Source organism: Serinus canaria, chromosome 2 (assembly GCF_022539315.1).
Source record: "Serinus canaria isolate serCan28SL12 chromosome 2, serCan2020, whole genome shotgun sequence".
In the NCBI taxonomy this organism is placed as follows: Eukaryota; Metazoa; Chordata; class Aves; order Passeriformes; family Fringillidae; genus Serinus; species Serinus canaria.
Window position 1 is genome coordinate 126,821,894 of NC_066315.1, and position 144,179 is coordinate 126,966,072.

General features: G+C 38.0%; 2 protein-coding genes across 2 annotated transcripts in view; both read left to right on the forward strand.

The window, feature by feature from the left end:
• The window catches only part of OTUD6B (OTU deubiquitinase 6B), a 10,507-nt gene extending 5,321 nt beyond the window's left edge, over positions 1-5,186 (forward strand). Inside the window, exons 4-7 of the mRNA XM_009086751.4 lie at positions 50-362; positions 1,857-1,918; positions 2,500-2,606; positions 3,109-5,186. Coding sequence (XP_009084999.4) covers positions 50-362; positions 1,857-1,918; positions 2,500-2,606; positions 3,109-3,193 — 567 coding nt within the window. The 3' untranslated portion in view covers positions 3,194-5,186. The remainder of the gene's footprint in view (positions 1-49; positions 363-1,856; positions 1,919-2,499; positions 2,607-3,108) is intronic.
• Positions 5,187-28,650: 23,464 nt separating this feature from the next.
• On the forward strand, positions 28,651-96,527 carry SLC26A7 (solute carrier family 26 member 7). The gene is made up of 18 exons (XM_018911881.3): positions 28,651-29,141; positions 42,287-42,397; positions 46,123-46,295; positions 54,403-54,567; positions 62,219-62,371; positions 63,725-63,807; positions 65,370-65,517; positions 67,538-67,651; positions 70,783-70,860; positions 72,335-72,430; positions 79,122-79,228; positions 81,382-81,448; positions 84,885-85,001; positions 86,759-86,807; positions 89,536-89,636; positions 91,928-91,982; positions 92,072-92,175; positions 94,182-96,527. The coding sequence occupies exons 1-18, from the start codon at positions 28,949-28,951 to the stop codon at positions 94,215-94,217; spliced, it is 1,950 nt and encodes a 649-aa protein (XP_018767426.3). The 5' UTR covers positions 28,651-28,948; the 3' UTR covers positions 94,218-96,527.
• Positions 96,528-144,179: the final 47,652 nt, after the last annotated feature.

Here is a 144,179-nt window from a genome sequence, read left to right on the forward strand (position 1 = left end):
GTTCCAAATTTTAACATTTGATGTAATTTTTTTGTGTTTTTAATCTAAGGAGAAAAAAGCTGCTCTGGAGAAAGAAAGAGAAGAAAGAATAGCTGAAGCTGAGATACAAAATTTAACTGGTGCTAGACATCTTGAAAGTCAGAAACTTGCCTGCCTATTGGCAGCAAGACACTTAGAGATTAAACAAATCCCTTCAGATGGCCATTGCATGTACAGAGCTATTGAAGATCAGCTGAAGGATCACCAAAATTCCTGGACTGTTGCAACTCTGAGGAGCCAAACAGCAAAATATATGCAAAGTCACTGTGATGACTTCTTGCCTTTTCTTACAAACCCTAATACTGGAGATATGTATAGCAGAGGTAAGACTTGTCACACATGAGATTTTAAAAACTGTTATAACTGTTTCTGATAAATCTTAGTCTCAGTTACAGCTTAATTGCGACTTTTATGGTATTTGTAACTTTGTTACTTTATTGTGTTCCATGGAACACAGAATTATGATCTGCTATGAAACTTGGTCCACCTGGATCTCTAAATATATATTTTTATATTAATCTAGGAAATACTCCTCATTGGGGAAAAAAAAAACAAAGCAAAACAGAACTTGCTGATTACTAGATGAAGTGAGCTTATTCTGGGATGTGATTTTGTTATTATAAACAGCTTGTCTGGCAGGTTGGGATGATTTTCTTGTCAAGTTTTGTATTGGTGTTTTCAATGTACACAGGAAAGCTGTTAAAAATGGGTGTGAAATTCAGTCAAATCTATTTTGTAATAGTTTGAAAAGATGCATTTTCTTATTCTGTCTTGTTTTTTCACTGCAAAGTATTTTGTGACCATTTTTTACAAATAGACTACACTAAAAAATATAAAGAGCTTTGGTGTGAAGCAATGGTGTAGGCTGAGTAAAAACGGAGTTTATGTGCCTCTTATTTGAGCAATACATGATTTATTCATTATGCCTGGAACACCACAAAAATGACTGCAAAAATTTCATTAACTTAATGCTACATTTGTTTAATAGGCATTGCTGTGGATTTCATGTGGTCACTGGGTGCTGTCTTTCCCATGTTGACAGAGATTTTTGTCAGGACGTTAAATGTGTCCCAGGAGAATACTGAATAAAATTCTGCACAGCAGCAAGGAATTGTGCTTTTCTGTTATAAAGGACACGAATGAAAAGTCATTCTGAGCAGTCTTCAGAAAACGTGAAGATTCTTCTTTCTTAAAATCTGTTTGTAAGGTTCAAAAATGTGAGGGTTTGTAATTTACAAACTTTAAACTTGGTTTCTGTAGAACATGATCTGAAAAGATTATCTATTTTCAGAGGAACTATTAAGAATAAGTACTTCAGAGGTTAAAAACAAGGCAGCTAATCTGGAAATTAAAAAAAACCCTAGCCAACTGTTTACCTACATGCAGTTGCAAGATTTTTTAAACATACCTGACACCTGGCTAATGTAAGAACTAGATATACTACTCGCTGTCATATTCTTTTCTAAAGTTTCTAAACCTCCTCTGAAACTGAGCATGAAGGAAACTGTATGCAATTTCATGTGTGTTATTACCCGTTGTTCTCTGAATAATAAAATTAAAGTATTAGCTGTACTTCTTTTTATACTCTTTTTTTATTCCTCTCTTTAGTCTGAAATTTTCTTTTCAAAACAAAATGAGTTTGGGGTTTTTTTTTCCTGACAACTGTTTTTCTCTGCTTTTCTTCAGTGAACATACATATTTTCCCTTATAATGTGTTTGTACTTTTTTGGCTCTAGTTTGCACAATCAGTGTTTTTCCTCAGTTGCTTGTTCTAAGCCAAGACAAGTACTAAAAGTTGTCTTTTTTTTCCCCTGCAGAGGAGTTTGAGAAATACTGTGATGATATAGCAAATACAGCTGCATGGGGAGGTCAGCTGGAAGTAAGTATTGTGTTGGTAATTTTTGTTTGTGAAATTCTGAAGTGGGTGAATATACCTTTAAAAAGGGCTTCTTTAGAAAGAATACCTGAAGGCATAAGGGAACATAGTCATAAATAGCTTATTAAGAACTTTTTCTTGTGGTTATAGGTTGTTTTCCCGCCATCTTTTCTGATGGTCCATCACTGTTCTGATGTATTTGACAATATGCAAGTTAGTGAATTCATTTGGTATAAGTATCATCAGAAAGACTGACACAATGAGTAGGAAAGTATTGTTAGGTTGTTGTCATGTAAAGAAGAACTTGAGCTTCAAAAAAAAAATTAATTTAGTATGTCTTATTTTTTATGAAAGAACAGTTAGCAAATTAATGAAACTAGCCCAATGTTGTATCCTCCAAACAATGATTAATTTAAGGCAATCTGTTTTCAATTGAAGTTTTAAAAGTTACAATAATTTTGCTTATTTTCTGAATATATTTCTAATGTTATGCTTGAACTGTCTGCTAAAATTAAATGCCTAGTCTTCCTGTCTCCTACCTACATTTTCTTTAATCCTATTACTAAATTGTTTTTGCCTTAAAGCTAAGGGCTTTGTCACACATTTTACAAACACCTATTGAAGTAGTGCAGATGGATTCTCCTCCCATTGTTGTTGGTGAAGAATATTCAGGCAAACCAATAACACTTGTGTAAGTATGTAAATTTATCACTTAAATTTAGTGCACTTATTTCTGTAACAGAGGGCTCAGCTTTGATTCTTAAATGTTCTTTTATTTTCTGTTACGCATCTGATGTTGAAACACTGCTTGAGTAATGGTTGTGCAGGTCAGAAATTGTTTGTGATTGACACACTTACTTTGGAGAAATTGTAATTAGACAGTGTCTGATGTATATCAGTCACTGATTTAGAGAATGCTGCAAGGTCATTTTACCTGGTAAATAATTACAAAATATTAATGACATTGATTCAAGATGGAGGAAACTTTTTCCCTTCTTCAGAGTATTTGTCAAATTGTGCCCAGAAGTCACCAGAATTAAAAATTGTCTTTAGTAATGCTCTTCTATGTAATGATCCTATATATTTTTGTTGCTAAAACTTGGCTTTATTTAAATTGTCTTCCAGTGCTGTTACTGTTTGGCATGATGTATACTTTTTGTTAAACTGAACACTATTTCTGTAACTTTTTTTAGGTATATGAGGCATGCCTATGGATTAGGAGAACATTACAATTCTGTGAAAGTTCTAACAGACACTGCTACAGAGAACAGCAGCTAGCATACAGAAGTTGTACATTCACATGGATAACAGTTGCATCATGATGTGTTGGGCTCCAGGAAATTCCCAGTAAGATTGGAAAGTAAATGGCATGGATTACAAATTAAAAAAATAAAACGCACCAAAATGAAAGAACTGCAAGGTTGGACTATAAATCAGACATGGCTCTTGATTTATAACAAAACCAAACCAAAACCACATAACAATATTTTGAGCCTATTGGTTTTAATTACGTTTAGAAGATCTTCTGTAAAATGGTGGCTCTGTAGATCAGGTGTTTTTCAATAGAGCTTTCTCCCAATACTGCAGAGAAAATATAAAGTAGTAAAAATTTGTTTTGGTTAATCTGCATTTCTGCTGAAGATTTAAGGTTACCTCAAGGTCCCTGTTCCATTATTTCTGTCAGATTTTCACAATAATGGAAGAGTTCAGGCATTTGAAAGAACTAATTGTGTTTTGCTGATGGAATCTTATCTGCAGTGTTCCTGTAGTCCTATTAGGATCTAATTTCAACAGTGTAGTATTGATTCCCTTCTTTATTTGGGCAGAGAAGATGAGGGGGCAAATCCAGCAGCAGAATATCTCGGCTTGGCTGAAGGAATTGCCCAGTCTTTTAAAAGACTTTCATGTAAGATTTTTACCAAGGGTTGATGTAGGGATGTTTTTGGAGTTGACAGTAGGAATTCAACTCCTGTGCATTGTTATTTATGACTGTACATTATCCTGTCAGTGCAAGTTAACTGCACTGTTCATTCTCCATAGTCTTTCAGCTGTGCATTTCGGTGAATCCAAAATCTTACTGAGCTCCTCAGTGTTCTCACTTGAGGTAGTGAAATTCATCTGAACTTATAATTTCTGGATCTGCTGACCTAAGCACTTTGTCATCTAAAGTGTGATATTTTATAATGCTTAAAACAGCTGGTTGTGCACAGCTGTAGAAATAATCACCTTGGGGTTTATCGGTAACTAAAGGTGATCTGGAAAGGAATTAAGTTTATTTTAATTGCTTCTTATGGTGCAGAGAGACTGGAAAGGTTTTAATATAGCTTGACTTTTTACATTAGAAATGTAGATAGTTATCTGTAAATGTGACTTTAAAATAAGGAACGTACTGAAACCAAAATTTTAATGCAAATGTTTTTTAACAAGTGATTTTTTTTTTTTTAATTTTTAAAAAGCCTTGGTCAATAAAAGCATTGTCTGTATTTTACTGCTGCTGAGTTCATGAAGAGATTAAACACCTTTGCCCTGGTTTGAGGATTATGACCTAACAGTATGTATCTTGTAGTCCTTCAGTAAAGCTAGCCTGCAGACTTACATTCCTGGAATCTGTTCTCACTTAAGAGGGAGATAAGTGATCACTTTATGGGTCAGGTTATGTCTGATTTAAAGCACTTTGAGAGAGAGGGGGTAAAAAAATACCAGATAATTACAGCAGGAGTTTTTGGACAAGCAGTTCTTTAGACTGGTGCCTGCCAGGAAAACAAAGTATTAACTAGATCAGGAGTTTTTACATTCTTATTTATCTGTTGTAGTATAACAAATATAGCTGGTTTATATACCAAACCAGCTGGCTTACTGTAAAATTTGGTTTACTACCTTGATTGTATAAAATGATGGTTTTAATTTCAAACAAAAAATAGGATACAACAGCATGGAAAAAAATTTTTCTATTCATAATGCCTTTACAAATTTCACTGAAAATAATAAAAAGTACTCTTCTCTGCATTGCTAAGAATTGATGTGCTATAAAATGTACATGCTGCATTTTATAGATACACAGTTCTTTGGTTAATTTAGGTTTCAGTCTTGTTTGATTAACTCAGAGAGAAAAGATGCCAGAATTGGGGAACACCTGTACCAAGAGTTTGTCGTGTTGAAGAAGTTTACAGTTTGTATAAAGTTAAATAATTTAATATAGTGAGTGAAAGATCCTTGCTTATGCTGTATGGAACTTGCCAAAAAGGAATAAATTGGTTTATTTGTGGCAAATCTTGTTTGGGTCAGTTTTATTTTGTACTCAAATAGTTCACTTATTTCCTAGTATGAATAAACTTAATCATTTAAGTTTTAGGATCCTACTGTAATATGAATTCTAAAAGAACTGATTGTATTCAGGCAGACAAGGCTTCACTCCCTATGAAATGAAGTTGTTTCTGAACTGAATTTATCCTTTGCGTTTAAGCAGTTAAACGAGCTCTTCTGAAAAACTGTGTTTGAAAATCCTCTTGAACTTGGGGGGGGCTTCTCACAATTAAGCATTTAACCTTTGTCAGATTACATTTTTCTCTGCAGAATAACACTATTTACTTTGAGTGTGTTTCAGTAGCTTTCTTTGCTTTTATTTGTAATTCAGTTTCTTCAGCTATTTCTTTTAAGGACTGTTGGGGTTTTTTTTGCAAGATTGAGATTAGTTGCCAGCAGGAATCCTCACATGAACAGGAAGGAAGTTGTCTAGTGATCTGCAGTAAATTGTGTGCAATATTCTGAAAGAGAAGAACGTATTTGATGTTGAAAACAGTGGTTACATGTGGCACTTAGTGCTTGTCCTTGTCCACTTCACTTACTCTGCACCAATTTCTGCTCTCCTGTCCAGTTGTGTGGGCTGCAGGCAGCCCTAGAAAGGGGGTTGGAGGTGTGTGGCAGCCAGAGGGAGTGCAGACCTGTCATAATTTATTTAAACAGTAAATTAATTCATCTAATAATTTGTTGTTTAGATAGTAAATTAGTTCAAGGATTTTTTTTTAAAGGAAGAAATTATATAAAATGCAGTGAAGCAGTGATGTCCCTTGTTTAGGCTGGTGCACTTTTGTACAGTTCTCATAACTTCTTGTGTTTTTGTAAATTAAAATACTGCACAAAGCTAAAATGTAACTTTATGTTCAGGGTGGCAGAGAAGTGGGACTGGCTGCCCAGAGAGGTCGTGGAGTCTCCCTCTCTGGAGACATGGAAAACCCACCTGGTTCCTGTGTAACCTGCGCTGGGTGACCCTGCCTTGGCGGGGTGGTTGGACTGGATGATCTCCAGAAGTCCCTTCCAACCCTAGTGATTCTGTAAGACACAGTGAAGAGAGAATTTGTTTCACAACCACTTGCTTTGAGGCAAAATTGTCAGTAGGAGCACTTTTTGCCTCCTCTTCATGCTTTGTTCTTTTTAGCAGGCAATTGAACAGGGGCTGTGGTAGGCTCCAGAAAAAAAAAAAAACAAACGGTGCTGAAATTTTGGATGCAGAACACATCCCCTGTGCTCCTGTGCAGTTTGGGCTGTGCATTTTCCCCAGTTCCTCCCCCAGCAGCACTGATTGCCTTGCAGCTTGTGGATTCAGTGATTTGAGAGTGACAGAGTGAAGACAGGCAGTGTCCCTTTCGTGGGCAGCGCGGTTGGTGGCAGTGCACACACTGAGCTCTGCTCAGGGCAGTCCTGCTCTGACCCTGCAGAGGTATGCTGCATTAGTGGCATCTGCAGGGGTGCAACTGCATTCCTGCCAAAGGAGCCAGTGATCAAAGTCCCTGAGGTGGCCTGAAAAATTTGGTGAGAGTGGACCTCAGAATGTCCCATCTGCATCATCTGGGTACTTTGGGCTGTCATCTGCCGCAGGCCATGGAATTGTTGCAAGTACAGCTTTCTATTTCTAGCCCTTGAAACACAGCCTGCCTCCCTCTGTCTGCCAGCAGATCTCCTGGGATGTATTTGTGAATGATGTATTTATTTATGCCTGTGTTTATTACTTAATCTGTAAGAAGTTAAGCTGACTTAAAAATAGGATCTGAAACACAGAAGGCATTTTCTGTTCTTTCCTTGGCTCCAGTGAGAATGCTAACCCACCAATTCCTTTGTTTTGAGCAAGTAATAAAAGCAACACATGGTTGCTTTTATTGATTGATCACTAGAGACATATGATAGATGTACTTTTGAATACAACTAAAATCCTTAGCAATTGCCTCTGTATGTTAGAAACAGTTATATCATAAAAAGAATTATTCATGCACAAAAATTTCTGGTAAAATTCAGAATTTTACTGAAAAACTGATGTAGTCTCTGTGTTGAAGATTAAATAAATACATCAAGCTGTTAACTGAAAAGCTTTATACAATTTACAAGTTAGAAAAATTTGAGTGCATGGACTTATGTAGTAAGCAGATTGAAAAATATTCCCAGGAGCTGTATTTTCTGCAAAGGCTCCCTGAACTTCATCAGTTCTGCAAATATTTTGTCATGATATATGAAGGAGTTAAGAATCTGATGTGCTGTGTTTGTCCAGATAGGAAAACCTTCCAGATGTGAGTAATACTGTTTTAGTTTTTATTGCTCTTTTTAAAATTTTCTTTTGAAGGATACTATTATGAAAACATTTGAGCAGGATCTCTTATTTGAAATTATTATGCAAATCATGAAGATGCACATTGGCAATTGCATTCTGGAAGGTATATGAATATTCCTTTGAGAAAGCTAAGGATGTGGAAATTTTAAACAAATAATTCTTCCACACACACAGATATATATATATATACATATATATATACACACACATATATCTTCTAAAATCAAAATATGAATAAAACTTCAATAGTATAAATATGCAATAGTTTGTCATTAAATCCTAATAAGGCTCCATTGAGTGGGGAGTGAGGGACATCTAATGAGGAACCATTTATCTTTTAGCTGTTTGCAGAATGTTGGAGCACAAACCAAAAAGAAACAGAACAGGGAAAGTAATTGTGAGCTGGGAATGCCTGTATGAAAAGCACCGAATTATTCAGTGTTGAGGAATATTCCAGGTGCTGGTGGCTGGGTGTGCTGGACCTTGTGCTCTGGCTGGGGGAAAGCAGCTGGAGCCCCAGGCAAACAGCTGTGAGTGTCCTTTTACACTTCAGTGCTTTTCAACAGTTACACCATATTAATCAGCAGCCTCCAACACTCAGAGTTTGGTGAGTTCCTTGTGAGAGTGTTCTGTAGCTTCACTGGCAGCTACATTGCATCTTCTTCACTGGTTGTGGAACTGCAGATTGCATCAATGGATTTTAAAAACTTGATTTGATCTCTGGTAGATTTATCGGTATTAGACATGCTGTGCTTAATGTTGCTGATTCCATTGTAGTACTTGCTGTCTGATCTGCTGCTTGCCTGTGTTATCCATCTGCTTCTGAACATTTTATCACAACTTTTGAAAACAACTGAAGAATTAGAGTCAGCTTGGAGATTTTTGAGAAAAATTACAGGAGGTAAGGAGCTGGAGAATGTTAATGCAAGAATGCTTTAAATCCAAGTTGAAAAACTGCTGTTTTTTCAGTAAAAAACAATGAAGAGACTATTAAGGAAAATTATTCTCCAGGTCTTCCAAACCTTTACATCTTATATTGTACGTTTTAGTTGTAACAACCAAGTAACAATTTGGTTTGTTTTAAATAGAGAAGAAGGTGGAAGTCACAACTCGGATAGAATTTGCAAAACCTGAGTACATGCTGTCACTTCTAAAAGAGCCTTATCTTGTCTTAACAAGTGATATTCCCCCTCTTGTGGAAGGACACATTACAAAAACTATGAAAAGGGTCTTTTTCTAGTTAGACCATTTGGGAATCCTGTTATTTTTCATGAAACATTTTTGATGCTGTCATAATTATCCACATAATTTCTATATCCTACTTGTGCCTAACTGAGAGCCTTCTGTCTACTGCTCTTGCCACAGACATCACTGGAAATAAAAAGAAATGTGAACTAGCTTGTGTAGATACAGACTCCTCAGAAAGGACAGGCTGGGAAGGTGAGGAGGAGAGGGTTAGCTTAGTACTCCTTGTGGGACTGGCGATGGGGTCTGTTCATAGCTCATGGGTCAGGATCAGAGAGGGGTGGCCTAAGTGGGCTTGTAGTGGGCCCCTGTTACACACCAACAAACATATTTCATATTTTTATTAATTTTGTTGATAGTGTGGGCATTTTGCACAGTTTGAGCTCCCAGGCCAACTCCAATGCCTTAATCTAAAAATAAGGCAAAGCAGAATAAATTTGAAAATTTTTGCTTCATAAGTACAATTGAATATGAAATCTCAGTAAATCCTGTGTCTGAAATTCTGTATCTTTTTCCTGCAAGACTTCTTTATGCATTTGAAGAAGAGCACACAAGACAGGTTGTACAGCATAAGAAAGCAAGTCAAAGTAGAGGATTTCTGCTAGTCTCACTTCATGCAGTGTATGGTACACATCACAATGATGCATGTACCATCAAAGTTTGTCTGATGCACAAACAAAGCTATTATTACTTTCACAAAGTGGCCTTTTCAAAACTCATAAAAAATGTTACATGAGTATTGAAATCGTCTTCATAAATTTCAAATGGCTTGGTATGCAACAGTTTACAGTCAGAAAACATAAAAATGTCATTTTCCTTAGCCCCATCCCTGGCTGTGTTCAAGATCAGGTAGAATGGAGCTCTGAGCAACCTGGTCTGGTGCAAGGCCCCCTGCCTGTGGCGGGGGAGTTGGAACAAAGTCAGCTTTTAGGTCCTTTCCAACCCAAACCATTCTATGATTCCATGATCATTTCAAGGAATGAAATCTTATGTGCATTTTAATAAGGGGTGAAAAAAATCCAATTCTGTACTGCACACTGTAAAAATAGATGAGAACTACTCACTATTATATTAGAATCGAAGTAAACAGGTCAAGAAGAGAATGAACTAGTAAAGATATAAAGCTTGATTTTTATTGATTAAAGCACTGTGCATATTAACTATATATTGTTCTAAGTAAACTCTAATTGAAGAGCCTTAAAAATTATAAAAGTAACTTCACTTCTAAATTTTGCACATAAAACACCTACAAACATTTCCTTTTGAAGTATTGAAGTGAGGGAATAGATAATCCATAACTATACCAAGTAACTCAAATTGTATTTTAAATTTTGGAACTAAGATTCTGCATGTGGCTCAGGTGCACGTGGACATGCAAAAAATACATGGACATAAAACATATGTTCTACATATCTTGTACTTCAGTTTGTTTTCTAAAGTAATGCCATAGTTAAATTTCTGATGTCAGGGCTAAATGTTTCACTGGCACACAATGCACATGGCATTCTGTTCATTCAGTTAATGGCTTCAAGGATAGTTTAACCGAGTATTACTGGCACACAATGCTCGTGACATTCTGTTCATTCAATTAATGGCTTCAAGGATGGTTTAACCAAGTATTTGAAGAAGATTAAAGATATGTATTGAGTAACTTTTTGTCTCTTAAATATAGTCACTTGTTTTTATAATAGCATAAATCAAAAAAGCAAGGTGATGGATATGGGGTGGGAATATGGGTCTCAAAGCTGGGAAAAAAAATAGTTGAGGAAGTTATTAATGGCCTCAATAACACATTTTAAAACTGAGCAAGTACCTTCCAACAGTTTAGAAAATACCAAAATTTGATCACATTTTTCTAAATGTAGTGTAAAACAAATGAGTAAACACAAAGCATGATTTCAAAGAATATTTTAGTTTTAAAGGGATCTCTGGTGGTCCTCCAGACTGACATCCAGCTCACAGCAGCACTAGTTTCAGAGCAAATTATTGTTCTTCCTTTCATGAGCATCATCTTGTACATGGAAAAAGGGGAGGGAAGGCAACTGAGAACTCTGTAGACACAGAGAAGAAATACATGTTCTGTGTGTTTGCTTCAGGTTGCAGGTCCCTTGTCTCTGACTCCATGCCAGTCAAAGGGGCTGCCTCAGAATTTTTTTGTCTGAAGGTTTCCCCAGTTTGAGCTGAGTTTTCCAGTTTTTTCAGGCTCAGTCTCCTAGGTCATAGTGAGGGAGATGTTTGCTTGGGGTTTTCTGATCACTTGGATTGACAGAGCCAGCTGACAGACTAGAACATCTTGGAAGGTATTTCTGCCCATTCAGCCTATTTGTAATAGTGGTGTGTTTTATTCAATGAAATTAACTCACCTTATTCCTTTAGACAAGTCTTTCATTCCATCCTTATTGTTTACTCTGCCTTTCTTATATGAGCTATCATGCTTAGTACTTTTCAGATAAATAATTTTATTGGAAAATAGCTGAAGAGTTACAGAGACTCTAATCTTCTTCTAGGGACTGTTTGAGTTCCTGAAGAATTGGTTATCAGTTGTTTCTTGAGAGTCCCAGAGCTCTCAGCTGTGTACCCTACCCTGGTGGTTGCGAGCGCATTCCTAGGCAAAGAAATCTGGTTACTATGTTTGGGCAGATGGGGAGCAACTCACTCTTCATTTTCTGCTTGAATTTCAGTTTGTCATATTTGGTTTGCAATTTTCCATTTCCAAGGATCTTTTTTTCATAACCTCCCTCTAGTTTAGCAGCAGCTCCACATCTCATTAAAGCAGTTTCTATTTCTTGCACCTCTTTAATAACGGTGTTACAAGACTGAACTGGACATTGCTAATGAACTTTGTCACACAGCATTAGCTATCCCTCTCAGCAGATGCCTTGAACTTTTATAATTCTCCCTGAGCCTTTCTACATCATGGAACCAGTCCCAATGAGCATGGAGTGTTTCTGACACACTTTGTTATGTGGCACCAAATACTTTGCTAGTTGGATGTAATCTACACAAGTTATTGCACAGAATTCGCTCATTTCATAGGCCTTTCACCTCTTTCAAAAAGAGTTCTCCGTCTCAGAGTAGGTAATCATTTCTTTGCATGTGCAATTCTTGCTGTGACTGCCAGTAAGAGTTCCACCCATACAATGATTTTTTGCAAAATCTGGATTCCATCCAGGAGTATCTGGTCTCAGGCCAGGGAGTTAATATCAAATAGTTTGCAGCAGAAACTCTCTGTTATAACTCATGGAGTACGTAATGAAAAGAGTGACTTGGAAATGGAATGTCCTAAATTCTTTGGCCATCTCCCTCAGCCATCCAGCCCTCAAGACACATTTGGATTTTTATTTACTTTCTGAAGTGCTGATAGCCCTAATTTTTCCCAAGATCCTCTTAAAGTTATAGAGTGTTGGGAGTAAAAGATTTGTGTGTTGGATAATGAACTTTCAACCCCATATGAAATGACATAATGCTCTTGAAAGAGACTGAGGTGGATATGCCTCATTCCAAATGTGGGTGACTTATAGGGTCCCATTATGGAAATATAAATGGAGCTTCATTCTCATAATTACTTTAGCTGACATGTTTAGCTGAGCAGCAATAAAACATACATCATCTTAATATTGTTAATCTTGCCAGTGATTTATACCATGCAAGCTGAAATTACCTCACCCAGTTAGACTGAATGAAGTCAGTGAAAAGCAGCTAAGGATGATTAAGCTAGACAAAGTGGCAAGTAGGTTTTTCACTGCTTAATATATGCTATTATGAATTATTTAAATACTAAAAGATAACATGGAATTCCTTTCTTTTAACCATAATTGGTCCTGCTGTGGATGTGTTCTAACAAAAAAGATATTTCAGATATTTCATAACAGTAAATAAACGTGGTTTTATTTCATTTGGAAGACTGTATTAGAATGTGCAGATTTTAGGCTAAGATCTCCAGCCTTGACATTCTTCTGATAAATCATGGATGCAAAGCAACAAACAAGAGAAGTTTGATGTTTGGGGGGTGAGTCTGAATACACTTCTGCTTGGGAGAGAAATTTTTTTTTTTAGGTGTGTTTCTTGCAGTCTTTTCTAATCTGAGAGAAGTCAGCCTGGTGATGACAGGAACTGGGAATCTTTGTAATAAGAAAAAGTAAAATTGTGTACTCCTCTACCTTTTCTCCTTTTCTGTTTAAGATGATTATTCTTTAGATAAAACATGCATAATTTATACTTCTTGGGATATCTTCAAGGACTTTAGCATAAAAGAAGATAGTTATATTTTATTGTCTAGCAATATCCTTTTCAATTTGGCCCTCAGGGCGGTTTTTGTGGCATCATTGTGCAAGATGGGCTTGTAAGGTTCATATACTTTTTAAGTACTCCATAATGAAAATCAGATGAGCAATTTCACAAAAAAGAAAAAAAAATTTAAAAAAGTAGTAGCTCAAACCTAAGATTTAGAGAAAAAAAATCCATATGTTTTTAAATCTTTTGTCATTGTTGTTTGTCATTTTGTAACAACTTGGAGCAATACTTAGTCCAAGATTTCAAATGGAACAGGGTTGGCTCTTAAGTCATGGTTAGGCAGTCACTTAAGGCCACCATCACTGTATGCCAGTGAACACAGGAAAACACAAATTTCTTCAAGGCCTGATTTAATAAGCTGGTTTCTTATACCAGCTGCTTTCTTAAAGGTTCTGGTTACTCCTAGCTTTTGTTTATGACTGAGTTCTAAAGGACATGCTCCTATTAGGCTCCATGCAAGCCTAATTTTTATGATGTGTTGTGAATTAAATTTCTGTGCTGTCAGTGTAACACAAGTGCATCTTTGTACTTGGTACACAGACCACTGATTTGCTGTGGTAGGTTAGGCTATGGAAGTTAAACGTTTTGACTGCAATATGATGAGTTGTACAACAGGAAAGAGAATTGCATTACACAAGGATGTGGGATGAGAAATTGAGATGGAATTGCAAATCTCTAGGAAGTGTTTGGATGGACAGTTTCCAGAGAAACAGGAAATCCTGAACCTGTTCAGCATGAAGATAAATATATACGGAAGTAAATTAATTTTAAAATGACCAAAGTGTTTGGATTTTAAAACTGTTATTTTTTTCTGGTTCTGGATGATCCTAGAGAAGAGGATTTAGAGTACTATTCATTGAATGAATATTTGATTGATTTCTTATACAGCTGCTTGACTAAAGGCTTTATTCTGGTTTATAATTTATAGTTTTATAAAGCATTTTAAAGACATCAAATATGAATGCATTTTGGGTCCCAGTGTGGCCGATGGAAAGGAAGATTGAGGATGGTCAGCACCTTGGAAACTCAAATCTCTTAAGAGCCATTTGAATGTGGAACTACTCCCAGCCAACAGCAACATCTGGATTTCACAACAGCTTAAATAATTTTCCAGATGGATGCTGCTTATGTTCCCATTTCCGTAGACACAGTTGACATTGTGAAAAAAGAGTGAGAAGCTTGAGGATCTGTTTACAGCATCTGTACAGTGCTTAACTTGTTCTTACTGGCAAGTCATCCATTTCACAGAGCTTGAGAGTCATGGAATTGTCATGGTTGGAAGGGATCTCCTGAGATCGTCCAGCTAACCCCTGCTCAGGCAATTTAAATCTCTTGGCACGCGTCCTGGTTTCAGCCCAGAGCAGCGGGAGGCGGAATGGCCAAGACCACAGTGTTACTTGATACCACCTTATGTCATTGCCAGGGGTGGGGGGAAGGATTCTCTCTTGTTTCCAAGATGAAGGACATTCTTTTCCAGTGGGAAAAGCATGGTGTGGTGGGGAAGAGTCAGATGGCATTTGTTGTGTTTTTCTGTGTAAATAGTTTCTTTATTTATACCCTTTGTTATTAACGTTGTTGCTGTTACTGTTTGTTTTTTTATCTCGTTGCTGTTTCCAGTAGATTGTTCTTATCTTAACCCATGATTTTCACCTTTTATGCCTCCAATTCCCAGCTTCATCCCTGGAGCAGAAGGGGGGAAGGGAAGGAGGGAAGGGTGAGCAATCAAGCGATGTCTGGTTTGGGAGAGTCCTGGTGGGGGCACTGACGTGGGGAGTACCATTCCTAAACCACAACAGCATGTTAGCTATGGATAGGAGTCACATTTGGGTTCTGAAGATGTTACACTGGATGTTGAATAGAGAGTAATGTGAACAGTGTCTTGAATCCTGAAGGAGACATTGCTAAGCTGCTGGATGCATCACACAGTGGGACCTTGCCAGGGAAAACAGGCAGAAGGCTGCTGCATCCCACTGCCAGGCTCTCTGCTGGACCCTGCTCTGCTGGACCTTTATCCCTCATGTGCTCCTCTCATTTTAAAGTTTCTGAAGCAAGCTGAGGGCAGTTTGTCCAGCTCAGGTAGGCAATGTTTGTACAGAATGGAAGTGAAGGTATGTATAAGTGTCTTAGAGTGCAGCATGAGGATTTTTTGGGGTTTTTAGGGATGGAAAAACTTCTGGGATAGCACTGAAGGGCTGAGTATGCAGAAAAAGGCAGAACTGATGTAACTTTATCCATATTGACTTTTGGCTCTGGTTTTCGAAGGGAAACCTCCTCCAAATTTTGCTCAGTTTGCAGCCCAAAAGATGCAGGGAGTAAGGGAAAAATAAAGCAGTGTGGACACTGGTTCATTTTCTAGCCCTTAATTACTTATCAGCATGGATGTTTTCTATGAAGTTTAGTCTTAGTTAGAATATTTTTTATACTGCAGTATAAATAATAAATAAATAATAATTAATTTCTTCTTCCTAAATTAAAAATAATCTAGGATACCTTTTTGATTTCAGAAAACTTATGTTTCAGCAACATTACTGTCCACTCCCCACTCGGGGTTGCACATGACATGATAGATAACAATGGCCCTGTCCTAAAGATCTCTACATTTAAATATTTTATCTTAAAGACAAAATTTGAGTGTAAATTGTGTCCTTGGAAGCCTTTGGGTGTTTGAAGCCATTTAGAAAGAACCAAAACCATACAGAACATCTGACAGAAAAAGAATTCCGCAGTGTAGATTTGTGGAAAGTAATTTTGAAATGTTGGTGTTGCACTGGTGTTTCTTCAGAAAAAAATGTGCAGCACCTCTTATTTTCAGAAGAAAAAGAGAGTAAGCTGAACACCTGCTAGAATAGAGACAATGCTGTGCTCCTACCCAGTGTAGTCATGGATTGGATGCTGTTGCTGTGCCATAGAGCAAGCAGGGAATGCACTCACTAGATCAATCAGATTGCTCTCTTTGGTATTGTTTACAATAATTGTTAATTAGTTTCCTAGGATAGTACCTCATTTGCGGTCAAAATAAAATGTACACCAGATGGAGAGAAAATGAATTCCAAAGCTGTAATCTATTCATATACATAATTATTCCTTGGAACTCTAATGGTGGTGGTTTTGGCTGTTTAAACTCCAGCAACAGATAGATCAAGCAGATGACATTGCTTAAACATTATTCAGGATTTTATTGGATAAACCATAAACAATTGATTTATGATTGCTTTTTGACTGGCTTCTTTCATGTGTTTTAATTTGATATTGTGATTAACAATTTTTCATTGAGAGACTTTGAGTTTAAATTTTAAAGTTGCAGAAAATATTTGGATGTGCCTAAAGTGTTATTTCTAATATGTTTCAGCATTTTTGCTCTAGGTCCTGCCTTTCCTTAGTTTTGAAATTGGCTATTAAGATGTGATGTATGGATGTCTTGATTTAGAAACAAATACATTCTTAAATATGAAGATAAAATACTAAGTTTGGAATGTTTGTAGATTTTGTGTTGGTTTTTTTCTGGAACAACTTTAAACTTAAAGAATCTCTTAGAACTTCATGGAAAATAGTAAGAAAGAATGAATTACTTTATCTTTAGAAATGATATATTTATATTCTGCCCATGTTTTTATTCCTGTGGGCCATTTCATTTGGAATAAAGGTTATTGTTGCTTTCTTTTATGCTAAGAATCTGATCATTCATGTCATTTCTTTCTCCCCTAAAATTAGAGGGTTTTGTTATTTCTCACTCTTTTGAAAGAATAGTGTTGCTATAAAGACAAAACTGATTCAGGAAACATATTCCTAAGTATGTAATTAGTAAGTAATTTCAATGGGAATCTCAGTGTGCTTGAATTTAAGGATGTGCTTAGTAAGCTTCTTCAACTAATCCAAATTTACTAATTTTGAAATAATTCTACTATGTCTATTACTTCTATAGTAAGTAACTTTAAGGATAAGTAAGTCAAAGTTCCATAAAGTGGTGCAGATTTTTTTTCCCTATGCGGATATTTTTTGTGCTTAGAATAAAGGATTGCTGGAATGCAAACATTTTTGGAGACTTTTGGCTCTGTGGTGGGGCCTTTGGGGACTTTGGGCTTGATCTTTTTGCTTTGAACAATAAAACTGGCTGAGAGATGAACTTTTATACTGCTGTACAAACTGTGAGAGGTATCTTGGCTATGCTCTAAATATTCTGTCACCTTCCTGAATCTGAACATTTCAGTTAGAGGGTGTTTAAAGAACACTTGATTCCATTTTGGTTTTTATGTAGAATAAAAATGTAAAAATGACAAAGTAAATTCATATCTCTGTCCCATTAAGATGATGTTAAGAAGGCCATAGCTGGTGCCCAAATATGGAGGTGACAAAACCAGAAGCTGATCAGGGGACTTTATTTGAGCTTTGCTTTTAAAGATCTTTAAAAATCAACAATTTATGTGCGATCAGATTGTACTCCCAAATAAAGAAGATCAGACCATTTTCATAACTGTCTAAAACTATAACATTAAACATTATATAAAACACAATTATTTAAAATATGTAAAGAGATCCTGTGAAGGCTTTCTTTTTGACATTCACCTAATTTATGTAATGTATATGATGCTTTTCTGTTGGGTATGGGATAAATCAAAATCCATCTAGGACAAGAGAAAAGCATATTACTGAAGTTTGTACAGTACTGTCACAGAGCAAATATTCTCATGGGCACTGGCACAATGTCTTGGCTGTGTAAGAAGACATCCACACATACAGGTTAAACATTTAGAAACCTTGGGAAAGCAGATGCACATAGATAATTCTGTAGAACATTAAAAATTATCTATAATTTATGTAAAAAAATTGTTCTGTTCAAGTTTTATTGCTAAATGTGCGCATCTAATTTGAACGTGTAACGTAATTTCTACGCTGAAATATTTGTTCTGTTTTCTTTTCCAAAAGCAGTTTCATTAGAGCATGAAGTTTCACAGTGTTTCCTGTGTGATATTATATGGACATTGGTTTAAGTTGTTGACTTTTTAAATAACACAATTTACAAATACATGTAGAAATGAATTTGGCAACATCAAAGTGGTAGATATGAATTATACTGGCAGATGGAGTAAGTCTTTGGTGGCAGACAGGGGCCTCATTTATCAGCCCCTGGGATCTAGCATGGCTTGTGGCAGCAGAAGGCCAAAGAAGAGCTGTAAAATGGAATCATGGTGCAGGAAAGTGGGTGCTGTCTCTAACAGCTGCCCAAACCTTTGGGCTCCAGTGTAGGTTCTCATCACTCCTTTGTAGTTCTTTCCAGTTTGTGTAAAGGATGGTCATGAGACATCTCATTACTTTAGCTTCTCATCAGCTGCTGAGTAGCATTTCTTCCATTTGTGGATGGACAGAAAGTGTCTGAAATGTAAGAGAGGATCATGCACAGAGCTCCCCTGTCCATGGACACCAAAATGAGAGTTGTACATGACAAAATTGTGTCAGTACAGAGAGGTGAAATTAGTCTTGTTTCTCATTCAAAATGCATAAGTGAGCCTGCCAGATATCTTTGAAGTCTGGAAAGGCCTGAAAAGTCTCTCTGAGTTAATCAAAGTTACTCCCTCTCGTTCTGGTAACTAAGTTTTCTGTAGAAATTGTCCTGAGATGTGTTTTTAAGCAAGTTGGGTTTTTTTTTTTAATTACTGTATCTTGAAGGAAGTTTCCCCTCTCTCCAGTAAAATGCTACTACAATTTCAGCTGTGGCAAAATTAACTCTAATTATAGTTTGAAACAACAAATCTATGCTATATATGCCTTATTTTATGCAGGATTCTGCCCAATGTCTAACTTACAAATATTGCACAATTCTGAATGAGGGAAGTAATTCTAAACTGGGAAAGTGTGAAACTGATCAGTGATTAAGAAACCCCCAGTGAATAATTGCATCAATGCATTTGAGCACATGGGAACACGTTTTAACAGGATGGAAAGGAAATGCTTGGATGGAATATGGGAGTCAGAACAAAGAAATCTTGCATAAAAGGAGGAAAATTATTTGTAAACCAGCGTAAGAGAGGACAAAGGCAACACAAGAGCTAAAAAGTCTAAATTTTAGAAGTAGCAATGGAAAAGGAAATATGAGGGGGAAGTAAAAAAAATGGTTTGTCATTTGCAAAGATCAGGAACTAAACTAAAGCAACTGCTAAGCACCTGACTCAGCAAACTATCCAGCCATATGCTCAAGTGCATTTTTACTTAACAAAGCACTCCACAGTCAATTAAGCAATCACTGGGGTCAGGAGGAATCTTTCCATAGCAGCTATGAGAATTTAATCTCTTATATTTTATTCCTTTTTAATTTAGTAACATGTAGGTTTTGTGCTCCCATTGTTTATGGGATTAGATAAAATGAGGCTGAGACAACAAAGATTTTTATAGTTTCTATACAAAATTCTAAATGCATGTATAATGAAAAGCACCCTCTTTCTCTTTACTTTAGAAAAGGTATTTGAAAAATTTGCATCAATCACTGGGTTTCTGCTTTGGAAATATGTCTTAAAAAACAGGGTTTGAAGGATGTAGGAGAGAAAACTGGTATGAAATTACCTCAGTTGTCTGTACTCCCTCTCCATAACAAGGAAGAGTGTTAACTTTATAAGATTTGGAGCTATCTAGGACAAATATTGATTATTTTGGAAAGTGTAGAGTTCTGCATCAGTTGTTCAGTAGCAGTGGTGTATTTCTCTTGCCCTGATGAGCATCCCTGCTCCCTGAGAGTGCCCAGAAGGGTCTGTGCCAGCCCTCTTTATCAGCTGTCCTCCACCTTCTAGTTGGTGCCATGTTCATATTCCTAGGAAAAGCAATTACTATGTTGTGTGATGTAGACAATTGCTTAGAGATCCAGAAAAGGGATCATGTTCAGAACCTTGAGATATTTACTGAGACTACCTAATTTACTATTATCTGTTGTTAAATTGTCTAAACAGCTGATAATTAAAAAAGCACATAACTACTGCCTCTTCTTCATCAATGAGGTCATTAGCAATCACATCAGAAGAGGAAAAGAATATGTCTTAATTAGCATGAGGCAGAACTATAAAGACAGAATGCATTGTCCAAGGTCACCTAGAAGAGATTTTTTTTGTTGTAAATATAATTAGAACAAATTGTCCAAGTCATAGAGTCGAGTACATGCAAGCATGATCATACATGGAATTAGTTTTTAAAAGAATCAATTGCTTAAAATAGCATAAAATGATGTTGCATAAAATAAGCAAGTAGAAGCATTTTCTTCTCAATTCTGTAATATTATGCAAATTAAAATGGACTGTGAATTGAGATTTGGGGACTATGGAGCTGAGTAATGGGCATTTTGAATAAAATATATGATGGCAATATATGATTGAGCAATCTCTCTTTTTTCTTTTTTTTAGTTCATGTTAATGGATTCTTAAGCACCTGGCATGTGAGTCACAGTGTTCTCAGCTATCCAGTACCAGTGGGTTGTTTTTGTTCCTACACTTTGGAAGAAATTGCTGAAGGGGCAGCAACGTTCCTGATTTCAGGGCACTTGGCAAGTATACTGGGAGATTTTGTTTGAATTATTTGTATACTTTTGAAATTTGGAATTATTGCATTTTTATAATCTATGGATGCATGTATGGGAAAGTTTAAAATGCATTCTTTCAAACTGAAGTATTTTGTGTGTGTCTAGTCACTAAGTCTCAGGCAAGGATGAGGATTTTTATTGAAGTAAGCAAGATAGTTCAGTGCAGCTGTTTGTTGTGTGACTTTTCTGAGGCTACTGTCTTGTAGTAGTGAAATCATTTAGAAAACTAATGTTCTTATGTCTCTGTATATAACTGGTAAAAGCTGATGTTACAATTTGGATTATTATTAGTACAGATCTTTTTGTCTACTCTTTAATTTGGCAGCAATGGATTTCCTGCATACTCACTCATGATTATTAATTCAGTGTGGCAAACAACAGCTTTGGGGAGAAAAATCATTAAAATTGCAAGTTTGAAGAGTAACCTCTTTTTTTATTCAGTATCTACTATGCATTCTTCATGTGAAAGTTTCTGTTTAGTGTGCAGACTACAAGGTAGTAGTCTCACAAAATATCTTTTCAGATATTTTAAATTACAATGAGGTAAGAAAAGACTGTGTGGATATGTTAATACTTTTAGATTATTTCTTTTCAAGAACTGTTTTAGCTTTCTCACATGCTGCACGGAATTTGCTCAGCTGTGATCCTGGAATTCTGTCAGTTTGCTGTCTCTTGGGGCAGGAAGATATTAGCTACTTAAACATTAAATTTTAATTATTACACTTCATAGGCTTTCCTTTCTGAATGGCTGTACTTTCTGTCATATGTTGTAAAATCTATTACCACTGTGATTTATATTATGACAGCCTACAGATCTGGAATAATATGCTGATTTATAAATACACTGTTAACTTATTTTCCTCAGTGAGGTAATTAAGTATCTGTTTCAGCTGGATGAAATTAATTTAATGAGTGAAGTATATGGACACTCTAAAATTGCAGTAATGCTTTCACTGACTGATGTGTCACTCTAAAATACTTAACACCACACTTTGTTGTAAGAGAGGGTAGGAATGAGGCACTTAGAGGTTTTTGGACAGGGAGAGGAGTGTGATGAGATATTTTATCAAATGATGCAAAAGAAAAGATTTCATCTGCTGAAGAGTCTGGAGGCAAGGTATTTCTGATTAACCAGAAAGTGATATCCTCTCTCTTTAGATTGCCAGAACAAAACCTTAGTATTGAGGAAAGGTTATGTATTATGGGATATTCTGTGATTTAGTATTCATTCCACTGCCATAAGATGATGTAACCCTTTATGGAGAGGGATGCAGTGAGGGGGTTAAGCACAAGAACAGTTTGTCCCTCCTGAGCAATGTCCTGAGCAACTTGATCTGGCTTTGAAGTTATCCATTCACTGAGGAAGTGTTTGGATGAGATGGCCTTCAGGTGTTCCTCCCCTCTTAAATTATTCTATGCTTCTAAGGTTATCTGGAGATTAAGTCCTTCAGGCATGCTTGTTTCATGATACTACTTCCCAAGCAGTTCTCTCATGAGACAATCCATGGTAAGTGAGCACCTGAATGTTCTGTGGTTGATGACATTAAGCTCATTCAAGTGAATGGTAACTTGACAGGCTGCACTTCTTGAACACAGGTCCATTTTGGACCTATCTGCTGTTTGTCTAACTCACAAGACTGTTGCACCTGAATTCCAGGGAAAACAGAACCCTGTCATGGGAGGTGTTAGGGATACTTTCCTGTCTGACAATCCAGGAGTCACTCAAAGAGTCACAGTCCCATCACCTGGGCAGGGACCAAGGCCCCTTCACAGAAGGAGGCCCCACCGACCCCAGGAGTGAAACACAGTGTGTGATTCCCTACACACTCCACACTCACATACCCCAACCAGATTTTCTAACTGGCTCAACCCCAGCTTTCCCATATTAGTCTTAGACCTCTGGATCCTTAAAATAATTTAATCATGGTGTAACAGCAGAATAACCTCTTGTGCCGAGAAGTGGAGCCTGAATAAAGAACTCCCTGGGGCTTTTATAACCTTACCTTGGGTGTGCAATTGTTTGGGGTCTTCCTGTGGGTTCATTGGCTCCTGCTGTGTCTCAGGTCACCTGGCTGGTGCCACAGGTCCCCTGCTCTCTGCAGTTCATGGCCTCTTGCCACCAAGAGCTTGATTTGCACCTGGCACTGCAGCTGTACCCTGAGCTGCCAGCACTGACTGTATTCCCCTACTGGAGCTCGGTTTTGCCCTCCAGCTGCACCCTGAGCTGCCTCTGTGCCCCCCAGCCTCTGGTGGGCCAGGTCCCAGCACCATCACCCACAGATTAGGTCTCAGACTTGAGAATGGATGTTCTCAAGATGAGCTCAAAGGCTCAGTACGCCCTGCTTTGGGATGAAAGGATGCCCAGAGTGAGCAGAGGCTTTGACTCTCGTTCTCTGGAGGTGAAGGCTGGAACTGAAACTAGTGAAGATCTGCTTCTGTGGTGTGGTTACTCCATTCCACAGGCTGCTGAGCACCCACCAGTCGATAAGATATGCAAGAGAAGGGGTCATTTGAGTTTGAATATTTTGGTTTCCTAAGTTGAAAAGTTCTCCTTTATTTTTGTGGCTTATAGGCTGGCTTATGCACTCAATAATCAGAAAATCTGGTTTGCTCTCTCTGTTGTAACATTTGGTTAAGTGAAATAATATGAAGAAACCAATGCCTGTGATTTAAATATTTTTGCAACATGTGTTTTTGATGTTGAAACCTTAAACAGCATTTCTCTTGCACAGACAAATCTCTGCCAAAGGGAAGGGGTTACCACAAAATATTTCTGTTAAATGCCAGTGTCTGTGTATATAGATTTATGTATTTTGGCTATAGACATTTTCTCTAGTGTAAGAGATTTCTCCAAGGTAAGAGTCCTTAAATCTGTCTCTAGTCCATTCTGTGACAACCCAGTTTAAAAAGAAAAAAAAACCAAAAAACTCTCTTTTACTAATTTGAAGGTAACCTTCAAACAGCTGCTAGAAACAGCCTTAAAAGGAAATGACAAATTACATTTTTCATAGGAAGTGGACACTATTATGTTTCTTATTGTCATTTTAGATATGCTAAAATTATCTAATAAAACTTGCTAGTAATTTCTTTTTTTTAAATTTCATGTAAGGCAATTTATTAGCAGACAGCTAATCTCATTGGGATCAGAAGATCTCATCAGGAACAGAGTTTAAGAGGATTGTTGCACTATGACTTTTTGACTTTTTTTTTCCCCATTTTACACTCCCTTCTCCATTCATTAGGAGTGCTCAGAGCAGACTGATCCTGAGCATAGGGAGCTCCCATGGTTCAGTACCTTACTGATCAATCAGCTGACCTCCTGTCTTAAATTTCTGACCAGTAAAAACAATGAAAATCTAGGGAGTAAACCTTTTTTTGGTGCTACAGGTAACTGATTTTCAACTAACTGTGTTAATAAACTCTACAGTTCATATTATCCGGTTCAAAACCACCATGTCACGGCACAGCATCTGATGGGAACAGCGCTCCGCGTCCCGCAACAGCCAAAGGGAAATTCCAGGCCAAACCACTCGATGTCAGTGTTGCTTCACCGAGTTTTGCCTAGCACAGCATCCTTAAAAGAGCTGAAAAGTTCATTTACAGAAATGTTTAAGTAGAGCCCAAGCCTTTTGAGCCATGTCTGGCTTCTGTCTTGCCTCGGTGTTAACGTCCCCACCGTCTCGTAAATTATCTGTATGATGAGGGGATGGAGATTATAGCTTTCTGTGTTTTGTAAGGGTGAGAATCATATCTTTGTCAGTTTAGGTCCACAATCAAGTAATTGGTGACTGAAATCAGTGCTTTTGAAGTTAATTATTACTGAAAATGCATTGCATCCAAGTGTGGGAGATAAATTGGCAAGCTTTGGAGTTTCTGGATTTTGTCTGGCTTTGATACAGCAGAATTTCAGAGGGGCAAGTTATTTAACTATCAGTAATAAATGATTTACATACTTACACATATGCTTCTTCTCTGCCTAGTGTTGTGGTTTAAGCCAGGTTTATGTAATACTTGTGGTTGGTAACCTACTTTTTTACAAATTCTCAAAATTCAGGAATGCTGTTTTGATCAGTATGGATTTCTATCACTGTTTTTGTGTTGTTGCATTTGTCAGCACTCTAAATTCTAGTAGGTTGTATTATATTCCCCTGTGCTATGTTCTGCAATATATGAACTGCACACTTTGGTCTCTCTAAATTAGTTCCTATCACCCTCTTTTTAAGATTTGACTTTCATTCCTATCCAGTTGTGCTTTGTCAAAATACTTTACATTTTTCATAGGAAAAATTTGTCTAGGAATTTTAGCCATAGTTGCTAAAGACACAAGCTTTATGTGACCAAGATTTTTGCCTGTCTTATTTACCTAAGTCTTTCATTTAGTATCATTTTAATTCTTTAGCCATACTTAACTTATTTGACAGAAACAGAGCAGTACCAAAACTGAGTCCATGAAAATTTTTGGTCAAGATAGAGGACAAGGATAAACAGCAATTAGTTCTGCACAGAATAAAAAGGTGAGGAAAGCTCAATCATTATGTATTCATTATATGCCAAGATCTAAATATTAAGATCTGATATGTTTTTGCCAGTGGCCAGCCAGAAGGTGAGTGTAGTTTTGGATTAATGATAGCATGTACTTCCCTTTACCTAATGATGGTGGAAGGGAGGACTTCAGGAAGTGAGTTGGGTGCTCTGGATATTCTTGAGGGGAAAAAATTATGCCCAGCAGCAGAAGCACAGGTTTAGTTAGTTCACACTGGTTGGATGCTGGATGTTTGCAGATATTGATTTCCTGCCTGAGAAAAGTTACAAAGATCAAGTCACACTGCAGAGTCACAGTGGTTAAGGCTGGAAGGGAGCACAGTGGGTCATCTGGTCCAACCCCCCTGCCCCAGCAGGGCCATCCCAAAGCACAAGGCACAGCATTTTGTCCAGGTGGTTCTTGAGTATCTCCAGTGAAGGAGACTCCACGTGTTCCATTTTTTTCCATCTATGCCTGTCTGAGGTGTGAACAACTTCATTTAAGTTCTAGGAGTGTATGTGCACATAACTATGGTTTTTGAACTTGCCTGCCAGTTTATGTGAAGTCTAAATGCAGTTCTCATGCAAGAATCCAAAGATTTCCTACAAAATCTGCTTCCATGTGAACAGGGGTTTAGGGCTTCTCTGTCAGAATTTGCCAGAAATTTTTTCTTTTGAGGTCTAAATTGGAGTAAGGTGTCAGATTATTATTTTTTTAATCCCTTGAGGCCAGAGCTAGAGAATCAAACCCACTTTCTTCATATATCCACCGTGTATGTAAACTTCCCATGTATGTAAATGTTAGAGGAACTGAGGTTACCCCATTTATTTTTGGAACCTGTTGCAAATCAGGTTTTAAAAGCCCACCATAGCTGATCTATGATGCAATAAATATCTCCTTCTATATACTACTTGTATTCTAATTTTTGACTTACAATAATTATCTTTTTAGCATTGTACATTAAAATTCTGCTAGAATTAAATTTTTATGCATTTCCAGAACAAACAACTATGTAATCACTTTGCAGATAGCTTTTACTTGTATGAGATTATCAAAAAAGCTAATTGTGAAGCATCTAATATTACAAAGTATGCATGAACACACTGACTTAAATGCACAAAACTGAAGGTTTCTCATGCTTATCCTTTGGTGTTCCAGAAAATGAAGTTTTATTTACTTGTTTCAGAGCAAGAGAGAGTCTCATAATCCTGATAGCTCAGGTACATCATGAAACAATTCAACCTATGGAAAGCCTGCATGGTCTGGGAGTGTATAGACTAAAGCTTTATAACTAATGAAAATGAGCTGATGGGGAAAAGTTTAAGCATTGTGTCTGTGATACAATGTGTTTCCATTAGGATACTGGAGTGTTCCAGGAAAGTGGAGGGAATTTTATGTTTCTTTAAGATTCAAAGGTTGTAATATTTTGTAGGGAGGTACAGGCTTGTTATGCATACCTGTACATCAGTTTTCCCTTAAAAATGTTGGTTTCTTTGCAGGTTTGTAACTGGAATGTTGTTTTGCGTCATAGGTAACTAGGAGTATTTATTATTTCAGAGTTACAATGAGGAATGTATTTCAACAGTGATAGCATTGTCAACTTCAGGTTTATGGATAATGCAGTTTTTTACTTATAAAAATAACTGTTGGGGTTAAACAAAGTTTCCACAAAAATTCTACAACAGCTGTAGGATGTTTGCACTTATGCATGCACACACTTAGAGAGAGATACCATCCTTGGTTGTTGATAGTGGAAATCCTAGGTGTTCAGATACTAATCTGGGATTGATGAAAACTCACCCAGTTTAAATGACTCTGCAATTAGGAGGTGGGAAAATCTCAGTTACAGACTTTTTCAAACATTGACAGCATTTTGGTGGAAGAACTTTGAGGACTGGAGAATATGTTCATGTGTGTTTAGCCATGGTTCTTTGCTTTCCCACTGTGGGTTTTTTTTGTGTTTCAGAATATTCAGAGCTTCTAGCAAACAATGAAAAAAAAAAAAGAGGCTAGGCTTTTTACACAAGTACCTATATTTGGGAATGGCTTTGCACATGCATATTGAAGTATAGAAATGCATTTTGATTTTTATTTTGTGGTAAACACTGTTACAGTTAGAGGTACTGAACATTTCATCAAAACTAAGCAGCACCTGACTGCTGAGTTGCTCTCACTGTGGCTGTGAGGATTCCTGTCCACTTCTGATTGCTGAAAGAAGGAAAAGATTTGTGTTGTGAAAACTCGGCAGACATAAGTGCCTCAATTATGAAATCCTTGAACTGCACTTTCAGGTTAAAAAAAAACACCAAAGAAAACAAAAAACACAAACCACAAAAAGAATAAATGAAAAGAACTGATGCTTAGAGGTTTATTCTAATGAACAGAAGTAAGATTACCTGTCTTTAAAAAGAGTATGTTAATGGGTGGGCAGGGCAAAGAATAAGGATGGCAGGAATAGGTAAAAGCAAGGGTCTGTCTCAAGCTAAGAAACTCTCTCTTTTTTTTTTCCTTTTATCTTTGCAATGCTATGGGACAGTTGTGGACATCAACTGAATGTCACTCAGTACCTGTTGCATTTGGAAGCAGTCTCATTTTTCTAAAATTATTTTGGATTGAAAATGTTTTAGGTTTGGTTGTTTTGTGGGTTTTTTTGCCTTAATCTAAACAATAAAATGTAAATTAATTTCTATTTTTAAAAAAGGAAATATTAAAAAACCTTTATTGCTTACTACGGAACAGTGATTGGGAAGACACTTCAGGCATATAATGGATTTTGTATTTCAACTTAAATTTCTTTGTCATCCAGAGATACAGAAAACTTAGAGGAAAGCTTACTGTGTCCTTGCTCCATTTCAGTCAAGGCATTTAAATGCCTGAACATTTAAAGCTCTTCTATGTCCTTATCACTTTGTGTCTGAGCACTTTGTATTGTACCCAAGGTGCATGACATTATTACAAGAACAAATGTAACTGGGTGAACTGTGTGTGCTGAGAGAGCCTTTGCTGAGTGGACAGCCAAGAGCAGAAAGGACTGGCTTTGAACAAGAATGATTGTCACAAGAATATTTGGCACTGCCCATGTGAAGCCAGTACCTTGCAGTCCCTCCCTGCACTTTGAGCTTGTTACTCTGCAGTTTGAGGTTTCAGCCTACAGAGAGATCCTGTGCATGATTCTGGTAGGACTTATTGCTACCTGATGTTCTGCATTTGCTACATAAATAAGGTTTTTGTGTCATTTAGAAGACAAAATGCTGATGGAGGAAGACAAGCCTTCTAGCACGAGCTTTACTGAGGTCTTAATGCCTCCTGCCTGCGGCCAGAAAAGCTCCCCCAGGAGGGACAAGGCTGCTCTCCCGGGCTTGGCAGGGAGATGCCTGCTCTGCTGGGCACTTCTTGCTCAGATTAGCATAGCCCAGCCTATATCACACACACACCCAGTAATACCTCATTTTGCCACTGGATTGAGGCCAGAAGCACAAGCATTACAGGGATATAAAGCGGGAAGTTACTGGAAAGAATCGCAAACTAACGTGAGGGTAGACCAAATTTTTGCAAACAGCAGAAAATGGGAACTTTGCTGTAGACAGTTCTTGCATTTAATGTAGCTGTTTATATGACTGAAGCACTTAATAAGTGTTTTCATTGAGTATAGTTACAGAACAGCTGCAGACATCTTAAGTGCTTCTGTTTATGTTTTTTTTTTCTTTGTAGTTTGGAACTGAAAAATCTCAGAAGAAAACTGGACACTGACAGAGATCAGGGGGATTCCTCCACGGTGCACTCTCCTGCCAGGGGCACTGCTTTTGGGGGGTAGGAATGATGACAGGGGCAAAAAGGAAAAGAAGTACAGTCTGGAGGAAGGTCCAGGCTGTTCGCTTTGAAGATATCAAAGCCTGGTGCATGAGAAGGCTGCCTGTCTTGGAATGGGTGCCTGTCTACAACTGGAAGGAAAATTTGGTTCCTGATACTATTTCTGGGATGATGCTAGCCATCCAACAGGTGACTCAAGGTACAGTTAACTCATTTCAGATTAATATTTTGTCTGGTCATATTTAATGTTGATTGAATCTAAATAAAAATACAAGGAAAAATATATAGTCTTAAATAATTTATAGAGTGGACGTGCAAATGTGGAAAGAAATGCATTTTGATATTTTAGCTAATTTCTGTGGAATTTTACTATTTATCGTTTGACAACTTTTCAAACATTTAATATGGAAGGTGAGAGAGCAGTAACTATTTATACAGGATATGGTTATATACAATGTTTTATCATTTAAATGACCATCTTTTTTCTCTGTTTCACATGGAAAACAAAATATAACTCAGTGATAATTGCACTCTAAAATATGCTTTTGTGGAATAAACACGTGCATGGTTACACTATTACCTGTAAAATTCCAAAACACAGTAGGAAGAGTTCACAACTTTCTGTGCCTAAAGAGTTCCTGCCAGAGACATTATCCAGGGAGAGGATCTGTGGATCCATAGCTTGTGTGCTGATTTAATGCTGAATTGCATTACCTACACACCTCTTTTCAACCAGCAATACAAAGTAGGGGTGGAGCTAGCTTCCATTTTACAGCTTAAAAAAAAAAAAACCAACAAAAAACAACCAAAAAACAAAGAAGGAAAAAAAGGCAGGGAAAAGGAAAAGCTTCCCAAATCCTGCACAATCAATGACCTGCAGAAACTTTAAGTTCCAGTCATCTTGCTTAGTAAAGTGATTGCTGTGAGGAAATAAAAACTTTTGTCAGTTTTTGATGTGTCTTTGATAGAGTCACCTTCTTATGACAATCTCTCGTGTTTCTCTCAGACAAATCACAGCTTCTTATCTCAGATGGACTTTAACTCTTTCCTTGATGTGAATGACATCTATTGTTTCCTAACAGTCTTCCATACTAAGTGTGCATAACTATCATTCATGTTGTTAAACACTCCTTTAATTGAATTATGCTGGAACTTGAAACAAATGATTTGTATAAGTATTTGTGCTTTTAAAGTAATTAGGAACATCTGCATTGGCATGATTTAACTTTAGGAACCTTAATACTGTAACTCTGCAAAGTATCTAATTTCACTGGTATGTGGGTATACAACAATTGTAATTAAAATGCTCCTAATAACAGTCTGTTGAAAGTCATCAGAAATGTTATTTTAAACAGCATTTCTGTGGTGTTGGTAGTTTTAGCCAGGATTTTCATGTTTGACTCTTGTACCAAGAAGTTGTAACAGATGCTGAAACAGATAAATCTGTGAAGACAGAAAATACAGGTTTGTGTTTTCTGGTTTATTTCTAAGTACTCTAGAAACAATTTTATCCTTATTTTATGCTGTTTAAAAAGAAATACTTTGAAACTCCTGATCTGTTTTTTCTTTTTCTGCTTGCTGCTTCTCAAGATTTTGGAATGATTTTAGGGGATGAAATAGGAAGAGAATTAGAGACAAAAGCATTTCATCATGTTTGTGGTGCTTTAATTTAAATGCAAATATAAGCTCTTTCCCTAGTGTTGTAAGCATCCCAGCTACCAGCACTATCCTAATATTTTCACAGGAAGACTTATGGATGAAAAGAAGTTCCATTTGTTATATAGCACAAAGCAAAAAAACCCAAATTTTGGGAAGTCTTATTGTGACTGTTTTCTTCCACCCACAAGAAAAACCAAGAAAGTTTGTAATGCAATGCAAGGCAGACATTCTAATAATAGTAGGAAAAAAATTGGTGATAACTGACTTGTTGAGCATAGTGTCAACCTCAGCAACAGGATTAAGCAAATCTGAGTATAAGGGAATAAACCTGAGTAATGGAAATATTTGGAAAAATGTACAGTTGTATTCATATGCAACAGTTTTCTGAGTGATGAAATCTGCAAACTCCAGGGTGGAGAGCAGTCCAGTAGCTTGAGAATAATATGAAAGGCCTTCCAAATGAGCTGTGTTTTTCACACTTTCCTTCTGTGGGATTTACCTTACTCATCTGGTATTGGTCATATTCAGACTATTCAGGTTGGCAGCTCCTCTGATTTGGTGTAATGTGTTTGTGTTCCCGCTTCTAATCTAAATTTTAGATAAAATTGCTGATTTCTCCTTGTATTGTAGGGAAGAAAAGATGAAAGTCACTGTCCTTACTATGTCATAGTGAAAGCAACAAACTGGGCTGGGGAAGAGGAGACTGTGGGGTGCAGCAAGATGGAAAGTAAAGGCATGGGATCATCATAATGTGCTGCTGGGCATTTGTGATGAAAGAGTCATTGCTGAAACCAAGCAGTCATTCTGAAAATGTTCCTATAGTTGTTTCATTGTCTGCTAAAAATAATAAATAAATATTAATTCAGAAGTTTTACCTATTGAGACAATACTTGTATTTTCTCTGTATATATCCCCTAGTTTTAGACTCCTTTATCTACTTGTACAGAATCTGGAGAAAGAAATGTCAAAGATAATCATGTTTCTAAAAATTTTATAAAATATCAGATTTTAAAAATATCATGTAGGAAAAAGACCCTACAAGTTCTAAGAAAAAAAAGCCTTTTCAAATACACCAGTTGGCACAAAGGTCCAGCTGGACCTGCAGAGTCTCAGACTGCCAAGTTAGCCAGCCACAACTCAAAACCAGCAAAGGAAATCAGGCTTCATCAGTTCCAGCTATTTAATATGAGTTCCAAGTGTAATCTAATAATGCTGACATAGAATCCTTATTCTTACTTTGATACCTAAGGTTGAAAAAATAATCTTTGAATCTAAAATGAACACCATGATGCAGGCTTGAAGCTTGCTATATACTGTCATAGAAAGTTGAGAAATTTGAGCTTTTATGTTTTGGTAATCACTACAGAATTTGTCTCAAAAACTTCTCAAAACTCTGTTATTGATAGACCAGAGCAATATGTCTCTAAATTAACAAAATAAATCCCTAATTTTCTTGCTGGATTAGCATTCATTGCCCTCTTCCCTTTCCCTTTAAAACTTATTAATACCCCATCAAGGAGACTCTTCATAGAATGACCACCCCATTGTGGTCATTCTATGAAGAGTCTCCTTTCCATTTAATTCTGTATCACTCATTTTTGCAAACAAATTCAATTGCTAGATCCATGTAGATGTCTCATAAGTGCCTAACTTTCTTTTTCTTTTCCAGATTGAAATCATGCTAATAAAACAAAGGGTCTGCTGGGCAGTTAAGTAGTTCTCAGCATTGTGTTCTTCACTGATCAATGAAGACTTAGTTGATAGGAGTTAATGAACATTAAGTTATTTTTATTATTAGAGAGCATACAAAGGAAGGTAACAAGGATGATGATGGGCCTTGAGGGGAAGCCAAACGAGGAGCAGTAGAGGTCACTTAGTTTGTTCACTAAGTGAACAAACTAAGTGACCTCTACTGCTGGAGAAGAGGAGACTGAGGGGAAACCTCAACATGCTGGTGAGAGGAGGTGGAAAGGCAAGCACTGATCTTTTCTCTCTGGTGACCAGGGACAGGACTTGAGGAAACTGAGTCAGGAGGGGCTTGGGTTGGATATCAGGAAAAGGTTCTTCACCCAGAGGGTGGTTGGGCACTGGAACAGGCTCCCAGGGCAGTGGTCACAGCACCAAGCCGGACAGAGTTCAAGAAGCATTTGGACAATGCTTTCAGGCCCATGGTGTGATTCTTGGGGTGTTCTGGGCAGGGCCAGGAGTTGGACTTGATGATCTTTGTAGATCCCTTCCTACTTAGTTTATTCTGTGATGCTATGCTTGTGAGAGGTGGTAAATGACTACATTTACATCACTTTTTTTCTTTTCTTTCATTCACTTATTAAGTTGTCTATCTTGACTGACAACTTTTCTCACTTGTGCTTTTCTGATTCTCTGCTGCATCCTTTGAGGAGGAGTGAGTGGCTGGATGGGTGCTTAACTGCTGGCTAAAATCAACCCACCAGAGGCGTGATGCATCTGACTAAATCTAACCATCTGCTTTGTTAAGGGTGATTAATTATATTAATAACATTCCTCTGAGTGTAACAGGGATGGGCTCAAGTGTAGCCACTGATGAGGCAGACATCAAAGTTTAGGTGTCTTAACCATTATATCCATGTCATTGTAGGTAATAAACAGTTCATGTTTGACAGGTCATGGTTAAAGGCAGGTCTTACTGTTTTCTTTTCTGTAACTCATCCATTGACCTGTCACAATAGGATAGTTTGTGGGTTTTTTGTATGACTCATACCCATACTCCTAAAAGAAGAATACTTTGATCAGCCTGGGTCTGAATTTTTCTTGGTTTCTTTACATTATAAAATTAAGATGCATTATGACACAGTCTTTCCATGGAGCTAAATCTCATTAAACTGTCATCATGTCTTTTCTGTAGCCTTCTGAACATGTGCTATAGTTCCATCATATCTCTTCAGAATGCATCTACTTAGCTTATTTTCACAGTGGTAACTTTTATTGCACCAAGCAAATTTATCTTTACTTTCAAGGCCTTTCATAGGTGATCTTTCCTGACATTATCTATTCATTACCAAGCTCTTGATCCATCTACCAATAATCCACTTTGCTATCCTTCTCATGCAGTCTTGTCTTTTCAAACAAACAGCTTTTTTTGCTCAGATTTAAATTTTGCAGTTATATTTTTTGGTAGTCATTCCTCAGTATATTTCTATTTAGAATGTGGGGTTTGGGGTTTGTTTTTTGCTTGTTTTGCTGTTTGTTTTTTCCTGGGCAGAACTGTGCACACTGCTCACAAAGGCTGGTATAGAGAAATCATGTAGCTAGCACCATGACCCATCAGTGAGCTTCCCTGAATGCAACAGAAATAAAGCCAAGTTTGTCTGAAAAAGTTTATAAAAGAGACCCTCTGTCATGCAGATGACAGAGGGTCATCTGCAGAAGAAGAAGAATTATTACCCAAGTTAGTCTGCTTGAATATATATTTTATTCTTTGAAAATATATTTTAGTGTATGTAACTTATTTATGTTCTCTATACAGGTAGGCAACACAAACGTGTCTGAAGCATTTTGGTCATGAAATGCTGTGAAAATTAAATGCTCTGTATAACACATGAAGTTGTTTTACTCTTTCTGGATGTAAATTCCTAATGGAGGTACCTAATTTCAGACAATGTCAACCCTTCTCTCAGGCTTCTGTCAAGATCTCTCTTGAGGTTTTGATAATTATAAGCCTCACCTTCAAGCTATTAATGACCAGAAAGTCTCCTGCTTATACCAATATATGACTTAAATTTTTTTTTTGTTAATTTTTTGGGTGATGATAATACTTATACCCCACACTTTTCATTATAGCAATTTAAAGCTCCTTACACTTACCAGTAATAGAAAAGTTTATGGTTAGGGAAATTAGACACACAAAAATGCTTTTGCTTGAAACAGAGAAATTACTTATGCAATACTACACTGAGAGCTGATGGTGCAAAGAATTCAGATTTCAGTAGTTTGCTACTGATATCCATGTCTAACACTGCAACTGAGTTAAACCCCTCCAAAAAACCCCAAACCTACAAGTGCTTTTACAGCCTTTAAAAAAAATAAGTGCAAAACAAAGGCATGGCACTTTCTACTGAAGTATTTGGTCTTAATGGAAGCCTCAGTGCAAAATTAGAACTTCGACTCAGTTTCCTGAAGAATGATGACTTTGCCATGAGGGAAATGGTCAAGCACATGGATATATGACTGATATCAAACAAAGAAAATGAAACATATCCAGACTGAAGGCTGAGATAGGTGATTGCCATCTCAGGATTCTGAAAAAAGAGGTGTCATTGTGGATCTGCTAACAGGTACCCTAGATGATGCTGTCAAATTTGGGATTATATTCTATGATTGATAGTGAGTATAGTGTTGTAACCCCAGTTACAAGTCTGTACTTGGGATGAGGGACTGGACCAGATGCAACCCATGGTGTTGTATTTCTCTTTAATAATAATAATAATAATAATACACATTGTATTTTCATTGTTATTATAATTATAATTATTGTTGTATTTTTTATTTAGTAATAATTATAATGAAAATACATATCCATGTAGAGCAATAAAGGATACCATAATGATGGATTCAGCTGTGGAATTCTGAGCAAGGCTCTAGGACAGATGGTGGGTTTTACTTCAGATTTATGTATGGGTTCTAAAGACAAATCTGCTTCTGCTCTCAGTTAGAGGTGGTTTAATGGTGAGTTAGAAAATAATTAGGCTATTTGGAAAAAAAAAGCCTGCTGCATGAATTGGGAGGTGCAAAGAAATTGATGACCACTGGCAGTGCTGTCTGTTGATCCATTTTCACAAATACAGTATGTTGTTTTGGTTTCCTCTGTTCATAGGAAATGATCTCAGTAGAAGAAAAGGCCAGGAGAAGGAGCAGAAAAACAGAGATTATATTTAGGAGAAAAACAGGTTAATTAAAACATGGGAAGGCTTTTTCTTTATCAGGAAAGATGTTCAAATTAAAATACAGTTTCAGTACATAGAGAAATGAAAATAACTTGAATCTGTTAAGATTTAAAATTGGAAGTAGTTCTAAAAATATTGTATTATTGGGTTCAGAAGACAGATCTTATCACATAATTCGATTAATGGATGTGCTAAATTACAAACAATTGTGTTTGGCTGTCATAAAGGGGGGCAGATCACAAGAGAAGGTCTTCACAATTTTATGCTACCTTTCAATTTTATGATCTCTTTTGAGCTGCTGCTCAGAAAAAAAAAAAAAAAAAAAAGTGGAGTTTGCAACTTCTGTATATATATGAAAAAGTTAAGACAAATGTGTGGGAGTTTCAACATGAAAACACTGTCACTCTATTTCTGATTCAGTCTTTGCTTGCTAAGTTTGTAGAATCATAAACATTTTTCTGTTTCTTTTGAAATAAATATTTTTCTGTCTGTTATGTACTCAATAGCTGCCCTCTGGAAGAATGAGGGTGTAAGATTTGGACTTTCAAACTTAACCAGATTGCAATGATGTCAATGTTTGTAGCTTAAAAAAAATATATTTTTTTTTTTTTGTAGGCAGCTAGTACAAGGATATGCTTAATGTAGAATTTATATATAGTATTATACATTTGCTGCCTTTCCTGTGACCTATCATGAACAAGAAATGCTTTGGCTCAAGTGGATTTTGGTGGGCTGTTTTTTTGGAGGGTGGAGGGCCCTTGAGACATATTTCCTTTAAAAGTTAAATATGTAGATGGCATCTGATGAAATCAGTATTGTTATTTCTGCCAACTTCTTTTCTTTTTCGTTCTTCAAGCCCAATAATAACTCAGTGAGTCTTGGTGTGGTTTGTATTTTTTAATTAAACTTAATTTAATCTGGAGCTGGATTTATTGCTGAACAACTAATTCCTTAACACTGGCTGGAGACCCTGACATTAAAAAAAATTAACTATACTGCCTTCCTGCCTTCCAGAACTGGTGCCCAGTGCTTTGGAAGGCATAATGCCAAGAACTTATATAATTTTTTTTTTTCTTAGCTTTTCATGGAAGAACCCCAGCTGTGTCTTCTCAAGGGTGATAGTTGAGACCCCTTCTCAAGGGTTTATTTCAGGCTCTGATCATAAATGTAGACATAAATATACTCTAAGCTGACTAACTGGAGCTAATACTTTTATGAAGGGGTAAAGCTGCCTTGTAAATATACATCTGGCTTACAAATAACATGTGTAGATGAAATAGAATAGGCACATTTGGAAACAGAGCCAGAAAAACCTCCTACAGAATGCATCGGAGAATCCATGTAGTTCATATTTCTGGAAGAGTGTCCAGTTGAACTCTGTTATAGTTCTCTCATGCAAAGAATAATGATGTAAGCAGAATATGAAATTTAACGTGTTAGTGAGAAAATGTGGGGCGATGTTTCACACTTTACAGCTCTCCAGTGGAGCAGCAAGGCACTTAGGCTGCTGTGCATGCAATATTTTCTTTTTAATGTCTGTAAAAATTCTTCCAAGTTACGCATGTGCTAATGCAGACCTGTCTAACAGACTGCTAGAAATGTGAATTCAGCTTCTGGATGACCTCTGCCTCCTGTCCAGGTGCACTCTGGTGTGCATGCAATGCGTGCCCAGATGAGCTGTGTGGATCCCTAGGGTTCCTGAGCACCATGGACAGAGACTGAGCAACCCAGGAAACCTGGATCCTGGAAGGAAGAGATGACACCATAGATAATCTTCCAGATCAGAAACCTGTTAGTGCTCAGATCCTTGGCCACTGATTTGCCAAAATGGATGCCCTTTTCATGGATGTCAGAAAGTCCAGCTCATCTGGATTAAGGCCTGTAATCACTCATAGCAGGCTTTTGTTTCTCCACAGCATTGATGCTCATAATTACCTGCTTGCCAGAAACTTCTGAAGGCTTCATTCTCTGTTTATGCTTACTGAAATACAGATACTTTTACCTGTAATCCACTTTCAGTCTGGAGGTGGCTGAATTCTTCAGGTATTATGGCTGACTAGTGGATAATAGCTCAAAGAACTGACTGTGAATCAGTTTATAAAATATTTGTGTTGTTCAGATATGGTGTCAAATTCATCCTAAAGGGATCTTAATGTTTCATCTCAGATTGTCTGTCAAGGCTGTTAGCTTTTTTTGAGGAGCTCTATTAAAAGAGAAGGAAACACTAGGAATTTTTAAATGCTCTGTTTTGTTTGTATCTATCACATACAGAAGGGTCAAGCTGTCTTGAACAGTGAAATCGTAAGCTGGTCATGCCATCCCCTTGTTGCTTCCACCATAATGCTTGCATATTTTCCTTTTGAACATTAAGATTCTAATGTCACTAGCTGAAGATCTGCAAAATGGCAGAATAGCACAGTGTTTTCTCAAATCTGCCTTTGATGTGGTTGTCAGATGGCACATTGGGAGAGCTGCACTCAGGATCTGTGAAATGCGGAGAATTCAGGTGCCCCGGCTAACACAGCTGAGGTGCTTAACCCTCACCAGGCTGAAGGGGACAGCTGCATGGGAAGGAGCTGCCAAAAGCAACATTGTGTGGTCTCTGAAAGATTTATGGTTCATTTTTGAGGGTCTGTCCTTCCATTTTGTCTTTACATTCTTCATTTGCCTCAGGCTTTGAATGACAGAAGAACCAAGGAATGATTTTAAGCTCTTGGCACTTTGTCACTAAATAAGTGAGACAGAAAGTACAATCCACTTGTGCAGCCCCAGCAAATGTGCATTGAGAGAGCTGATACTGAGCTTCCCAGTTTTTGGAGGTTAATGATATTATTTCCAAAAGATCATTTTGTGTTATGAGCTTTTATGAAGCCACCAACAAAGAACCCTCCAGAACTAGGTTTGTGTAGGAAAACTGTTATAAAATATAATATTAATTTTTTCCTGTGGTGGAAAAAAATTTCTTGCTTTTCTTCAGTAGAAGTTAGCTATCCTGGAGTTAGAAATTAAACCCTGGGATATAAGTCATTGGTTGTCTGATTTGTTAGTTCTCCAGGAAGTATTGATAGGAGACTGATTAAATATGTATTTTAGGGCATCCTCAAAAAATACCTTTCCTACTACATAATAGGGCTTTGTGAGAAGATGGAGAAGGAATGGAAAAAATATATTTTTCTGAAGCATTAGAGAGTGCCCACAACTGCAGATAGCATTTTTGAGTGGGATAAGACAAATTAGTGTCATTAAGGGTTCCATAAACCTGGGGTCTGACCATCTTAGTATAGTCACACTTAAGAGTAAAAGGTTACAATTTCAGAAAGTTATTTGAACATGCACTCTATCAGAAAAACTTTTAAATATATATATAGTTTTTTACAGTAAATATTAAATGATACTAATATTGATACTCCTCAAATTAATTATAGGCTCAATACTTTTCCTGTTTCTAAATTTAATTTCTGTTTTGCACCGACTATTTCCAAGAGATGTGGTAGAGTTTTCCTCAGAACAGATGTATGTATCATGAGCATATTTCCAGATGCAGGGAACTGTTAACTAGTTGACTATGCTCTGGTGATTCATAGCTCTTCCTATGGAAAATATTTTTTTATTGCTGTAGTTTTGGCACTAATCTAATTAGCAGAAACTTCCAACTCAAGCTGAGACCTTTCTCCTGCAGCAGGAGATGGCCTTGTTTCTCTTTGCATCAAGTTTGTTATTTTGCAGTTACTTGCATTGACACTGAGTGTTAAACATCTCTTGCTTTCCAGCCTGATGTGCCAGAGGACTGCAAAGCACCTGGTGCCAGTCACAGGTCGTGGTTTTCAGTGAAAGTCTGTCCCACAATGTTATCTTATGATAAGGAGGTAGTTAAAACAAACAACATTAATGTACTGTATCCAAACTCACTGTTCAATATTTGTTTGCATTTCCTTTCATGGAATTTATATTCTTATATGAAAACCTTAATGTCACTGCCACGGGGGCTTCTCCATATTACCAGTGAAGATTATGGGAGATCCTTACTTTATGATCTATTTTCTTTAAGTATTACTCTATGGAATGAAAAAAAAAAGAAAAAAGAAAAAAGAAAATAATGTTTCCTGTCTTTTGACAGGAAAAGTTCTTCAGCAAACAGAATGCATTGCAGTGAAGTTTAATATGAAAATTAATGAAATAAGCTTAAATATACTACTGATTACACCTTGAAAAGTATTTGAATCTTTAGAGCATTTTATGCCTAATAAGAAAACCTGAAGTCTTTACTGATTCTATTTCATAATGCCCCTATGCTCTTACACATTTTAGTAAGTGCTACACATGCCTCAGTAAAGGGAGTAAAAACCTGACAAATAGAGCCAGGACTCAAATCAAAGGCTGGTAATTTTAGCTCTGGCCTGATTGCCACAACTTCACCATGAAAAAGAATGACACACTGCCTCTAGAAACTTAATACAAAATGTGAAAGGTTTAGGCATGAAATGGAGAAAAACAAGGGACAAATTTAAACTCAGATTATCTGCCTGTAAACAAGTGATATTTATCAGCAGCAGATAATCTGGATTTATATCCATAACCAGGATTAACAGGCTCTTCCCAAAAAAAATTCTAAAGTAAAAATCTGGCTCAACATTCAGTACTGGAGCTTGTGTATTCCCTTATGTTTGGGAAACACATAGACAGGTCATGTTACGTTGGTATAATTAAAATGAGACTGAAATTATACTGATTTTTCTGATTCTTTCACTTTTTGGAGAGCCAAATAATTAGCCTAACATAATGCTTTGTTACAAGGCTGGAATATGTGTGTGTGAGAAGTATTCAACTAGTAAATTAATTCCAAATTTTCTCTTTCTGTTTGGTTTTGTTCATGTTCAAATTTGTTATAATAGAAGAGATTTCCAGTGTTAAACAAGCTTTAAAAATTTCTTTCTCCTATTCTCTATTTCCCCCCCTCCTCCATGCTCAATTTTATCTGGATTGGGTCACGTAGTTCTCTCCTGTGCTGTTTTTATTCTTCTCAGGCACACCCTTCTGTGTTGCTCTTGGTTCAGAATCTTCTTTTATCTCTACTGATCATGTGAACATTGACATAGCACTACAATTTCAGAGAGCTTTCTGGCTTATGATACTGCTGTGCAAAGAGAAAAAGGCAGAAGTGATTATCAGTAGATGCACTCATTATAAGGCTGAAGAGCAACCAAGTCCATTTCTGTTTAAAGAAGTGTAAAACTAAACACATTTTAAAATATCTCTTCTCCAAGTCATAGTGCTATTTTGCTGAGCACAATGTGGGTGAAAATGATCCATGTAGGATTCACCTCAGCAAAATCTTCACTGTGAGGTTTCTCTAAGAACAAAGGAGGGTTCTAAGAACAGATCAACTTCTTCACTAAGAACTTGACTCTTCTGACCTTTTCACATTTTCTTTTCTCCCCCTCACCACACGCACTTTGCTACAGACTCAAATGAAAATGTAAGAAGTAGATTTTAAATAAAAATGTTCAGAATTGCCTCTTTAAACCCATAAGCAAGGACACTCTTTGGCACTCTCCATATTATCAAAGCCCCATAACACCAGCATTTCAGGCAGAGAATGCTTTCTGCAGCAGTTAGGAAAGCTTGGTGAGAACAATCAATCCTACAGGTTTAGTTTTCTTTGGGGATTTCACACGTACACACAAGGCAACTCCACTGCACAGGTCTGAATCTCCTCTGTCACAGACCACACGTGGTCAGTCCCCCAGGGCACACACCTCTGCCCTAAAGGTGGACTTCAGAAAGGCATCTTGTGTGTTACACAGGCCAGTCCTTTCTTCCAGACTGCACGATGAGGTATTCACCAAAATTTATGGAGCAACTGTGCAAGCCAGGTTCTCCTGCTCTTGGTTTCCAGGAGTAAGAGCTGTGAAATGGCTGGATCCTGCTGATCTGGAGCAAGTCTGGGGAGATGTCCCCATCAAGTCCTGATGACTTGTAAGAAGCCAGTGCAGTCTGAATTGCTATCTTAGGTATCTAAAGTTGAAAAGCAGCCAAATCTGCTGCTCTGCAGGAGTATTTCTGTTGAAAGATGAGTTCCTGTCCAAGACTTTCTAAGAAAAGGATAGATGCTGTCCTCCATAGCTAAGCAATGAAGGTAATTAGTAAGTCTATAAAGTTAATCCTGAACCACTTCTGCTTCTTCTCCATCTCAATGTGAAAGTCAAATTCTTTCTGTTTCTGAACTGAGCTTTACATGATGAAAGAAATGTCAGTGTCTAAAGGCTTATAAACCCCAGGCACCTAAAGAGGGTGAACTCTGGAATAGTTTTTTGTTTAAGAAATTAGAAGAAAGCAGACTGAAGGGGCTCCATCCAAACCAAAATTACAGGTTTTGAAATATTTGTAAAAAATAACCATCCCACTGCCTGGAGACCGCCTGGCAGTCTCAAACCCATGTGTGTGAGGGTGGGGGTGAAACATTGCTGCCTCCTCCTGTGAGGCCTGGCCATTTAAAGAGGCTTGGTACCACTAATGGAGACAACTTGGAAACATGGTAGGATATGTGGATTTTGATGATGAGATGAAAAACCTTCCACAGTTATTTCTGATCCTTATTGTACAGGAGTTCACTTACACTCTAGGTTTTAATAAAGGAAGGTGAGTTTTCTTTTCTCCTGCTCTTAATAAAATTTGAGACATTTCCTCATGAAAATAAGAAACAACAAAGCAAACAGAACAGTTTTATCTTCATATAGTGAAGTAATTTCTCTTTAAATTTCTATAGGGCTGGCCTTTGCTGTTCTGTCTTCAGTCCACCCAGTTTTTGGTTTATATGGATCCTTTTTCCCTGTCATTATTTATGCCATATTTGGAATGGGACGTCATGTTGCAACAGGTAAGTGTCTGTTTGCTAAAGCCATTTTCAAAAATAAAGAACTGGATACTGAAATTTATTCTTGTTTAAAGGTCAATGGAAGGAAAATTATCTATCATTAAACAGAAATGAGATGGTTTTGTGCTTCTCTTTACAACTATTTTTTGTCAGTTAAACTACTTTAAAGAGCCTCATTAAGAATATATTGGAGTTACTCCTGCCATTATAATTTAATATCGCACTGACACTTCCTTTGTAAATGTAATTTAGTAAGAGCTTTTGTATTTTAACTTTGCTTTAGAAATCTGCTTCAGGCTAAGAGTTTAACACAGGGCTCTGCCAACAAGATGTATGTAAATGGAAATGAAAGAGGTTCGACTGCCTCTTAAACCACAGAAAACACACACTACTTCTCACCTGTCTAAAACACAAATCCTGCATTTCTCAGGAAAAGAAAAACAAAACCAGCCTTCTGAGCCCACTACCTGCTATGGTATTAAAGCTAGAGACTCTCCCAATAAGGACTCTTATCCTCTTGCAGAGTGCTTGGGTAGGCAGTGAGAGATGCTGCCTGGCTTCTCTGCTGGTAGTTATGAGTTACTTGTTTACCCTCAGCAGAGCCTCAGCAGCTGAAGAACTGAATGGCTTTGTGCTCCTAATTGATGAATGCTCTGTTTCTGAGCCCAAAGAAATCAAATTATAGAGGGCAGCTGGAAGTAATACTCATTAGATTGAACCACAAATCCTTTGCTGTGCAGAAGTGGGCACTTGGTGGCCCCTGAAGTTTGCAAGAAGGGTGAGGTAGGCGCAGTAGAAACACACAGCATGCCTAGGCAAGCACAGCATGGTTGGGTGAAGGGAAGCAGCCCCTGGGGCAGTCAGGAGATTTAAGCAGGGAGGAGGTATCTCTTCCTTGGAGAGGAGAAAATCTCCTGAAAGGACAAAAGATGGTTCTGGGTAATCACACTCAAAATGAACTCTGCACAGGTTGATTGCACAAGTGTGTATGCATGTTCTACTAAGAAGTTAGCAACACATTTTGAGCACCCTTTTTGATCAAAAATAGTCAGTTACATTATAAAAAAATACAATTCTGAACATCTGTAAATTGTCTTAAAGAAAAAAGAAGGTTGAAAGTTTGTTTTCCCTGGATGTACAGAGAGTATTTGAGCCTTTTGATGTCCAAAAAGGATATGTAGATGTGTTACTATCCTCATGTCAAAATGACTGTATTCAACTCATGTTAAAAGGGAAGCATTCCCAGAAAAGGTGAAAATTTAGAATCTGGAAAATAAATTTTACTCTTGAATACAGATAGATTAAAACTTTAGCCTATATTAAAAAACAGTTTCAAAACAAAAACAAAAATTAGAAGTGTTTTGTCAGAAGTTTGTTGGTGTATGATTATTAGGAAGACAAGAATCCATCATATGTAGGAAAGATAAGTAAGCACCTGGTTGCCATAAATTCTAGTAATGAAAACAGTTGAAAAAATAGGTAAGTATGCTGTTAAATCTGATGTTTTATCCTTGGGAGGCAATAGTGTTCAGAGAATGCCTTGCTGAGCTCCACAGGTTCATGCCTGCAGATTTCTGCATGGTCCTTGGTGTGGAAACTCTTCCCATTCATAATTCTATTTTAAAATTTAATCTCAATCCAAAAAAAATGGCAACAAGAGAGTTTTATTTTACATATGGATTTTTTTTAATTAATAAATTTGAGTGACATATATTGTTGATCTTTTGAGAAGGAAGGTCTGATGCTCTCGTTCCCCCAGCCTCAGTAAAGGCATTGTGGTAGCTGAGTGTATAGAAGCCATTCTGCCTGCCTCAGCTCCTCCTAATTCCTTATGGACATTGGAGACAACCTCTTCACTTACCAGAATTTTCTGTAAGATCTGTGATGCTCTCCATATGTGCACAGGCTGTAAAAGTGTTCTTTGTTAGTGAAGGCAGTCAGGTTAGTATGAAATGGAAAATCCATCAATGGCCCTGCTCAGTTAATTTTTATTCACTTGAAATGCCTCTTCTTTGGAAAAGCTGATCTAATTGAAGAGATTTCTCACCTGAGCAGCAAACACATTCAGCTTTTCTTGACTTTTGTCAACGTAATTAATTTTGAACCATCCTCTGGGACAGTTTTATCTGCCATGAAGAGCACATACATGTCTTTGATTCAAGATAGAATTTCATGTAAGCTCTTTTCAAATTTCATTTTATGCAAACATCTTACAACCATTGAATGGCCAGGTTTGGAAAGAGCTTTAAAAGTCTTCTAGTTCCAACCCCTCTGCCATGGTCAGGGACACCTTCCAGTAGGTCAAGTTCCTCAGAGCCCCATCCAGCCTGGCCTCGAACACTTCCAGGGATGGGGCAAAAAAAGCTATGTATAATCAGCCCCTGTTGGAGAGGAGTTAATGTGACTTCTGTAAAGGAAAATCCTGCCTCACTACCAGCTAGACTACTGCATGAATGTCACCAAGTGCATTTAGAAGGGATATACTTTGAATATAAGATATCAGAATGGTCAAACAGCTACTGATAAGGTTCCACACCAAAGGTTACTAAAGAAACTAAGGTGTCCTTGTGATGGAATAAAAGTCCTTTTATTAATTATTAGCAGGTTGAAAGATATGAAGAAAAAGGCTGGACCTCATGGTCACTTTTCAGGGTGGTGGTATCCCTGGTGAGTGCCTGAGGAATTCATGCTGTGAGCTTTACTCTGTGAAGGCCAAGGTGAGGGCAGGACTGTGTACACCAGGTCCTGTAGCAGTAGAAAATAGTTGAGTTCAGAGAGAAATTGCTTTAAAAGACTTTTAAAGTATAATTAAAGAAAACAGTACAGCAGATGCTGAGCTTCTGCAACCTGCTCTCAGAGGACATTACGAAAGGAGAAATTACAGGCAGGTTCAGACAGACCTTTGACAAATTAATGAATGCTATCCACAAACAAAATCAAAAAAAGGCAACTAAGGAAGTACTTCACTAACACAACAGCTATGGATGCTGGCAATAAGGGCAATGGCCCACAGAAAATGGCCTGGCTTGTGTGCTTTCCTCAGGTAACACATCTGACTGTCACAGCTGGAGGCAGAGTACTGGTCAAGATGGGCCAAGAATGGCCAAGATGGGTCTGACATAGCAAGATATTCCTATGCTCTAACAGCTCTGCATGTTTGTGTCTTTTAATGTGGAATTGTCATCCTCATTTATCTTTGTGTCATTAAATGTACTTTACCTCTTTCAGCAAATAAATGTTTTTTCTCATAATTTGCCTCCATTTATTAGAGTGCTAGGTACTATTTAATGGGCTAGGTACTATATATATATATATATATATATATATATATATATATAGTGTGAATTAATTGCCCTAGACATTTGAATGGTGAACACTTGAGAATCTCAGACAAATAGCTGTGCTTTATCACACCCAGGGTGAGTTAAAAGCATTTCTGATAACTTGAAATCATTTTAAATTGTTGCATTTGAATCTCTTTTGTAAACCTGTCTTAACAAATGCGCTAAAAAAAAAAAAAGATTCACATTTAATTTGCCCGTAAAAATGGTATTTTATGGGAAGAAATGTGTGTTACATAGAAAAATTACCTTAAAATTGTTCTTATGATGACAGGAATGTAAAAAATGCACTTTTACTTTTAATGGCTGCTTTGAAAAAGAGACCATGAGTGATGAGTACAGACAGATATACAATTATTGGTGATTAATATGTGGCTTTTTTTACAGGAACTTTTGCTTTAACTTCCTTAATATCTGCCAATGCAGTTGAGCGTCTTGTTCCTTCAGTCACAACTAATTTCACGGCAAACAATAATTCAGGAATCTTGGGTTTGTCAGAATTTGAAATGCAGAGGATTGGAGTTGCAGCAGCAGTTTCATTTCTAGGAGGAATCATTCAGGTTGGTGGTGATCCCATTTTCTGTGTGCTACTGATGTACTGCCTTGGTTACAGCTATGACATTTATAATAGTTTTTATGCTTCTCTGAGAAAAACTAATGAAAACGTCTGCTTCAATGGTCATAAATGACGAAATTAATGCAATTTAAGAATTTGCTATTTCTTTGTTGAGATGTAGTAATTATCTGTATACATTCTCCCAGTGTTTTACTATGTGAAGTAAAACCACCTTCAGTCAGCTTCACCATAATACTCACTTGCAGTTGGTGTCCCTTTTCCTTCTTCAGAAACAAATATGAATCAGCTCCTGATAAGCAGTGACATATTCCTGAGGCTTTCTGTTGCCCTTGGCTTGAAAAGCAATTCTATACAATATCCAATAATTAAAAACAGTAGGGAAAGTTTTCAATTCTCTTTAGGGTTCACACACCCATCATTAAAGTGAAATAGTAAAACATATGTCTTCAAATGATTCTCTAAAGTTTATTTAATGATCAGAGGCCTTTTATATTTCTTCTTTTTTCTTATTTTGGCCAAAAGGGCCAAGTGTCTTTATCCATTGCCAGTTGCTTAGGTCTTCAATGAAGGCTTCCCTCTTTCCTTGTAAATATTAAAATAGAAGTAATGTGCCAGCATGTGACATTGCAACACCTCATAGGTATCTGGGCTCCTGAAACAAACCCAGACCCCTCCACTTGGTGCTTTGGATCTCTGTCCTGTGCAGAGGATGAGCAAAGGGGCCCAGAATGGGATCTTCAGCAGCCGACGTGCTTGGCAGGAGCTGGGGCGTGTACTTGTGTTGGTCAGTAGGAAATAGAAAGAAGCATTGTTATTTCTGCTGTGTTCTTATAATTCTTTTGTTGGTTTATGACAAGGATTCTTTTATTGGATTATGACTTGGGGTAGGAGCATGAGGGACCGCCTACAGACAACACAGAAAGCAGAGCTGATGCAGATTGTGCCTGGCTGTGGAAACCCAGAGCACTGGGAATATTTCTCTGTTGGCTCTGGGGTGCCCTGACCCCCAGGGGAGCACTGACTTTGACCCTCATTCATGGAGAAAGTTTCCTAAACTTCAAGATTGACTAGAATCCACAAAAGCGTGCAACAAATTATAGAGAGTAGTGTAGGTGTATCACTTGGTGAAAAATTTAGGTTTTGGGTTTTTTGTGTGTTGTAGATGGAAGCAAGACAGAGGGCACAAGGTATTGTCCTGGATTTCTACTTCATGGTTCTTCTTCCTTCTTCTTCATGGGTTTGAGTGGCATTTTGTAATTGGGTAGAAAAGTCTGCATTGCGGGCTCTGTGGGATCAGTCATTGGGTTAAAAGGGGAAATAATCCAGGTGCCAGCTCTTAATTGGATAGTTTAGTCTTAAAAGACCTTGGAAGAGGAGATTGTGAGCCATTTTGTGCCTTCTAATGAAAAGCTGCCAAACTCACAGTAGTGAGACTGTTTTACTGATAAGAAATAATAGACCTGAGTCCCAACATGAGCTACTGTCTCAAGTGCCTTCAGTGCAGGCCCAGAGAAACTGATTCGGGGCTGTGCCTGCACGTGCTGTCCCAAGGTGCAGCCCAGCACTGCGTCTTACGCAGGGTGCTCGCAACAGCAGAGCATGAATGGAGCTCCTCATGCAGGAGTCCTGTGCCCACAGCTTGGAAAGCTCCTGGATCATCCTCTGAGAGGCCAAAATGCCTCATGTGGGAAGTGGGTGCCTGCATTCATTTGCTGTAGCTTCAAAATACAGCACAGAAATTATTTTGCTCAGTGGCAGCAGAATCCCATTAGGTGTGCAAGTCCTCCAGACCTCTTACTCTTTCATCCTAAAAGTTCTGCTCTTTTATATGTCTTCCACTGCATCAGCTGATTTATCTCAGCCTATGTCCTGTTTAATCCTGACTGGAATGAGAAGAACTGGTAAATCCTGTCTGTCTCTTCATAGAGGTCTGGCAGGGAGCCGTGCCACGTGCATGGGCTGCTCTCCCAGGTCAATAATGTCACTTGCATTAGAATCACACTAACACAGCTGGTGCTTGCCATGCCACTCATCCTTTGTGTGAGTTTAATGGTTGGAGGCCAGAATAAAACACTTATTTCCTAAAGATATGCCTTGAAGATACTAATACTGCAATATGCAGGTGAAAGTCCTGATCAAGGCTGAGATCAAACTCTGCCATCTTCCCAGGTGCTGTTAAGTGTGGGAATCTATGTCTCATCAAGATTCCAGTCTCCCAGCTAACAGTTGCTGCAAACCCCAGATAAGATGACAGGGCACATCTTGCTCTTCATGGAGAGCTAAATCAGTCACCTTCTATTTATCAGATTAGATTAGAAATTAACTAACAGCCTGAAATTAATGTATGTCCTGGGACAAGAAGAATAGTATGATGCATTTTGAGGCAACAGCTTTTCATTAAAGACATTCTGAAATACAAAAATAAGGGTTTTTTTTCTGTGTAGTTGGTATCTGGGATGGTAGTGCTCTGGGAAGGGAGCAGATCTGGGTTATGTTATCTAGTATAAGAATTTAATTTTTCTGAAAAACAGTCAAAATGCAGTTCTCTAATCAGCCACTAATTGCACAAAAACAACAGATGCTGTGACTAATCCCTACCTTGGGCATCCTCCAGACAAAGGATGAAAAGACCTTGCCAAAACAGCTGTTTCCTTCTTGGAAAGAGTTGGCAAAGAGCTGTACACCCTTGGCCTAAAAAGCCATTTGATGCTATTTTTCCAGTAGCCTGGCTAAGTACTCCAATCAGCAAATAATGTTAAAATAAAAGGGAAAACATAAAAAAATAGTGAGTAATGGAGGGAAGGCAGGGGAGGTGGTTTTGAGATGAACTGCTGTTGGCTAGTTTGTGTTTATTGCAGACCACAACTGTGCATTTGTGTGTGAGGCAAACTCTGAGCAGGCTCTCTGAATTTCAGTGCCATCTAGATATTAAATACATGAGCACTGTTTTCTGATCATAAGACAAGGATAGGTAGAGATTGTCACAATTGAAATTTGGGGTTTAGCTGCTTAAGTTTTTCTCAAAGTAATAAATTTCAGAGTCCTAAACTACTTCTGAAATCTAATGTTTGAGGAAGTGTTCATAAAAGAGAAAGGATATTTAGTTATATTAAGGGGTGTTCTGATGAAGTTAAAATTGTATTAAAATAGAAAATAAGTAAACCTAAAATAAAAACTGTAATTTTCAAACCCATTTAATATAATGCATTCATTATTTCATTTTAAAAAGCAGAATGGAAGGCATAATGAAGATTTTTTTATGTTTGTGTAGCTGCTGCTCTATAAAGATAAACAGGGCATGGAAAACAAATCAAACTTATAAAAATCTTCCCTGATATCAAATACCTTGGAGGTATTGATGGGGAGGGAAAATGATGGAACACAGCAGACTTCTGTGGAGTAATTTTGTAATTAAAATTGGATGCTGCCTTTGTAACATAAAAAAAAATCCTCAAAAGAGCTTTTGGGTAAGATTTTTTTCCTTAATAATATATGTGCAAGAATGCTTGCAGAAAAAATGTGTGTCTAAAATAATCTCAGCACACTAAAATGAAATTCAATATTAAGATTTGCTGAATCTTAGAGGAAAGGTCCTTGCAGATCAAACTGAGGAAAAAAAAACCCTAGAAAAAAATTCCCTAGGAAAATACCCTGAATTCTCTTAAGACCACTGTGTTATAGACTTCAATTGGGTATTCTTCTGCAGAGGAGAAATCCTTGTTTTTTGCATTCCAGTCTTGGAACATTTTTATTAGCAAGTTTTTCATCTACAGTATTTTAAAAACTAACATGTAATTAGTTGCTGATATACAGTGTTAGATAGAAAAATCTTTCTGGCTTTCAGGAGAACAAATTTACACAGTCTATTATCAATTTGCTTAATAAAAAAGGAGCACATTTTAATAAGAAGGGTGTTTTTGTAAGGCAATATTCTTGTCCAAATCTCTATTACCCTGTAAGAAAAATGGTGCTGCAGTATTCTGTTACACATAGCTCTGCATGAGGTTAAAAACATGAGTCTATTATACAGTGATAATCATGAAAAAAGTTAGTTTTTCTTTTACAGTGGAAATACCTTATTGCAGACTCATATTCCATATTTTGAAAACTACAAGTAGGCTGGGTGGGAGTTCTGGTTCCCACAATTATGGTAACTATGTGTTGGTACAGAAAGACCATAGAAAAGAATTTTGAGGTCCTGGAATGAGAAAAGTTCACGTGTACACCATCAGAAGCTACCAGACTCACAAGACACCCAGAATGAACATAGGAGCTGCAGCTCAGAAGACCAAACTCTAGACGTCTACCAGTTAGATGTCTCTTGAAACAGCCCATGGAGAGTTTTAAATTGGCAACTCAGCTGAGTTGAACTGTGTCTGACTGCTGTCTTCAGAGGGTCCATAGAAGTCTTCACTTTTGCTGCCTTATATTTGAGATAACCAATATAATGTACTAAAGGAGAGTCTCACAGCCTGTGCTGGTTTCCTCCAGGAGATGCTCCCGTGTCTGGCCTCATCTACCCAGCCATGCAGCAAATGATCAGAAAGGGCCCCACCACTTTGTCTGCTGCAACAGTGGAAAACCCCTTCCAGAACAGTGGAGTTTTGGGGGGTTTGAAATTCATTCTCCAAAGCTGAATCTGTGCAGCAGGCAACATGATACCAGTCTTCAATTTCTGGGGACAGAAAGCTCGACATTAGTGATTTCCAAAGAGCTGTTGAGTGATAAAAGTTTTTACTGGCCATGAAGTTAAATTGCCTACATGTTGAATGGAATTTTAATAATAATAATAATAATAATAATAATAGCCTGAGCATGTTGTCATGGGAAGAAAGTATTGAAAGTGGACAAGAACCAAAGGCTCTGAATAATGAACAGAGAGGGCTTTGCTTTTTGCAATTGTTCATTTTTCTTCTCCTGGCTAAATTCCCATTCTGTTCTACTTGTCAGAATAAAATTATGGAGCAGTAAAGACAGCTGGAAAAAAGGTTCCCTTTGTATTGTCTTTCTTTCATTTTGAAATTTACTTATTTTTTTCCAATTTTTTCTTTTTGGAATCACACCTTCCCCCACTTCTGTCTAATCACTTCATTGTATACCTTTTTTCTGTCATCTTTTCTCCTTTACTGTGCATTAACTCAAAGCTGTTTTTCCTCACTTTCCCTTATATTGCTTTTTCTTTTCTCTGAAAGGTCTTGATTTTATTTACATTAATTTATTCAAGAATGTATACGTGGTGAAACCAAAATTCATCTCAAGTAATTTACTTCTTAATGAACCTTTTTACATGGTATTATGTACTGGAAGTGCCACACAAATAAACAATAGCCAAATGCCTTTCAAACCACTTTTATACTGTGCATATTCTTTCCCTGAAATCTGCTTTTATCCTCTAGGAACTAAGTTCTTAAAAATTAAAAATCCTGGATGCAATTTTAAAATATGGTATTTTTTTTTCTTTTATGGGTTAAGAAAATCTCAGTATTATGACAAAAATAAAAGGAAAAAAATATTTGCACTTTTTTTTTTTATTATTGTTGCTGTTGTTCCAGCACTTTACTGTCACTTTTCTCTGTAGTTTGTCTGCATCAGGAACAAAAAGAAATCATAAAATATACCAGAAAATAAAGTGGAAGATCTGAAAAAATGAGCATCACAACCAATAGTCAAAATAAAGCAGATTGTTAGACATTTCTTTAAGAATATTGAACTTTCTACACTTTGGTCAGTATTACTGGGTGAAAGATTTTATGACATAATGCAATGTAATGTAATTGAGTACTGTCAGCTTAGCTAAGTTTCAAATGGTGTTTCTCCAAAATTCAGCGGCAGCCAAGCTTAAATGGCTCTTGCCCAGCATGGAGGGTTAATGGTAGAGTCAATCTGGGCCTGTGTAAATACTAATAATTTTATCTGTCAGGAAAATTCACATGCAGGCTTGTTACAAAACTTTTTTCCTCCTCACAATCCAAGTAGTTTCTGTCCATTACTCACATTGCAAGGACAGCATGAGGTTCCCACACCAGTTTGTGCTGAGAATTACACCCTCCACCCAGAATGTTTTCTGTTCTGGTTGCTTCATTTTCTGACCTTCTCCATGGAAGGTGTATGGGTGCATATGATATTTATTTAACTCTCATGTAAATAGAGAGTAGCTTGTTCATGCCAATGAAGTACTGCCTTTGTTTCTGGAAGTCCTTAGCTGCCTTCTGCAGGAAGGAGAGGGCACCAAGTGCAGCTTGATTAATTGAGTGGCTACAGAAATTGTCTGACTGAAACCATACCCATGGTTTGCATGTATTTTACATAGCCCATGGTTCCATGCAATCAACAAAAACTGTGCTTGAAATTTGTCCTCTTAGTTAGTACCTGTGAAGCATCCTCTTAAAATGCTGAAGACTAATCAAAAAAAAGTTAAAAAAACCAAAAAAGTAGATATGAAAGTGATGCTAAAACTTCTAAGCTCAGAAATAATTTTGCTGTAACTCACCATAATAACTTTCTCTGAAATGCTAATAGTAACTAACACTTCTCTGTGATATTATGTAGTATACAGAATTGTCTCTGTGGTTTTGATTTCATGGCTAAATAAACATCTAATTTCCTGGAAACTAAGCTATTACACAGTTAGAAATTTCACATTCAGACAATAGAAACCAATTTTACAAAACAAACAAAAATTCCCAAGAGAAGGGAGAATTGAATTCTTATTGAACTTTGCTACGGTGAACAATGTTTTAAATATAGTAGTAGACACACTTTTAGAACAAACAGCTAAACAAAGTATTTGAAATTAGTAATTATCAGTTTTAGGCCTGACTAACTAAATTACTACTCACTGAGGGTATACAGTAATTATCATTATTGGAGTCCAATCTTGAATGGCAATCAATGTTCCAATTGCTCATAGTAAAGAGCAATTTACATGCTATTAGTGGGAAGTAGAAGAAAAATCCCAGATTTAATCTCTCAGATGGAAGAGGATATTGCTCACTAGAGGTTTTGTGGTAAATTAAAAGCCACTTATGTGGCTTTTTATTTGTTTTGTGGTACTGTGCCCAAAGATCTCTGCATACAGGTGAGTTTCATGGTGAGAATGTGAATGGTGTTCAGGCATAAAGAAAGATAGCATCTGAAAATAACAGCTTTAGCTTCAGGAAAAAAAAAAAAACAAACCAAAAAAAGCAAGGGAGACTGTGATATATTTCAAAATGATGATATTTAGTATGGTAAACACAAAATGAACCTCTTAGAAGGCACTGTAACAAACAACTCTGTGCCAAGAGAATGTAACATTTCAGGGAGAAGGACAGCAAATGCGAAAGACCACAGGAGTAAGAAACTGCAAAACTCATTGTGAGGGGAGATAATGTAACTTAGTGTGGATCAGAAAAGCATGAAGTGTTATGTAAACCACAGCAGCAGCTGTAGTCATGTAGAACTTTGTTCAAAGAATGAAGAGTTATCAAACCTCATACTTTGGAGAGAAAGAAAGTTCAAAGCCCAGGGCAAGGGGAGAGAACAGTTGAACACAACAATACCTACAATAGTTGCAAATCCTGCTGAAGTTTAAATTTCTGGATTAGAGGTCTCACCACAAGAGTCTCTATAGCATCTCATAAATTTGGTATCTGTGGAAATTACTAATTTTGAGAATCCTGATAGTGACATTATGGCAATCAGTAAGCTGGACCAAGATATGGCTCTTGGCCCATTCAGGCTGCGTAGCAGTGGAGCTGGAATAAGTCTAAGAACCAGCCTCACTTTTTGAGTTGCTGTACTTGTTGCAGTGTTGAGTTGATGTTTTTATGGTGTTTATTGTGCTCACATATTTGAGCAGGAGAGAATATTTAGAGTTTCTCTGAGTCTGCTTTTTTTAGTAAACCAGTGTTAGAGTCTGGTAAACTAGTGAGTAAAATAGTGCAGGAAAACCCACAGAACATCAGTGGGTTCCATTTTCAGATAGATTTGTCCTCCAAATGACTTTTGCTTTGTATCTTTAGCTCATTTATCTTATAACTTATTAAAAGGACTCTGACTCATTGTCCTATCACCAAGAAGCTGCTGATCCTCCTGCCTTTGCCTTTTAGGTAGTGATGTTCGTGCTGCAGCTGGGCAGTGCCACTTTCTTGTTAACAGAACCTGTCATAAGTGCCATGACAACAGGAGCAGCTACGCACGTCGTGACTTCGCAAGTGAAGTATCTGCTGGGGATGAAAATGCCATATATGTCAGGGCCACTGGCGTTTTTTCATGTGAGTTCAGTGAAAGAGATGGGTTATTTCATTACTTACAACTTTATTATATACACTATTTGTCTCTGTGTAAGAGAATGAATTTGCTATGCACATGTGTGAATGAACAGAAGATGAACCTTCATCTTGCTTTAACTGTTTGTAAGATGAGATTTGGAAAACCTGATAGAGAACTAGCAGGGAGGGGTACAGTGATTAATTTAAAATATGTTTCTAAGGGTATCAGTAATCCCTTTTATTATCCTGAGCTATTGTACACTCATATAGAGAGGGTAATCTCTCTTTGGGTCAGCATGTGGAAGGAATATAAATTTAAATATATCTTCATCATATGCTGTTGAATGAAATCTGACCATCATTGTGGTAAAAGGAAAACGATTTGTACATCTCCTATGCAAAAATTACTCTGGATACGTAATTTATTATTTTATTGTATGATCCTACTTTGCCATAAACACAGCAAGTGGACAGCTTGAAGGTAATTTTTATAAAATGGATGCTGCATTTCATGCAGTATTGTTGCCAATGAATGGTTAGACTGCTTAAGCATCACCATCAGGGGTATTGGTAAAAAGCAGGTATGAGCTTACTATAAACTTAGGAAAGTGTGACTTTAACAGAGTTTAGTGGCAAGATTCACTCTCCTACTTACTGAAGAATGAAGCATTCATAGGAAAATTGCATTAGTATCAATTTAGAATGGATTATATGGAAACTCAGGATGAAAAAGGTTAAGGGCACAAAGGGTATGGACACAAAAAAGAAGGTGTGCAAAAGGGTTTAACAGAAATTCATCACTGAGTAATTTAACATTTATTAAGTGATTCAATTTTTTTTTTTATAAATATAACAGTGATTTAATTACATTTTCATCATAACAACATTCACACCATAATAATTTCCCATGCAAACAGGCAGAGATAAGTGCATGTCTCTCTGTGAGTGTAAAGGTGCTATTCAAAAATTCCCCTCGACTTCCAGGAAATATTCAATATTCACAGCAAATGCCTGAGTGTTTCTCACCAGGCAGGGGTTGCACCTCGAGGAGTCTGTGTGCATGTGTGTGTGTCTGTACCAGCCCAGGGGTTGCAGCTCGAGGAGTCTGTGTGCATGTGTGTGTGTACCAGCCCAGGCCCCACCGTGATGGTGTTTTGAGTATTGCACGCTTGAGGGTCCCCCAGCTCTGAGAGCCCCAAAGAGAGGGAGGTGCTGTCACAGCCCAATTTGTCCCAGAAGAGCTCAGAAGACCTCACTTAGGACTGTTGTGTGCAGGGTCACAAGGTGATTTACTTTAGTCATCAGTTGGTTTCCATCCTGGCCATAACCCACGCTGGCAACTACTGGAGTTCCCAAAACATTTGGAAATTGTTTCCAAAACTTTGGCAACAATGGTGCTGCTCTATTTGCGCTCCAGCTCAAGTAGGGAATGTTCCAGGGCTGTCAGGGATGAGTGATCACCCTTTGTTCCCCACCTCAGCCCCGCAGTGGATGTTGCTGTCACAGTGCTTTCCCACCCCTATCATGTGAAAGCACCTGCTCTGCTCAGGGACACGTCCCCACCCGGCTGGTTTGGGCAAGGCCAGGAGGTGATGCACCACCACCACCAGTGCCATGGCTACAGCCCTTGGAAAGGACATATTTTTGGCTGATACCTTAAATAGCAAAGCTGAATAATCTTATTGCCCAAAAGTCACAAACATATTCATGATGGTAACTTCTTCCAGCAAGCCCTGAGTTTCGATGCTGTGAGCATAATCTCTTGGCATTATTAGTGTTACAGCAGTGCCTGTCAAAATGATATTTTGCTCATAATAAAACTGTATTTACTTGCTGAGGTGATATATACATTGCACTGATAGTGAGACCTCATCTAGGCAGCCAATAAATTAGAACATCTTATTTAAAAGCACTGATTATGTCTTTGTGCCCTACTATGTGCTTTATTTTTTCCCATTATTTGGAAAATTTGTTAATGTGAAATCTTGCATAGAAGATGTTTCTTTTTAGAATGTTTTTTTCATAGTATTTTATAAATTTGATAGCTTTTCATACGGATAACACATTTGTTAAGTTTTTTACAGGACCAATTTATTAATGAAAATTAGGAGCATGTAATAAACACAAGTAATTTATCCATTAATCTTGTAGAGATATACCTAAAAGTGTCATAGCTATTTTTATGAGTGATCATTTGGCTTATTAGACTATTAAAAATGGTTCTTCACTTTTTTTTTTCATTATTTAAAAACCTTTTCATAAATGATTCTTAATATAAAATGTGAATAGCTTCTTTTTCATGGTGTTTCCATGGAGACTATACTTACATATAGGAATATTGTCATCTTGTAGAGATGACTGGTGTTAAGTACTGCAGCCAAGGCATAATCGAAATACACATTATGAGCAATAATAAAGAACAGCATTGATATGAAGAAATATTTCCACCTTGGTGTGCTGATGATATCATAAATGAGGTCATTCAAATGCTTTGAAAGAAATCTATTCCCTTATCCCTTGTATTTTTAATGCATTTGAAACAAGTTCTTTGCCTCTCTCTTCTCTTTTGAAATCAAACCCCTTTGAACATATTCCAAAGAAAAACTTCCCTGATTTTTTAAGGTTCTGAATTGCTCTGTATATTGTGTGAAAGTACATGACCAAAACCCAAATCTACTCTGTACAATTTGAAAGAATGATAAAAAAGGGGCATTTTTACTATATAAATATTTTAAAATATTTCTGGTGTCTGTTCAGACTTAGGAATTGCCTTAAGAAGGTCCAGTATCTCAGTCAAAACACCAGAGCCAGACTTAAACAATAATTTTCTTCTGTGGTTGTTGGTTTCATATAAAAATTATATTAATTAGATATAAGGTAGTTTGCACATGTATCTAGAGAGTGAAAGGCAACTTTGGCATGTCTCTCTGGACACATTCTTCACTTCAAATTCTCAAAATCCAAAGACTGGTATTTGTGCTACATTTTTTTTCTTTGTCCACTCCAAAACACCTCCCACTCGCAAAACCAATTGCTTTGCCTCAGGCAGCCTTCGGGTTGGCAAAGCAAGAATAAGAATATTTAATAAAGTGTGATAGGAGAGTTGCAAGCAAAGCAAGCCTGTGAAATGAATTCTTTATAGCATGTGAGATCATGGTTAAATACGTAGGAAGGAACTTTGCATATGGAGAACAAATCTTGTGCACTGGCCCTGAGCCTGTGCTATTTCTGTGTTTACACATAGGTTATGTAATTAATAAATTTTGTTTTCCCTGTACATAGTTTGTCACATTTCAATTGAGCTGCACAGTGCAGCATCATCAGCTGGTACTTTGCAAATGGAAAAGTGAAGGTGAAGAAGAAAAACAGTGAGGGAATAATGCATGTGAGATCTAACTTTACAAGGGAAAAGAAAAGTCATCAAGTTTTACTCAGCATCTGAAAACAGAAGAACATACTTGTATTTCCCCCTTATTTGTGTATAGATATATTTATCTTTCCACATGTTTCTGAGAAAATACAACACTGCAAAATGAGCTGTAATGTAAGAAACTTGCTTTGCAAAACGGGGTCTTTTGTGGCTGTGTTGCAAAATCCTTGTGTGGTTTTGCTGCAGAAAAAAACCCCAAACCTTCACATTCTGCTATCAGTCCTTTCTTTTCACCCTTTTTTTCCCCAGCTACCTCTACAGTTTACTGCATTTGCCTGTACATTTTTCCTCCAGTGTGACATATCTAAAGACGTCAGAAAGAAAATTTTTTGAAAATGAAATTAATTTGTCCACTCTTAAAATGAATTGTCTTAAATAACGTGTTCCTTTAATTCATTTGTTTGCTTCAGCCTCTATACATATTTTAGAGTTAATCTTTTGGGATTTCATGTAGACATTAAAAAAAACCAACTCAGAGCATTTAATGAATACATCCAAATACACACGCTTTCTAGAATATAAATCATTCCAATGTTCAATATCACCTCAAAACTGATGGTTTCCCATGAGAAAAGGAACATTCAATGTCTGTATATATATATATATGTGCAAAGCTTGAATATTTTTTGTTTCATTTAGGTCCAAATTTGCATTGATTACACAAAAGTCCACTGATTGTCCATAATATTGTTACAAAGGTTCTGTTAAGAATCTTTACACAAAACTAAAACCACAATGAAACTAAAAAACTTTAGCAATGAAACTAAAACCACAAGAGGTAGACAGCTCAGTTAATATATTATTGGTGATTTTTAAAATATTTTAAATTATAGAATGAAAAAGATTTCAAAATATATTTTAAATTATAGAATGACAAAGATTGCTTTATACACTGCAATATCAAGCTAAATTCTGCTGCATAATTTCCAAATTATTTCTGTATGTGTATCATCTAAATATGTGAAATGCTGAACTTATAATTACAGTTTTAATTTTAAAATCTGTAAATACTTCTATAGAATCAGATGCCAATGCTGTTGCTGCTTGAGTTTTATGAATTTAGATTTAAGATTTATAGTTTGATCTTGGATGAGTACAGTGACTAGACAAAATACAATGTAAAATGTACAGTTTAAAGAGATGTCTGTTGTGTATGTTAATTACAGTCCTGCTAAGAGCCACGTGCTCTTTCTTTCTTGTGAATGAGTCTCCTCTTTTCACTGGTCACACCATGAATTGAGTGGTTCTAGGTTTGCAGAAAATGGTTACCCAGGAACCAACTAGTCAGTGGAAGCTCCTTAGCCTAATGAAGTAATCAATTTAATACTAATGAATTACTGCCAGAATTGTTCTGGTGTGCTACAGACACTTTGGGGATAGGGATGTTTGGGCTACTGAATTCAAATGAGCTACAAAGTATGGGCAGTTCCATTATTTTTCATTTATTGGCTGATGTAGATTGCATACAGAAGGGTGTGATTCAAAGAAACACCAAGGGATGTACTAGGCAGTTCACATAAAGATTTTGTGGCAAACTCTGAAAAACCTATGGCAAAGATTTGGCCATGTATTTTTAAAATTAAATGGAAATGTGTTTTTTACTCAATTTGAAAGACAAAAATTCTTGAAGCTAGTGTGCATTTCTTCACTAAAATTTTATTTATTCACTCAGTCTTTTGTCTCACTTTGTCCAGGAAAATTAGATTTGATGGCATGAACACAGATATCTAATGCTGACACTTTAATAGCCAGCATTCATTTCAAAACAAATCCCATTTCTCTGACTTCAGCAAGTAGGAATCAACCCATTTCTTCCCTTTTCTTGCCTCTTCACCTTAGATCTAGTTCAGTCTTTGGGGAGTTTGTGGGCACAGTTTTCCAGATTGCCTCCTTTTGTCTTAATTAATCACAGCTTCTGTTTGGGCACTGATCCAAGTCCCGTGTCCTCTTGAAAAAGCATTCTTGGAAAATTATGGGTACAGATCTAGTCCCCAGTCACTCAGGGTACAATCCACATATTTTCTGATTACAGTGGGGCAATATGTGGCTAAAAACTGTGGTTTAATTGCCATTCTTCAGATTAAGACATATCTAGATCACACTACTTAGCAAGTTGATTTTAAAATACTTTTCTGGTTTCCGAGAAACTTTTGTGCTGGGTTATATTGTGCATCCTCAACCAAAACTCCAAGGGATACACTGGCTCTTTATGAAGAAAGTTAGTTTTCTGAAAACATACTTAGGTTGGGGTTTTTTCCCTTGCTAGATTATGAAAATATTCACAGAGAGTAAAAATCAGGAAGTTATTTTAATTTATTCATTTTTCAATATGAGCATCACTTCTTAAATGAGTGACAGAATCAAAACAGTAGAAATAAATTCTATCATCATATTGAGTATCTTTCTGCTAAAACAGGATTCTTTCCTAAGATAATTTTTCTAATATTTTTCCCTGTCCAATATAAATTTATGAATTTAACCTCCAAACTGTCAAAACTCATTAGCATTATACATGTATTTGAGAATAAGTTCTCTGGAGCAGAAAGTTATTAATCTCTATTTTGACAAAACTACAAGTGTCACTTTTGATTTATTTTAGTGGTTTTCTTAGTCATTGCCAGAGAAAGCACCTACTTTTTAATATTACTATTATTATTTCAAGCTTCACTTGCTTTATTTTATTATCCTTTATGTTGGAGTTTAAAAAAAAGTTATTTGTGATGATGTCAAATCTACATCCTAATCTTAACTTCTCTTCTCTCCATGGTTTATATTTCAGTATGCACAATAGTTCCCAGAATTTAAATGCAGAACTCAAGGGACTGAGCCTATCTTGTTTTTTTCCCTTACAGCTTTAGTAAGCATGTGTATTGCATCCATTTTTATGGCTTGCTGTTCTTTCAGGCAATATTGCTTTTCTTCATGAGGCCCAAAATAAGTTGTGATGAGATCTCATTATTTCTTTATCAGGATTGATAGTCTCTCTAACTTTGTTCACCCCTTCTGTTTCAGCAAACTTGTAATTTTTTTCATTACTTTCTGTTAATGTACTACCACACTGATTTATGTCTTATTTCCTGAACCCACAAATTCAGCATAGAGCAAAAATTATAGTTCACTGTGTCACCTGTGCTGGTGCAAAGGGAACTGCATTCTCCTGTCTCTTACTTACAGCATGATATCCATCATCCAAGACCTCTGTTTCTCACCACCTTTGGTCATTCTATTCCTGTTCTGTATTTCTATTCTGCACCTTCCCTATAATTCAGCACCGTATTTCCTTTGCTCATCACAGATCCACCACATTTTTCTAACCTGTTTTACAGTTTATTGCAGCACATATTAACTGATGAAGAACTGAGCTCCAGAGCTCTGGCCTCGTGTCCTCTTTCTTTCTTAACTCTGCAGGGAGTAGAAAAGGAACAAACAGGGCTAGGCTGATAATTTCAATCATTTAAATAACCAGTAACAATTGTATGCAAGCTTGGCAACTATTTAGTGTGTGCAGCACCTGGACCTGACCAAAGCATGCTCCATGGAGCACTGTGTAAGGGGCAGGAGCTACCAAAGCAGGGGCTGAGGATGCCCTGCTGAAATTACTCTGGGAAAATGACCCACAGGTTGCAGAGGATGCCCTGAAGAGGATGCTCATCTTGAAGATTCCTGTTGCATCTCTTCCCATCCAGACACTACTATATTTTTCTTTTCCTTTTCTTTTTTTCTCTCCTTCTCTTTTCTCTTCTTTTCTGTCTTTTTTTTTTTTTTTTTTTCTCAGAAACCACTTTTACTACTAGCATTGGTGGATCTTATATACCATGGCTACTACAAATTAAACTTTGTGCAAGAAACTTTACTCAACATTTTTATGCAACACTCCTTTATCTCACTGAACTTAATGAGACTGAAAAAAAAAAAGGAAACATCACATTTCTTGGAATTTTATAGCTTGCTTCTACTAATAGAAATTTGTAAATTAATATATACAAATATTTATTACATTTTTATATATTTTTTTAGTTTTCAAAAGTCCATAAGAGTGGTAAATTGATGATTTTCTTCTCTGTAAAATCTAAAATACAGGCCAAAAACTTGTCCAATGACTCAGCTCCTGCAGTATTGATTTAGCTCTCACTCATTATCTGTCTGAGGTTGTGAGAAGATTCCATGGCATGTGATCCAGAATATATTTTTTGATCTGTGATTGTTATTTGCTGTTCACTGTAGATTTATGCCTATGTGTTTGAGAATATCAGATCAGTTCAGTTGGAGGCACTACTTCTCTCCTTGCTGAGCATTGTGGTGCTTGTTCTTGTTAAAGAGCTGAATGAGAAATTTCACAGAAACATTAAAGTTGTCCTTCCCATCGATCTACTTTTGGTAAGTACAAAATTATATATCAGGCTTTTTCTTACAAAGCTTTCAGAGGCTCAATCTGCTGAAGTTTACTGTGCTGTCTATAGTTACCCACACCCACACCTGCCACTTATTAAACAGACAGCTGATTTTCATGGCTGCAAGTTAATTGTAAAAACAGGAAACAGTTTGGCTTAATAATAAAGAAATTACATAAGCAACAAATTTGTATAATGTTTTTCATATGTTTACTACTTTTTACATAATCACAAGAACATAAAGCCTAGAAGGTGAAAGCATAGGAAATTTCAAATAGAAAATAAAAAGTAACTGGCATATTGTAACTCCAAGCAAGTCTTTTGCAGGGTAGCTGTACTTTAGATGTTGCTTGTGATTTATCTGCAGCAAAATTAAATAGTTATGCTCTTGCTTTCTGTCATTTTACTAACATGTTTTCTTTCAACAGTTTTTAATTTTCTTTTAACTCAATTAAAATTAGCAGTTGCATTATAAACCTCTGTTTTAAGGACTAAGCTGTAGTCAAATGATGAGCAGCAGATCACCAAACAGTTTCTGTGTTTCTCTAAACCTCTAAAAGAAAATACAAAGTATGAAGGACAGTTGGCTTTCAGAGTGCATTACCACAATTACTCTTCTGTTGCTGGAAAAAAAATATTTACAAGGGCAAAATGCTGGAAAAGGAGGTAGTGTGGTCCTGGTCTCAGTGTTACCTTTTTAAAAATACTGGATAAAACGTACCAGCAAAGTAAGGATTGCAGCCTGGAACCCTGTCCTGTTGGGATTTGTGTGTTCATCTCCTTTGAAATACAAGAAATGAGTTTGAACCTCCTCAGGGTCAAACTTTATACTCCCTCTGCAAGATTTGTACCTGCTAGAACACAAAAACAAGAGGCAGACATCCCTTCTGCCGTGTTCTGTGCTGAAGTCAGCACTGCCAGCCTGGATGAGATGTGCTCAGGGAACTCCAGCTGAATCAGACTGCTCAGGAACACCTAAGCCATGAACTACTTTAAGGTGCTGAGATGAATGGCAGTGCTCTGGAGCACGTGCTGAACAGAGGGGCTTTGGACACTGATTGCCAAGGCTCCTGAGGCTTTACAGAGAGCCACACAAATCTCTCTCATTAACACAGAATGTACAAATTGCACCAGAGTCTCACATCATTATTGTGTCCAAATCTTAGTTTCCTTTGATGCTCTTGCACATTTGCAAAAAAAATTATGATGATATTTTCCTGTTTTGCTGATTGATCTAAGGATAAATGAATGAACAGTGCCATGTGCTGAGCTATGGCAATAATAGGGACCATGTCAGAAGCAACAGAAATGTAACATCTTTTTCTGCTTGAATCAATAGATAATTGCTACATCCATGGCTTGCTACTATGCTGATATGGAATATGCCTACGGGATAGAAGTTGTGGGAAATATTCCTAAAGGGTAATGTGGGTTTTTTAGCTTTTAAATACTTTTATTTCTGAGAACAGTCTCTGAAAAGGTCAAAGGAGTTTCTGAAATAAGAAATGGTAAAAATCTATTTTGGTTTTTTCCTGTCTCCTCAAACACTCTCTCACAACTCAGTTCCATGTTAGTAAGTTATATGTGCATAGATATCATCACAAAAATGTGTCCTTATACATTTTCATAGTTTTTTATTGCTTTGTGTAATAAAAAGTAGGTACTAAATATTGATGATGTATGGCAGGAGGGCAGGACACTCTTTACAAAATTATTACAACCTGCCTTTAGAGGGTTGGGTTAGGTTATTTTAGCAGAATACTCTCCACCCACATAGTAATTTTAGAAAATGCAGTTTCTGAGAAAATGTGAAAGATTTAATTATGCTTAATCTAGAAAAGAACATTTTTGCTATAGCTAATGATACACTTTTCTCCACGACCTTGAAAAGAAGGCAAAAAAAATCAATATAATTTTCTAGAAATAGAAATTAGATGAAATGTCAGAGAAGATATTCAAACTCTACAGGTTGGCAAGAAGAGCACAGCTGTTGTGTAATCTCCTGCTTGGATATAAGAGGGTTTCCCTAAATTTCACAAAGTACGAGTCCAAGACAGCATGTGTGGAAATGTCCCTTATTTCATCTCTTTCAGTGCATGTGTGGCAGCTTGCAGTGAAAGAGATGAAATAAGGGACGTTTCTGAGAAAGAAAATGGTTTTTAAGTATTTAGAGCATGCTACAAATCTGAGACTAAAACACGGCTAAGTGTGCCCCTTCTATGCGTAATGAACAGGTCAACTGTATTTCTGCAAATTTAATCAGGATTTTATTTTCTGTCTAACTTCATACAAGTAGTGTTGAAAAACAGAAGCAGAGCCTGGATAATTCCTGCATATTTTTGGGCATTTACCTGAAATACCTAACTGCCTTGTCAGTGGAGAGCATCAGAAACCTCAAGAGCACAGTTTGCTTTTCAGACAGTGTGATTTGTGCTCTGGAAAGACCAATGTCTTCCTGAAGAGTTCAGAGAAAATCTGGGGTAGTTTGATTCATAACTTGAGTAGTTTTATTGCAATCCCCATTAGATGGAATAAATGTCTGTACTGTCGGTAACTGACAGGAATACAAATTTTTTTAAAGATTTAAATTTAACTTTACAGGAAAGCCAACTATATTAAAAAAGGGGAAAACATACAGTAGTCTCTTCTACTGAACATTATAAAATTAGTGAATGGTTGCTAATTTTATTTGTCAGTCATGGAGTTAATTTATCAACATCTTTTTATAATTTCTCAAACTGAAGTTTTCAAATTGAATACTCCATCTGAAACTGTTTCATCTTCTACAAATTCTCTTTTGCTGTTCCCAACAGACTGAGATCTTATTAATCCAAATTATTGAAAAATGTCACCTTACAAGTTTACAAGTCATACACAAATTATCTGTTCCTGCAGAGATTGTTTCTGTGGTATTTCCATAAATTTCAGGTATATAGACACTATTTATCAAGTTTTTAAAAAATTACTGTCTTTATTTTTTATAGGTTGCCATCACCAAAAGCACCACCCATGAGTGTCCTGCCTGAAGTAGTCACTGAAGCTTTTGGAGTGGCACTGGTTGGTTATGTAGCTTCTCTAGCTCTTGCTCAAGGCTCTGCTAAAAAGTTTAAATACACTGTGGATGACAACCAGGTAAAACTCTTTCTCCTTACTGTCACTGAGCCTTGAAATCACCATTTGGGGAAAGTGTTATAGATAAGTGTCCAGTAGGAAAAGTTATGTTCCATATAGCATCCTTACACCTTCTAGTGTTTACAGTAACACCCAAGTTTTGTTTAAATTATCTCTGCAGAATGCCCTCCTTGGTTGAACTGCTCCTTTTGGGGAAGCTCATCCTCCAGGATAATCTTGTAATGCTACATTCAGTGCAGCATTTGGGTATTAATGCATTTTTCACTGCTCTAAGATGAGACAGCTTCTCCTCTGGCAGTTGAGCTGTTATAGACAAGCTATGATGTTAAAACAGCCACCATTATTCAAAAGCAATTCTAAACCAAAACCAGGTATTTATAGTCGCAGGACTTACCTGATGTTGTCATAAGAAATTACTTATATTTATGCAAAGTAGAAGTCTCACCTGAAATAAAGGTTTATTTGTATCTAGGAAGCTGGGTGGGTACAGAGAGTGCTGCCAGCTTTACAGCCAAAGGAGCTTTTTGTTCCCAGCTCCATTTTGCAGAAGACGTGCTTAAGTAAAGTGGGCTGTCTGTACACTACTACAGTGCTTGTCATGGTGGGTGGGTAACTCCAAGCCTGCTGGAAATCCTTGGAGATGTTAATTCAAGCACTGTGGGAAGAAAGGCTCAATTTCAGATAACTGGCACTTGTACTGTGTGATGAAAATGTTGCCTCCACCTTTATGTTAAGTAGTTTGGGATGAATGGCATAGGGTTGAATGAAGAACAGTTGTTTTGCAGCTGGAGGTCTATTTGAACACTCTATCTACACAGGCTGGTCTTGCTACATCAAGTCCTGTCCTTTACAACTTGTGTGTCATTGGAAAACACAGTGGGAACATTCTTGTCTGTTCAGGTCTCTGAAATATTTCTCAGTTTGAATACATTGGGCCATGAATTTCCATCGATGCTTCAGAGCCATGTTTCTAAGGAGCAGAGGGAGAATGCTTTGAGCTTAGTGCAGGTCAGACTCCAGGGTGACACATTGCTTTGTTTCAAGGCATTCCATGGAAAGCAGCAAGCTGTGTGTCCTTCTGCACTTTTGGAAGTCTTGTAGCTTACACAGGTTCATTACTGAAGTCTTGGAAACTCTTTGTATGTCCCCATCAAATAATGGAGCAAAAGGGCAAACCCTCCCTGAGAGGAGAGCAGTGAGGTGGTGTGGCTGTACTGCCTTCAAGGACAGGCATAGGGTTGGGCACTGGGCTTGTGGGTGTGTGAGGCTGCAGGGTGAGCTTTAAGGGGGTGCTGTTCTGTCCTGTGAGCACAAACTCATGACCTGGTGTTTCCCTGGCTGGATACAACACCATTTTCCTACACATTTTCCTCAGGAGACCAACTTGCTCCCTAAAGTCTGTGATGCTGGGTGGCCATGGTGGAACACTTCCTTAGAAAACACTGCTCTTCTTAGGCTGCACAGACATGGTGGCTTCTCCACTTTTTGTTCCATGAATCCTTTGTTCAGACATGTCTGCATTTTGACTGTGAACAAACACCAAATACATTTGTGATGAAGGACAGCATGCATAAATTATGGCTACCACACTTCACTTTCACTAAAGCTCTAATGTTCTAAAGGAAGAGAAGTCAGTGGCTGTCTTCTTCCAGTGAGCTATATACCAGAAATGATCTGGGCAGTTTCCAGACACCAGTACTTGGGGCTCTGGCCAGTTAAAAAGCAGACATGGATCAGAATGTAAATATTTTGGTTGAACTTAATCTTCAAAATTTAGCAATAGCATTTATTCTGGGAACAAAATGTCCCTCTGGTTCAACAGCTCTATCATTGAAATTAGTTGGGAGAAGATCTATTCTGTTGGGAAACCCTTTGCAATGTACCTGTGGGATTTTTCCCCTCAAAAATGTGTCTATCCTTTATTATTGCTAAATTTTACATAGGGAACTCCTTTGTTGGCAAGAGGCATTGAAATGACAGCACAATAGGAAAAAACATCTTCTATTTAACGACTTTGCAGGAATTTTTGGCTCATGGCCTCAGCAACGTGATTCCTTCATTTTTCTTTTGCATACCAAGTGCTGCAGCGATGGGACGGACGGCACTTTTGTACAGCACGGGCGCCAAAACACAGGTGATGTCTTTTAAAAACACAGGCTGTAAAAACCACAGGCTTAGAGTGAAGGATGTCAGAGAATTAAAGCTGTGATTCTGCTCACTGAAATTTGCACTGACTTATCATTTTCCTAGCCTCCTTTTTCCTCCTTCCTGGGAATGCCTCTGCCCTGTCATTTTTAACAATCTGCATGAAATTGCATCTGATCAGTGATGTCTTCCTAGGAAAGATAATGGTTCCATTTATTAATTTTTACCTGTTTCATTCAATATGACATAGAAGGTCTGTGGCAGTAAGGAAGTTAGGAGTTGAGTTTTCAGACTGCAGGAAACTACATAAAAGCCTTTTCAGTTTATGTGAATTTGTCAGCATTGTAACAAAAGTGCCCTCTAATGGTGTTTAATGGATTTAATGCTACAGTCTAAACTGAAGTTTTAGGGGGGAAAAAAAATCACATTTCATTTATCTGATTTAATTTATCTTCTCTCTGATATCCAAAATAAAATGAAAGTAACCTTTAGAGCTGTTTGTTAGAAAAACACAAGTAATCTCCCAGCTTCTGCCTTGTGACATGGTGTGCTTGTCCTATCCTTCAGTGTACACTGAGCCCACAGAGATGACATTTAGATTTTTGAGGATGTTTGTTGCTATTTCCTACTGAGGAATCTAAACCCACAAGCTGTTATTGATGTAGCTCAGAAAAGAGGGGGCTGTATCTGCTGAGAATGATAACTGTGGCCCTGTCAGCCTGTCATCTGTCCAAAATGTGCTTGTGAACAAGAGTGGTGAAAAACCACCTGGGGCACCTGGAGCATTGCCTCTTCCTCTGAAACTCATGGGCCCTTCAGTGGCAGCCTGCCACATCAATGTCGTGTCCTTTGGAGTTCACTGTTATTCTCCCAGCTGATCCAAGGAAGGTTCAGATTAGATATCAGGATTTTTTTTTTCACAGAAAGGGTTGTAAAGCATTGGAACAGGCTGCCCAGAGTAACCATCCTGGGAAGTTTCAAACATTGTGTGAATATGGCACTTGAGGAGATGGTTTAATGATGAACATGATGGTGGTGCTGGGTTGATGGTTGAACTTGATGACCTTAAAGATCTCTTTTAGCCTTAACAGTTCCATGATTCAATGATTCTATTTTGCTGTTTCTCTTGTATAAAGGACATCAGCTTCAAGCAAAATGTTCATGAGCTGCAAGACTAAATACAATCCATCGATAGTTTCTCCTCTTTTTACATGTTAAATAATTGCTAATTATCCTACAGAGTACTCTGAACTCAATCATAAAGAATAATCTAACAATAGTAATCTTGAAAAGCATTTATATTAAAATATTTTACCACTTGGCTATTAGTTATTTGATGTATTTATTTGAATTTTATTGCATACAACAAGCTGTAATCCTCCCAGATATTCTCTTCTGCAATCAGTTAATGTACTGATTGTACAATACTGCATCATGCTGTACTGGCTTTTCCATGGAAGACTTGAGGTAACCTGCAGACCTATAACCTTGAGGCATTTGGGGTACTTGAGCACGTTGGCTCTGGTACATGTAGGGAAAGACCCTGATAAAAGGTTATTCAATACATTAAATGGAAAAAGAAACCACTATAATCGATTTCAAGACAGCAAACACACAATAAAAATCTGCTTGGATTATCCATTGGTTTCACAGTACAGCAGTGCCTATGTCCAAAAGTTCAGAGTGGTTATGAGCTGGCACTATGAGAGTGTTTTATTAGACATAACAATCCAATCTCTCCCCTGCCTTCTGGAAAGCAGCACATCAGCTTAATGCTCTCCTTTGGCTGTCCAGACAGAATGAGGAGACCACAAGATCATCACCTATAAATATAGGTCAGGTCACAGAAAAAAGAAGCCTTTCCTTAACTTAGAGGGAAGTCAGTTTGGCATAGCACATGGAAGAAATGCAAAGAGCCTTTCAGGGGCACAGAGCAGCTCTTTTTTCTCAAATGGCTATACCTGGATTGCAGTTTTGTCATTTGTTCCTCAGTGATATATTTTCCTGAGAGAAAAGAGAAGTGAGGAACTCTACCATGGAATAGAAGTGTCCTTCAAATAGAATCAACACTTTTTTTTCTTGCTCTTCATGAAGGCAGAAAGAGGGAAAAGTTCCTTGTGACTTTACCAGCAGATTTTCTGTCCCTTTTTATGTAAACACTCTGTCTATCCTTCTTGGTGGTATTTTTAAGTACACCATGACTTTAATTTTCTAGTGTTTTAACAACTTGTCTGGTTTTGTTTTTAACAACTTGTCTCTTAAAATGAAACCTAATTATTTTAGTAAAGAAACATATTATCAATATAAAAATAAAGTGAGCATCTGTCTACTTATCGTCAAAAACCTTCTGTGAATCTGAACTGTATATTTATAAGACCAGAAGTACTCAGCGAGCACTCACAGCAGAATAGGACAGTGCAATTTTACTATCATTTTCCATCAGATTAATACCATATATGCTGTGAAGAAATATGTAATTATTAGACCATTTATTTTTCTGAATTTATATTACTTGCATTACTTATACTCTTTAATATACCTTTTTAATGATACCCACATTTTTAAAGTAAATACACTGATATTAAAATGAAATTGTTAGTGGTTTCTGGTTTAAAAATAGTTTTCTTTTAGTGTTAATCTCAACAAAAGAAGTTAGAAGTCTTCTCTTGTGGAAAAAATGATAGCATACATAATTCTTGCTTAGTGCTATGACAGATCTGTTATTTAGTACAACATAGGGTGCATGCCTATAAATAAGTTGCAGAATGTCAGTGGGTGCTGAGAAACTTCTAGGATGAGACATTGCACACACACGTTCCACTTAATACCCAAATGTGAAAGTGATGCTCTGATCTGTGTCAGGGGGCTGGCAGCAGGGTCAGGCACAGATGTTGAGATCTCTCACTATGTTATCACTGTAGTTGATTAAAGGTAATTATCAGAGATTAAAATTGAAATTATATGCATCTGCAATCCACAGATCCATTAACAGCTAACACTTTCAACATCTGATTCTTGGCTTTGTCTACAATATTTTAAAATTAATCCTTTTCACAATTTCATTTGTTGTTTTTATTGTTGTTAGACTGAATGATCTGCAACTCTTGGTTATTGTTTTAGGTGGCTTGCCTTATCTCTTGTTTATTAATTCTTGTGGTGATCTACACAATTGGACCTCTGCTGTACTGGCTTCCTATGGTATGCTATTTAACCTTTTTTAAGATTAAGATGTCAAACACTTTCTTTGGACAGTTTCTTTCAGGGAAAGACAGTGCAACCTTTAAAACAGCTCTATTTAATTTCAGTGGCCAAAAGAATAGTGAGGGTATGATAAATCTCGAAATCATAAAGTACAGAGGTGACAGCATAAGACATAGAGATTTTAGACATATAAAGTTATATACATAGGCTATCACATAAGAGTATAGAAATGAATTTCTCTTTTGCTTACTTTTGGCATGTAGTTTACAAAAAATATACACCCAGGTTGCTGTGGATTTGTAAATTGACAAAGTGTGGTAGAAATTAATGAAGTTTCATGATATTTCTCCAGATATGTATATGAGACACAATTTTGCTTTTCAAATAAATATGACCCAAATTATTTTAAATAGTGATATAAGCTTAATTATGAAAAGATTATAAAGTATTCTTATATCTCTGTCATGGATTACATCTATGCTAAGACTCTTTAAAGCAGTGTGGCATCTTTTTCACATAAGCTATATCTGGCTTTTGGTATTACAAATTAATAGTTAATTTTAACTAGAGTCATGTCAAAGCTGCTAAATACAGCTCCAAAATTATCCACATTTCTGCCATGTATGTACATGAAGTTTTAACTCAACTATGTTTTAAACTTGCTTTGTGCTATTGTTTACGTGGTGTCATGAAAGTTCTCACTTTTCAAACACAGATCCTTTTATAGCTTATTTTAACCATGCAAAGTAAGGACACTTGAAGAAGTGTACACAATATGTCCTGGGTTTTTGCCCTATACTTCTTCCCTACTTTCATTTGTTTTCCTATGGATTATATGTAAATTTTGACTGGTTTCCTGTAGGCTTTCCCCCCCCATTTTAAAAATACTTTTTGGTTTTTGCTTTCTTGATAATTTATTTCTCTTCTAATATGCTTTTTCAGCCCCATCTATGCACTGTAAGTCCATCAGTTTGTACTCCATTCTTTTTGGCTCTAGATGATTTCTTCATCCATCTCCTTCCTGAGTCAAAGAACAAAAAAAATATTTTTTTTGCTTCAAAATTAATGGACCTTCGCCCTAGAGGCCTTCTCTAGGGGAAGGAAAGGAAGTGAGGGAGTTGCAATTCTTCACTGCATCGAAGTTGAGTGATGATTTGCTTTTGAGTCCTTCAGACTGTGGCAGAATGTTTTGGGTCTGGTGATGCATGGAAGAGTCTTGAGTAGCCCTGAGGTTTCTGTCATTTTTCTCTCAATTAGGCAGCCTGTAGATTGCCTTCACAAAAAAAAAAATGGGGATAGGGTGGTTGTTGCTGTTAGCAGCTGTCACAAGGACACCTGTGTTTAACCCATTTTCTAAACACCTACCGGCTTTTTTTATAATTTAATGATGATATTGACTGCTAAATTAAAGAAACAGCATTTGTTTTCACTAGCAACTCTGCAAATGGCTTTTGTGTTTATGTCTTTGCAGTGTGTGTTAGCAAGCATTATTGTTGTAGGCTTGAAGGGAATGCTAATGCAGTTCCGTGACTTAAAAAAATATTGGAACGTGGATAAAATAGACTGGGTAAGTAAAACTTAATCTAAGGAGGTTTTCCTGAGACCATTTGGCAAACATCTGTTAACTAAACTTTAACAGTTCTGTGACCCTAGAAGAAATAAATGCAAGATATTATTAGTACTACTTTTTGTGCACTATCAGTTCAGAATAACAGCATCTGTAATATCAGTTGTATTAAAAAATAACATTTTAACAAACGATAAAGAATCAAACCTGATGCTAGAGATGTGTATACAGACAGATCAAGTTAATGTGAGCAAATATGTGTCTAATTTTTATGTCATTTCTATCTGTTTAACATTCTATTGTAGCTATTGTGGCATTATTGAAGAGATTTTGGTATAATCATCCTCTGGGAATACGGAATGACCACACAGGTCAAACAGAACTGGAAGCACTAGTGATGCAGAAAGATAAATATTGAGGGGTGCTGTTGGTAAATTGCCTTAACTCTTCCAGATTTTGCAGAAATGTATTCTATCTACTGTTTGAACAAGGTGAAAGATTCTGCACTACGAGAGAAGGAATACACGTGAAAAAGTAGATAGGTGAAAAGAGACATAATATGCAAGTCTAGTTTAATTTAAAGTCTAAATAGTCTGAGAGAAATCACACAGAATTCCAAGCAAATAGTAAATATGGATCCATGTGGAAGAAGACTCCTGGATTTCTCTTCTGTGGGAGATTTTGGGGATAATGGCCAATTAGTGGAACCAAAATTTCTGCTGATGTCCTGCATGTTTGAGTTAACAATATTCAGAAAGATATCTTGGCCACATAGTCCTTTTCTGTGGTGGGAAATACAGGAAATTTGAGTTAATATCAGACTTCTTTGAATCCACCAGTTACTTAGGATTCTATAGCAGAAATGGTTAAGTCTAGAAAAAATAATATTAGACTACTGGGTTTTAGTATGGGAAACAGAGCTGAGTAAACAACATCAAGTTTGACTGTGAGATTTTTTGTACTAGGTTGCAGAAAACTAGAGGTTCAAAAAGCTTGGTTTTGGAGGTTTCTTTTGTATTATCCAGAAGAAAAGTTCTATATTTCCTGAAATATTTTCTTCTTCAAGCAGTATTCTGAAAATATTTTATTTTTCTTGTTTTGTATTTGATCTTCAGCTGAACCCATATTGCCAATGACAGAAATTATGGAAGATGAGGATCAAGAATCATTTTGGGAACAATGGACTTATAAACATTGGCAGTTATGGGAGAGAGATATATCTTCTCCATCAGTTCATTGAGATAATAAGTAGTTACACTTTCCAGCAGGATATTTTGGAATCTCTCTAGATTTGACATGTCTTCACAGATAGACTAACCTGATTGAATTTTGCTTTTCTGGTTTTGGCAGAAAAGGTTGTGTGAGTAGTTAGCTATTACATCTCTGACATCTGTCATCATTTCTGACAGAGGTTATAGAATGGGGGAGTTTTCTGGGTTCATCTTTTTGACTAAACATACTTGAGCAATGATTTATCTTCAAGTAGTTTTACCATCAGTCTTTAACTTGACAGAATAAATCATCTTGCCTTAAATAGCATAGTTTAAAGTAAGGCTATAAACACTGATCTTGCATTGCTGCCTGCTCTGAGGAGCCCCACCAAGGCCAGTGATTTGTGTAGCTACTCTGGTTATTTTGGCCTGAAAGGATTCACCCCAGTAATTGACAGAACACTAGAAATGAATCATCCATCACCCAGGTTATCCAAAGTGTTTTGAAGATAGAAACCCTAACAAAACATTTGGAAATAATTAGCAGTTGTCCTTCCTGGAACTGATTCTTTGAAGGGTGTGTGTCATGTAGAATTGAAGTCAGGTTTATTTTGGTTATAGGTCAGGCAAATGATTGTGCATGGAAATGGAATATTATGGAGTTTGTTACCTTGTTGCTTCACACTTTAAGCATCTCGTTAGACACAATGGGATGAATAATATTTATTTGTTGATTAATTTTCTATAAACATAATCCTTTTAAATGTAGAAGGCATGATATTGTTCAGGGGTCAGAGTTGAGGAAATAAATTGGTTCCTTGATCACAGGATATTTGGTGTTTCTATGAAATCTCTTCTTTCAGCCATGGGTGGCTTTTTCTTTCAGATTTACATCCTGCCTCTCAAATCACATTCAGATTACTTTTCAGCTAGTACCCCACTGTCCTTATTCCAGAGGTTTCTTTCCTGCCATTTGAACTTCAGATGTCTCCTGCTTTAGTTAAGGTCTTCTGTCAGCCCCTACACCTTGGTTGGATGATTTAACACTCTCAGATTAATAACTGCATTACTCCACTATATATGTTATAAGCATAACTGAGAGTGATTTGTCTTGATCTTTTTTTACGCTTTTTTTGAGAACAGCCATGAAGCTAATCTGGCCTTGCCTGTAAATGCATCTCACTTCTTAGGTCCTCAGGTCAAAAGATTATTTCCTTGTCCTTCCTGTAAGGCTAATTTCCTATGCAGCTGTTTTTATTGACTTGACTAGCTGTTTTTATTCTCCAGCTTGACAGTGCTGGTGATAGTGGTGATTCTCTCCTAGTATTACTAAAAAGGCCAGTGAAGTTCTTGTTAACTTTTGATTTTAAGGCTCAGGATCACAGATAAGCTGCATTTTAAGATAGGCAAAAATTACTGCCTGGCAATGGGCTGTTGAAGAAAAATGTTCTCTTTGCTGTTAACAGTTGGACTTGAGAGTAACCAAAGATGGGGGGAAAATATTTCAAAAGGTGATGTTCTAAGTGAAAAAATTATAACAGAATAAGGATCATTTTAATGAGTTAATTATATAGCAGGGATTTGAGAAGTTCAGGAATGAAATTCTCTGACATTTAAACAGAAAAAAAAATTAAATTTACACATATGTCTTGACCAGAAAATGACCACAGCTGAGACAAAGCCAGGTTGTATGCCTGACTTTTAAAGCAGAAAGAATGGCCAGAATTTATGGTAAAAATTACACATTCCCAATATGGTGTTATACTGAGAAGCAGTTATGGATGCATGAATTGTAATTGTATGCACATAGATTAACATTAAAGGATGTAAGGAATGTTACTAATTCAGCAATTAAAGTAGATCCAAGAACGAGAGTCTCATTTTTGACCAGTATCCTCCAAGATCTTGCCATTGTGAATTTCTGGGACACGTATCCTGCACCCTGTCAACCTATTTTGTCAAAATATTTAGAGGAGGGGTCCTAGAAAGGGTCTTCCTTGAAATTTGGAGCTCATTAGTGGATTTTCTTGGGGTTTTTTAGAGCTTCTTCAGATACTATCCTCAGGAGGAAGATGGCCTTTTAAATTTGTTCATCACACATGGGTCCTGATTCATGAGCGGGCTCTCAGAGCTCTCAGGGCTCTGCCATATAAACAATTTTCTACAAAGTAGGAAACCATCTCTTCTGTGATAATAATTTTACATCAATGACTCTTATGGCATCCTAGGGAGATTTTCTATTTTTCCTGCATTATTGAACATGCTAGTGTGAGTTATATTACTTGTGCTGTAGTTGGTATCAAAGAACTACCATACCACTTCAGTTTCATTTAGGATCATTTAGGTTGGGAAAGACCTTTAAAGACCATCTAATCCAACTTGTTGTTAACCCAACACTGCCAAGTCTACTCCTAAACCATGTCCCTAAGCTCATTAGGCAGCTCCTGCTCTATGGCTGTGGTGGGCTTCACTTGAATGCCAAGTTTTGATGAAGGGTGTGCTGAGGATTAATGCACACATTAGTCATTTGTCTGCAGAAGGATGTGGGGCCATGGCCATGTCACTCAGTCCTTTGAGCCAGAGCCTCCTCCAGGACTCCAGCATCTTCTGCTGAGACAGTTTTGGAAGGAACAGGACTTTAATGGGATTCTTGTTTTGGCTGTATACTGGAGGGCCTCTATTTGAGCAGCTCATCACAGCATCACATTACAGATAGCACAGAACTGGTCAGCTGAGACAGGTTCATCTCTTCCTCCATTAAGCAACAGCATAACCAGGTAGGAGTTAGATGACCTGCATCCTAAATTTTATTCATTCTGATAAGCAAATCTATTGATTATGGTAGAAAACCAGACAGCCGTGTTGCAGATTGTTATGTGCAAGGAACTCTACCCATTCAGGCAACAGCTGATCATCTCCTCAGTTTGCAATGAAACAAGGAAAGTGCATAATCTGGTTTCAAACTGGTACAGAAACACTTCTTATCACCATACCTTAGCATTGCATTGTTTGGCCACAGGTTCAGAAAGTATTCTGCAACTTGTTTATATGATTTTTTTTCCTACCAAATGCAGATTTTAGACTGTCATCAATGGTGGATGATTAGACTCTATGAAATGGAGAGTGTAGAGGAGGCAGCTGGTGTACACAGTCACTGTACCTCTCAGTGCTTCTGACACTTTCTGATACATACAGGAGTTGACATAAATCTATTTCTGCTTGTTTCTTTTCTCTCTCCTTAGAGTTTTTCTTTAGTAAAGTACTTTGAAGGTGGATTTTGTTTTGATTTTTGATATTAACATGAGCCTATAACACATTATTACTAAGATTTAAAAATTGATTGGATTCTATCTAATCAATAGAGTACAGAATATCAAGATTCCTGGAGTATGCAATAACCATACTGAAGTTAGCTGCCAAGGATAATTTTGATATTTTTATCACTTCTATGTTGAACTTTGCAATTACCCATGGATTAAATAAAAAGAAAAAGTCTATCCGATCAACATAACTTCTTCCTACAAGTTTGATGCTACCTTAATTAAAGAAGAACTGCTTCCAGACCAAACAAAGCACTGAAAGGGTGGTTGATTAATGAGAGCATGATTGTTTTGGCTCAGCCTCTATAACAATGGCAGTCTGTGATTACAGTTAAGATGTAAGATACTAGGCTGCTGGAGAGGCACTTAACTAGCTTTCTCAGTAGTCAGCAGTACTTAAAAATTTCTGGCTTTGATTCTTCCTATGCAGACTTTGTATTGTCTTTTTATGCTGTTTTCTTCTGAGACATAAGAAGTTTGGAGGTCTGCAGCAGTGATTTGGTCAGATGTGATGAGGTTCAGTTCTGAACTGAAGTGGTTTCAGGTATTGTCAAGGGTTCAGCCTTATTATGATAGGCTAATTCTTGATCTCACTAATTTTCAGGTTTTTAGTAGTTTTGTTAGCCTTTTCACACCCAAGTGAGCTTCTTTATAAATGCATATTGGATTAATAAATCTTAGCATTACTTTCTTATTCATTTATCAGACCTCAATATCTGTTGTTCATAAAGGTGGTCTTTGCAAATATATGCACAACAATTCAGATATGATGTCATGTTAAATACAACTAGTGATTAAGGACAGTTTCAGAGGATGAACTACCTCCTTACCTAGCAGCCCTCCTGTTGAAGAAACTGAAAAGTCTTTTGCAGTAGTTAGCAATCTTGAAGATAAGGGAGGAAAAGATTTCTCGACAGAGTCATGTAACACTCTCTCCTCTGTGAAGCACAAGTTAGTATGGTATGAATTACACTTAATAATTCATAAAATAGCAGCTCTGAAATCTGCTCAAGCAAAATCTCTTTGGTTAGGCTGAAAGTATTCTATTGTCTCTGGCTTTCGTGAGTTAAGTGAAATCATCAGAAAAGATAATCTTAAAAATGACTGTGCCATTGTAATGTGATCTGTTATTCTGCAAACATGAACAAGCAGCACTGTAATTCTTGAAATGGGCACCTGTGGGGATCAGTATATCCAGAGAAATTAAAATACTTTCCATTCTTTTTTAACACCTTTTATATAAAGATTAGATGGCAATCTTGGCTTAGGCTCCCTCAAGGAAAGAAAGATGTGCTTTATTATACCAATTAGGTTGGTATAAGAAGTCGACTGAGTTGTACTTTTCTTTTAATTGTAAAATCTAAATGTCTCTTAGCTGTACACATCATTGTAGCATGGAACGAAAAGTGATCATTTCTGGTAAGAAAATAATTAAAGAACAATTAAAATGTGAAAGCTTTGAAAAGCTTTTTAAAATTTCTTTTAAAAGTGACCTTAGTTTCAGATATGCTTCTGAGTATTTTTTAAATTTGTGTTTAAAATTAATCCAAAGTTTTAGTAATCAAATATTGAACGATGGGGAAGTAATATGAAATCTCACCATTTTCATTGGAAGGAATTAATTCCCCAGTTATTTTTATTTGTAATAGAGTTGTTTTAGTCAGCTGTACTCTGACAAACGCCACTTTTAATCAGCCTCCTTGCCAATCATAATTCCCAGTTGTATGATTAGTGGAAGAAAAGCTCTCTGTATGTGACCTCATTAGGGCACCTCTTTATGTGAAAGGAAAGGAGGATTTAAAATCTATGCAGCGAAGAAGGTGACAAGAATTTGCAATGTGAAAAATAAAATACAGGTTTTCCAAAACAACTGAGTTTATTCTGACTTAAGCTGTTAGCAGAAGCACAAATGCTATTTTAAGTAACCCTGGAAGGAACCTCTGTGAGCACAGGGAAGAGTTGTGCCATGCTGCATGTGGTCCCCCATGGGGAGGCATTACTTTAATTGCTAATTCAGTCTGCAGTATTTGCCAGTTCAAAGATCCAAATGTTCACATCTAAGAAACTATCTTAGTTTTAAAAATCTTTATTTCTGATTCATAAAACGCACATTGCTATAAAATTTGAAACTAATCACTTCTTTTTGCTCCCCTCCTTAAGAGCATCTGGGTTAGTACCTATGTGTTTACAATATGCTTTGCTGCTAACGTGGGACTGCTGTATGGCGTGGTGTGCACTATAGCAATCGTAATTTTCCGCTTTCCCAGGTAAGAAACAATTTATTGAAATGTTCCACTAGCACTTCATTATGTGTTCATTCTGCATATTGCTTCACAGTCAGGACAGACATACGGTATACTAAATTTAACAGCTAAACTTCAGGTTTTTAGTTGCAAAAAATTGCAAGATAAGACAATTCAAAAGTAAAAGTCACATCTGTCCTTAGACTAAGGAATCTCTAAAACATTCTATAAAATGGCATTGTTTTGTGATTTCTCTTATTATTCTACATCTGTAAGATTCATTCTGTGAAGGTAGCATAAAATCAGCTGGAAGATTAATAATATTTTTTTCCATTAGATATTTATTTGTTCCTTAAGGAAAAATTATGTCTGGCAAGATTTTGTAACTAAGAGCCTTTATAAACTCCTAGGTACTATGTTGCACAGGAATTGGTACTTGACAATTGCACTGCTAATATAGATTAATGAAACATAACTCTACAACTATTCTAATGTCTAACAAAATGTAAAAGTTTTGTGCATGACTTAAAAAAGTCAGGACAAATAAAATAGAGCCGTCAGAAGTTTTTCTGTTTTATGGTTTGTTTTTTTTTAATTAAATATATTACAGCTGCTACTTTGGATCATGACTAAAGGGAAATATAGCTGAGGTTCATGATTGATTTGTGCTACAGAATTAATTCACAGCTCACCAGTTGTGGAAATTACTTGCTGCTTGCATGCAGTTGTTTGCATGAATATTAAATCCCACTGAAATTAAGCACAATATAGACAGCTCGATTAAATGCTTGTTAAAGTTAATGGTGTTAGACATTTGTGCACAGCTCTATTCTCATGGAATAAGTTAAAGAACCAGCATGAAAATAGTTCAAAATTTCAAGGCAGTTAAAAATGATGGGAGATTGCTTCTGCTTGAATTAGCCAGTACTCTTGTGATACTTTTTTTGGTGTACTTTTAGTTTGCTACTCAGCAAACTAAAATTTTGGTAAATTCTGTAGTAAAGCGAAAGGCAAGTTTTCATGTTGTTTTTGTCCTGAGCCTGGATGTTAGAGGTTCTCCAAGAGCAGAAGGGGGTGGATACCTAACACAAAAGAGACTGATCTAGTGGAGATCTCAGTCTGAACCTGCCCTTATTAATGTAAATAAGACACTTCCCAGTGATCTCTGTGCTCAGTAAAGCTGCACATGACTGTCCACACCATGTAAAGGCATTGAACAAGGTAGCAGCCTTAAAACTGGCATGGCACAGATGGGGTTAACAAGATAACGTGTAGTCAGCCATGCAGTCATGAGCAGAAGTGTTAGCAGAAGTGAAGCAAGGAAAATACCATAGATTATTTATTGTAAAGTTTCTGTTCAGATGTCAGAGTACTGGATGTGATACATGTTATGTATCAGAGTGTATTAAAAGCAGCAGCAGCTACAGCTTCATTTCTGCAAAGATGAGAGAACAGCTGATGTGTTCAAGGCTCATTTATCTGGCCCCAATACCTGCAAATACTCCTTGCATATTGGTGCATCTGTCTCAGAGGATAGATAGTTCCATAGTCTTCTGCAGTTCAATGTGTTCCTGTAAATGACATGTTGAATCAGAAAATCCTAACACTGAGCTCCCTTTCCAAGGCAATTTTCTCTTTTCTGTCTGTAGAGAGCATAGGAATACTGGTGCTTTCCAGTAAGACCCCCATTTTGATAGCTAGAGTGCAATGTTCTGCTTCATCATGTAAAGATGTGTCAATTTCAATGACAAATAAAATATCTTTGTTTTTCATGACCCACAGCTATTCTACATATTTATTTTCCCTTTCCTTACAATATGATTTTGCAGGTAAAAAATATTAATTAAACTACTTTTGAAGATATAGATTATATATGAGCTACCTTGACTTGAAAGTAGCTCTGCCCAGCAAATGAAAATTAAAATTAATATATTCTTCACAAGAGAATTTAATTACTCATATTTTCAAAGTGATCTCACAATTCTAAAATGAGCTTTTTGATCTTTAAGAGGATGATTATCAGAAAAGACAAGCAATCACCAGTAATCACAAAAATACAGATTGCATTGTTGAACCTTTAAACTGCTATGCTGTAGCTTGGGGTGTGTGTCTTTTTGTTTCTGCTCAAGATTACTAATGATTAAATATACAGATTTTTCTCTATGTATTGATTACAGAGCAAAGGCACTGAATTTGAAAGATATGAAAGAGGTGGAATACAAATACAAAGCAGAAGATAATTGTGTAAGTTAATTTATTTTTTAACTTTCTGTTTGTGTGTGTGTTTCACTAAATCAGTTTTGTTTGTTTTCTCTAATTAGTTACCAAATCATAATCGGGGAGTCAAGGGAATGCTTTTATGATATGACCACTTGAAATCTAAAGTCAGGATAATATAATAATATTATAGTTGGCCATCAGAAACTGGATTGTTTTCATGGTTCTGCTGCTGGTCTGCAAAGCGAAGTTAGGCAAGTCCTCTTAGATTTATCTATCTTAGTTTATTTGTCATTTTTAGTTATGAATTGCTCTTTCTCAATGTTTCCTAATTCCTAAATTTAAGGAAATATCTTGCAAGGAATGGCAAGGGCAATCTGAGCAGACAGTAGCAGTCTCTGTATTATTATCACTTTTCCTAAAAGTCCTTTGGCATTTTTATCATCCCCAATCTCTTTTCTGAAACCATTTCTCTCACCAACCCCTCGTGACCAAATTATCCCAGAGGACACCACGAGGCTGGGCAAAGGGGGGTAGCACCACAAAATTGTTACAGACTGCTTCACAAATTTCATCACCCTGTGCACATGAAAAATGGATGGAAGAATCTCTCCCAAAGGCTGTGCCTTTTAAATCTGGCTTCTTACAAACTTAAACCAACCAGTCAGATTCTTTTGGTTATTTTCATTGCAATTATCATCAAAGTTGCTTTTTGCTCAGGTCTGTGGTAAGAAGAGAAGGGTAGTGACCCAGAGAGGTGAACTCCCTCCTCCAAGATGAAATGGTAGGTCAGCAGCCAAGAGAGAAGTAGAACCATGTGTCCTCTCAGCACAGAGCCCCATCCCCAGGACACCCTGCCTTCTCCACTGTGGCAGTTTTTCCTACGTCCTTTTTCCCTTCTTAGTGCTGATGAAGGGTCTTATGTATCAGTAAACTACATGCTCAGCAGTTAGTGCTCCACCATTAAGCAGATTAAAGAATTTATTATTTCTGGCAAATGTCTTCCACCAGAGCTATCCTGGGCTAAAAATCTGAACTTCCAAGGGCTCAAGGGCATTTACTGTTTTGGCATGCTGAGAAACATTGGAATGTGAAAGGTGCATAAGAATGGGAAGGACTCTGAAATGTGAATGAAAAACACTGTTGTTGGGGCTGGAAGAGCTGTCAATTATTATATAACTTTTCATTTTTATTAAAAATATTATAGTAACTTTGTCAGAGATGGGTAACCAAAATTTGATTTGCTTGCTCTTTTTCATATCACTTCATGAAGCACTTTGTACAAATGCCTATACATTTTTTTTTTAAGCTTACTAGTCCCCTGCTTTTTTCCCCTCTTAATTCAGTAAGATTAACGCCAGGAACCTAATAACAAACTAGTGTCTGCAGACAGTGGGGAAAATAACATTATGTTAGAGAAGCAAATTGCTCAAGAGCTATTACACAAAACAAAGAAGGGAAATATGCCTTTAATTGAATTTAGAGTCACTGGGTTGCAACAGGCATTTAGGGTAATTTTTAATGCATGAATGTTAGACTGATCCAAGTTTCCCTGGTAAGTAACAGATTAGACACAAACAACAGGACTTTTAAACAAGAAAATATGCAAGCTTAATGATCTACCCTGCCATTAAGGTCTGTGGATTTATAGGGGTTATTTCATCAATATGAGAAAAGACACATTAATGTGGAAAAAATCAAAGGGTATTTAGAAGCTTATGTGAAACACATTTCATCCCAGGCGTTCACTGGCACTGAACTCGCACCCGAGCAGAGCCAGTGCTGTGCAGAGTGCGCAGGGCAATCGCCCCGGGCCTTCCGAGGGTGGCAGGAACAGACACGTGAGATAAATTTCCTGCTTTCTTAGACAGGACACAACAAAGAGGAAGTTTCATTTTTCTCTGAACTGTTCTTGTTAACAAAGAGTCAAACCAGAGCCAGGAATAACTGGCTGGTCAAATTTAGGCACAGTTGACCTTGTCCATTCTGGACAAAAATTATACCCAAGTCTGCCATCTGCTTGATCTGACCTTATGATTTGAGCCTTTCAAGTTTTGGACCTTGTACTTATGGAAGCTTGATCATCACAGGATTTGATCTTTGCACATCAGTCTTTCTTTTTTTTTATCTCTTATCTTCTACTCTGCCATGGCACTGAAGAGTCCACTTGTCTCTACACCAAGCTGTGTATAGCATCATTTTTGTGGGAATTTGTGGGATGTCAGAGCATTTCTTCATTCAAGCTTATACCATGCTTTGTTTTGCCCTTGTTTTAGAGCTCTATTCCATACAAACTGATACATTTTAACTGCCAGTTGAGTTTTGCCACATGTCTGACTGTGGCAAAGCTCATTTGTGGTATTTACTGCAATCACATCCATAGAAAAATTGTGCAAAGTCCCTACACATAATCTGGGGCTCTTAGCCTCAGTTTGGGATGTTTAAAATGTTTCCTTTATTCCATGGTCACTGTGGTGGTGTCTGAGAGATCATCTCATTCCCAGAAGTCTGAATAGCAGTCTACAATAAGGAGATAGTTTATGTGGTTTGTGGTTCCATTTCTGTTATGCTTGAAAGTCTGTTGGGAAAACTGCATACCTTCAATGCAATCCCAAACAATTTTTAACTACCTAAAAAATGGTCCCTGTCAGCTCCACTTGTATTTGACTGTGACCTTTGACTGTGACTTGTTACATGACTTTTGTTAGGAAGAAAGAGTATTTTTTGACCTATATTCTCTTGCAAATTCTTGATTTTTGCTTCCATTGTCACACAACCTGTGGAAGATTGGGACTTCAGTAGAAGCAACTTCTACTGAAGTCCCAATCTTCCACACAAAACAAGTCTTTAAGCATGTCTTACTGGTGTCTAATGTATTTAAATATAAATATTAATTTTATTACTGGCTTTTGAAGATGTTTTATATGTACACCTTGGGAGTGAGAGAAATAGCACTTGTTTTGTGCAAAATGTCTCCCACTTGTACCTGGGGGTTTCAGAACATTACCTGGTGTCCTTCCAAAATTGTTCTGCTGTGTAACATTTGTGTTTTGAGCTACACAGTCTGACTGAATGTGCTGGTAAGCTGGTTGTAGCTTATTTAGTGAAGTGCAGAGACAGGCTCCAGGGCAACGGAGAGCTCTCGTGTAGGTTATTGCGTTGGTTGTAGAAATGTGATGGTAAAGCTTTAAATGTGCCACTCAAGGTTGATCTGGATCCATTAAGTATTTTCATGGAGAACAGTCTCTGTATTAAGGTCATCTTCAGATGACTTAGATGAATATTGCCAGCTTTCCCCAAACCACCAGCAGTGTTTGCCCTAAATCCTTGTGTACTTTTCTCAAGATGCATTTGTCTAATAAAATAAACTCCCTGTCTGCAAATGTTACCTTGTCAATGAGTCTGGGGTTTTTCTCCAAATTGAAGATGAACTTTTCAGCATTATGTTTATTTCATTCCCCAGGAATCACTAAAACAGGTAAAAATAGTTTCAGTCAACAGCCCATTAGTCTTTTTGAATGCCAGAAAATTTCACGCTGACCTGTTAAAGATAATCCAGAAGGATGGCATGAGCAGCCAGGTATGTGATATTGTAAACAAGGTGAGATGTGCTTTCCACTTCAGTAATCACCAGGACTGGCTTGAAGATTGTGTTTGCTTTCCTTGCACTTCTTAGAGAATGCAATCAGATACTGAAACATAAAAGAGCATAAAAGAAAGTATAAAAAAGCAACATTAGAAATTATTCATTTAGAATAAAGCTAATCCTAATCTTAATCAGATTCAATATGGACTATTTTCGTATTATTACTTGAAAATAGTATCCCTTCTATTTCTGCATGTGATCCTGTAAGAGACATTAAAGCACTTATCCAAAACTCAAAATTTTCTAGAATAATTTACATAATCTCAGCTGATATAAGGCTGGGATTTTAGAAAGACAATGAGTAGCTACAAATATGCTTGAATAAAATGTAATTATTTTTTTTCCTGGAGATAAGTCCCAGAGAGATGGACACTTCTAACAGAGAGATGGACACATTTCTAACTATAAATAATTTTGGGAGAATTAGGAAGAAAGTTACTACTTTTTTTCTCAATGGTTTCTTTTTCCTCTTTTGCACTGATTGTATTAGAAAAAGAAACAGTATACAAATTAGGTATATCACATTTTTGGAGAACATCCCTGTAAGTATAGCCTTTTCCAAGCTCATCTGCACATAACTACTGCAACATCCTGCAACACTTCCTAAAAGGGAAAAAATAAATTAAAATTTTTCTATCAGTGCCATGAAGACATTTCAAAATGATACAATGCTTACTGCAGACAATTTCATCCAGTTTGGCAAATTGGGCTGAGAAAATCTCAGCTGTGTCTTAGATGGGTTGTTAAGACAGCAACGTGTGTCTACCACCTCTGCTGTCCCTTGACAAAGAGTTGTGCTACCCATGTGTGCTTAATGGGTGGAAATTCAGCTCAGAAAATGTGATGCTTTTTTCTCTTGGTTTTGCTACGCTGACTGATTTGGATTAGTATGATAAAAAGCCTCCAAGCAGAGAGAAATTACTTAGGATTTCCATGGAAATTATTTGAGTCAATTTAATAAATTAATTTGTATGTTACTTATAAAGGAGATTTTATCCTTTGTCTTTTCTGTAAGGTACTCAGCAGTATAGCTCCTGAAACACTGTGCTTTTTTTTTTTAATTTTTTTGTTGTTGAGTAAATGTCTTTCTGTAGCACATAATGGGTGTGAAAAAAATGCAGTTTCACTTTTGTTTCTGTGCTCTGGTTCTGGTTTTAACTCATGTTTCTACTGAGAACTTACATATTGAAATAACCATTATAAAATTATCCAGATAAATTTAATTCTTTAATAAATTTACACATCAAAACCATTCTTACTAAAATATTAGCATAGGGGATGAGAGTGCAGCAAGTAGAAAATTAATCAAAAGATAATCTTATAATATCACTGCCAAGAATTTTTCTTGTCAAGAACATTTTTCCCATCTTTTGGCCACTTCTTAACCAATACCTGCCCAAAAGCATTGTGTCCAAAATATGCTTTCTAGTGAATCCTAACTTGGCAGAGGTTGAGCCAGCTAAAAAGAAATGCAAATATCAGTTTGAGCATGTATCTCAGTATTCTTCTAAAGTTATACCAGAAAATATTATACATCCAATAGGCTATTGCATTGGACATGAATTTGGAGAGAATGAGTTCACTTTAGTACTGAGAAACAGAATTCTTATGAATTGCATTGATTTTCTCTCTTTACTGTGCAATGGATTGGTTTTTCTTGGTATGTTAATAATTTGCTGCTTTTGTTTCAGTGTGAGCAGAACACATTGCTCTGTTCATTTTCCAATGGAAGTTGCCATGGTGAGTTTATTATCTACAAATGGTGTTAAAACCAAGATGGATGTAAGTGTGCAAAATAGTTCCACATTTTTCTATTTATTTCTAGGTGCACATAAGTTTTGTGGCAATAAATATTTTCAGTTAGACCAAACATGAATGCTAAACAGTCTTAAATTATACTAACCTTGGCCTAATAAGTCCTGTAATTCATTCTGGTTTTTACATACTTTTTAAGATTTCAAAGGCAGGGAACCCCTTGAAAACGCCTTTTTTAGAGGAGTGGAAGGTTCTAGAGGAAGTCTCATTGCCCATCACATGGGGGTTGGAACTAGATGTTTAAAGGTCCCTTCCAACCCAAACCATCCTCTGATTCTGTGTCCCTGCTTACTGCACAGGGATGAGTGTGCCTGTAAAGAGACAGGTACACAGTGAGGGAAACACTTCCTGTATTGCTGCCTGGACTGATCTTCAGACTAGGCTGAAGAGACTGTTTTGCTAGGCCCTGGTCTTGGGGTTTTTTGCATGCAGATTTGAATGTTAGTATGAAAAAGTAAAAGTAAGATTAGAACCATGTTAAATCTTTGGGATCTTTAAAGCCACATAGGAGTAAATCTCAGAAAATGTCAACTGAATTGTTAGTGACACAATAACCACCAATATTATACAGTATATCAATACAATATATAATAAAAACCCCTTGAGGTTTTCTTTCAATTAAGGATTAAGCTGGAAACTCCACTCTTTCCTCATTTTGTAGGACTTAAATCAAACCAGAGCACATACATTCCCATGGGAGAGCTGCAGCAACCTTTTGCAGTGGATACTTTATACAGATGACTTCATTGTGGATAGAATTAAAACAGTGTTTATTTAAAACACTTATAAGCATTTAAGCCACAGTAGAAAATCTGATTTGGAGGCTGTTGTCTGAATGTTTGCATTTGTTAACCAGACTCAGAACATTTTTATAGTACTACAGTGTTTAGTTAACTTGGGAGTGACAGAATGCTTTGTTGTAGTATAGCAACCTATGAAAATGGTTATTGAAGATTATATTGTATTTTATTGACTATATTGTAAAATACAATGTTTGAGAAGACCATATCAGTACATATTTCAGTCATCTTGAAGATGAACTGGTTTCTCATACTACAAAAGTGACAGAAAGCACAAGCCCTCTTTTCTGAATGTCTAAGACATGCCTTGAGGACTTAAATGCTGTCACTACTTACATCAACCAGTCTATGGTGATTCTTCATGGGGTCTTTTCAACAACAAACAGAGAAAAAAGAAAAATCCCTTTAAAAATAAAAGCAAAATGCTGAGCTTTAATTTTCAAGGATGGGAGCATGAGGACACAATCCTTAAGCCTTATGGCAGTTGTCCAGGAAAACATGGAAAAAAAAAAGTATGTCTTCATCAGAATCTTTCCTTTCTCCCTTTGGGGAATACTGTCTGTATCAGCACCAAACGAAACAGCTGCTCTGGCTCAGACCACTGATCCAAAGAGGGCGCAGGTCTTTACCTATCCCCCCATTTAGAGGCCAGGCAGCCTCTCCTGCAATTCAGGATGCAGCAGGGAATTATTACACTGAGCCGGGAAGATCACATGAACCCTTCCTGCGTTTCTATCACAGTAATTTTCAGGAGGTTCCCTCTAAAACCCTATATTTTTGCTTGTATTCATGTATGTTGGACAGAACAGAGACAGTAAATATCTGGAAATGCAAGTCCGAAAATCTTTGCTTTTGGGCTACGGTTGGAAAAGAATTACCACCGTTATAAATTTACATCATGAGGAAATTCCAAGTCCCCTCAACAGTTAAAAATCTTTGCCTCTGCTCTGCCAAAGCCATTTATCTTAACTCATCTTTACAATCAGAATTCCTTTCTTTCATAGTTTTCTTTTTTTTTTCAGTTGTGTGCATTATGATAACAAACATTTGTTCACAGAACAATATAAATGAGATGTGCATTATTTCCTAGCTTTCCCTTTATGAACGCCAGGAATCATTTATCTATGTGCTAGTTCAGGATGCATTTAGAACAGAGTGTGTTTTGATTTAGCACAAGATGGCCTGAGGTTGAAGAATGAGTATAAGAATTTTGCAAATCTTACCAACACAATTTTCTTCTCCAGCATCATTATGTAACTGTGTATTAAAAACAAAACAAAACAAAAACAAAACAAAACAAAACAAAACAAAAAAACAAAAACAAAACAAAACAAAACAAAACAAAAACAAAAACCAAAACCCAAGCAAAACCAGCACAGTAAAACCTTAGTAAAATTAAATATTCCACTTTACATACATTTCTTCCTTATGGGTGAATGTTAAGTAAAACCATAGGCAGGTGTTTTGGGACTATGGAAAACAGTATTATATCAGAACTTAAAAGAAAAATAGATATATTTTCTGTTTAGACCATGAAAAATCTTCCAAAAAAGAGCAGAAGACTCAATAAGAAATTCAAATTTGAAGAAAAAATTGCTTAATTCTTGAGACACTGTTGCTGCCTAAAACATCTCCATTAATATATTCTGTCTGTCATCACTTCTTTCCATTGCCCTAAAAGTTCTTCATTTGTTCTTCTAAAACAAGGCACTTGCTTGCCTGATACCCAGCACATAACAATAAAAACTTTATTGTGATAGTTTGAGCTTATTTTGTTGAGCTATAGTCATTTTTATACCCATTTCTTGAGTATTCTCCTTTTAATGAAAGGTTTTCATTTACCAAATGTGTAGGTGAGTTGGCGCAGCCATGTCACAGTGAGCGACATGTTTTGATATTAGACTGCAGTGGACTGAATTTTTTTGACTACACTGGAGTCTCCGTGCTTCTTCAGGTATTCATGACACTAAAAACATTCTGTATATGTTATAATTATACATATGAGTTATTGGGGCAGCTACTAGTCACTCCACCTATGTTACTGGATAAATCTTTCATTCATAGAAAAGATGAACACAGATTTGGTATTAAATTGTACCATGTTTATATATAAAATTACATTAAAATATTTCTAAATATTTTGGGTAACAGAGCAAATCTTCATATCTATGTGTAATGAAGAGGGGCTTTGGAACTTTTTTTTTTTTTTTTTTTAAAGTTGACCCTGCCATGTCAGTTGTAGACACAAGTAAATTTACTGCTTTAAAATTTCAGCTTTAATTCTGTGATTTTATCTGTATATTCTACTGTTTACTAAGCCAGAGGTCGAAACATGATCTCCATCCTTTTTCCTGCGGGCAACATATGTCGCAGACTGGGTTCAGGCAGTGCAGGAGTTCCAAGATGCTCCCAGAAGAAAAAACCCAGCAGTCACTGGTTACTGTGGTGAATGGAATTGAGTCCAGATGGTGGCTGGCCACAATTGCTCTTCCCTTGGGGCCAGTCCTGTTTAATATCTTTGATGATGACTTGGACAAGGGGATTGAGTGCACCCTCAGTCAATTTGCAGAAGAGACCAAGCTGGGTGGGAGTGTTGATCTGCTGGAGGGCAGGAAGGCTCTGCAGAGGGGTCTGGGCAGGCTGGATCAGTGGGCCAAAGACAGCTGTGTGAGATTCAGCAAGGCAAAGTGCTGGGTCCTGCATTCAGGTCACAACAACCCCAGGTGTTACCCTGGGTGGTGCTACAGGCTGGGGCAGAGTGGATGGGAAGACACGGATGGACTTGGCAATGCCAAGTTAGTGCTTGGACTCAATGATCTTAAAGGTCCTTTCCAACCTAAACAATTCTATGAGTCTATGGTTCCACATAACAAGCAGTTCTATATCGTGGATAAAAAATGATGTTCAAAAGCTGTTTCTTACACTTCCATCAGATCTGGACTTTAAAAGTTTTGTAGTGAGTACAGAGTTAAGTGGGTATGGAAGACTTGATTTGCATAATTTTTCTGAGTAAGATAAAGGACTAGATTTGAACTTGGGTCTTGGCCCAGACCTCTTGTTGCCCAAACAATTTTCTCAATTTACTGCAGTGTTTTCACAGTGAAGTAAGTGCTGCCTTAAAATATTTTAAATTAAAACTACACATTTAGGCAAAGATATAATGAAAAAGAAAACTGGAAAAATAATAGTGGGAGTGACTATTAGCTATCCTTTTGAAAGAGAAGGCATTCAATATTGTATTAGTTGAAAAACTTATGAAACTGATTATCAAAAGGTTTTAGAGACCTCCAAATTACAAATTATGTCAAAGAAGTGTTTGACAAATTTGTGAGACGTAAGTCTGGCATGGGCTGTAAAGTGCACAGGTTGGTAGTGCAGCCTCTGAATAAACAGTTGGTCCAAAACCAACTTACATCTCCTCCTACCAAGAGGACCATACACTTGTTACACTCCTTCCCAAAAGATCATCACTGAAGTCAGAGATGGAGGATTTTTGAACTGAGTGAAATTTTTGCTTTATTTTAAAAACAGAATATTCTGATGGGGTTCTCACTGAATCTTCTCTCAGAATTTTTCTACTTCACATGGATTATTTAAACATTTTTTGAAGCAGAAATTGTTTTGGATATTCCCCACTTGGCAGAAAATGCCCTACTCTGCTTTTAGAGTTATTTTCTTTTATTTTTTTTTTTTTTGCTTCTTTCCTTTTTTTTTTTTTTTTTTTTTGGTTTGGTTTGGTTTGGTTTGGTTTTGTTTTCTATCTTATTAATATTTTGTCTCTGGGGAGTTGAACATTTTCAAAGAAAGAACAAAGAACAATTTACTGCTGAATGCAGCATGATAGTTATGGTGCTTTTTTGATACAAGTCTCAAAGTTTCCTAGGTCTGAGTCCTGTCTGTGTGGACTGGTAGTAAGCATATGGTAAGAACATGGGAAAACACGCTGAAAAAAGAGAAATAGAAATAATGCCCCTAAAAAATACAGTCAGAAATTGTAAACTTTTTAATCAAATTCAGTTTTAATTCTCAGCAGAGCTGTAGAGCACTGTGAAGAGGTGGCAGGAAATAAATGTGGCTTGGTGATGTTTGCATTATAGAAGGGCTCGCTCTGGTGGCTGCTGGCAGTACAGCTGCTGCAGCAGCACTCCGGGCTCTGCCTACCTTGAATATGGGCTTTTGGTGACCTGTCTTCTCTGTTGGTATTTTAAACAGGTTTTTAAAAAAATTTCTTGTTTTCAAACACAGATTTACGTGGACTGTAAAACCAGATACATTGATGTGTTGCTAGCACACTGCAAAGGCAAGTATCAGCTTCCAGTAAAAAAAATTAACATGATGGTTTATATATCCCCACTACCTCCTCAGTGCTCATGTTTTGTTTTATTACAGGTTCCTTGATAAAAGCAATGCAATATGGTGGAAATCTTGACTCTGAAAATCCTGTATTTTTTGAATCTATTTCTTCAGCAATTGATGCCATTCAGATTCACAGGGTAAGACTTACAAGTAGGAGTAGGTGAAGCTGGAGGGCTTCTTGGATGCTCACAGCGATTTGTTAAAGTCTGGGGAAGTCTTATTCACCCACTGAACCTTTTATGTAGAAATCTTTTATCTGTCTGTAATCTACAACTAGTCCTCAGGCTGAGGAATGCAGTTTTCCATTTTTTTGCTGCTAGCACTCTCTTCCCATCACCACATCTCCTTTTGCAACAACATCTCGATCTACTATGATAGATCCAGAAGTGCTGTGTTGCAGTGCTTTAATCTGGGCTCATTCTCCACTGGAAAGATTTATGACATCTAGAATCACCTAACACAGCCTCTCAGTGAGACAAATTACCTCAGAGCCAGTTCTGCATTACAGAAACTACACTCCTATTTCTCAGCCTGGGATGCTTGGAGCTGCTTCACACATCAGAGCACTGGTCTGACTGAAAGTTCTGGATCCCCAGATGGTTTGATCTGAGTTAAAGTCTTGTCTCTGCCCTGCACTGTACCCTGCTGTGTTGGCTCACTGCTGGGAAGAGGGGAATTGCATGAGGTAGAAGAGAGAGCAAGAGGGAGAAGGGAGGCTTGAGCACCTATTTACTTGTTCAATGATTCCTGCATTCCTTTTTAAAAAGATTGTAAACCTGGACTTTCCTCTTGAACTATGTGATCCTTTTCCACTGACATGGCAGTGCAAGTGAGTGTCCATTAAAAGCAGTGTGCTTTCCCATGGTTTTATTTATGGCTCAAACATGGCTAGAGCTTGGCTCAGAGCCTTCTCCAAGAGACATTAAACTCATCATGGTCTGCGGTTTGGTCGTTTGTCTTTTGTTCTTCACTATGTATTTAACTAATTTAATCAGACTTGCCTATGGACAAAACCACTTTCCATTGATTTATCCAGATTAAGGTGAGTTGGCACAGTTGGTCTAGTGAATTGACCAGAAAAACATGTTCTCTTCAGCACTTTTCAACATTTTTCATTACAGTGTCCCACAAAAAATAATTTGTTGAAATGGTAACTGCAGGGCAAAAATAATGGGGTTGGCTATTGTATATTTTGTCTGGGTCTGATTAGATAAATTAGAATGATTGTTGTGTTATAAAATGTCTGCATTTTATATTGACATTATTAACTTTCCTAACATTCTTGTAAGATAGTTATGTACCAGCATTCCCATTTTATGGAAGTGGAACATGGATAGACCAGGACAAATGTTCATAATGAAAAGGGGAGTTAAAACTCAAAGTTAAAACTTTTTATGGAACTGATTGCTGGTTTCTATCAGAGCTGCTAGACAAGTCAAACCTCTGCACAGTGGCTTAACAGTTTAGTCTGAAAGGCTTGGTTGCAACCTCAAATTTTAAATGTAATTATGAACAGTTTACATATACTGCTGGTGCCTCTTCAGAATATTCACAGTATGTGCTTCAGGGATTTTTATGTATTCATTGTGTTGAACACCTGAAGATAAAGTGGACAGGAGTGAAAAGGCAGGGTGACTGCAATAGCAGCAGTACACTATAGTCGATGTACTCCTCCTTAAGGTGCTGAGGTCAGTAGGACTCTTGAGAGTTAACACGACAAAATGGGCACAATAGGATAGGAAAAAATACGAGGAAGGACTTGGAGACTAACAGAAAGTGATTTGTTCTGATGCACATTTCAGCTTCCCCATATAGCAGGAAATAGTCTTCCACTGTCAAAAAGGTAGAGGTAAGAGGCCTTTGTGGTCCATTTTCATCTCTGCTGTTGTTCAGAAATGCAAAGATATTCTTAGCTACATGCTCCGATGAAAATGTTGTGTTGTTCTCATTTATATGTTTATAAATTGCTAAGATACTAGCCAATTACTTTATGCAGTTAATCTTAAATACCTTTTTTTTAATCATAAATAACTTTTTGAAATAGTGGCATTTTCAAGCTAACACTCCTTCATATCCTAATTTTACATTATATTCTAGGAAAACATTTTAATACTTTTTTTTTTTTCTGTTTCTCTCATTTTAGAATTACAGCAAGTTCAGTGAACAGAGTGAAGTGTGATGTCCACCCATTGAGCACAGCAAGTTTCATCTGCTCATATTCAAAATGAACTACAACGCGGCTTCTCCTTCACTTTTTTATCCAGTGGATCTCACAGATGATCTTTTGTATACCATATATATTTAGTACATTCAGTATCGACAGTTCTACCTTTCAGAGAGAAAATCTTTCAGCTGTGATCACTCAGAGAATTTTTATGCAATTGTTTTATAGTGTTTTATAAAATGTTTTTATATACATTTAGATACAAATTATTAGAAAGACATGAGGTATTGGGTTTACCAGTAAGGTGTATTCATTTAGGTATCTTGTATTGTAACATTAGTTGTAATATGCATCTGTAGTTTTGTGTATGTAATAGAGACATGAATTCTTAAAAGAGTATAATTGATACAGTATCTGCAGCAAGGCATCTACCAATGCATACATTTTCTAATGGCTTTACTTACTCTGTTAAAGACAGCCATTTACAGTAACAGGATCACATCACAGATATCACATGCTTCCACTTTTTGTACTTAGTCCTGTATGCTTTTTAACACCTGCCCAGATCAGTGGGCAAGTGTATGTAGAAAAGGCAGATACATGTTGACTAAGAGCACTGGATTGCCTCCCTCTATATTTGTTGTCTTGTGCTGTTATGGTTTGTTACATTTTCAAAGCCACAGGTATTCTTTAGCTCAGTCTGAAGAGGAAAAACTGGTAATCTTATAATTTTTCCCAACACATTTTTTTCCAGTTTGAACTGTGATTTGTTTGGTGTTTAAATCTTCAGCTGAGGAAGCTGAAAGGTAACCATAGTGACACATAAGGTGTGTGTCACACTTCAGCCACAATCCTGACGTGATGTGCAGTACACTGTGTGTGAGCACACAAAGTGGGTGGTGGAACTCACTGGTTGAGTATTTGGTTTGTATTTATGGGTTGTCAGCAATTGTATTAGATCATACTATCATATAGATATCATGTTATTTGGCAACATATTAAGGCCTTCCAGTACCTGAAGGGAGCCTAAAAGAAACATGGAGAGAGACTATTTGCAAGAGCATGTAGTGATAGGACAAGGGGAATGGCTTCAAACTGGAAGACAGTAGGTTTAGACTAGACATTAGAAGAAAAAACCTTCACTGTGACAATGCTGAGGCACTGGAATGGGTTGCCCAGAGAAGTTATAGATGCCCTGACTCTGGAAGTGTCCAAGGTGAGGTTGGATGGAGCTTTTAGCAACTTGTCCCAGTGGAAGCTGTCCCTGCAAACAGCAGGGGGATGGAACCAGATGATCTTTAAGGACCTTTAAAACCTAGGCCATTCTATGATTCTATGTATGATTTTTCTCCTCTTGTCTTTCCCTTATGTGAACACCAGCAGTAAAATGTGAGTTGAGCAAAAAGGAATCATCAAATGAGAAAGATAAGGAAGTAAAGGTTTTTGGTTTTTTTCACCAACTTAAAAAATCTATGGAAGCTAAAGGTAAATGAATATGGCACAGCCATAACAGCCTTCTTACACTACAGAGAGGAGGGAAGTACAAGGAGGCTTTGTGCAGCTGACACATACAGGCAAAATCTAGTTCCAAGCATTCTGTTTTCAGCAGCAGTTACATCTGTATGCTTGTCTGGACCCTCCTTGCTCTCTCTGCCCAAAGCTGCTGCCTGCAGGAGATGAGGTGGATCACAGAGTGACTTTTGCATCTCTGCATGGCTAAGACATTGACATGCTTTTCCTCAAGTCTTGGTCACTCCACACTAGTAGATGACAATGGGAGAGAGCCATGGGGTTTTTTGCCCTTTCAATTATGAGTGACTCTTGTAGTTATTCCCTGCTTTTTTCCACAGAGGTCTAGAAATGTTCTGTACAAGTTCTTTTGAGACTGCTTTGGTAATTACTATGCAAAAGGCTGATAAGTAACTGTGAGAAACTCATTATATGCAGGAGAAATAAATTCTGTATATTGTCCCAAGCACATTAATTTCAGATGCTGTAGTTGATTGCAAATGGTTCATTACATCACTGGACTCAGAAACAGGCTATAACATTTGATTAATAATTTCCTGAAACAGCTTTAGTAATTTATTAACACTTTAGAAACTATTTACAATGTACTTTAATCGTAGAAGCATCAATTTTATGTCACAGCTGAATGGAGATTTCTACTTAACTGCAAACTGAATAAATGAATAAATGGTATCTTTTCTACTAGGTTCAGAATTTGTTCTTTGTCAGCTAAATGTTTTTTCTGAAAATTTATAGATTAGTTGATTAATGAAGTTGTTAAAAATAGGGTCTTTAGCAAAGATAACATCACTTTTTCAGGAGACTTTCACTTTTATTCTGAATGATCTTGTAAATGGAACAACACAGATACTTTAAAAATTCCTTGTAGTATTAGCCCTTTAGGAAACCTTCTGCATTAAATAATCAATTTTGTAGTTCTTATCAAAATAGCTTCTAATTTTTACTGCTTTCAATAGGAATAATTTTTGATCAGTTAAATGGCTGGTTTAGGGATGAACATTTATCTCCCATTAGCTCCACATTTATCTCCCATTAGCTCCAACCTTTTAACACTGGGCTTCGGGATAATATTTCTGTAATCTATTTTGCGATACATAATTAGCCTAAATAACTTTCCATCTCTGAGAGTGTGCATTGTTAATTATATTCCCTGTATGGCAAGTGGCATCACTTAGGATAGTTGTTTCTCAGCAGAACAGTGTTTAAGGGGCATGTGACGGTAGCTGCCCTTTCAATTTCTTCTAAAATACCTGTACTGAGTTTAAGCTCTGTCAAACCAGAACTGTTCTACACAGCTATGGGCAGTGAGGGAGGGAATGTCATTTCTTTTTTACCATTGACTTGGAAGAACAAATTGCAAACTACAAACCACTGACACAGTTTCCATTTCTCCACCACCCACCCTTCTGAGCTACTGATGTTTACTAAAACATGTGACTGCTCCTTGCCTGTATTCAAATGGCCAGGAGGCCACTGCCATCAGACCTCATGGACTGCCAGGTCCTGGTTGGTCTGCTGGTGGGATAGCAGTTACTTCATGTCCTCCCTGAGTTGCTCTCTGCAAATCCCTAGTGATGGCGTGTTTGTGGCACTGACGGAGTCAACTGGCAAACAACTGCTTAATTCTTTGGAGAAGATTTAAGGAAACACCCTAAACCTTCTGGATTAAGCTTTGGAGGCAATCCCCACTATCAATTTCTACCCATCTCTCAATGCTTTTTTATATAGTCTGTCCACTGGCTTCCTCTGGCTCTCAGAATTATTATGTAAATATATGGAAGCTCAACCCAAAACATCACAATTAGCTTCACTGGAATGGAATAGAATTAAACAGAATAGAGTAACATTTGAAAGAAACCAACAGCGATCATCTAGTCCAACTGCTGTTATTATAAAAGAATATCATAATTAGAATAAACCATACTAATTCTTCTGATCTAGAAGGGCAAAGGGAGACAAACCTATCCTGTAGCAAAGAGCCTGCACAAAGTCTGTGCATCCTTATGGCTCTGCAGACCTGGCAACACTATCCCAATGGAGTTGGGAATTACAGTCAGGAACAATAAAGGGTATAGTTATTTGTGCCCTGCTGCCGCAGACATTCATCTTTGTACCTTCAGCTTTGTTTGCTTGAACATCCCTAGGGACTTTTCAGAATAATGCAAAGTTTCATCAAGTGTGGTTACATCTGTGAGCTTACGCTGTGTTAGCAGTAAAAGCAAACTGTGGAGATCCTCTGTCTTCAGTGATTTCTAAAGCAAGAGAGAGACTGCACCTGCCAGCAGAGGCTTGAGGAAGTCTCATTTACAAACAGGTTTCAAGTAATGAAACTAATGAGTTTACTACTCTTAGTAAGCAATTCTGAAAATCTAACCATTCACTTTGCTTCCTGTATGTATATTCACATGATCAGACTTTATATTGCAAAATTCAGTACATATGAGTCACCAAGCTTTTGCAAATCGGTGCTTCAATTTTGCACATTTGGTGTATTCTGCACTTCATAGGAGAACTTAAATACAAGGTTTTTTTTGCAGAGATGGTCCAAAGTTATCAGAGATTATATATTCACTTGATGTGTTTAGGAATTTTAGTTATTTCTAGGAACTTATCCTACATTTTAAATAGTATATCATGTGAGTAAAGAGTTTTTCTCAACATTTAAGATTTGATAACCGGAGTATATTAAAATGGTGATCTGATCATTTGCTCTGATAGAATTTGTTTCACACATTCCAAAACAAAGCAAGCAATGAGGAAAAAAAGAGAGAGAAACTGATGTTAAAGAATGAGTATAATGGCAATTAAAAATTAGGCATAAAATATGTAATAAGGAAAAGACTGTTAACATTATATTTATGCAAATTAAATGTTTTTAATTCTTGTCATATGTCTTTCATTTTAAAGGTTATTTGCCCTGATTCTATGATTCAAGTGTCACAAGGTCTGGCTGTAGCTGCTTTGACATAATTTATTTGACAGCTCTGTGTGTCATAAATATATAATGTAACAAGGAAAGGTATCTTCACTGTTGAATGAAAACATTAATGTGTCAATACTGTGTATGAATACTGTTTGACATTTACTAGTTTCAAAAATAAAATACACAGTATGCCTTGAAAATATGGTATTCCTATTTTTGGAAGATACTTTCTTTATCTACAGGAACTCATAAATAAATGAAGCAGCGTAGTTCCAGAGTGCATGCTAAATGGTGCCTTCAACATTAAGATAGATTTTCTAAAGATCACATAACCTGTATGTTTCCATATGTTTTATAATGCATTTAAATATTTTTTCTTTTTCCAATTCCATGTATTAGCATATGCAAGAATAAATTTATAGGGAAATAAATTGGAATATGAGACAATTTGCATGTAGAAGGAGGAAAATGCCCTGATTATTTCAATTCCTTTTTTTTACATTCTGTACTAGCTACTTGTTAGGAGATATGCTGCCTTCTCCAACCTCAAAATATATTCAATCTTAACAATGAAAAAAGAGAATTTGCCTTACATTCAGAAGTTTTATTTCCTCACAGCTCTTACAGGACTATGGCATGTAACACATTTTTACCTCTATAAGAAATACAGAAATCTTGGTCCAATTTCTCCAGTATTGCCTCTTTGTATGCACAGTCGTTTGAATATGTCTTTTTTTAATTGTCATTTGCATCTACAGATGGTGCACCTCATATCCAACTGGCACATACTGACGGCACTGCTTATGTACAGTCTGTGGCTTATCCCAGTAGAGAAGAAATGATGGGCAAACCTTCCCACCACCTCCCAATAACTGTAATGACATTAATGAAAAATGGATTGACATATCTTTAAAACTTTGGCCTTGAACACAGCTGCTTAATTTTTCAAGCCTGATAATTTATGAAAGCATTTGCTTCTACCAAAAGGAATGCAACTGTTGCATTTTTTGATTTTACAGTGGTATGAAAAAGTATAAATAATTTACAGTTCCATAAACTCCTAGGTACTAGACAGCTAAATATTCTTAATGTTAATCTTAATGGCATAGGCCATTCCCTAGAGCTAGGCTATTTCTTAGAGCTATCCTTTCTAATTACACTCACACAATAGCAAAGAAAAATCCAAGTTATCTTTCTTTGGAGTGAGATAACAGAAAATATCATCATTTTTATCCCCAGAATGATCATGTAGAAGACCAAGATCAGGTCTCACCAGGAACTTGAAAGGTACCTTGAAGTGCAACTCCTTCCCTACTGGGAATCCTCTGGCTTCCCAACAGTTCTGGAGAGCATGACATGCAAAAGCAGAGAAATATCTGCTTTTTCTCATGTGTTTTCCAATAAAGAGGTCTTTTGTGCTGGATAAATTCAGGTGGTTAATATTTAAGAAGAACCAAGAGAGTGGCTCATGTTGCTTTAACTGACTCAATGATGAGAAGTGTTCTCATTCCCATTGTGCTTTGATTGTGATATTGTTGCAGTTTAAAAACACAGCAAAATTGTAGGAATTCTTGAAAACTCTACAATACTGAATTAAACTGTACCCTGTACATTCACTTATATCCCACAGAATATATCCCACTAATTTGGACACACTGTTTTAGACTCCATTTGAGAGGCAAAATTATCTGCTCCCTTAATTGCTACTTGCAACTAATAGTTGTAAGATTTTGGGGAAGGTGCTTTTTTGCACATTTGCTGCAATTTCTAGGCTCAGATAGTGTAGTAAAAATGTGTACCGCTCAATGGGTCTGGAAATAAAATCTCTCTGAGTTCACAGCAACAGCATTGGAATTGTGAGTTGATACTACAGAGTGCATACTTTATACTCCAGTATAAATTATTAATTTCAAAAACTCTCAGCATTTTGCTTCAAGCTCCTATTCCTCTTCTCTCTTTCTCTGTGACCATTTTTACATCTCAGGAATTTCATTATTTTCTATTTTAGCTTGGTTCCTATAGCCAAAATCTTAATTCAGAATACCTCCATAAAGGTAGATATGTTTTGAAAGGACAAGACTAATCCTGACTTATCTGTTATGAAAAAAACCCAGCACTTTTTGGTTCTGGAGTGCTTCCAGATTTTAAGCATGCTTTGAAATATTACATTTGCAGTTTGCAATTTGTGATAATTTTGATCTTATTTTTAGTAATAAAATTGTGTTTAAATCTGCTGACCACAGATCAGGTTTGGTGCTGGCCTGACTCCACTGTTGCCCTGATTCCAGAGGTCTCCAGTACACCACGTCTTCAGTTCCCAATCCCATGAAACAGAGATGGTGACTTGCAGGTGACCCGTGATGTTCTGCAGACCTGGGGACTGCTCACTTTGCTGCCTTCTGCCTCTCTCCTAGCAAGAGACAAGCTCCTCTACAGACTGCAGAGTACCACCAGCTGCAGAAGTGATCAAAATACAAGTGAAATGCTGCAGATGCAGAGCTGGAGACCAGGGCTAAGATGCTGGTGGGCTGTGAGACTCCCAGTCATGCATGGGACTGGGAGGAGAAGGGTGCTGGGGTGGACAGCAGGATATGGGAAGAGGCTATAAAGGAGAAAAAGTATCAAGTGAACAAGACTGTGATACTGTGCATGAATGAAAAAGCTGAAGAGCAAAGGTGCAGGTTGGATGTCAGGCTGCATGGAAGTGCTGGATGAAAGGGAGGCAGCAAGAATTTGAACAAACTCTTATGGGCAGGTCCTTGATCATTACAGAAGGTAATTTTCTTCCAAAGTGCAGTTTGCTTCACACAAGGATAATTTCCTCACAAGTGCAATTGATCCTGTTAATGTGGTTTTAGCAGCATTTCAATTACTTCATACCAGTAAGAGTTTGGAGTTTTTTCTCAATCAGACATCTTCTTCAGATAAAACACAGCATTTACAGGTGTTTCGTTCATAGAAGTACGAAGTACACATATTACAAAGCTCACATCTGCCTTTTTTCAGCCTCACAGACTACACCTATTCAGAGAGACAGGTGGCTCATAAGGACTAGCAGGTGTATCCCAAGTATTGCCACCTCCATGTGTTGAGCAGCCCTTGCAAGCACTGTGCTCAAAGCATTCAATCATTTCTCCATCATATTCACCATTCAGATACCTCACCAGGATCCACCTGGGACAGTGGCAGCTCCATTCATGTCATGCATGAAAGAAAATTTAGCATAGGACTAGAAGTGTGCAACAAAAAGAAAGTTAAAAAAATTTTCAGTTGAAAGGCTGATTCCAAGCTAGGATAAGAATTTTAGAATAACCAGTCCCTTAGGGCTAATTAACAGTTCACTATGGGCAATGTTGGCAGAGTTTCATGGGGTACCCTGTACCCTGCGCCTTGGTGAGTGCCTGCACCCTGCAGGGAAAGGCCAAACCAGGCAGTGCAGTAGAGTCTTCAGTACCCTCATTATTCATGAGAGCAGCACTGAGATGCATGGCCCTGGAGATGTGCAGGCACTACACAGAGGACCACTGTGACCCACTGAATACTGGGCAACCAAGCATTAGCACAGGCAGAGACACTACTGCACCTTTTATCAGGAGAGTGACATCCATGTGGCTTGGGACAGCTGCTGAATCTGTCTTTACTAAACTGGTCCGCAGCTTAGAATGGCATCATCCTGCCTGCCTGGGCTGTGTGCACCAAGGTGAGGTCTGAGAACCTGAACCAAGCGTTTCTAGATGGCCAAAATCTACTGTGCCCAGGTCTGGACTTACCTCAGGAAGGCACCTTAACTCTTCCAGGATTTCTCCTTCCTGTGGACATTATCTGGCTGCGTAGAAAAGAGGGCAACAAGATTCACTGGTGACAAGGGCAAAGACAGCAGAGGGTATGAGCTGGCGATCTAAGTTCCTGGGGTCTGGTCTTCATAATGGTGGTTTAACATTAAATACACATATTGTCCTCGGAAGAGGGAATGGTGCCCAGAAGTTCCTCACTCCTATGGCTTCCCCAGCCACAAAAACACAGTGTCTCCTTTTGCCAGACAGCCCAGTTAAGGCTTAAACTCTTTCTGGCATAGTTTTGTTGTAAGGTACCCTCACCAACCAGTAGGAAGGTTTTTACCCTGAAGGTAGAATGATAAATGTGAATTTTGCCAGCCTGAGAAGGAAGTTGTTTCTGCATTTCTCAACTCATACAGCAAAACCTGGGCTATTGTATTGAAGGAGCTGCCCTAGCTTATGCATGAAAAGAGGACTAGCAATATGTTAGCTCTCTGCCAACCCTGGAAAGACCAATGAGAAGCATCTCTTTATTTCTGCAAGGGATAAGGGAAATGCCTCACTGCTTGTTCTGGTCAGCTGTGGACAACTCTGGTGCCACCAGAGCCAAAGTCTGGACACTAGGTAGAAGCAAATGGAGTGTTCCAATACCTGAAGTCATAAGCAACTGCCTAAACCTTTTACTAGGTGTTGGAGGTATTTCCTCTGCCCACACAGTTGTCAAAAAACTAAAAAACCAAAAAAAAAAAAAAGAAAAGGTGTTTAACTCTGCAGTATGTAAAGTGTTTCTGCATCAGTGATTTCTCCCCCATGGAACACAGCAGGTAAGTCTTGGTGACAGTCAAGCTTAAGCTTTTTTTTTTTTTCCTTCAATTTCCTAGCATTTGCAAATATGAGATAGGTCCTTAATGTTATATTAACATAGATTTTTATGTGTCAATTAACAGATAAATTTATTATGAAAACTCATTTAGGAAAGGGCTGACACCAGACAAAGCCTTGAGGCAGCTGTGGAGTGCTAGGATGAAACATCTGCTCCATCAAATTGCACTCAGATGCTCCCATTTCTCGGCTGTTCACCCCTGCTCCACAGCATCTCAAGCAGCCACTTACGTCCTTGGGACATACAAGTCTGGACACAGACCCACACAAAGGCCAAATGTCTCCATCATGTCTTCCAGGCATAAACAGCTAAAGAAAGTTGTCAAGATATGCAACCCTTTGACACCATGAAAGAAAAAAAATCTGTACAAGCTATATGCCATGTTCACTTTTCATGTAAGATTTGCTTTTGTTGACTTATTTACTAGTATTGAATTTGACAACCATCTCAAATATTGAATCTGCTTCTGAAACCCACCTATTTTCTGTTATGGGTCTCATTTGCTATTTTAGCTAATGCAAAAATGCCTTCCATTACTAGCTGTGTTGCTTCTCATGACATAATAGAAATTGACTCAGAAAGTAGCATATGCTGTTATCACCCATAATAGATCAGCCACATCTCAAGGACTGGAAGCCAAAATTACCATTTGGCATGTCTGTAAATTCAAATATAACGTCTGTCCCAAGTTGGAAATTAATGGAATTTTATCTATTTTATAGATATATATCAAAGCTTTCACTACTGCCATAAGAGATTTTTCATTTAGTATTTGTGTTAAAGAAATTCTCCGTGGGTGTTTAATTTTGTTGAAGAGCTCATCAGGCTCCAATTTGTAAAACACATCTCCTTCTGCCTCTCTGCAGATTGTTTCCTCCACTTTGAGGTTCAGCGCTACCAGAAACAGAGCTGGGAGAAGCTCCCGAGAAGCTGCTTCTCTGTCTCCCTGTCCCAAGGCAGCACTCACTAAGCCCCTTCCAACAGTTATTTCTCAACAAAATAGAAGGCACTACTAAAATATTTTACACTTATACCACATCCCTTCATATATGTGTAGTGTACGTCAAAAATTCTTCCCTATTGGTTGGTACTATTTTTAGCTTTAGTTTGTAAAGGGCCAATAATACAGGAAAAGGCAGTTATTGAGGATGAACCTTATCTGAACACTTTCAGAACAGAAAGCTCCCTGACAGCAGTCAGAAATCCATGCACATACGTGGCAGGCTCAGACCTTTCATGAGTAGCTCAATTCTTACCTGTAGCTGGGGTGCATTTTCAACCAGCACACAAGCTCTGGTGGGGATTTTTCACCCAATTGTACAGACTTATTTCATCCTCTGCCACTTGTGTTTTTGATGAGGATTTCTTTTCAACAACTATGGTTTCTAAAAGGGACAAATTATGCGTCCAGTTCTGCAAACCTGCCTGCAATGATTGCCTTTAGAAATCAGTGGAGCTTTCACATGGCAGATGGCTCCCTAGGATTGAGCTCTACATAATTTTGCGATATTTTAGCTGGGGATATTTTAGTGGCTTTTTCCCTATGCATGACAGCATGATTTGCTAGCTGCTAGAAAATGTCATCAGACCCTTTCTCATTCCACAGTGAAACCCTTGGATTTGTTTTGAACGAGCAAAAATGTTTTCCTTCCCTGTTTTACAGGATACTCTTATCCTATGAAAAATATTTCCAGATAAAAACAGTGACAGTAGAAGGGTAGAAAGGTAAACCAGACATGTTGTGATTCAAAATAGACGTAAAGAAGGGGGAAGGGGTTTTGCTAAAAGCCTTTAAACAAATGTTCTATTATTGAAAATGCGTCCATCCCCTAAAATCCTTGTGGAGGACTTTCTTATTATTTCATTTGTGGTGTCAACTGATTTCTCTAACAAAGCAATAAATGCAATATAATAAATTCACAAAGTTCAGCTTTTTTGCATTTGTTCAAAAAGGATGAATTCAACGATCATTGCATGTCAGTTCACATCTAGACTGCCTCCTACAAACACACAGCAAAAGCAAAGAAGAAGTGGCTTCAAACCTCTCTCTATTTTGCCAGCATTTGTCCCAGATCCAGAACGAATTAATTCACTATCCCTGGCCAGGCCTATATCTGCACACAGAGACTGCAGTGGAATATTTTACCCTAGTTTTGCCAATGGACTCTGCAGAGAACACTCCCCCTCAAGCTGGCCCACAACTGGTTAGGGGTAACAAGACATGTTCTAACCAGCTACTATAGTGCTTAAAATGGATTTGGCATTGTCCAACTGATGTTTAAATTCCAAAGACTTGTCAGTGAGTGAAGTAAAGGTTACCCAGCTCCCTGGGCAGTCCATAGAATGAATTAGGAGCCCTATTTAGAAAGTTTACATTTCTCACTGTGTCATTCTCCTGGAAGATATATGTAGCTATGACTTACCATTTCTGGCTAGTAAGACTGACTCTACTGTCAATTTTTTTGTATTTTTTGAAAGTCAAAGCAAATATGTCTCTATTCTGAAAGAAAGCAGATATTCTGAATACATCTCATAGTCTGTAATATAATTTACAGCACACGCAAATACACAACTCCTTTTGTAGTTTTCTCCATTCTGATCTTGTGACTAATAATTCCTTTCCAATGTTTCCACTTTTTTTCAATAAGGCATTCCTTCTTCTTTGACCCTTCAGTATGATGGCTACTCAACAAAACTAAAATTAATGTGGCTTCCTTGTTTCCTTCTTTATACAACAGTGCAATCAATAATATCATCTGACTTTTGGAGACAGGAACTGTTAGTTAACCTTCCTTGTCGCTCTTGGCTGAACAGTTGTTGGACACTGCAGCATGTAAGAAATATGTACAGACACTGTAAATTACAGAAAAATAGTTGTTATCTTCAAAAATATGGTGATACACCAGTCATTTTAACAGCAGAATATTTTGATTCATTGTTCACATTCACTGTTCACATAATAAACACTTCAGGACTTGAGTCTGGGCTATTGAAGAGGGGGTTTTTGTTCAAAATAATTCTTAACCACTGTACCAATGGTATTCTGAGCCAGACACTTGACCAGAAAGGTCTGGAGCCTTGGGAGACTGTTCAGACTCCCACCTGAGATCTCCATGCAAATTTCATGTTATGTTCTACTTCAGCATGGAAATACAAATGGGAAAAAAACTCAGTAGTCACGGTAAGGGATCATGTTTTGTTTTGTTTTTTTTTTTAATGATATTGTATCAGATGAACAACAAAAAGTTATAAGAAAGGAGAATGAATAACAAAGAATTTGCTTTGGCAGTAGAGAATCATGAATGTGTTTTGCAGCTGGTAATCAACACAGTCCAGGGAGGAAGAGTGCTCATAATTGCACCAGTGATAACCAGTCAGCACATGAAGAGTTAGTGAGACCACATTTAGAAAATTAGGGAAATGGGACCTTAAGGAAGCACTCTAAGGCATAACATGCAAAGCCTTTTTCGCTAATCAAAGAGGCATTGCAAACTAGGCTAACATTTGCTTTAATGAAAGACTTTCATTTTTGTCCAGCTCCTCCACAGAGTTCAAAACTGCATAGCTGAACTCTGAACTGTGTAGTATTTTGTGTTGAAGGTCTGAACCTCTTTGTCAGCAGAGAAATCAATGGATTATGCCTTCCCATTTCTCAAACTCTGTTCAGCCAGTGTAGTTGAGCTCATGCTTACAGTCACAGACTTGTAGGCCTATGTTAGTTCACGAGGATGAAAGAGGAATTAATTTTGCTATAGGATTACTAGATCCAGTTTAGCATTCTTTGTACAAACTTACTGAACCACACCAGTAACCTCCTTTATGCATTCACTTCAAAACATTCCCATTTCCTCAATATACAAGCACTCCTCTATTTTGGAGGAACGTGTTTCTTGTCATCTAAGTAGAAATCTACACATACAGATGTACAATATTCTAGAAACAGAGAGTTTCCTTTCATAGTCTGAAAGATAAATTATGTATTGGATTGTAACTTTAAAACTGATATATCCATTTGAGTTTTTCTCTGCTAGGGTCCTTAAAAAGTGTAGCTGGTCAGAATTCAATCACAAAGGACAGAAAATAAGGAATATTTACTATGAGAGATAATGTTTTTTGAAATTGTCATAATTTTTATTACAATTTTTTTGTGGAGTCGCATCTGGAATAAAGTCAATAGTGTTGTCTTCTCCAATCTGACATTTGAGGGAAAGCAGGTCTTACCATGTCAAAAAAGGCAGAGCATCTGCATCAGTTTATCTGCCATCAAAAAACATGATCAAAAAAGAGCTGAATTTATGGACTGAACCCTTAAGGAGAGTTGATGCAATGAGGTATTCCCTGCCTTGCCTCATAGGTGAATTCTGATAGCACCCAACAGAACCACAAACCAGAGCTGGTTAAAGAGAGGGCAAGTAAGTAAAAACAAATTAATTCTTATATTTTCTTATGGAAATAAACCCTTTATTTTCATTCTTTGAGAAGGGATTGAGCAGGGGAAATAAACTGTTTTGATTAGAAAAGCCCCTTGTTCCACCAGTTATACTGATTTGGTACCTGACACATGAAAGTGAAGTGCGTTTTGTCCACTGGTAACAGAACAAATATTTAGTTTTTATTTGAATTTTTGCACTATTAATTAAAAGGATGAACATTTTGAAATTATTTTAGGAAAAAATCCTGTTAATTGCAAAATAGTTTTTCACTGGGGAAAATATCTTGATAGAATGTTGCCAATTTAGCCTGATGTAAATGAGAATTAAATCCTTACATGTTGGTAGAGAATAACAATGAGGCAAATGAAATTACAATCTACCAGGGAAAAGCAAGTTTAATTTATGGGAGACAAGAGCCTCAGTGGCTGTTCAGCTGAAAACCCTTAACATCCTTCCAAAGGCTCAGTCTGAATTGCATCCCATGTTTTAGCTGCAAGATACAGATTTTATTGTACAGATTTTATTTTTCCAGATATTAATTACAAAATACAGATTTTAATTCAGAGGATGGAACTATCTTGACCAAAACTTCTGTGGTGTTGTGTTTCCAAGCTGTTATCCACTCCAAGAAATGCTAACACAGGCAGACTGTGAATGGCTGACACCTTTTAATACTTTGATGCTGATCCATTACTTAAACTGAGCTGAGCTTTTTTTTTTTTTAATTATTATTATTCATTAACAATAAACAGCAACTCAGTTCAATAATCCATGTATTTCATGGACTGTCAATATTGAAAGAAGGTGAGTTTTGGTCGGTATTTTGCACATAATTTTTACTAACATTTGAACAATAGACATGTAAAGTTTCTCTACTTCTTTGACAGTAATTTTGAAGAATTCACAGCTCGCTTGAACACTATTACCAGGACTGAATGCAAAGTAAATATGCTGTTAATCTAAGAACACAAACAATGCTCTATTTCCACAAGATGCTTGTAACAATAATATTAAGTATGTAAACAAGGCTATCATTATTGATTCCAATAATTTCTTGGTATTTAGGAAGATTTCTGCTGAAAACAATTTGCACTCAACTTGCATTTGAAAATGTTTTAAAAAGCTGAACTAAAACTGAATAATGAACTCTATGGGTAGTTCACTGCCTAACCAGATTTGTGACTTGCTATCTGAGAGAAACAGAAAATTTTATGAAATAGCTTCCTGATAAAATTGCAATTTCATTATTCTCAAAGCACTGATTTTGAGCTAATGTACCATGAAAAAGTAAAAACAAAAAATTTATTTATTCTTTAGTTGGTTCCATTTACTATCCTATTCAAATGCAATTGAAAATCATACTATATGTAAGCAAGAATTTAATATAACATAAAGTCCAAACAAAATATGTAGAATTATAACTGCAATCTCAAGAATTTTTACAATTTGAAATAGAATAATTTTTATTTTGCTAGACTGATATTATTGAGATTAGACTACAATAACACTAGATAGATTGTCAAAATAGATTGCTTCAACCAGCATGTACTGAAAAATTTTTAATTTAATGAGAAATACCAGAATTTCAGCTCTCCCCTTAATTTAATTCAAAGAAGAAAAAAAGAGAAATTATTACCCAAAAATTTCAATGGAACTATTTTATAATAGAAATTAAAAACTATGAAAATAGACGCTGGGAAATCTTGGTCTATGAGGCTGCATGAAGACTGATATTTCTTATTATATTAACAAATCTGTATATGTGCATATGTTAAATAAAGCCAAGGATTTTGGCCTGGCAGCTAAAATATTTGGGGGTTTATTTTTGAGGGTTTAGGTTTGTATTGTCGTAACTGGTAGAGTATATTTATCACTTTTATGAGGGCACATAATTTATACCTACTCTTCACTTGACCTGAGCCACTAAAGCAAATGGATTACCATCAGTTCAAGTCAGTTTATACAAAGACCCTTTTCACTGACAATGCACTGCTCCAGCACAATAACTTAACAAAAGCCCCACAAAAAAGACTTTGTAGCATATTTTTAGGACACTTTGTATAATTTTGATCTACTTCAGTATACTTGGCATACCTTCTCTGTGTTGATATTATTTGAGTTTTAGGTACAATGCACTTTGTATAACTAGATAGGAATGAAATAGGGAATTAAAGAAAAAAAAGAAGAATCCCTTCAATGCTTTCATTTGTGGTCAGTCACCACTGTACTCCCTCTCATTTCTTTTGAGATTTGTAGCCAAGCCGAGATCTGCGGCCATCTGTTTTTAATCTCTATTCAGAATGATAGTCTGTGGATCAATGAACTCTATCCACAGTCTATAGAGAAACTGCAAATCTTTTGGGGATAATTTCCAGAGGATAATAATATTCACAAGAGACTTCTTTTGCCTTCCTTATCTCCAACTACAGTTTTTCATAAAAGAATGGTATCATAGCTGCCTGTTCCAACAATTGCTTCTATCATGATGCATTATTGCCAGCGAGCCAAACAATTGAACTCATAAATCTTTGAGCTTTTAGCTCTACTACCACTGTCCAAAGGAGATTTTGTGAGACACAAGTGAGCTAAAGAGAGTCAAGTGACTAAATGCAGGAGGGTGAAATGGGACAGAAAAGCTCTCCTAATACATTGTCTGGATTTTCTTGCAAGAAAACATAGCATGAAATAAAGTTCCTTCGCAAGTCTGAAATTAAGCACGGTGCGCTTGCTTCAGTTAATGCCCACCAGACACCAACCATACTGACAGAAATGAGTAACTCTACTAACTGTACATTACACTGAGAAACACATATGAACAGAAAATACTAACTCCTAGTTCCTGTCCTGGTGCCCATTGATGTGGCATCTGCTGAGGATAAAATGCCAAATACATATGCTAAGAAGGGTTTATCTTGCTGGCTCTTGCACAGTTCAGTGCCAAGCACTCCCCTACACTCACAGTTCTGTGCATGACCTGCAGCCATCCTGCCAAAGCCAGAAAACACATGGCTTTGTAAACCTCTGATAGGGTCTGCAATGCTGCTGCTTCTCCCTTCCTCATACTGAGGAAAAAGTGGAGAGAGCATCTGGGACTGAAGGAGGTATGGGTTCTGCAGTCCCAAACTGAATTAACTACTGGACTGGCGGACAGCACAATACTTTTCTCAGAGCTGGCTGAAATCACCGACTCTAAAGGGTCATTACCACATAAGCAGGTCCATTCCCTGCAGAGGGGCATGAGGGCATGATAAATCAGCCTACCAAACTGCTCCAAAGAAAAAATAAATAAGCAGCAGCCCTTAACCCTTAGTTCTCCCAAATGTGCTTTCTTTATTTCTTTCAGACAGCTGTCCAAAATGAAATTGGCATAAACTCAGGACATTCTTTTTGATCTGAGATTCAGACCTCTTTTCTGAATTGCATCACTGCACTTAAAAATCACATCCTTGTTGATGTGAATATCCATCTTTTCAAATTATTGTCATGTAAGTTGCAGCATTCTTATCTCTCTTGAGAAAAAAACTAAGCTATTTTTTCAGCTTCTTGCAACATTTTTTTAGGATGTTGAGATTCTACATTTTAAATATGAACAGCTGAATTCTCCCCTTAGATACATAAATGCAATTCCCACTGAAATCAATTAAAGCTGTCTTGAAATCTCACAGAGTATCCTTAACTTTATATCCATTTATATCTTGAAAGTAATTGGACATATAAAATGTGAATTGTCTAATGGAAAGATGAATCACCCCCAGCTCACTATCTGGAAGGAGAGTAGGGATACTCAATACATAGCTTTTCACTTCCTGTAAATTTTCAGAACCACAGCTTCTCTCTACACCTCCATTTGTATAAAATATTTCAATTTCATGGTGCTAATCCCCTTTTTTTGTGAGCTTTATTTCAATATCTTGCCAAGAAAGGAAAACTGTGGGGGAAAAAATTAGTTCTTAACTGAGTCTACTCTCCTATAAAATATTTCTACTCTACAATATTATGGGCAACATTTTAAAACAAAACAGACTTTATAAGAAAACTGCAAGGCTATGGTATTAACCTGAGAAGTATTTACAAGGAAAATGACTACAGTGATGGAAATTACAGTTGTTCCAGACTAGCTCTTATCCCATCCAAGTCAATAGATTTTTTACCACTGATTTTTTGTGCTGGACAGTTTCACTCTGCTCAAGGGCTGGGACTTTTCTCTTGCAAGTGGAATCTTCAGAGCATGTGAGAATAAAAATGGAATGGAATTTTCTTGAAAATATGAGTCCACATCAAGAGTCTACAGTAACACTGATAAGCATATTGCTTATTCTAGAATAGCTTCTTAATTCCAAACCATCTCTAGTTTCCATTAAAAATAATTATGGAATTATACAAAATACTCTATATTAATTGCAAAATATTTTTCTGAAGCAAATTCTGAGATACTAGATTCACTGTTGAAATGCAAGCATTTTCTTGGTTTTAACAGCTTTAATTGTGATTTAAATAAAGTTAGGCTAGGGTGGAAAATCCACTTTTAAAGACATATCTAGCTGAAGATATAGGTACGGGTCAGAAACTGTCAGAAGCATTTTTAGATAGCCTGTGTGAAGCACCATTCTTGGGAATGGGAGTGTGAGGACAAATGGGAGGCAGCATCTGGAGCCAAGGACCAGGAAAAGCAGCTTTTTCTGTTTCTACAACAGAGCTAGTAAGCTTTAGCTTCCCCTATGAAATTTTAATACTTATGAAATTCCTGACAATAATTTTAATTGAAGAGCCATAAAGTTTTAATCAAGAGGTAATCTGAAAGAAACAGCATATTTTCATAGAGTAATATGGTGGCAGACAAGGCATTTAAAGAAATGAGATTTAACTTCAAAGCAGAAGATATCGATCATTTGCTATTACAATCACAGCACTATTTCTTATACCGGGTGATGGATGGTGAAGCAATGATCTTGAGTGATGGATGTCAGTAAACAAGAGAAACAGTGGTGTAATGTTTTTTTTTCAATAGGAGACCTCTGAACAGTTCAAGTTATAATTGCCCCTTCTGGGGGCCAGAAAACTAGGACAATTTTGAAATGAGAAAATAATGGGTAATTCATCCATAGAACAAATTTTCCATTTGAAATACCATGATTAGTCTATTTCTCAATCAATGGGCTTATAAGTACTCAATTACAATAATTTAAAATTATTTCTGGAAATAAAACTATTTCACTAATAAAGTATAATAGAGAATAAAGAATTCTCTTTTTTTGGCATTCAGCCTGAGAGTTTCACCCAAGACCTATGAAGTGTTTCTATGAACACAGAGTACTCCTGCTGCAATCAGCTGCTTGTGTATTTTTGGGTGTTGACTTCATTTGTCCACAAATTTGTCCCTCCTGGGACTTCTGATTCCCCTCTCCTGTGGCTATAAGAATCTCAATTATCTTTTAAGATCAGTGATGAGTTTTTTGTGTATCATAAGACGTGGGGGATCTCCTTTCTAATCTCGTCTTGGAGTACAGCCCTGCCTAATTCTATTTGGCCATCAATTTGTTCTTTAGAAACATCCGCAATTCATTCATCCTTTCTCAACATATAAAGAAAGTATGTGAAAATGCAATTTTTTAAAGAGAGGTAAGAAAACCCAGTTTTCTTTTATGTTGGCCATTTTATGCTGAAAGCTGTAGGTAGGATATCTTATTCAATAAAAATTACAAGAACTCTAGCTATGGCCTCCTTACCCCTTTTCATTTTTTTCTCAGTTCATTTTATGTCTTGCTCCTGAGAACTTGTTTTATCTCACAAATCATGGGATCTGCTCAAAATATTGTGGTTTATTAGTTTTCCAAAGTTCTGGGCCTTTCTGCCCTAATGATGATACAATAATATTGGGTAAAAGTGATTAAGCATTTTTATCTTTATTTCTACTTCTTTAATTAATCTACTAGGGATTTAGAAGCTGTGGAAAAAAAAAATTCTTGTGGTTTGTTAGATAATGCAGTGAGTTGGGAGCCCTACAGAACACATGAGAAATTACACTCATATCTATTTTCACAAGTTTATTTGGCTGTCTTCAAGTCCTCTGTACTTTCAAAGAAAAACAGCAACAGAAATAATAAAGCATTTTTAAGTTTGGAAAAAAATATTCTTCAAAATAGGGTGCATGATAGGTCTGGCACTGTCTTCCAAATGTAGATTTGTGCTGTGGGTACCTAATCAAACTGCTAAACTCAGGGCTTACATTCCCTTAAGCAGTGATGGAAAAAGGATAAGGGGCTTTGAAGACCTGCAGGGGCAAGTCTTTTCTGGCAAGCTGAGGCATCTAAATGACTCCTTCTCTCTGCGGGCCTCAATGGGAACCTGGAGTTTTGATCACGGATCTTACATGATATAAGATTATGCAGTCTACGTTCCCATCATCTGGTGACCCCCTTGCCCAAATATTGCATCCCTCTTGCTCCTGCTGGAAGGAGGGCAGGACAAGGGCAGGGACTTTTGCCTTTCACTAGACATTTTCTTGGCTCACATCTTGCTCTCTGGTTCTACTCTGGTATCAACTCCACCTGGCACGGGCTTCTGTTTTTGGTGGCAGACAAGGCGTGGGGTACAGGGACAGATCGAAGTCTGGGCATGAAATGAGGAGCTGGGATCCAGATGAGAATGAAAATGGAACTTGTCTTCTATTTTTACACCTGTCTTTGCTGCCTTGCTCGGTAGGATTGGCCATGCCGGAGTTTCGGGGCTCCGTGGAGCGGCTGGAGCGAGCTCTCCCGCTGTCCGGCTCTGCGGGCCATGCCTCAGCGGCGGCACGGACGCTGCTCCTGCCTGGGAGCTCGGGCCGCTGCCCAGTCCCGGAATGCCGCGGTCACCAGCCGTGTCCGGCTTCTCCCACGGGCAGGCCTGCGTGCTAGGGTGCCGGCACAGCTCTCTCGGCTCCCCTGCTCCCCCGAGGCGGCCCCGGCTTGGCCGCGGCTCCGGCGGGCCCTGAGCGGGGCGCGGGCCCTAAGGGAGGCACGGATCCTGAGAGGGACCCGGACCCTGAGCGGGGCTTGGACCCTGAGCGGGAATGGGACCCTGAGGGAGGCACGGATCCTGAGCTGGGCACAGAACCTGAACGGGGCACGGACGCTGAGCGGGCCAAGGATCCCGAGCGGGTCTCGGGCCCTTCCTGGCGCCGCTGGGAGCCGCCTCCGGCCCCGTGCTGTGGGCCCGCCTCGCCCTTCGTTTGAAAATAAAAACCGTCGTCAAAACCATTGGCGTGAGTCAGCTAATAAACCACTTAATTCCCAAATCCATGCCATGGGTGATTTAGAAAGGACAATTAAAGAGCCAGGAAACGCTCTCTGTGTTTTTTTATTGTGAGCTTTATCAGCCGGGAATGCTGCCTGTCATCCACTGCACTAAAAAAAGCCTCAATACACAAATTGCAATGGTGTTTTATAGGTACCTGCTTGGCTTCCCCTCCTCTGCCCCAGACTGTCAGAAAATGTTTTCTTTTATATAAATAATTAGGTAATTTAATTTTATTCTTTATTTTATTCTATTTTAATATTTTATTTTAGTTCATTTTATTATATTTTATTTTGCTCTGACTGTAGATTTAGGGCTGGATTGAAAATAATCAGAAAGAGAATGGCAACGAGACAATCACCTAGTGTGAGATCAGCCCTGACTTGCTGTGAGCTTAACCACCCTTCTCCAGGGCAAAGTAAAGAGCAGCAGGGATTGGGAATGAGCCAGCTCCATCACAACTCTGTTATTATGCCAGCAATCCTAGAACATAACCCTCCTCAGGACTGGGTTCAGTCTCACCTTGCCTATCAATGCCAAAGAGGATAGGACTTGCAATTAAAACAGACACAATTCTGCTTTAATGTCTATTAATTCTGGAGTAACAAAGCTAAGAGTAGAGTGATGAAAACAAGAGTCACAGCAGGATTAACAAATTAATTTTTTGTTCTCATGTTGTCCTCCTGGCTGCTCAAAAACAAGCTAATACCATGCTAATGTTCCTTTTAATAGACGCTGCATGAAACTCGCCTGTTCACACCCTGCAGTATCTGAACAAGAACCTGGCCCAGATCGTATGTTCTGCGTCTCCATCTGTGCTGGTGGGTCAAACTGCTCTGTGAAAAGAGCTCTCCAATAGCTCCTGTATTCAGCTAAACTAGTGAGAATCTGAAGTGCCAGGGATTTGGATTGAATTCAACTTTCCTTTTCCTTTCAAAAAAATCCAGACAAACTCACAACTGAAAACCTTCCTGTCTTTCCCAGGCTAAAAAGAAGGGTGACCTGTAGTGGGAGGGCCTTTGCTCTCTCTGCTGGAGCAGAGAGGGGCATGGCACTAGAGCAGCAGGAGCAGAAGATGCCTCTCGTGCCTGCGGTGAAACTTAGCAGAGAGAAGTTGCCCCAAAAGAGGGGATCTAGTCCGCAATACAGGTCCGTGACTGTGCAGTGTCTGGTGTGTGAGCCTTTGTGAAAGCACTTTCTGTCTTGTTCTTCACCCCAGACAATTCATGATGCTCCCTGGATAGCATGAATGGAATTGTGTTTCCTTGCATTTTCCACAGCTGCCTGTTTTTCTACTTGTCTCCCCTTTTCCGTTTCCTGTTGGCACTGCATCTTCAACTCCTAACCTCTTACACACATGCACTGGATTTTTTCACTTGCTGGAGGAGGTGCTGCACAATGAGATCCATGTAGTGAGAGTTCAATTGCTACATGTTGGAGCACGGCATATGCTAGCCAGTTTTCTCACCCACACCCCTCTCCGTGGGATTTCTCAGCACATTTGCTTCCCAGCTCCTGCACTCAACATGTGCTGCAAAGTGTAGTGGAATATCTGGGTCTGAGGCCTTGCAGTGTACAGGAGGACTCTTCCTGACTTGTATTAATATTGCTGCCAGTGAAATCTGTGGCATTTTGATTGCTTTGCAGCTCCAGTGCTGAAGCGTCTTGCTTTCTGCCTACCCATATGACTCTCCTTTCAGTTTTTTGTCTTCACATGAAAGAGAGGGCAAAAAAATCTTTTGATGTTTTTTGAGAATATTGCAAGATATTCTCATGAAAACACCATTACATTTGCTCAGGCTCTTGTTCATACAGACTTTCATGACTTCCAGGATTGACTATTTTAATTTGTTCCTGGTGGTGTTCCAGATTGTTTGCTAAACTGGCTGCAGATGGTTTTGAATGTTGCTGCTGCCAGAATTGTTACTAGGACTTGATCTGCAGATCATATTTCTCTAGTCTCACGTTCCCTCTACCCTGGTGCCTGTTAAGCAGCATATGGCTTTAAAATTCTTTGCTGACTTTTAAAGCTTGCACTGGCCCTGATTCTTTTTACCTTCCTGGCCTTATAATGCTTTAGACTTTGGCTTAGGCTCCTGGCTTATCTGATGTAATGGCCACTGACAGTTCAGAGCCAGCATCCAAAATCCAGGGTCGAGTATTGCTTTGGGTTTTGCTCCTTGTCATACTTTTCTTTCAGTGAAATGAAGGAAGTGAGTAGATTTTCTGGTTCTGTTGCCTAATATTCTAATGATTTTTCCAAGCTTTACACTAAGCTTTTCTATATAGATTTACACACAGATGCAGACACACACAAAGTCAACATACAACCAGTATGCTCCTCCTTTAAAATTCAAAAGTGCAGGGGAAAGAAGCTTGATTCCCAGCTGATGTACAAGAGAACTGGTCTAATTAATTCTGGAGAGCCACTTTATGATGACACTAGGTGAAGAGGGATAGGTCCTTGTATGTGCATGGCATGGAAAAATTTGGGAACATCATCTTATTTGTCTGCCCTTCAAATACTTTGATTACTGAAAGCTAAGGAGTGTCACTCTTAGCTGTCTATCAACTTTGTGTTGCCTCAGCTGAAAAGGAAGTATGCAAGAACACTGCCTTGCATGGGTATATTTCATCACACAATGTTTGGCTCTCCCCCTAACTAGTGAGACCCTGCTGCTGGATTTGATCCCTGCCAGATGCAGAACAAAGGACAATAGAAGGGGACTGGGTTCTTCTCATCTGTCACCGAATGTTCTCATAGAATTTTTATTAATGGTGGTACAGTCCAAATGCACAATGGGTGAAATTTTGTATTTACTAAAATCTATGGGAATTTTCTTGGTGGCTTTATTACAGCCCAGGCTTTAAGGAACAAGGTGTGGAAGCAGAGTTGGCTTGTATTGCAGGGTCAGCAAGTACATGTAAAAAGTTCTTGCTGTCAGTAATTTAAGTGAGGATTGCTGTGGGCGTCACTGAGGCGCAATCAGGGGTTGCCACAGGTTTAGATCCCCTTCCAGAAAGCCACTCTGCAAGCCCAACCACTGGTATTTATTCTTCAAGGGTTAGTTCAGGGAGAGTTCCTGTCCTCTTGCTATCTTTGAGCCCCTCTGGACACTGAGATGTTTGTTTCCATATGGGAAGACAGGTTCTGCTTTCCCTATGGAAAACCATTCCAGACTCTTTAGTTACTTTCACTTCTTTCAGAATTGCTGCAGATTACAAAAATTTCTAGAAATGAAAATTAAAAAAAAAAAAAGGCAGGGGAGGGGGAATCTGACTAGGGAAAAAAGTGGGAAAAAGAGGAAAAAAAGGGAAAAAATAGAGGAATTTGAAAACTTTCATCCATTGCCATTTAGTCTGAATATATTCTGTATGTTTTGCTTTTGTGTTGTTCTGTCAAAAAAAAAAGCGGGGAGGAAAGGGAAGAAAGTATGGACATATCAGCACTTCTTCATAAAAATCCTTTTCTCAAGAGAGTTGTATATTTTATGAAAGAAAAAGTCAAAGTTCAGATTACTTTTTGGATCATAGAATATATTAAATTTATTCCTGTGTGGTAAATTTGTCAAGGGAGAATTGTAGTACTCTATAAAGAGTTACAAGTGCCCTAGTAAGGTTAGAAAGTATTGGAAAGCAACTGTAGCTATAAGGTGGGGAGCACAAGACAAAGGACATGGAAACTCATTAGAGTTCATGACAATTTGCTGCCATGATATTGAGGCCAGATGACTTACGAAGTCCCCAGGTATACAATCAGGTCAATGATGAGTAGAAATCAGGAGTTACTTTTCTCCTGTGTGTGCATTTTAAGACTAGTGTGGGATCATGACACATGGGACTGCAGTCAGCTTTTTAAACAAGATGTTGAGCAATTAGAAAAAATTAGCTCTGGAAAATAAGGAAGAAGAGTAAACAAAATTGTCTGAGAGCTAGAGAAGTTAATTTCCAGTCGCAGACTAGAAGCACAGTGTGTTTATTCAAGTGAAAAGGTGGATGTTGAAGTAATCTCTAATCAAACAGATATGGCCACAGCAAGTCATGGCTGGAAGCTCAGGCCATATGAAGATGAAGTCAGAAGAAAACATGAAACAGGCCTTGAGCAGCAATGGCAAGGAACTACTGCAACACAATACCAAAAAAACCCCAGTGATACTGCCTAAATAAGTCTAAATGCTTTTTTGGGAGACTTGTGTTCACACAAGTTTTACTTTAGTCACACATATTACTGAGTTCACTCACTGCATGGACACTGGATAAAATGCTGTGCTCTGAGTTGTTCAGGAGAACAGACTGAAAGAGCTGTTGGCTCATCCTTGCCTTAAACTTTAGCAAATTGTGAAGTGACTTTCTGGGTCAGACTAGGTTTGTTACATCTTGCTTCACACAGAAAGGTAGAACAACAACCTGAAGACATTACTTGTCTTTGTATTTTAAGGGGGAAAACAATGAACATCAATATTTTTACAGAACTAGTTAAAATTCATTTCAGATGCATATGCTTTCAATTCCTTTGACTAATGTTAAATTTCTTAACAATGCCAAATAAAATTGTTTCATTTTGATTTATTTACTTGAACATTCTGAGTTCAGGACTCAGAGGGACTTTGATTCCTCGCAGGAATTGTAGTTCAAATGCAGCATCCCCATTTTTCCTCTGTGGTTTTGGGGTCCCCAGTTCAATTGGACCTCATCTGTTGTTTCACCTTCAGGAATGTCTGTGGTGTAACTCAGACAAGGAAGCTTTTGCAGAAAAGAACTGGAGCATGTATTCTCTGAACTAAACTGCTATGAGACATTTCTTTGACTTTTGTGACCGTGAGGTAAGGTCTAACTGATCTAACCAGCCAAGTGTTTTTCTTGGAGTCAGTGTTGCCCAGTGAAGATTCAGAAACTTCAAGGAATATTATTGTTTCCTTGAAGTAAAGTTCAGTTTTGCAGAAAATGCATTTTATATGAGAAAGCATTTGTGGAAATTTCCTGACTAGTTTTATTTAAGAACTAGAGAACCACCTCTTAATTGAAAGGCGGATAGTGCCAAATATTAACACCCCCAGGGACAGCAAAACTGATTAAATATGTGTCTAATGTTCTGTTTTTAATCCAAAGGAAACTGCTTCAATGGCATACATGTTATTTTAAGGTTTTTTTCATTTTCCTGAAAAGGCGTCTAAGTGAAACAGCATGTTCTTTATGCTGGGGTCCCATTCCCTCGGGTTATTCTCATCGTGCTCACAGCACATAAGTGCCGCTGTTTCCTCTGAGCCAGCGGCTTGAGGGCTAGAAACAACAATGAGGAAAACACTGCAGTGGTCCTTGTGTGTGCCTGACTAACTGCTGCATCGTGAGCTGCAGGGATTGGAGACTTGAGCTTTCTTAAAATTGTTTTACATTGATGTGTCCCTTCCTGAAGTTACAGCTCCTATGAACAGCCCCACTTGATGATTACAATGAGTGGTGGAACACTAAAAATGGCAAAGTTTTCATCTCTTTTCAAAATCACAGATTCACAGATTGCCTGAAGTTGGCAGGACTTCTGGAGGCCATCTGGTTTAGTTCACCCCACTCAAGCAGGGCCACCCAGAGCCCTGGGACCATGCTAGATAGCTTTTGAAAGTCTTGAAAGAGGGAGACTTCAGAGCCTTCCTGCGAAACCTGTGTTAGTGCTTGGTCATCCTCACAGTAAAAGAGTGTTTCCTGCCATTCAGAGGGAACTTCCTATGCTTCGTTTTGTGCCTTTTCTTCTGGTCCTGTCACTGGGCACTGCTGAAAAGATCCTATATCCATTGATAAGGTCCCCCTTGAGCGTTGTCTTCTGGTGAACAGTCCCAGCTCTCTCAGCTTTTCCTCATAGGACAGATGCTCCAGATACTTAATCATCTTCATGGCCCTTTGTTGCACTCTCTCCAGTATGTCCACGTCTCTGTCATTCTGGGGAGCCCAGAACTGGGCACAGCACTCCAGGTGTGGCTTCAGCACTGCTAAGTAGAGAGGCTGGATCACCTCCCTTGACCTGTGGGTAATGGTTTGCCAAATGCAGCCCAAGCTGCCATGTGTCCTTTTAGTCAGGAGGGCACATTATTGCCTCGTGTTCATCTTGCTGTCCACTGGCATCCCAGGTCCCTTTCACAGCACTCATTTCTAGCAGGGTTGCTCCAGAATACAATAGTGCATGGAGTTGTTCCTTCCCAGGCGCAGCACTTTGAACCTGTCCTTGCTGAACTTTGTGAGGACTTCCTTGTAAAACTAGGTGTTACCTGATAATAATCTTTGCTATTTAGACACAAATTGCATTAAAATAGAGTGGATTATATAAATAAAATCATTCTGATCTTTTATCAACACTTACTGTTATGTATTCACCAGTAGCACTGTCAGAGTCATTAAAATATCCTACCTCCTGCCATACCAGATCCACCTTCTCCAGAAAATATCCTTGTTGTTTATCTATATGCTTTAGCAATCATGAAAATTTAATGAGGTGGAGCTATTGAGGCTACCTTTAACTCTGAAATAACATTACCAAAGCTTCCAAATCTCTGCTGCCAAGAGAAGAAAGAAAACATCTTGATTTTTATCCCTTGACTTACTACCATTGCTGCACATGCTGAGAGCACAATGTACCATCTCTGAGAAAAAAACACATCTCTGAAAGTACAGATCTTTAACTTACAGACAGTGATCAGATGGTCTATTGCAATACAGCCAGGTGACTTAAGGAGATATGGATCACAGTCAAGGTTGCCTTGGTAGCTCTAGCTTTTCAATGATTTTAAATCTCTAGGATGAGTTGTAGCAATGTTACCGTAATATCATCTGTTTTAGTGCTTATTAAGCTGCATCAAACTGTATGATTTTTCTTGAAAAACATTGCATATTTGTAGGTATATGCATATACAGTTTTTTAAAATTAAATTTGTAACATGAGCAGCTGATATAAATCTAGGTGCAGTGCCACACACTTTATGGTGCTTACTTCCTGGAAAGGCTGATGAATAATTATGATACGGGCAAGTGCATTTGCTTAGGTGACGCTAAGGCTGAAAAATGTCTTTATAATCTGGTGTTAAATCCCATTTAAGAAAAAAAAGTCTCATCCAAAAGTCATGTGCAAATGTAAGCAAAGGTTAAATCAAATCTGAACTTTTTTTTACAGGACAGAAATCCAGAGCTGAGGTCACATTAGACCACAATCCAATTCTGTGTAGAGCATCCTGAGAAAAAACAGAAATTCTGAGAAAAACTCATCCATCCATAACAAGCAGGCTCTTCTCATCAGTGAACACAAAACCAGAGGAAGAGAAAAGACCAACAAAGCATTACTTCGACCACTAATTTGTGGATGGCTAACTGGAGATGACTGTGTAACAGCAAGCAACAAATGCTTAGTGTTTATATCAAGTAATCTAGTGACATGGTCATAGACAAGCCAAATCATTTACAGGAGGCTTTCAGTGTGGCAGAGGGTTTCAGAGGGGCTTTGCCAGTACACAGCTAAGCTCTGCTGGAGATGTTGCATTTAACTGATTCTTCATGACTGATCCTGGGCTCTGGATGCAGGAGTAGAACCATGTCTTGCCAGTGTAAAAGTATTAGGTTTCTTGCTGCTGCTGCCTCTCAGATAGTTTGGAACATGGAGTTGGAAACCCCTTTTGGGAATGCCAAATACAATCTCTAGAAAATAAATGCATTAAACATTTCCTTTCATATAGGCATCTTTAAAATATGATATAGAGCTATTAAATTTTGAAGTAACAATAAATCCAAATTGAGAAAGGTGGGAAACCTTTTGAATAGCAACATTAAAAAAAGATAAACCTAAGAGTTCAGTGTGTACAGGTAGGAGTTAATCTCTGATTTGCAATGCCAAAGAAGTGCCTAAGGGAGGAAGCAGAAGATTGTGGTGATTGGCACTTGTTTCCAGATCTGCTCCTGGATTAGATTAGGACTGCTGTATTTGTGACAAGGGTTTCCTGGCCAGAAGTATGTGTGCATGAACCACCCAGGTGGCCTACATATGAACTGGAAGTGCATCCCAACCTCAGCATGTCTGATGTGCTCTGCATGTGCTGTGCAGCTGTGCACAGACAGTCAGATGGATCCAGTACATGCTGCATTTATACTGTCATCTGCACAGTCTATAAACTGCTGGGGGAGTCAGACAAATGACACATGTACACAGTGTAGGATTTCTGGTTGCTTTTGGATTTCCTATATCCTAGGATTCATTATGGAGGTAAAAAGGGGACATGCCTGGGACACCCCAGACAAATGGGGAATGTTCTTCCTAATGCATAATTTACCCAAAAGGTGATTTTTTAGAAGTTGTAAAATACCTGTTGTGCATTTATGGACTGGGACACGGTACTGTATGAGCAAAACCAATGCTTTTTTCACCCAGTGAAAGAAAGCAAGTGTTTAATACATGACTCCTGGACCAAGCTGAGAATGAAATCATATCAAAGCAAAAATGCACCATTCAAGCAATGCAACATAGCTCCCAGATGCATAAACCTTTGGAGTAAAATAAAACCACATGATCCCCATTCATAAAAGCAGCCTTTGGTGGCATTTGCTCTGCCTTTGGCTTGCAAACATTCAAGTGTGGAAGCTTTTGTTCATGAGGATATCTGCAGGGATGTGAATACTCCTACACATGCACTGCTGATATTAAAAAGTATATAGGTATACAAACCCCTGTGTAAATAGGCTTCTCCTATAGTGATTCTCTTGAAAGCTTCTCTTCATTTTAGGAGTCAGGAAGCAGGTACTGTACGGATTTGATGAGCAAAGGCAGACTTGGAAGAACAGAGCAGATAAGCAGTTCATGTAAACTGCTATTATACAGAAGTGTTTGAAGAAATGTGTGAAAATCAATTCTGTACTTTGGTAAAGCAGTGTCTGGGAAAGGGAATATAAAGGAGATGATGCATTGCTTATAGTGATAGGTGTGCACAGTTTTCAGCTGTTTGTAAAGTAACGTTTTATTGTTCACAAGGAGAGAGGCTTGAAAGATTTACAGAAAGGAAATTCACAATAAAAATGCAGCAAGTATTTTTGCCAATAGCAGAACCTCTTGCAGCATGTTTCTTTCCCTTGTCATTTCAATTCAAGACCTAAATGTTATTCACTGACACACAAACTAACAATGACATTTTAAAGCTTGCACAGTGCACATGCATCCAGCTCCCCTAGGAAAAGTCAGGCAAACACCTGATGCCTGCTGGGAATTTTGCTGTGGGTGCCAGACAGCTGCTGCCCATCAGTGTTTCCAGGTGTGCTTATTCAGTTGGGAGGTCGCTCCAGCTGCAGACACAATCATAGCAGGGACTCAGGCAGGCTGGAGAGACAGAGAACATGCTCAGATTTTGCTGCTTGGGCTGCCTTGGTTTTGCCCTGATTTAGAGCACCTGGCTTGTTTCAGGATGCAGATGTTTGCTCTGTTGCCCAAGAACCAGCACTTCATTCCCTTTATAATGAGCACTGTGACCTGGGGGAGTTATTAAATCTCTGGTTCAAAAGAGTCTAGTTTTTCTCTCTCTTTGTTTCTCAGCTGACAGTCTAAAGTTCACAAACAGATTAGTGGAAGGAATATATAGAAATTAAAAACTTAATTTTCAAACTCCTCTGAGTCAAATCTAATTGACAATTTGAATTATAGCCTGTGCTGTTCTTTGTTTCATTTTTCTTTGGGGAAATCCCTGCTTATAGTTTTGCTTTGTCCTTTACTATAATTTTACAAGCCTATATTTAAAAATTATTCTGAAGCAACTTCTAGAGGCTGAAGCAATTTTAGGACTACTGCAGTGCTGGTGTGAGACCATGCAATATTCAAAATTGAAAAGATTATACCTTACTCAGGAGACTAGGTACCTTTTTTAAGACCACCAATTTAATTAAAAAACACAGGCTCTATATTAGCAGCAAGCTTATGGATCACCATATGCCAGTCAAACATAATGAAATACATGCAAATGCTAGATGGTGTATTCTTTTGTCTCTGAAATCAGCTATTTCAGTGAACACTTTCTGTGCTGTATGTGGGGATTTACTTTTTTTTTTCTTTATTTTTAAAAAATAGCGCCTATCTGAGTACATACCTTTCAAATTATAAGAAAGGTAAGAAATTATCTATTGTCAAGAATGCTTTCTTTACAGCTTAAGTCTTGGAATTCTTGTCTTCCTCCATGAATGTCTGCATCATGCACAACATTGACATCACATTGAGGTGTCCTCTTTCCCATAAACACATTTCTGCCTTTGGAGGTTGTTTGCATTGAAGGGGAAAAAAGTCATGAAATTGAAGCCCTGGAGAAAATCACTTATGCTCAAGAAAAACATTTCAGCCTTTCTGTCTGAACAGGTTTGTTTTCAATTCCAACTTCATTCTTCATCACTGTCACCCATCCACTCGGCCATTTGTGTTTGAGGAGTCGGGACAGGCGAACATTTGCTCTTTGTATTGCTGCCACAGAGAACGTGCAGAGCTGTAATGTAACAGCTCCACTGACTGTCTCTGAGAATCTTAATAAAAGCAAACTAGTTTTAAGGGTCAACCTCACAAATGATAAATGTAAAATAGAGCCAAATATATTGGGAAGAAAATCTAGAGTGTGAACCTGATGTGAAGACAACTGCAGAAACAATCTTGCTGATTAAACATCTGATAAGAAAATAGAGTCTTAAGACAAATTCTTCAGGATGTTACCAGTATATGACACTAAATTTATGCCAAAAGGAAGGAGTTCTGAAGTTTTTTCTTCTACAGAAAATTATTATGTTACTATTGCAAGGCCTTTGTAAAGTTCTTTCAGTATAATTTTTGGTACATTATCCTAAAATAGTGTCTGTCTAAAGATACTGTTTCTACCAGTACAAAATTATCAGAAGCTCCATAATGACCAAAAAAATGTAGTGTAAAAGGGTCTCATGCGGAAATTACTTTTAAAATTAATAAATCAGATTTTTTTTTCTTTGGGAATATGACCATGCTTTGCTTAGTTATTACATTTGCTGGTGCTCTCAGCTTACCCTGAAGACATGCCATCATATTCTGAATGAAGTCTGTCCCTTCAAATACATTCTGGTAACAGTGATAATCAAAGTATTTCCAAAGACCAAAAGCTGCTTCTGAAAGAAAGGCTTAAATCCTAGACCTGATGAGACTTTGTTTTTCAAAAGTCACTTTTCTTACCTATTTTTGAGTCTTTTTCTAAATTAATTTCTCTAATTATTATTATAATTTAAAATAACTCTATTTTGATTAGCATGAAGCTAGAATGTCACATTTATTAAATGTCTTCAATTTCTTCATGTCTGTAATCCCACATATACAGAAATATTATTTCCCAAGTAAAGTGCTATCACCCCCTTTTTTTGTTTTTTTTGGTAGCTGAAATTTAGATTCTATTCTTGCTAATTTACATAGAAGAAGAGAAAATACATCCAAGAAAGGGTAGTGATAAAATACATGTTTTTACTATGGTTGAGCCACAGGATGTCACTGTTCCTCTTTCACAAGAAACAAACTTCAGCTGTAAAAGTAGACCAGATTCTTCTTAAAATTACAGAAATGCACAAAAATGACATAAAAAGCACAGAAATTAAGTCAGACATTTCTTTTTGTATGTGTGAGTCAATCTAGGCAATGTGTTGCCTATGTAGAATAACAATTTAATATTCAATTCACTCTCATCTTGTACCAAGATTGATATATTTTTGGTACATCCCTCCAGACAGAACTGACACATATCAATATGTCCCATATTGCATAAAGAGTCAGGCAGAGCTGAATAGAGTTCAGGCGAAAGTTAATGTAAGACATTAAAACTTCTTGTAGCCTTCCCTAGTTAGCACTGAATTTCTAAAATTTAGCACCCTTTGCAACCACAAAGCTGGATCTTGACAAACACATGCTGCTTCTAGAGGTTTAATATGATCCCTCCATAAGATCCTTGGTTGCCTTCATATATAGAGTTCCCCATCCTAGATGTCCCAGGAGGAAAGTGGAAATTAGCTCAGAGAGGCTTTAAGATGTCAGTATGCTTCAGGCAGTGTTTTTTGTCTGAGGGCATTGCAGAATAAAGTCCTTTCCACATGGTCATCCTGACACCTTTCTTCACACACTTCCATGTGTCTGTCTAAAGATACTATTTCTATCAGTAGAGGATCATCAGAAGTCCCATAATGACCAAAATAATGTAGTGTAAAAGGGTCTCGTGAGGAAATTGCCTTTTAAATCAATATATCAGGTCTATTTTACCCAAGTCTTTTCTCATTGCAGTACATGGTGCATCTCCTCATTCACTTCAAATCTCCTCCAAAAAATACCTTGTTCAAAACTCCAGTAATATTGATCTGCCAATTCACACAAGCCCAAATCCAGTTTTTCAAATGACCATTGGCTATTAATTCCACTTTCTGACTTCTTGCATTTTCTTAGGGAGTTATCTTGTTCTTTCTGAATTATTTCTCTATCCTGAGCACACTGCACACATGATGAAGGAATTGGATTAGTGGCAGAGGTTTTAAGAAATACTGTGTGTGGAAGATGACTGCTCCCTGTTTTTTGTGGAATGGCTTGTGAGAAATGGAGGCATTCTGGCATATTTTACTCACCTTTCTGGTTTTTATACTCTTCTTCTCACAGCTTTGGTAAAATGGACTCTTCTATTTTCATTCTTTTTGTGGGATGACATGTAAAATATATGGAAAATGTGTAGGAAGACTTTTCACAATCACCAATTTCATCCCTGCAGCCCACTGAGATCTCGAACTGAATCACACCCCATCTTCTACATGTCTGAAATAAATTCCATACTGTTCTTTAAAATGGCAGCCAGGAGTCAGTGAGAGGCGGGTGCAGAGACATGGAACAGAAGAGAGTGCAGTACCTGCAGAAATCTTTTTTCTGAAATCGATGACTAGATCATCTGGCATCTCTGTCTGAAACCTAGATTTTCCTATCACTCAGGAACTCCTAAAAATAATTATGCTTTTAGTGTTTTTTATAAACAATGAGGGTACTTTGTATGAATCAGTCTTTGTAGATACTCTTCCAAAAAAATAGAGGAGGTAGCAGTTTGGGGTGAGGGATTGTGTGGTGGTTAGCAAGCCATATGGTGTGCAGCATAAGGACCTTACTGGATACAACTCAAGGCAGTAGCAAAACTCCCACCCACACCACTAGATCCAAACCTGGCCCATAAACACTTTCTTTATTTGACAAACCATAGTATAAATGACTTTCTGTTTTATAAATGGACTCTATAATTCCCCCGAAATAAGGGTTATTATGAATGCCACTGTGTTCTCCTGTTGTGGTGTGGGTTCAGTTTCCATTTGTATTGTTTTTCCCCGTTGGTGTTGTTCTCCCCATCTTTTAATGTTCTCCCCATTTTGCATCCCGAAGCCTAAGCTGATGGTTTAGCCCTGGTTTCCCCCTCTCCCTGAAATGGTTCCCTCCCAGTCTGGGCATACTGCCAAGCCCTTGTCTCCACCCCCGTTTCCATGGTTACCACCCCCTTGTTGCTTTTCCCCTCCTCCCGGGCCCTGTCCATCTCCCGGGGCCCTGCCCATTTCTCCGGAAACTTCTCCCTTCCTCAGAGGGTGATTGGGCAGGTGCTCCGGGCCCCTCCCTAGCTCTTATATCATTAGTTTTCACCCGTGTCAGTTATGTCCCGTTCCCCTCCTCAGTTTCCCTCATTGGTTCTTGTACCTATGTTCCACCCCCTTTATATACTGCTATTACTCATTGTTCTCTGCCTTTTCCCGCCTGGACCCCCTGGAGTCAATCAATCTCTGGTTTGCACCAAGCGAGTCAAGGTCCTCTTTTCTCTCAAGCTTCTCCGCTTTTGCCGCTCCTCTCGATATTGCTGCCCTGTAGAAGGTGCTGCCCTGACGCCCCGGCGCATTAAGGTAGTGCCCCCCCCCGCTGCTAGCTGCTGCATGTGCTCCCAGCTAGCCGGCACCGCCTCCGCCCCCCCCCCGCTCTCAGGGGAGTGAAGTGCACTCAACGCAGCAGCGCGGCACTCTCCCATGCCAATGACATCTCATTGCCATAGGAGCTAATACACTTGAAATGTGGGGAAAATGTATGAAGATTAAGAAAGGTTTGTAGGACCTAAGCTTGATATATGGTGACAAGGATTTCCCAGAAATATTTCAATATTTTGGGGAATATTTAGGTATATAGCACAGAGGTAACTATAGGCTGAATAGCAGGGTTACAGTATTTAATCTGTTGATGCAACTTGGCTGGATGACACATTTGTTCCTTGAGCTTCCTGCTTCCAAAAACAGGAGGAGGAAAATTGCCTCCAAACACTAAATCTGTGCTCCCGTGGGTCAGCCCATGCTACTCTTGCAGAGCAACTGGCTGTGGGACAGAAGTGTGGCAGATGCATCTTCAGTAGCTTTAGGAGGGCTAAAATATAAGAAGCAGCATGGAAGATATGGAAGCACAAATATCAGCACAGGCTACCAGCTAAACCCTCCTCTTGTGTGACAAAGTTCAACTCAGGGGCTCCACTGCAGTGTTCCTGGGGCTGCTGAAACACGGCATCTTTGCTGCAGTCATACCCTGTGGTGCAGTAATAAGTTGTTCTGCGACAGCACTTTCATTGGAGCTTTTCTCCATATACACTGCTGGCAGAATATGCAAACAAACACACCAACGGTCCTAATTCACAGCAGACACAGTTATGGCAGCAATATTTTTTGACTTTTCCAGACCATTTGTCAAATTCTACTTTGAAAGAAAGCAGAATTTTCTCCAGAAGAAAAGATAAAGGAGATCCCATTAGGTTGAAGACGAAACACGGTAGGGAGAGCGAGGGGGTTACAAAACTCTCCAGTGTCTTTTTTTCAGCTGTATTGATTTTTTTTTTTTAATTTTTATTTCATTTTAAATGAATAAAAATAATTTGTAGGCCTTAGGACCCTCAGGTGCACTGACGCCTGCAGCAAATTTAAGCATACTTACCACTTCAAAGTCAGCTGGGCTTTCTCTTATAATAGTCTAGTTAGCATTGCAGGGGGAAAAATTCCAGGGTATTTCTCACTGGAAATGAGCATGGAGGAAATGTGCTTGACTTCCAGGAGAAGTAAGGTGTTTTTGAAATGTTATCTTTTCTATATATTTTTATATATATATATATATATATATATATATATATATATATAAAATACCTCCTCAATCCTCTGTTGTCCAGACAGTAACAGCTTCAGTCAATAGGACCCGCACCATTCAAAATCTCTCCAAATCTGAGCAAATGGGCTCTCTGAGGGCTTTCAGATCCAATAAGTTCTGGTTTTGGTGATCTTAGGGAGTGTGGAAAGCTGTTCTGGTTTGAAAGGACAATTACTATAGATTTGTTTGATTTGTTATGGCTGAACTAGAAGATCCCATTGGAGATGTGTGCCCAGCTGTGCAACGTGTCAGATGATAATGTATATGAGGTCTTAGTAAGAGAGTATCCAAAGCACATACTTAGTGTTTTCAGTATTGTTGGGGAAGCAAATTACGAGCTTGGATGGAAAATCCTAAATTTGACTCATAGCCTAGCCAAGAGGAAGGCTGAAAAGAAACAGATTTCATGGGGTTTTAGTGGCAGAAACTGGAGGGCCAGACCCCATTTTTTTGGAGCTTGAGCATTGGTACCAACCCATGGAAGCCACAGGTGCTTGACTGCCGCCTCCTTGGGTGCCAGAACTTCAGGGACAGAAATTTGTTTGGTGGCATCTTGGCAATTCCCAGTGTCAGGCACTTAGTAGCCTCAATATCTCAGGCACCTCCAAGATAAAGCAGCAAGTGAAGGGAGTAGACATAGCTGCCAAGTCCCTTCATGACTCTACCTATAACTGAAAATTTCATAAATAATTTTTCCCAGCTCCTTTTTCTCCAGTATCAAGAGTATGTGGGATCAGTAACTGATGGAATGAAAGAGAGAAGCAGAGAAAGAAAGAGAAAAGGAAGGAAGGAAGGAAGGAGGAAGGAAGAAGGAAGGAAGGAAGTGAAGGAAGGAAGCGAAGGCAGGAAGAGTCCTCGCTTCATATGCCTTCCTCCTATGCCGTCCTTCAGGTCCGTACCTTCCTTCCTTCAGGCCGTCCTTCCTCCCGGCCTTCCTGCCAGTTCCGCTTACCGCCGCCTCCCTCTCTCCTCCCGCGCTCCTCTCCCTCGCCTCAGTCCCTCCAGCACCCCGCCCTCCCGCCCCATCCTCCCGCCCTCCCTACCCTCGCACGCACTCCTCGCATCCCTACCCCTCCTCCCGCACGCCAGCACGCAAGATAGCACTCACGACCTACCGCCCTAAAGCCGCAAACGAACCTACCGATCCTTGTTTCCTGTTTAAATCTTTCTGATCACCTGAAAGGTGGAATTTCTATTGTGCTTAATGAGGTCAGTTCTCAACTGGGTACAAATAGCAAGAAAACAAAATTAACACCTTGGTTCACTTCAAAACCCATGATGAAGCCACATCAGCAGTTTTGCATATTTCTCTCCCCTCAGAAGTACACAGGCTACATTTTTTAAGACCAGAACTTCACAGGCTTCTTGAAATGAACAGGGTGTAAAAGAGAAGGGAATAATATCATTGGCTGGGTACTAATGTCCTTCTTGCTTAAGCTAGCAGGTCTCATTATGGTTTGCATCTTTCAGCTTACTCTGACCAATATCACTGAGTGCTGAGCTTATTCAGCACTCAGTGATGTTGTACTCATTTATTTTGTGGGCTACATCTCTTTAGGCTTGTAAAACAAGGACTGGATAATCCTTATTCATAGATTTACTACATTTCATTTTCCAATACAAATGTACAATAAAATACATCTAAATATTTCAGACTTCTTTGTCATAAAACTAAAATAAAATCATTCTAAACCACAACTAATTTCAACCATCAGCAGAACTTATTTTTCAATCACCCTTTCAAGGCCTTTCCTGCAACCATCCCCAAGTCTTTAAAGGCAAGCACTGTACTGGGAAGATCATTAATACTTTTTTTTTTTTGACCAAGTGGAGGAAGCAAGTTCAAAGAAGAAGGCTTCCCACAGAGAACAAACTATGCTGTGAACATCTGGGCTACTGGAGTCAGAGTTTCTACTAAGCTATGTCTTATGATTGATTGGTATCTAAGAAGGTGCTATTTTGATTGACATTTTGGGGAAAATTGTTTCTTGCTTGTTGGGTTTTTTCCCCCTTCCCCACGTTCCCTCCCTCCCCACCCTGTCCCCCTCCATATTTGTAGAACCATGAAGTCTCTGTCCAGAATAGATTTTTTGGCTGTTTTCACATGACTGTCTCATAGAGGCTCTCTCCTTAACTTCTCATATTTTTTAAAGATGGTAATTACCTTTGAAACCCTGCATCTGTGTCAAATTTGATTGAATCAATCCAGAAGGATCAAACCCTTTTTGTCTGTGTGAGAAGCTGGATTTGCAAAACACCTGGAGACTCTATTTTTAGGAAACCAGATTTTTTAATAATCTCCCTTTCTAATGATAAGCGATGAACATTCTTTGCTGACGGTGGCTAGGGCAGTATCCCACAGATGTGGGATCCCTCCTCTACACAAGCATGGTATGAACATGGCATTGCTTGATGAGCTATCCAAATACAAAATGAGAGAGGTGACTTGCAAGTTGGATCATTTTACACAGGAATCCAGATTTGCTGTCACTCACATTACTCTTTGCCCAGTTGTGGCACCAAAGCTGACTTCAAAAGTAGCTCTTGTCAGCAATCCCATCACCAGTGATTCCCTGGACTGAATAGTTTCCTTTCCCATGGGGGAAACTGCTAAGTGACTCAGACTGTGCAAGATCCTTCCTTGTCACCTACATGTTGCCTTTGCTCCTCACTCATTTCAAGACCATCTTTGTAAAAAAAAACCTACTGAGTTTCCAAGCAATCAAGCAGAAGTCCTCTCTTCCCAGCCTCCCCTGCCCAAATATCTGTTTTAGAAATCTAAGAACAAGGTTGGTCTAGAGACATCTGGCTTCCCTCATGGTGCAGCACCACCTTATGACTGATGGCTAGACTTTGACAAACCTGTGGAAGATCCAGCAGTTTATTGGAAAATGAGCAAATAGAAGAAAGTCGTAAACGCCAGGAGGATGAGCTCAGGGCTGAGCATTGCAATTCTCTGCTTTTTAAACCACATCCAACCCAGAGTCACTTGTCTTGAAGCACTTAAAAATGCAACTGAGTGGAAATTGCTGAACAAAACATGTTATAATGAACGTGGGAGTTTCACTGAAGTGAGAGGCATGTTGCACACTGTTTTGTCTACTGACTAATGCCACAGTCTAAGGGACAGGCATCACATCAAACAGAGGAGAGCAAGAAAACAGTGGCAACCCCCATTCACCCCAGCTGTGCTCTCTTGGCTCTGTACTGAACGTGGTGATCGTAGTCTGGCAGAGCTGTTGTAGAAAATGAGGTCTGGAACACTTTAAAACATTTTGGAGTGAATTCTGTTTATTAAACACCACTGAGACCTTTTATATCAATTTTCAATCCTTTCAATAACTTGTTTTCCAACAGCACTAAATCACCCACCTCTTCTTCAGATCCTAATTAGGCCATCAATTAGGTAAATCACATCTGCTTGTCCTTTTTACCACAGTTCCCTGTGTACAGCAGCTCTGGATATTTTAGAGTATACATCCATGTTGGCAAGGCAAGATTGGCACTGCTCCCAACGCTGTTGCCACCCTCCCTCTGTTTTCGCAAGGGTGCACACAGATGCAGCAGGGTTGAGGATCACTTCTGCTGCAGATGAGTTGGGTCTGAACAAGGGAGTTACTCTTGGCTGAAAACCCGTTAGTATACAGAAGTATAAACAAAATCAGCAATAAACGTGATCAGTTTGCATGACTCTACACTCAGACTAATGATGAAATAGTTGCCTGGGCTTAAGCAGCTGCCAACTGCTGTCACTGTCAATATTCCATGTTGTGTACAACTTTTCCGTGGCATGGAAAAGGAGGAACCGTTTCAAAGAGGATGCAGGTGTTGACTCACACCTGGCATGTTAGGAGGATGTACCTCCTTCACTCTGCAGGCCCACCATGCTGCTGGCAGATGGAGTGCCAGGAGCTGAACTGCTCCCTGTGGCTCCTCGGTCACACTTACTGTGTGCAGGGGGCCAGGGACACGTACTGCCTGCAGGGCAGGCTCTCTGTCCTGCCTCCAGCCCTACTGCACATCTCTCCTGCCATTTCTGTAGGCACCAGATGTAATCTCCCTTGTTTGCAATGGAGCTGAGCCCACCTAGGGCTCTCCATTGGTTTGTTAGTCCTGACCAGGGTCACATTGTGAGTCTTAAGTTCTTGTTGGTGTAGGTGGTATCAAGAAGCCCTGAATCCTCCTATGTTGAATCTCTCACTCATCAGATGGCTTTCACTTCAGTACCTCACAACTTCAGGTTTTTTGTCTTACTGGACACAACTGAAGAAAGAACATTCAAGTGGGTGAAGATTGCAAAATCTGTCTTTGAGATTATAGGTCCTGACTCTTCTCATCTGAGCTCCTCACAGTCATTGCTAATAAGGAAATATAAGTATGGAGTGGATATAAAAAACTACTATTTAAAACTCCCCTCTCAGAAAGAAATGTACTTATTACACTTCCTACACTTGAAAACTACTCACTAACATAAAAGGCAGTGTGTAATTGGTCCTTCACATTTAATTTGCATGTGGAACGTAATAATAGCATGCATATTACCAAAGAAAGCGGATTTTACAAGGACTCCTTTAACAACTTAAAATTGTTGGATGAGACATGTTAAAATTATACTAGCCCTTTCAAAATAAAAAAAAAGTTTCGGTTTTTAGCCTTCAAAAGTTAAAAACTGCTGTTTAAAGATTGCATCTAAGACTATTTTGTTGCACTGTGTGTGCACTTTGAAGATGTTTCAGGTGCTCTGGTGTCATGATACTGCAGTGAAGGAGGGTGCCGTTACCTGAAACACCCTTGTTAAAAATTTTGGGAAACTGATTGAATGTCTTTCAGTAAACAAATTATTTCATGCCAGTTCAATGAAAAGCAAGTTTAGACAGCTGGATCTATGGCCCAGGATTCCTCTGTGATGCTAAGCAAGCCATGTAAAACCTTATTTTCCTCTGAGGATCACTAACCTCTTTGCTCCTTGCTTTCTGGTCTCCAATTGCAAGTTTCTTAAGGCCAAGCTAACAGAGATGCAAAGTGCTCACAAAGGTAAAACGGGTGGATTGGAGCCATGAGAGAATGGTTATGAGCTAAAAAGTGCAGTACCATCTGAAGTATCAGGAGCTCATCATCTCCAGTGTTCATCCAAAGGAAGGAGCTTGCACTTACCTGTGACTCAGTTCTTCAGAGGTTAAATTGTAGGGGTGTCAGGAATGCCATATAACTGGCATTTTTAGTGCCTGTGGAAGAACCAGAAAAAAGAGCTCTGTAAGAACTAAAGATGTGATCAGTATCTAATTTAAATGATGTCTGCTAAAGTAGTTGTGGGAGTGCCTGGCCATGTGCTGAATGGGGAACACTGAAGAAGGTACTGAGTGAAAACAATGAATGGGATGTTTTTTAGGATGAAAACAATGTGGCTGCTTCATCAGGGTGCTAAACTTGTGAAGTGAGTGTGCAGAGGGGCATGTCACACCTTCATGGGCAAAATAGACATCCTTGGTTTCCCTGGGCTAGATCTACACCCCAAATTCCCCTGGCTTTATTAAGTTAGGGAATATCTAAGGCATTACTAAATTAATCCTTTTGATGTAAAAGAATGTCACATATATTACAAAGGCCAATCACATCACTCCACAATCTTCTGGAAAGCAGCAGGTGGTACTACAATGAGGGATTGAGCTCTACTGGAAGCTGCAGTATACTAATGGTTCCAAGGCTCATGGCAGCATAATTTTGGCAATTAATCAATCTCTCATTTTCTTCCATGTTTTCTGCCCTATTGATTACCATCCTTCAGTCTTCCCACTCCTCTTTTGAGATGGCATGGATCACAAGAGCAAATATCACACGGGCATCAAAAGGGCTTCTCCTTCCTCTCCTCTCAGCAATAGAAATGCATTCCCAGGAATCCTTACCTGCCTCTAAGAGGGCTGTGAGGGCTCTGGGAGCATCCCCCTCTGGGGATCTGGCTGTCAGCCCAGGGCTGGCTTAGAGACAGGGCAGCCTTGGCTGATCTATTCCTTTGGGGGCAGGGGAAGGTGGTCCTAGAATGCCTAAGCTCCTGTCCCAGCCTTGGCCACCACTTGCCCCAGGGAGGTGGCTGATGCCCAGGGCTGGGTCTGCCCAGGCTGCCCCCTGTCCTGCCCTGTCCCTGGGTGGGGCAAGGGGGCATGACAGGCTGTGAGGGAGCCCCCAGCCCATGCAGTGTATTTACAGGGGGAGAGAAAAATTTCATCAGAAATAGCTTGTTCATCATTTCTTTAGACTTTTTAAAAATGAATTTCCATTTTAAAATACCAGTGAGAAAACATTCTGACAAGTTTATACCAATACATGTAATGTACAATTTGGAGTTAAATGTGACAGAGAAAATAATTTTTGAACCCATATACAAAACCAATGCACAAAGGTTGACCCTTTCTTCTAAAATTAAGTCTTTTTTCCACTCTGCTGTCCTGACCACAGCTGTGTCTGGGTCAACTCTGGTTTGAAAGGCTGGACACCATGAGACCACTTATTCTTCCAGTGGGGACAACATTCTCTAGCTCAGTGGATTGCCACAGAGGTTCATTGCAGCAAGAATCAGCTGAGCCACAGACCCTCAAGTTAAGCCGTTAGGCTGGATCACTCCAGCCTTTTCCTGGAGGAGAATGCAGAGGTCTCCTTTCTCCAGATCAGATCTTCCCTGGTGCCATTTCACACAGTATTTTTAAAGAGGCACTTTTGAAAGTTTCCACCTTTTTCCCACCAGCTTCTTATCTGCATCAGTCTGCCTGCTTGCCCTCACTTGAGCTGATTTAATGGGTTGTGAGAGAGCAATGCCGAACAGTCAGGAGAAGGATTCAGGACACAGACACACACGACTTCCTTAAAAAATTTAGCGCATTTTTTAACCTCAGATTCTTCCTGTGGATCCCAAGATGGGAGAGCTGGCTTCAGCATAATCAGGACCACAGCCACAGAGATGTTATTGTCTGTTTTGCCATGAAGTAGATTCTGCCATCCTCAACTGTTTTTTGCCTTCTGTGGTTGTGTATGTGACAAGCTACTCCAATCTATTTTTAATGCTTCATCTAGTATTAAAAAACTCTACATTAATAATGGGAAAGGTCAGGGCCATATAGAACATTCTGAGAAGTACTACAGAGAAGTACTACCTGTCCTTTCTTTTAGAACACTCTTCCTTTACTAATAGTTACATGCCCAAGTCTTTTTCCTCCCTTGTCTCTGTATTTGCTGTGCTTTCCAAATGCTTGAAGTTATGAGTTGCACAAAACCAAAATGTTTCTCCAGCCCAGCTGCTTGAATTCTCCAGAGGTTTTTTTCCTGGCCTTTCTCAGCTGCAGGAGGGGAGACTGCCTCTTCTTTAAATTCCCAAATGAGTCATGATAAAAATAGTGTGGCATTTATATTCATACTAATGCACCTGCAGTATCATCTGCCTCCCAGCTATGAGGCTGCAAATTTCTGCACTTATCAGTGCACAAGTTGAAATGCTTATAAGTCTCTGCCAGCATAAAACATGTCTGCAATTCTGCAAGATCAGCAGAAAGTCTGCAGAGAGACAAGAAAGTGTATGTCCTGAACAGTCCTGGCTGATGGAAAATTCATACAACATGATACAAGTTACTCAGATTCACATTATTAGATTTAGATTTAAATCATGTGATTTAAAACTTTTTAGGCCAGTCTCCAACATATTTTTATGCTCATACAATGTTAGTTCCTCAGTAATATGTTAGTTCCAGTTATTCTTTTTTGGAGTTCACCTACTTTGTTCTAGATCACATTTGTCAGTGCTAGTTCTAGTTTAATCTCCAATAAAAGTATTTAATAATAATTTCATAACATTTTGAATTAATTGTCAATCTACTATGCCACATTAAGACATCAACCTTGAATATGCTTACTTGAAACTAATAAATATATAATTGCTGGATTTTGTATTTGATTTGATTCTGTCTAGTCAATGACACCCCCTCAACACTGTTCTTGTTCTTCTCCCATCCCCCCAGGCTCAGCCTGCTGCTCATGGTTCTGTTTGATTCTGACAGCTCTGTGCAGGTCTGTCCCTGGGCCCATAAGCAAACTGTGGCTTTCAGTTCCAACACACAACCTTTGCCTCCACTGCTACTTCTTGCTAAATTAAAAGGTCTGCTGATTCTGGGACATATTCTGAGGACATTTTCAAAACCACTGTAAGTTACTTTTGAGCCTCAACCTAAAATTGAAAAAGAGTTTGAAAGTTTTGAAAATTCATTTCCTCCTTTATCTTCTGTATAACCTTATTGCTTGTTTCACATTCAGTCATCGAATCTTGATGCATACAGCAGAAATGCTTGTGTAGACACACAGCTGCTGGATTCAGTAAGTGTAGATCCTGCTTGCATAAACAAAGACTCAAGGGGGGAAAAAAACCCAACCAAAAGCACCTTTGGGGGCACTTTAAATGTATGTCACGATCTCACAATCTCCTCCAAGTTAACAAATTGTATTTTAGAACTGTGTTTGGTAATTATTGCATTCATACCTCAGAAGTAAGACCCAGGCATTATGGTTGGTTGGAATTCATCTGAATAAATAGCAGTTTGCCACATTCTTAACAAAAACATTATTCATTAGAACTATTACGTATTAGCAGCCCCGAATAACATTTGGCAATTCCTTTGGGTCTGTGTTTCTAAAAGGTCCATAGACGCATACAAATTGCTCAGTGCGCTAATATAAAACAGGAGCAATAATGAAATAGTAGAGTGAGTATTAAGCTCCAGGACTGCAGTTTTATTCTGCAAAATGTTCCTCTTGCAATCTGTAAACATCTTGGAAACTCGGGTGTTTTTAAGCTATTTAATGATTGTTAGTCATTGACTTGTGTTTGACTTGTATTTGCTGCCTGTCCCTCTGCAAAAGGCATTAGTGGCAAGCTGAGTTGTCAGATGATTTTCAGGCATTGCAACAATAAGCCCTAGGTACTTCAGAGGTTTTAGATTCCTGCAGGTGGCTATTGAAAAAACCCTCTGAAGAAAGTGGTCAGATGGATGCTATGGTTATGATAGCGTAGAAGGAAGTTGATAAGTACAATGGAAGACTTGTCAGGTTCTGTAAAAGAAATAATAACTTTTCAAATCCTATGTGACCTCTCTGCTCCATTCATGGCTCTAGATTGTAGCAAAAGAAGGCACTTCTAATGAGCCAGTAAATGACTACTCTTTCAAGAAGCTTACATTATATCCCACTCATATGAGGTGTAGCCAAGAAGAAGAGAAAATTTTCCTTATTCTACACATACTCTCACAGAAAAGGAAAGGAGGCTCCAACAAAAGAATTTCTGAGATGTCAGTATAGTATCTGGACACTTCTGGCCCTTTAGAGTATTTAATTATGAACACTGCTGTGAGATGATTCTACTTCCCAAAGAACAGAGAAAACTTGACACACTTCCTTAAAAATATTGGAAGTGCTTACATTCTATATCAGACTAAACTGCTTGCTGGAGATCTTTCAGAAAGCCTCTGAATGAAGAAGAAACTGGATTTTGTTCCCTCAAGTTCTATGGTTTATGCCTCCAATTCAACCGCTGAAATCTGTACATAATTTATTGACCAAATAAAGGATCCTTCCTTTCTTGAAATCCAAATGGTTTCCAAAGCATCTGCTTCCAGTTCTGTCAGCAATCTGGAGAACACATTGCAGATACCTTAAGGCAGAAGAAGTAAAACTCAAGAGCCATGGATTTATATACGTTAGCCATCACTGTGACAATGTATGGGAAATTAATCTCCAATGTCACCAACTTGAAATGTTGGAAGGAACAATATATTTTCTATAAGGTGAGAGGACTAGAGTGCTCCTTCTTGTGCTATCTATTAAAAAAATGTTTTAAAGAAAGGCAAGACAACAGCTTGCTTTAAACTGATTTCTAATACAATGGTATGAGATATTTGAGTGAAGAGAAGGACTAAAGGAGGGAACAGGGAAGACAAGCATATCAGCATCCAGTTGCTTCTTGTATTTCTGGGTGATAATGGTCTGAGGGTATGGACTTGTGAAAGAGTGTTTGGGAGAACAAAAATGCCAAGAAAAGAACCTGAACAGAAAGTGCTTTTCCTCTGGTGTTTGCGTCAGTCTTGCTAATACCTACTGTTAGGTTGCTTGCAGGGCAACCAGGATTCCCTTGTTCTTCAAAGCAATGTGACACTAGGGCTCTAACCCAGATCAGTTCAGAAGCAGTCAGGCACATGAAAGATTATATTAATGACAAATACTTCCTCCTTAGCATTGGAAGTTTTTTGCTCTTACCATCAGGAGGGAAACACTGTAAATGAAAAGTTTATTTCTGTAATTCCTTTATGCGACTCTCTTGCTTGTTTACCATCAGTATTTTTGGAGATTATCTAACAGAATCCAGAAATTCACATATCATAATCAACACTTACTTTCTTTAGGTTTAAGAAAGTTTTTTATAAGGTTGTGGTAACAGAAAACACTTAGCCTTAGCATTAGTTCCATAGCAGCATAGTAATCATAAAAGGGATGTGAGTGGGATAGAGAATTCTAATTTATTGCCTTTGGGCATGTACTCTGAACTGAAATAAGCCCATTCTTATTAAGATTTCCAGTGACGACGTATTTAATTACTGGGCACAACATCACCTTTCTATATTTTAGAAATGGGTGTTGTCTGGTATTGGCTGGGATAGAGTTAATTTTCTTCACAGTAGCTGGTATAGTGCTGTATTTTGGATTTAGGATGAGGACTTGCCTTCCTTGTTCCTGTTCCACGTTTCCTGTTCAGTTTTCACAGAAAACCAGTGGCTTCACCTGTACTCTTCCACTAGCATAATTCAGTTCTAGATCACTCAGTATCATTCACTTTTTTATAGCCAGGCCACAGAATTAGCAAAACAAATTTTAAATACAGCCATGAACAGAATAATGTTGCTGTTTCTTGAAAAGGGGGAAAAGAGGAAAACTGCTATATTAGAGGAGACTGCCCTTCACCTTGAGATGCTCTTTGGGCACACAAAGCAAGTAGGTGACACACAGAGCTCAGGTCTCATCCCTGATAGTCGTGGGTAAGCAGGCTGGGAAAAGCATAGTTCAGAGCTGCCTCCTACAACAGCTGGCAAAGTCATTGCTTATCATTTCTTACAGGGGGCTAAAAGGCTGCTCTGAGCAGGAGCTCTGAGCCTCTGTGTCCACTTGTTCAGTAGCACAACACAACAGAAAGTGGGACCTCTCACTCCCTCTCCTACGTGGATGTAAAATCATTTTTGGAAAGGGAAGACCTTGGGTTAAAAGGGCAGTGAAAAATGGCTAAAGGGACATGTAGTTTTTCTGTCAGGTGAAGATTGATAATTACTGCTCTGGGATTGCTTTTTGTATAGGGAATTTAAAAAACTAAAACAAACAACCCAAACCCCATGGAGAAACAATTTTTATACTAACAGGTATTCTTTCTTTATTATACAACACTGATTGATTTTGGAATTCTTTTAAATGAAGTGTGACCATTTAGAAAATACTGAGAAATTTGAGGTTCCACTTAAAGAGTGCTAGTTACATGCATCCATATACAGTAAAGTGTCTCAGGCATTACTCACAGCATACATAACAGATCACCACTGAAGGACTGACAACCATGTAGAGACTGTGAACAAACCATCAAGAGTACTTCTCTCACTGAACCTGGAGGCTGAACAAAGACTGTTGTGCTGCATGCTAATGCTCGAAAGGACTGGGTTGTAAAAACTGTATTTACTGAGTTTCAGGTTAACATGGGGCATCTAAAGAAAAGAATGATCACAGGCTTTCCTGTCTTTTAGCTGTAGGTAAGAGGGCAGCGAAGAGAGGGAACTATTCATGCTTTTAGCTTGAGTATCATTGAATTTAATGAAAGATGAGTGCTAAAACCACATGTACCACTTTGAAGATACAGGGGTCACTTTATCTCCTATTCTGTTGAAATGACTGATAAACCAGCCAGGAACTAAATATAGTCTTTGAAACAAGTAAATATGTCAGAAATACAGTAACACTGTATGTTTGGCAAAAGAAATCAAAACATTAGGGGAAATTAATTATGCAAAAATAGAGCAAGTTGTAACTGACTACCTGACAGCCGAATTGAGCTACTATGGGACAATTTTGAAGACCATAAATTTAAAAAGATTCAGAGCTGCCCTTTTTTCTTTCTATTTAATTTGCTGGTTTAAAAATATTAGAAAGACTCTATATGAAGTACCCTTGGTATTCATTCTGGACATGAGCCAGCAGTGTGTGCTTACAGCCCAGAAAAGTCAACTTAATTCTGGGCTTCATCCAAACAGCATGGCCAGCAGGTCAAGGGGGTGATTCTGCCCCTCTGCTCTGCTTTCATGGCACTCCACCTGGAATGCTGCACCCAGCTCTGGAGTCCCTAGTAGAAGACATAGACCTACTGAAGCAATCCAAAGGGGAGCAATGATCAAAGGGATTGAATACCTCTCCTAAGAGGACAGGCTGACAGAGGTAGGGGTTGTTCAGACTGAGGAAGAGAAGGCTCCAGCCTTTCAGTACAAATATAGGTCTTATAATAAAGGTGGGGACAAGACTTTTTAGTAAAGCCTGTTGGGATGGACAAAGGGTAATAGTTTAAAACTAAAAGAGGGTAGACTCAGAGTAGATATGAGGAAGATGAGAGCAATTAATCTTTTGTGATGAGTGATGAAACACTGTAACAGGCTGCCGAAAGAGGTGATAGATACTCCATTCCTGGACACATTCAAGGTCAAGCTGTTGCAGCTCTGGGCAACCCAACCTAGTTGAAAATGTCCAGGCCCCTGCCAACCCAAACTCTTCTGTGATTCGACTCACAGCACATAAGCAATTACAAAGCTGCAGCAGGGGAGAACTCAGGCCTTGGCAACAACATAAACATGGCGAGCAACAAATAGTAGCAGAAGAAACTGTTCTCCCAACAATTGGAGCTTCCTAGTTATCAAAGACTACCCTTACCTTCTTACCTTCCATCTCCAACGCTTCAGATGGCTGTTTAACCAGCTTGGCTCTGCCTGGAAGCATTCCCAGAGGCCAAGAGACTCAAGATACTCAGTACCTGCCTGTGTAAACAAGGACAGTGTCAGCTGCTTTATTTGAGCTGGTTTTGCCTGGAGGAAGAACCTAAGGCAGGAAAACTGAGTGAATAAATTCTAAATACAGATTTGCTTCAAAAATAATCTTCAGACCACACTGGTAAAGTGAATGAGGAATGGAAAGGTTGTTGAACACTTTTAGCTGATAGAATTTTTTTTGTCATTTTCTCCAATAAGCATTGCAGTACTTACTTTTTTCACCTAGAACAGCCTTCCAGACTTCAACTCCTGGTTTGTTGGCACATTTCACTATTCTTCACACAAAATCCGAGATTTTTATGGCCATCACTCCCTAAGGCTTTCTTAGAACTTGCCTCTCCAGATGAGTTCTTCAGCAAAAGCTGAAGAACTTCAGAAATGTCACTGCAGCCATGACAGCTAAGGGGGAGATTTCCAGGGAGTAATTTTTATTTAGACAATCTGGTAGAGCTGGAAAAATAGGGCATTTTTGGTGCACCACAGTTGTTCTGCTCTGCAGAAAACACACTTGGCCATTTGTGTGTATTGAGATTGACAATTTTTACACAATGCTTCTTTGAGTCTTGTCATTGAATAGTACCTTGGTTATGCAGAAGTAGCCATCAGTGTCTTAGTCCTCCATTAGTGTTCATATGAGACTGTTCTTTACCATAAAAAAGGTGGTGAGGGATTCACATTTATTGTGCCTGAGTGACTTGAATGACATTTTCTCAGTTTAGAAGCATCTCCACTTGCAGACTCAGCTTGGGATCTGAAATTCAAGCTGTGCATTTTCTGGCTCATACAGCTTTGCCATTAAAGCTTCATTACATCAAATTCTACTCACAATTAAACCTTTGCAGATAAATTTTCCTCTGAGTTTGCAAA

Excerpts from the sequence above, each read along its gene's own strand:
- SLC26A7 (XM_018911881.3), top strand. The coding sequence starts at position 28,949 with ATGATGACAGGGGCAAAAAGGAAAAGAAGTACAGTCTGGAGGAAGGTC. Across the intron at positions 63,808-65,369 it reads GTGGGAAATATTCCTAAAGG|GTTGCCATCACCAAAAGCAC; the intron begins GTAATGTGGGTT and ends TATTTTTTATAG. Across the intron at positions 91,983-92,071 it reads GTTGCTAGCACACTGCAAAG|GTTCCTTGATAAAAGCAATG; the intron begins GCAAGTATCAGC and ends GTTTTATTACAG.